Below are 143,860 nucleotides of genomic sequence, written 5' to 3' on the forward strand. Positions count from 1 at the left end.
AATTACAGCTTACTTTTGCATTAAATCCTATTTTCTTGAGATCATACCTCAAAGTCCTTAACTGATTTAGGGTCTTCTGAGATTTCCCCAGCAGGAACAGTGATCAACCTGAACAGGGAAAATTTGGGGGTGAAGGTAGTGTTCTAAAGCTTGAGTGAGATGCTGCTTGCACAGCTATCTAAACTTACTAAACATTATTGAACACTTTATATCAATTATCCCTCAGGGATGCTGCTTCAAACATAGCAACGTGGCATTTGTAGAAACAAAACCAAAAAAACATTGAGTTGTAAAGGTAAGATCTGTCCCCTTTATTATTGTTTGTTTTACTTCAGTAAAAAGTTTTATGCAAAAAACAATGCACCAAGTTCCAGTAGTGTAATAATCTGAAAGAAAAAAGTCCACCCTTGCAAGATTCGGGGAGGATCCAACAGATATTGGACGGGAATGGGCTTGGGGCAAAAACCGAAATACACTAATCATAGCCTTAATGGCTGCTGAAGGCTATGAATAGAAACACCAGGTCCAAGTTTGGTGGGAAAGATCTACCTTAAGCAGCTTTTGGCAAGAAAGAGCTCTTTGCAGGAAAGAGCTCTCTGCAGGAGGCCCCTTTTGTCTTGACACTAACCTTACACTAGTCACCCTCATGTTCTACTCATCTCCTGCCCTTGCACACCTGTCAAATTTTTGATCACACAATACCTTGCCTAACCTGTTGGTTCTTTCCGTAGATTAAGGAAGTAGAAATGAAGAGAAATTAACAGATGACCAGATCTCTTCCCTAGCTTCCCCTTCAGTAGTCTTGCGAACAAACTGTGTGAACAAGAAAACATCTAAAGAAAAATCTTGAGAAGTCGACAAGGCTGCACACAAGCCTGCACACAGTGGAGGATGGCGACAACTCCGACCCCCCCAGCTCAATGATTAACTGAGATTACTTCCCTTTTAACCTTTAAAAACTTTCATGGCCAAGCAGAATATTTGGAGGTGGTTTGGGGGGACATTGAGTCTACCATCTCCCCAGGTTGCTGGCATTCTGATTTTTTTTTTAACATATATTTATTTATCTAGGCTGCGCCGGGTCTCAGTTGTGGCATGAGGGGTCTTTCAGTTGCAGCACGCGGGCTTCTTAGTTGCAGCACGTGAACTCCTAGTTGTGGCATGCATGCGGGATCCAGATCCCTGACGAGGGATGGAACCCGGGCCCCCTGCATTGGGAGCGCAGAGTCTTACCCACTGGACCACCAGGGAAATCCCTGGCATTCTGATTAAAGCAACTTTCCTTTCTACCAACATCTGCCTCTCTCAGGTAATGATTTTTGAGTGGCGAGCAGCGGACTTGATTCAGTAACACTATTTCTTACCTATCTTCAGTCTCCCAAACTGAACACCAGGCCACTGACAAATATATTGAGAAGACCATGGGTCCCAACTTCGGGATCCAAGCTCTGGTTGAGCCACTCGTTAGCGTGTGATCTTAGACAAATATGGCTCCTCCCTCTAGTTTGTCCCATCCCTAAAACCAGGATGCAATCCATGCTGGCCGCACACCACAGTGGGAGCTTAGCCTGTGGGGTAAAGGGCCTTCTGAGCCTCACTTTCCCCCTCTGTAAACTGGGGAGCTGTGGACCTGTGGGGTTCTGTCTGCCCAGCACCTCTCCTTTTTCTCCGGGTAACACCAGCTCCACTCCTCTGAGGAAGCTCTCTTGCCCCCTCCACCTGGTTCCGCTGCGGCTGTAGCAGCGCCCCAGGACCACCCTGGTCAAGGGTAAGCCAACCACAGAACAAGGAAGAGACTGAGGCCAACACGCAATGAGATGTGGGCAGTCCTGGTGGTCTGAAGTCCCTGAATTCACACTTGCTCTTTCGAACATATGTGCAAATAAACCCCTTCCTTCTTTAAAAGCAATAACCACAACTCGCAAACCACCCTCCACTCCCCCACCCAAAAAATAAAAAACGGAAACCAAAAGCCAACCCCTCTCTCCCAATTTTGCTTTGGGCTGGTGACCAAGTGGGAGCGACCATCTCAGACTTGTTCTTAACTTTCCTCTCCCTGGCCCTGTGCCGAGAAGCTCATACAGCAAACACATGATTTGATGTCCGGGGTAGAGTTCAAAGGGATGATTAAATATCAACATCAAGTTAGGAGGGGCCATTATGGGGCCCCTGCCTAGGTTTTAATTCTTTGTATGCTGAGGCCCAAACAAACAAACAAAAATAGGCTTTAACTGAAATAGGGGAGATTCATAGTCACCTAGAAGAAAAATTCTCATTTGTCAGAGTTCCAAACTCCCGAAATGGGAGAGCAAGGCTGGTACCAGGAGCTCCGTCCCAGCATCTCCTGGAAGAGAGGACCAGGACCCACAAGGCCCCGCCCTCCATCTCAGTGGGCAGTTTGAGCTGACAGCCTTCACTTGCCCTTCTCTTTCCGTCCAAAGCTGACTCCCTGGTGTCGGAAGAGGAAAAGTGGGACCTTGAATGTTGCTGGGGGCCATTGGGATCTCTGAGGCTCACTTCCTTGGGCACCCAGAGTTACTAGCTTGTGTAGCAGGTCCTGGGCCCAAAGAGAACCCTATAAGGAAGGACAAAGTGATTAGGACTCTTATAGTAAAGACAGCAAGTTGCACTTAATGGGATTATCGGGCAACGAAAACTGCTGGGGCTTTAGGGAGCTGTGCCTTTGTCAGTGCCTTTGGGGTGCGTGCCAGGCTGGGGTCAGACCTAGGGCTTGTGTTCAAAATCCATGAAGCAGAACAAGGCAAATCTGGCTTAGAGCTTTGGGAACTCAACCACGAGGTGCTCGGCTTCTCAAGGGAGGCGCTCGGCTTCTCAAGGGAGGCGGTGGGGCGAGGAGTGAGGGAGGATCCAGGAAGTGGTTGTTTTTGAAAATAATCCAAGGAGGAAAGGATTTTATCTTTCACTGTAAAAGCTTCCAAACTGTTTGAACCGTTTATCAAGACCATGCGATGATACTGAAAAGAAACTGGTTTATAGTGTTGAATCATCTCCAAACAATTTTTTTCTTTTTCCACTTAATTTCTATCAGGTCAGACTCTTGGCTTTGGTGAAAGTCAGAGGAAAAAGTCATCCCACACAGAGTGGGCCGGGTTTCCTCTGAGACACCATCCCTCTCTCTCCACCATCTTTTGGCCATGGCTGTGCAGGTGGGGGATGAGATGGGGCTGTTTGCTAAATGCAATCCCCAGGCTGGGCTTTGACTGACTGGAGCTCAGGCCTTACTGGGCAAGGGGTGCTGACTGGCCAGGGTTGTCATAACTGATGATCAGTCCATCCGTCCTCTGAATGGGGAGGAGGAATTGATGGGACAGGGTATAGCATAAGGAAGGTCACGTCCCACGGTGGTCCTGAAGAAGCAGCATGAAGTCTGGTGGGTCATTAAGTCATTTCACAAGTAAGGCCGTGAACCTGGATATATGCTCAGAAACCGATCCAGTGCGTAGCCTGGGCGGGACGTACCAGCAGCAGCTTAGAGTGGTAAAGTTGTGTACCCCAAGCCATTGGCAGGGGCCCTGCTCCAGACCAGAGACGCCCCCAGGAGGAGCCACACCTGGGCCTGGAACATCACCCTGAATAGCTCTCCATCCCTCGCCAAACACAGCCCTGACGGGGGCCAAGTTCCAAATTTCACGGCTTTAGAACATAATAGTTACCCTTAAAGAATGTATATCAAGGCTAGGGAATCTTTGGGTCAATTTGTGTAAACATTCTTCAGTTATATCTAATCTCAGTGTTACTTGGAATTGTTCGACCAAAGCAAAAGCTAGCCTCAGGTGTCTCTGTTAAGTGGAATAGGGTTGTCTTAACTGTCCAAGTTTTTTTCAGGGTTGCAAAATGATGTTTCCCAGACGCTCTCTGTCTCCCATGCTTCCTCTTCGGATTTACTGGTGTCAGCCATTATCTTACTCCTGATTTGTCATTTGCCACTTTTTTTCTACCCCAAATACTCAGCATCAATGTGGGTGTCAGAGAGATCCTGCCTCCTGAAATCTCTCCTCACTCTTCCCTCTATGGTCCTGGTCTTGATGCAGACGGCAAGAACAGTGCCCTCTGTAGGCCACTGCCGGAATATATCAGCCTCCTCTTTATTTACGCAGAACAGTGATTTCATAATCACTGTAACCATTAACCACAGTAGACGAGCTTAAAAAAATTTTCACACATCAGGATATTTTTCTTTAATAAATTTATTTATTTTTATTTGGCTGCATTGGGTCTTTGTTGCTGCGCGCGGGCTTTCTCTAGTTGCGCTGAGCAGGGTCTACTCTTGGTTGCGGTGCGCGGGCTTCTCACTGCAGTGGCTTCTCTTGTTGCAGAGCCCGGGCTCTAGGCTCACGGGCTCTAGAGCGCAGGCTCAGGAGTTGTGGCGCATGGGCTTAGCTGCTCTGCGGCATGTGGGATCTTCCCGGGCCAGGGATCGAACCCATGTCCCCTGTGTTGGCAGGCGGATTCTTAACCACTGTGCCACCAGGGAAGCCCCAAAATGGTTTTATATTGCCTTTAATTGGCATTTGCTGCAGATGGCAATATGGTTTTGTTCTTTTCAGACACTTTACTCCTAGAATCTACACTTTACTCCTAGAATCTACAGTTGCTTGGCGACATAAGCCGAGGCTGCAATTGGTTTATTAATTTGCCATTATAAGCCTGCTGCCTTTAGAACTGCAAAATGTTCCTGACAACTTCAACATAGTGGCTATCCGGGGGGCAGCTTCTTCTGACTCCCAGGCTGCAGGAACTTCTTAAGTGTAGGGATGTTGCTGATTCTTGTTTTAAATGCCTGAAATGTGAAACAGTAAAATCAGGGTCTCAAGAGCAGTCACAACCTTTAAGGAAAAACCAAAACTTTGTCATGAGAGGGAGAAGCTGAGATTGTCAGCTTGTGAGGCCCAGAGTGTTGACTCCAAGTTAATCCTCAATACACATTTCCTGGGTATTCCTGAGAAGGGTAATACAATTGCTGGCCTGTTTAGCATTAGTGAAATTTTCTTACTGAAGAATCATTGAGGGACTTCCCTGGTGCTGCAGTGGTTAAGAATCTGCCTGCCAAGGCAGGGGACACCAGTTTGATCCCTGGTCTGGGAAGATCCCACATGCTGCGGAGCAACTAAGCCCGTGTGCCACAGCTACTGAGCCTGTGCTCTAGAGCCCGCGAGCTGCAACTACTGAGCCCGCGTGCTGCAACTACTGAAGCCCGTGCACCTAGAGCTTGAGCTCTGCAACAGGAGAAGCCACCACCAGGAGAAGCCTGTGTACTGCAACAAAGAGTAGCCCCTGTTCACCACAACTAGAGAAATCCCGTGCTCAGCAACGAAGCTCCAATGCAGCCAAAATAAATAAATACATTTAAAAAAGAAAAATTGATACCAGTAGGTAATGCATATTAATAACTCTAGAAATTCATATTTCTTGAAGTATCAATTCCTGTTCTAGGAATTTATTATAAGGGAATAAGTATGGGTATGAAATAACTATAAGAATGTTAGCACAATGAAAAACTAGAAATAACCTATGATTCTAGGAAAATATAACTGATGATATAAATTATGTTACCTCCCTGCAAGAAATATGTCAGCAATTTAAAATGATATTATACATATATAAAAGGAAGGAGGAAGATCCCTGTATTGACAGAGAATGCAATGCATTGCATCGTTTAGTTAAAAAAAAAAAAGCCCAGGGCAGAACACAATATACACTATTTTCTGTCTTGTATGAGAAAGTGGGAGGAGGGGAGATAGGTATTTATTTATATTTTCTTATATCTGCATAAATAGGAACCCTGGAAGGGTACACAGGAAACCAATAAAAAAGATTATGGGGGTGGGAAGGTGGGAGGGCAGTGGTGAGAATGAGATTCCATAATTAATGCCGTTTTTATATTAGTTCTGATTTTTCAAAAAGATGTGACTCTATTGCTTAATGAAAATAAAATAAAAGATATTGCAGAGGAAATTGACATGTAAATAAACACATACATGTGTTGACATGTAAAAAAATGTTAAAAGCAGGCCACAGAACAATATTTAGTATGATGCCATTTGGGAGGAAAATGTAAAATAAGACGTCAGGAAGTCTAAGGCAGAAACATTTGGCTGGTAGGATTATTGTTCTTTTTTTTCTTTCTTTTCTCCTTTTGGTTTATATGAATGCCTTATGTATTTCTTTTTTAATAATTAAAAAATGCTATTCTTAAACTACAAAACCTATGGTCACCTATTAGAGAAAATGTTTGTAAGGAATTGGAATAGAAGCCAGGTAAGGTCTGGCAGTGGCAGGAATCATAGAGAGAGGTCTGAGAATGGGCAACACAGCAGGAAAGAGGCAGTGCTGTCTTGTAATAAGGAAGAACAAATCTGACTCCATATTAGATCTGGTCCTTTTCCTGTGCTTAGTCATGCTGGCTTTGCACCTTTTGCAAAAGAATGTTGCCTGTGGCCTGAAATATACAGGATAGCCTATTTTCAGGGCTCTAACCTTTAAGACTCCATTCATATAGAGATAAAGAGTTGCAGAACAGAGAATAACATTTGTCTTGTTGAAGGTTTACAGGAACATTGTGACCTGACCTACTGGACAGCTGCAAGAACAAAGGATTCCTACACCAGGAAGTTTGCAACAACTGACCACGTCCCTCTCTCACCTTCCCTTTAAAAGTGCTTTGCTGAAACCCTTTGAGGAGTTCAGGGTTTGGGTGCACAGCCACCCATCTCCTTGAATGGCCCTGCAATAAACTTTTTGCTCCAAACTCCCACATTTTGTTTTGTTTGGCCTCACTGTGCATTGGGCACATGAACTTGTGTTTGGTAATACTCTGAGCAGAGGCTCTGAGCCACTGAGGGGCTTCACGGGGACCCCTGGCATCAGGGGGACTTAATGGGGCAGAATGGTATGGTAGGAGCTGGGGAGGAAAACAGCACAAGCAGACCTGTCAGCCTTCTTCAGTAAAAACACATTCAAAGCACTACAAGAAATGGAAAGCACTAAATGTTTATGCTAGAAATCAAAATAATCTATTCTTTCTCCCTCCATAAGGTATTACTTCCTAAAAATCCTATCTGAACAGAAATCTCATATCCTTTCATCACCCTTGGTTTATTCCAATTCTGTTTGGTTAGAGGTTCCATAATTACACTTTGTTTGGGGATCCTGATTAAAATTTTGGTCCAAATGCAGTACAGCTCTAACAGAGCGTCCGTTTTTTCAGATTTCACTCTTTATTCTCATCAGCAGTAGGAAATGTCACAGTCCTGGATCCTGGAGGTGGGGGAGGGGACTTGCTGCGCTGTGCACCCCCCTCCCCCAGTTCTCGTCCGCCCCTCCCCCACTGCCTCCTGGGCTGAGGGGATTGGAGGGCCCTGGGAGGCGGGGACTTGGGGGGGCCATCTTAGATGTCAGCCCTACCCCGCCCTTCTCCCCGCCGTAGGATCCGAGCGCGCAGCTGTCACCGACCCGGACCCTGTGCCACACCCGCCTCGGCCAAATAGATCCCTGCAGCCTACCTTTTCAAAGACAGGGAAATGCCGGGTTTTAGCTTTCTTCACTGTTAAAGCTGGGTTTTCCTCTTTTTCCTCTGGGGGTTAGAACGCCGCCAGCGCCACCATGATCATAAGGTTCAGGATGCCATCGGCATACATGTAGATCCTGACAAGACAGGTGGACTCTCAGTCCGAGACGAACCTTTGAGTATGGGGTTTCCTGATCCGCCACTCTTTGGTGCAGTTAGATATTGGGGTAATGACTTTTGTTTTTAATTGAGGTAGTTGATTTACAATGTTGTGCTAGTTTCCGGTGATTCCGTCATACATACATATATCTATTTTTTCTTCAGATTCTTTTCCCTTATAGGTTATTACAAAATATTGAGTATAGTTACCTGTGCTATACTGCTATACAGTAGGTATAGTACTGAACAGGTCCCCCGACTGCAAATCCAGATAAAATTGTATAGTTTCAAGTCTTTGTTTCGTCTTAAGTTTACTCATCTCTGGTGAAACCGAACTATTCCTGGGAGGAAGAACCCAATCACCCTCAGCCAGGCCTAGCACAGAGTGGATGCCTGTGGTGTATAAATGCAAAAACCAAAACCAAAACCGTGGCCACTGATCTTCACCCTTCAGTATTTGTGATCAAATGGGGCCGCTCTTCCCATCAGTAGATGGGGTCTGCAGCCTGGGCTGACCTCATGACTTGCTTTGAATCTAAAAAAAAAAAAAAAGGTTCTGATGAACTCAGGGGCAGGACAGGAATAAAGACGCAGACGTAGAGAATGGACTTGAGGACATGGGGAGGGGGAAGGGTAAGCTGGGACGAAGTGAGGGAGTAGCAGGGACATATATACACTACCAAATAGATAAAATAGATAAAATAAAATAGATAGCTAGTGGGAAGCAGCTGCACAGCACAGGGAGATCAGCTCTGTGCTTTGTGACCACCTAGAGGGGTGGGATAGGGAAGGTGGGAGGGAGATGCAAGAGGGAGGGGATATGGGGATATACGTATGCATATAGCTGATTCACTTTGTTATACAGCAGAAACTAACACAACAATGTAAAGCAATTATGCTGAAATAAAGATATTAAAAAGAATACATACCATGATATCCCACCCATATCAAGTAGAGTCTTCCATATTTCTTTAATCAAATTACAAGTGGATTTAGTGTTTTCTTAGAGTTTTTTATGCTGAGTGGCGTGTTTTATACGTGCTTTTTAAGTGTTTGTCACAAATGCAATTGATATTTGTAAAAGGGAGCTAAAACTTTCGGAAATTTGATTCAATATTGCACTAGAAGTTACTTACAAAGTAAAATCTGGTGTGGCTTTTGCCTTCATTTGTGATTGTGAGCGTAAGTGGAGTATGTGCGTGGTTTACTGCTGTATGGAAGCGTATTTGGGAATCTTATGGGACTCTTTGTGCTCACCGTTTTCCCCCACTTACTTCTGCTCACCCCTCGCACATTCTCAAGGCACGTAGGAGGTTGAAGGATGTAAATCGGGAATCCAGAATGGGATTCCAAGGGACAGGATCACTCCCCTCCCCGCCACCACCTCCAAGCCTTCCCTGGTGCCCAAGGTAGCCCCCAAAGCCCAGGGTTACAATGAAGGAGACCCCACTTTAGATAAACAGGACTGTAATCTGCAATCCTACCTTCCTGCCCAAAAGAAGGAAACTTTTTTTCTGGTCATTAATAACCAGCCACTACTTCGTGTAAAAGTCTCAGCAAATGTCTGTGTGCCCCATTGATGGCTGTCTCTAGCCAGCCAGCTGCCCTTCCTCACCTCTTAGCCTGGGCTCCACAATATTCTGAATTGGGCTCCCAGGTGAACGATGGAGTCTCAGCAGGACTGCAGTCCCCACTCCAAACCCGCCCAGGAGGAACTAGAATAGCAGAGACAGAGGAGGGGCCCAATATCTTTTACAATCTCACACCCTAGCCAAGAGCCAACTGTTCCCCGGGATTCAGCACTGCAAGACCCTAAGGAGACGGCCAGCTCCTGGGAGGCAGGGATCTTGGCATGGTTCCTCCACCTCCGACAGAAGCAACCCCATGTTATCCCCGACACACAGTGGCTTTTACCTCAGTGTGCCTCTTTGAGAGACAAGTTTCTTCATTTGTTAAGATCTCTGTGTTGGATCTGTCATTCTTTCTTTCAACATCAAACATTCATGGAGCTCCTTCTCTGGCTACAGTTGTAGGTTTGGACACTCCAAGCATACAAAGATAAATAAGATGCAGTTCCTGTCATCGAAAACCTTACAAACCTTGTATCTAGTGATGGGAATATCCACACTACCAAGAGGTAAGTCAGAATGAAATAAGTGTTTAATAAAAGCATAATATAGTATTACAGGAATAGGTATATATTACAGAATAGATATATATAAATATGTTTGGTTATTTCAGCCCCTCCCTTCCCTGCCCCATGGCATAATAGGTTAAGGGCCTAAACCAAGTCCTTTAGTCCTTTTTCCTTGACCTCTAATGAATTTAAACAAAGATTAGGATAAACCACAGCTTGGTAATACAGAGGACCAAGTTTATGCTTCAAAAAGTAAGCCCAATTCTCATTGTTAAAAAAAGTACCTTGTCAAAGCTTAAAAGAACAGGTGCAATGGAAATATTCATTCTGCCCGTGGGAAACGAAGAGCCGGGAACAAAGGAGTTCTTTCTGGATTTCACCCAAAATGCAAACACTCTGAGAACACAGCTGCTAGAAGAACCAGAACCCAGGGGGTCAAGCTGAGTCTAAACTCACGCCCACCTCTTCAACTCTGCTTTTTGTACTGACCTTGACCAACAGGTTTGTCCTGAATTAAACACACCTGGTTCTCCAAGTAGGCTCCCCGCATGAAACTTTAGACCTTGGGAAATGAGACCCCACCTCTGAAGGCTGTCGAACTTCACCTGGGTGCAGCTTTACCTGAGATGAGCAGGGGTATGCATGGCCCCACCCAGAGCCCCAGATGCCCAAGGCAAGGTGGACAGAAAGCAGCCATAATGGCATGAAAACCTTTGGATTGTGGGAGTGTGGTCCTTGGGTAACAAACATACCCTAAATCTTTTTTTTTTTTCGTGACCATAAAGTAAACAATGATTTATTTGATAAAAAATAGAAAGCATAAGCCACAACTTTAAAAAATTGCACTTATCAGTATTTAAAACTTTGCTCCTTAAAAGGCATTTTTAAGAAAAAGAAAAGGCAAGCCAAATATTGGTAGAAATTATTTGTAAAGGGACTCATCCAGAATATATGAAGAACTCATATATCAATAATAAAAACAAAAATCAACAATTAAAACAGTGGGCCAAAAAAAAAAACAAACCAGTGGGCAAAAAATTTGAGCAGATAAAATAAAAAAATTTAAATATCTTTTAGAAAATGTGGAAGAACACGTATCTGAGTTAGGCTCTGGGTACCAGGAAAATCAAAGACCTACATCCAAATTTCAGCTCTCCCTCTCATTTGAGCAAGTTTTTTAACCTCTCTCAGCCTCAGTTTCCTCATAGTTCCTAATTCATTTGTTTAGTGATGGAAATGTGATGTGTGCAAATAGTAAGGAATCAAAAAATGGCACACGCGCGCACACACACACACACACACACTCACATATCTGTATCTCCAGATTGCAGCAATATTCACATGTGAGAAAAAAGTCAATTTTGCTTCGAAAAGGAGTGGAAGGCATTCTCTAGAAGTGTGATTTTGGACCAGCAGCACCAGCTTTACCTGGGAACTTGTTAGAAATGTAGACTCTCAGTCCCTGGGCCAGATCTACTGAATCAGTCTGCATTTTTCACAAGCTCCCCAGGTGATTCACTTGTACACAGGCAGATCTCAGAGAAATTGTGGGTTCAGTTCCAGACCACAGCAATAAAGCGAATACTGCAATAAAGCGAGTCACTTGACATTTTTTTGGTTTCCCAGTGCCTGTAAAAGTTATGTTCATACTATACTGTAGTCTATTAAGTGTGAAATAGCATTATGTCTAAAAAAACAATGTACCTATATTAATTAGAAAACACTATTGCTAAAAAAAAATTCTGGCCATCACCTGATCCTCCAGCAAGTCATAACCTTCTTGCAGTAGTAACAGCAAAGATCACTGACCACCATAACAAATAGAATAATAATGAAAAGTTTCGAAATACCCCAAGAATTACCAAAATGCAGCACAGAGACACAAAGTGAGCAAATGCTGATTGGAAAAATGATGCTGAGAAACTTGCTTGAAGCAGTGTTGTCTCAAAACATCCATTTGTAAAAAGCGCAGTATATGCGGAGCACAATAAAACAAGGTGTGCCTGTAACTAAAATCGAGTTTGAGAAACCAGGTCTAGAGTGAAAACCCAACTAAACTACACCTGGGGCTCAGTGTGTGGCCCCAGGTTCTCCCAGGGTCTGCTGGGCAGGCACGAAGTGCAGAATCTGATGTTTAAAAAGCAGGCTGATGGACTTCCCTGGTGGTGCGGTGGTTAAGAACCCGCCTGCCAATGTGGGGGACACGGGTTCGAGCCCTGGTCCGGGAAGATCCCACATGCCGCGGAGCAACTGGGCCCACGTGCCACAACTACTGAAGCCCGTGCAACCTAGAGCCCGTGCTCTGCAACAAGAGAAGCCACCGCAATAAGGAGCCCACGCACTGCAACGAAGAGTAGCCCCTACTCACCACAACTACAGAGAGCCCTCGCACAGCAACGAAGACCCAACACAGCCAAAAAATAATAAAATAAAATAAAATAACTAAAAAAAAAAAAAGCAGGCTGAGCAAATTGTGATGTGCAGGAGTGTATGAGGCTAAGAATAGAGAAAGGGAAGGGGAGAGGAATTAGGGAGAATTATAAGTACGTTTCCGATGTTGGATCATTTATACTGACCCCCTTTAAAAGAAGAATTCCTAAGTTGCGAGGCCTCCTCCAATCCCCAGGTTTAACCAAGTACCAGGTGTGTAGGTTCCAGCCTTGGGCAGGTCTGGAAGAGATGTCAGTTTCCTCAACTCTAAAATGAGGAGTTGGTTCAGAATTAGATCATCTTCGTCTCCTCCAGTTTTAACAATCTTTCTGGTCTCATTTCTCTTCCCTTGTATTCATTCGCCCTGTGCTCCTATCTGCTGAACACACACGTTGGGAAATCAGCCAGTCTTTTGGGGTGAAATTCTACTGATAATGTTAACAGTCGTTCTGGATAATTTAGGCAAAACAATGCACATTTTTCTTAATTTCAGTTAGGTAAAAAGCAGGCTTTTATTGAATTTTCTAGATAACGAAAGTTTTAAGGGATTAACTTAAGAAGTTGCCAGTTTTAGCAGATGCTTGGGGCCAAAATACAAGACGCCAATTCTTCTTCTTTTTTTTTAATTGGAGTCAAATTGCTTTACAATGTTGTGCAAGATGCCAATTCTAAATCTATTATCACTAGAAATATCCTTGACATTTACTCTGGCTTCTCCAATGGATAAGAACTGCCTAGCTTCATAACAACCAGCAAGATCAAAATCCATCACTAAGACAAAAAATTCTCCGAGAGAATCCTGTATTCCCCACAGAATTTAAATATGCCAGTTTGGAAAGATGTAGCATTATTCTAGCTTTAAGTGTACAATGTTTCAGAGAAAGAATATGTTAAAGTTGAAAGAACAATATTAACAGCACAACCAAGGCTTTCAGTATAGCTTTAACATTACAGCCCATTTTTTAAAAATTAATTTTTAGTGGAATATAGTTGCTTTACATTGCTGTGTTAGTTTCTACTGTACAGTAAAATGAATCAGCTATACCTATATCCCCTCCTTTTTTGATTTCTTTCCTATTTAAGTCACCACAGAGTACTGAGTAGAGTTCCCTGTGCTATACAGTAGGTTCTCGTTAGTTATCTATCTTATACATAGTATCAATAGTGTATATATGTCAATCCCAATCTCCCAATTCCTCCCACCCCCACCTTTCCCCCTTGGTATCCATACAATTGTTCACTAGGTCTGCGTCTCTATTTCGGCTCTGCAAATAAGATCATCTATACCATTTTTCTAGATTCCACATATATGCATTAACACACAATATTTATTTTTCTCTTTCTTACTTCACTCTGTTATGACAGTCTCTAGGTCCATCCACATCTCTACAAATGACCCATTTTCGTTCCTTTTTACGGCTGAGTAATATTCCAGCATATATATGTACCACATCTTCTTTATCCATTCCTCTGTTGATGGACACTTAGGTTGCTTCCATGTCCTGACTATTGTAAATAGTGCTGCAATGAACATTGGGGTGCATGTGTCTTTTTGAATTATGGTTTTCTCTGCTTATATGCCCAGTGGTGGGATTGCTGGGTCGTATGGTAGTTCTATTTTTAGTTTTTTAAGGACCCTCCATACTGTTCTTCATAGTGGCTGTATCAATTTACATGCCCACCAACAATGCATGAGGGTTCCCCTTTCTCCACACCCTCTCCAGCATTTATTGTTTGTAGATTTTTTGATGATGGCCATTCTGACCGGTGTGAAGTGATACCTCATTGTAGTTTTGATTTGTATTTCTCTAATAATTAGTGATGTTGAACATCTTTACATGTGTGTGTTGGCCATCTGCATGTCTTCTTTGGAGAATGTCTATTTAGATCTTCTGCCCATCTTTTGATTGTTTTTTTTTTCTCTTTTTTTATATATAACAAACCCACAGCAAACATTATTCTCAATGGTGAAAAACTGAAAGCATTTCCTCTAAGATCAGGAACAAGACAAGGGTGTCCACTCTCACCACTATTATTCAACACAGTTTTGGAAGTCCTAGCCACGGCAATTAGAGAAGAAAAAGAAATAAAAGGAATCCAAATTGGAAAAGAAGAGGTAAAACTGTCACTGTTTGCAGATGACATACTATACATAGAAAATCCTAAAGATGCCATCAGAAAACTACTAGAGCTAATCAATGAATTTAGTAAAGTTACAGGATACAAAATTAATACACAGAAATCTCTTGCATTCCTATACACTAACAACGAAAGATCAGAAAGAGAAATTAAGGAAACAATACCATTTACCATTGCAACAAAATGAATAAAACACCTAGGAATAAACCTACCTAAGGAGGCAAAAGACCTGTATGCAGAAAACTATAAGATACTGATGAAAGGCCACTTTTAATTGATTATGAATGATTTCTCTTCTATTTTTCTATTTATGACATATTAGCAAAATACTTATTTGGTTGGATTTGACATATTAATTCGTTGGATTTGACATGCTACCAAAGGGAAAGTATCCTACAGGGAACTAGCCCCCCGGGGAAAAAGAGCTCAAGTGTTTATATGGCATTTTTAAGACACAAACAACTGAACCCTATTCCAGGGTGGGGAGGGAGTAGGGGTTACTTATGTAATAGGATGGTTAGGGAGGTAGTTCTGTTACAAGCTCACATGCTAATAAGCCTCTTCTGTGGAGAGCCCTATATTTCAGTTATAGAAATGAAATTTCCTTTCCGTTAGGGTCTAATGGATTGATTCATATTGACATCTCCCCAAGGCTAACAAACTTACTTAAATGAAAAATACAGCTGAGCCGAGAAGGAGACTTCACCCCGGGTTGCTTGGAGAATAAACAAAGTGAACCACTACATGGCCCACTGCTGTTTCAAGACTGGAGCAAGTCCTAGAAAAATTTGTGCCTGTACTTGACTTAGATACTCCTGCTTTCAAGTTGGTGCCATCCCCTGGGGAGGCAGGACCCCAGAGGAAGACCCCAGTGTCACATCATTTGGACTGAATCTTCCAAGCATCCGAGGAAGGCAAGAGGTTGAGTTTACCCGTTAGGCACCTGGCACAGAGTGGGTGATGCCTGTGTTCTTTCCAACTGTGTCCAAAAACATGAGATTTGGCAGAGGAGGAAAAAAGTGTAATGGCTCAAGAATTAATAAATGCTTAAGTTCTACCAAGCGTGTTATCAACTGAAGCACCACCTGACTCTTACATACTTATTTCTGAAATTACATTTAACGTCCGACACGGCGTGGGGGGCATTTTAACGTATGATATTATGCACATTTCATGCACAAGCAATGAAAGTCTTCAAAGGCTTTGTCTAGATGTACATTTGCATCTCGTTTTCATTTATGTATCGACTCGAAAGAAAAAAATATCCCTGCCTTTTATTTGATATAGACAAGTTTAGAAATAATAGTCATTAAGTTAACCATAAAGTTAAAACAACCGCTAACTACAAGTTGCAAATTTGGCCCTAAAAACTATCCAACCAAGGCCAAAAAGAGTGGATAAGAACATCACCACTAACCTTAGCTTTTCCTGGCTCTTGTCTTGGGGTGCTGTGGGTGGTTTAAGTGAGGGTTTATAACCCTTTCCATTCTAATTGAAATCTCCACCCCCTCAAGGGATTGGCCAATGAGCATTCCAGTTTGTACACACCTCTGGGGCTTCACTTTACATCCCTTGTTTGGGTATTTGATACAGCATCAGGATACTCAAGTAAGAAGAAAGTAAGATTCCACTAGCTCATTCAACAAATATTTACTAAGTACCACTCTGTGTCAGGTACCGTTTTAGGCCCTGGGTCTACAATGGTAGGCATGACAGACCCAGTGTCATCGGTGGTGCTTACACTCTAGTTGGGGAAGATAGGCAGTATAAATATATAAACAAATAAAGGCAGTGTATTCAAAATAATAATGGTAACGATATATCACATGATTATAGCTTATGAATAAATGAGATCTACGACGATAGTGTTATAAGTGGTAGGAGGGAGGAATTGGGAATATAGTTATAAGGTACCCGCACTACCCGTGAAGTGGTATAGTGTTATTTCAAAGTGGTCTTAGTGTAGTTGCATAAACATATTGGAAACTTTAGAACAACCACTAAAACTTAAAAACAACAACAAAAAAACAACTATAATTGACATGCTAAGAGAGGAGAGAAAATGGAATCATATAAAATGCTCAATTAAAACAGAGAAGCACTGCAAAGTAAAGGAGCTGTTACCGTGGAGGATTACTGGACTGAATGTCAATATTATGACATAGCGTGAGTGTGTTTCGTGTTTGGTAATTGCAATCCTTGCTGCTTTTGTTGTGGCTATCCATTTACAATGCCTGGTGTCAGTTTATTTATCTCTTGTAAAAATAAAATACAGTGTGTGTGAAAATAAATAAATAAATAATAGTAAAATAAAATAAAACCAGAGAAGGCAGAAAAAGAGTGGAAGACAAAAAAAAGGTGGGGGGAGAAACAAAGAACCAGGGCAACAAGTAGAAAACAGCCACAAACATGGTAGAGATTAATGCAACTACATCAATAATCATTTTAAATGTGAATGTCTTAAATACACCAACTTTAAGACAGAGGCTATTGTGAGTGGCTTAAGACCCAATTCTATGTTTTCCATAAGAAACCCACTTTAAATATAAAGACACAGATTGATTAAACAGAGAAGATTGCCAGGGGGTGTCGAGTGCTCTGAAGAAAATAAAATAGGGTGGTGAGAAAGAGGTATGGAATGTGTGGGGTGAGCTACAGAGTTCGTGATCAGAGGGTTCCCTTAGGTGGGGATGTTGGCGCTAATAGAGCAAGGAGCCCACCATGGAATCTTCTGGAAAGAGGGAACATGAGCAGGTATGAGAGCTGGGGCTGGCGGCTGTTTGCCGCAGACACTGCCCCCTAGAATTCACCTTCTGCTGACCCGTCCCGTCCCCGGGAGCCTGGCACCTCCATGCATCGTCCCGCCCCCCAGGCACCTGGTCCAGAGCGTCAGGCGTTCCCTCGGGCACCCAGTCTGCCAAAGCCCCTCTGAGTGGCTTAGGCTGGGTCCCAGGCTCATTAGGCGCTGCAGCTCCTCCTCTGTCAGACACCAGAGCCCCACACCCGTCCAGCTCCCCCTTTTGTCCCAGACACTGGAGGACCCACGAAGGCGCGCACTTTTATCCCGTTGGCTCAGCTGCTGTGGTGTCTAGCCGGTGAGCCTCGTGGGTGCCCTCTGCTCCGGCTCCCGGCCTCACGGGTCCTACCTAGTTCATTCCTGAACGCTCAAGACACTGACGTCTTTGAGGACAACCATCCACTGCCTGACCGCCTGCGCTTTCACCGGAGTCCGGTGGCTCGTGAAGATGGGAGGGTGGAGGGTGGAGGGTGTTGAGACTAAAGGGTCTGGACCCAAAAGCTGGGGGACTCCACCTGTGCAGGATGGGGAAGGGGAGATTGTTTCCAACGTGGGAAGTGAACTGCGCGATTTTAGGTCACGTGACCGTGAGCAGAAAGACGTGGGAACCTGTCTTCAGAGGAAGCAGATTGGCCTGACCTATTTATTTTCTCTAATCCTCCAATTCAGTGCAGAAGCCAACTTCCTCCCTGGTTGTTTTCTCAAAGAGCCAGCCTTGAGGGCCCTCTTGTGTTTAAGAGAATTAAAACTCCCAAAGCACTGTTTGCACTATGGCTTACAGTCTACACAGCAGGCCCTTGAGTAATAGTATATCAGGCAGTGGCCCTGGGTAGTAAAATCCCGCCCAAATGGTCTTAGCTCAAATTTCCTGCCGTCCCATAGAATTCAATGATAGAGACCCCTCGGTGTTATCAAGTCAATGTCTGGTTCCCACGTGTAAATTAATCTCCAAATGAGTGTAAAGCATTTCCCCTCCCTGAAGAGTTGGAAGGAGTAATCCAAAAGCCCGCCCTCGCTCAGAAACCAACTGCAGGTTCAGGGAGTGTCCCCCAAACACCCTCAGGTCTGGTAATCTGCTGGAAGTACTCGCAGAGCTCACAGAAAACGGTCCTACTCACAGCTTCGGTTTATTACACGGAGAGGATACAGATAGAAATCGGCCCAGGGAAGAGATGCACAGGGCAGAGTCCAGGAGTGTTCCAGGCTCGGAGCGCCCAGAGGTCTTCATTCTGCAGAGCCATGGACAGCACTAACTCCTCCTGACAAGCATGTGTGACAACAGAATTCTGTCACTGGGGAAGCCCACCCGCGTCTGAGGCCAGAAGTTTACAGGAGCGCCATCGTGTGGGCATGACTGACCGCCCACGTGGCTGATCTGTCTCCAGCCCCTCCAGAGTGGAGCTGACCCCACATGACCCGGAGCCCCTGCCCAACATCATATTGTTGGTGCGGCTCAAAGCCTACACCCGAAATCACATAGTTGTTATCTGGCTGGCCCAGGGCCCCCGGCAAACAGAGATACTCCTAACGGGCATGTCTCTGGATAGTAAAATCCCACCAGAATGGTAGGAGAGGTTCCAAGGCTTAGACATCACCTCCCAGAAGACAAGGCCAGACCTGTCTCTGGGGAAGGTGAGACTCTTTACTGCATCCCCATCCCCATTTCCTTCTTTTTGTTCTCTTGCTCCCAGGAGGCTGGCGGAAACATCAGCCGGGACCACCAGTGCTCCTCGGGCCCGCCCGGTGGTGCGCCTGCTGCCCTGCCTCTGCTCCTTTAGTAGTTGTAGATATTAGAGCGACGACAGAGTGCTTGCATTGTGAAAGTGTGAAGACAGAGAACAATCTTCACGTCTGCGTTGCATTTTCCTCTAATAAAACCCTGAGGGGCTTGCATTGACTGGGACAGGCATTAAGGATCACCTCGCAACTGTCTGTTTTTCACATCTGGGCAAAAATCCCTCCTGTAGTAAGGAATGAGTGTGTCCACTTTATGAGACGCGGATCAAACACGTGCCTTTTTCCCGTTTTTAAATTCCTAATTATTAGACACTCTCAAAGTGGCAATTCTTTCTTTTCTAAAATTACTTCTGCTGTTGACACATCTGTCTTGCCTACTGCGTGGTGAATTTTTTCTAAAGCAAAATATTCTGATCTAGGCCTCTGATCTAAGGTTTTGTCTCCAGGCACCATGCTTGGCACATAACAGGTGCTCAATTAATATTTGAGATGTAAGTCAACACATGTTTAAAGCAGTATTAATAAGCCATACTTTTAGTTCTGAAATGCAAAAAATTAGAAGCCTCCAAATAACCATTTGGGTAGTAAGAGGACAAAAGTTAAATATATTTATATTTTCTTATACTTGTGTCAAACATAACTGGAAGGATTATACAAATGATAATGATGTTTGCCTGTAGGGAGCAGAACCAAAGAAAACTGGGGGGACAGGGCTGAAAAGAACACTTCCAACTGTATAGCCTTTTATACTTTTTTGATATTTGAACCATGTGAATGTATTCCAAACGATTTAATTTAAAAATTCTAGCAGCAGGGCAATGAATTGTAAATCCTTTATTTTAGCAAATATCAATGGCATTCATTACTACCATGGATCTATTATTATTATAGCTCAGAGGAGAGTTACTATCTAGTGAATTCCATTGTTATTAGACGCTGAAAACAGGAAGAGACTGGAGGGGGTTGAAAATGGGATAAGGAGAGGAGAAAAGAAGCTCAGGGGACAACATGAAGTCCTACCCATCCTTGTTACCAGGAAATGAGTAGACAGAGCAGATCTAACTTAAATGCCAGCCCCTCCAAAAAGGTGTTCAGAAGAGGTCCCGTAACAATCACTCACTGGACAAAAAAGGTTGATGTTTCTAAAAGAGATCTCCTTGACATGAAAGACCAACTTAGGAACAATATACACAGCACCACGACAGAGCTGGATCACGGCAGCCTGGCTTCAATTAAGACACAACTGTGGACACAGCGATTTCTGGGGGACAGCGCTCACTCACAGCCGTGCTGCTGTCCTACGGCATGAAGATGTTGTACACGGTTCTCACATAGATGTCATCCGGGGGAGGCTTCCTCTTGCTGCCAGGTTCAAGGAATTTCTTAATTGTAGGGATATTACTTATTTTCACTGTGAACTCCTGCAGAGGGAAAACGCAAAAGTTCAAGGCTAAAAGCAAAGGTATTCATTTCTACGAAAATAGGGCGGTGCAAGATGGCCCATCAGTTTGGGGTTAGTAGATGCAAACTATTACATATAGAATGGATAAACAACAAGTTCCTACCGTACAGCACAGGGAACTATATTCAACATCCTGGGATAAACCACAATAGAAAGAATATAAAAAAGAATATAATAGATATGTGTATAACTGAGTCATTTTGCTGTACAGCAGAAATTAACACAACACTGTAAATCAACTATGCTTCAATAAAAAAGTAAACAAAAAAAAAAAACCCCAAAATGGTCCATCAGAATACATTCAATAAATATTTGCTATAGAGATCCAAATAGAACTGTCATCCAGCACCTGTTTAGGGTCTGATCTCTTGGTATGATCATTTATAATCTCTGCCAACAGTGGCTGGAATCTAGGCCAGGCTCTATACAAATCTCACAGTTCATACCAAGATGTGAACTCTTTTCAGAGACAGAAAAATAAAAAAGGTACTTAGGATAGGAGTATACTTGCTTAAATGAAAAAAGGAAGGACGAAAAAGACATAGGAAGTACCTCAAATGTATTGATCTCAGAAAAAATGCATTTAAATAAAAGTCACTTAAATAAAATTGTTTTAAAAATTCATCAGATAGTACAAGTTACATTTTAAGATTCAGCTGCCTTGACAGTTTTACTCCTATTAACAAATGAATCCTCTTTCTGGCTATGTGTGAAAGATGGCCAGTTGCATTTTTTTGTAGCCTAGGGCTCAGTTATCAGATACCAGATATTCACGTTAACTGTAATGGAGGAAAAAAAATCTTATTTTTCACTCATAGAGTCAAATCTTACCAATTTTCAGTAATTAAGAAGAAAAATCCATTTGATCTGGTGAAAATTCTGAACTATACAAAGAACTGTATATCCATCATATATAAGTATTCTAACAAAATCTTTCAAAATAAAGAGGTCATTTATTTAAAAAGCTACTATTTATTAAATGTCTACTATGTACAAAGCACAGCCTTAATTAAGCAGGCATACAAACATTCATACATATATCACTAATATTAACAAAAACTCTAATAATTATGTCAATTAATTCTACGTAAGTATGACAATCTTCTCTTCTTATTACTTATTTGAACTATTTGTATTATGGTATTTGTATTATTTGTGTTATTACCAAAAATTAGAAGCTTTTTCCAAAGGATTTATCATTTCAAGATTTACCTGGGGCTTACACAGGTCATGTATAATAAACATTTTGTGACTTTTGACTTTTTTTTCCCCCTTTAATCAATGCAAGAGTGACCCTTTAATTTAATCAGATCTGGTGTTAGATTTTGAAGTCCTTTAATATTGATACTTGACCTGTTCGGGTATTAAATTTGTTTACACAGAAGTACCTGGGATTTAAAAACAAATTGTTAGCATCATGGATGGAAAATATCCACAGGTCCTTGGGCCATTTCAGGGATCTATTGGTATTAAAGTCAAACTTTAAAATGCCCGTTTCGGGCTTCCCTGGTGGCACAGTGGTTGAGAGTCCGCTTGCCGATGCAGGGGACACAGGTTCGTGCCCCGGTCCGGGAGGATCCCACATGCCGCGGAGTGGCTGGGTCCGTGAGCCATGGCCGCTGAGCCTGTGCGTCCGGAGCCTGTGCTCCGCGACGGGAGAGGCCACAGCAGTGAGAGGCCTGTGTACCGGAAAAAAAAAAAAAAAAGAAGCCTATCTCTGTGCCTGCAGGAAGAAAGGAACAGAGAGCTAAACTACATAATGGCTATTTGCCTTGTTGAAGATTTCTGTTCTCATTTTCTGGGTCTATGTATTTAACCGGTGGTTGCTGTCCTCATTAGTATGTCCAAATGATGTTCACTAGACTTGGGAAAAAAATTTTTTTTAAAGTATATGTGTTACTACTCTTTGGAGATTTAGCGTGTGTCTCTCTTGGCTTTTGATAACTTGGTCAAAGATGTGTCCGTCTGGTCTTTATAGGGGATTGGCAACCTTTCTCTATAAAGGACCAGTTAGTAAATATTCTAGGCTTTGCAGGCCATATGGTCTGTATCAGAACGACTCACCTCTGCTGTGGTAGCACAAAAGCAGCCTTAGACAATGCATGAGTGAATGGGCCTGGCTTTGTGCCAACGAAATGTATTTACGGACAACGGACACTGAAATTCGAACTTCACATAATTTCATGTGTCAGGAAGTATCACTATTCTTTTGATAGTTTTTCAACCATTTAAAAATGTAAAAACCACTCTTAGCTCAAGAGTGATACAAAAACACGTGGCAGGCCTGATTTGGCCCAAGGGACCAACCCACCAGCACAGAAGAAAGCCCATTGCATTTGGAGATAAAAGGCTAAGATTCTAGACAAAGTTGAGATACCCATTAACGAGGCCATCAGGCTGCTGACGTCTTTACCCTGGGTCTCTATTTCTTCATATGTATTCAATATATTGAAGACATTGGATGAAACTTGCTTTTTAAAGCCCTTTTCTGCTTCTAAATTCTATGATCGATCCTGTAAGAATAACACCGAAACATAAACTGAGTCACGCACAAATGTCTGTCCTTGGAATTTGAGGAAGAAGAATGGTAAGAATTTTCTGGGGTGATGTTTAGGGTGCCTCTTATTAGCTCTCAGAATTCAGACTCCAAAATTTCCAATTTGAGACCATGTTATTTCTGAGAAAGGGAGCCACACCCTGATGACGAGGCTGTTTTTGACGGCGACTCTCGGGTCCTCCCGTCAGCACATACAGCACAAGCAGATGAGTAGCCCCTGGTCCCTACAGCTACGTCTACAGCAGGTCCCTACTGGCAAACTGTGTATGGAGTTTGTTGCAAGAGTGTAGTCATGCAACAATATCGAGGGACAACTTCTTTCACACGTAAACGATCTTTCAGCTCTAAGGGTCTGGGAACCAGGAAACCAATTTCAAGCCTGCACCTTCATTTCATTTTACTAACTAGAACCTAAAAGAATTACACACACACACACACATACACAGCCTACCAAACAACAGATATCGAAGGAAGGCCTAAGAGTTCTGGGCCAATCTTCTCAAACGTTGTTTTATGTACCTGGAGGTGAGGAAAGGCAGACAGGATATTAGGAATTTTCTCTTCTAGAGCCAAAATGGTCTGGAGTAGAATTATGTCTGCAAGGCTCAGCTGATTACCAACAAGAAACCTTTGTCCATGACCCCGTAAAACCTGCAGGGTATAAACATTTTACATTGGTTATAATACTTGAGATGGAGAAAATGATGAAGCTGTGGAATCAGTGCAGTATCTGAGAAGGGCTGAAACTACAACCTTGTCCTTTTATCCTTTTACGAATAACATCAACTAAGAAGAAGTTCCCTATATGAGAGGGAGAGAGCAAAAAAGGTGTAGAAATGAAAGCATCCTTAAGTATCTGCTTTACATCAGAACGAGACCCTAAAAAAAGGGAAGGAACTATTAATTCTAGATTTAGCATCCAGGGCTTTAAAAGGATACCTCTATTCCATAAATGTATCTAAAGAAAAGAATTAGCCCTGATGCATTCAGGGGAAGTGATGTAAGACGTAAGCCACTGGTCCTGTCCAAGGAGTCTGATCTCATTTGCCAGTTCTGTGTTTCTGTGTGTCAGGACTCACAGTCATAAACTAGACATGACAGTAAAAAAGTAGGCTTCCTTTCACATCTTCTAAGACAGGGAACATTAAAAGAATGAGAGTTCATCCTGACTCCCATTTTGAGAGTAACACAGGTGCAGAGATTCATAGGAATAGACGGTGATTGGGAAGGGGCAAGGAACAGTGGTAGAACAGGGAAGATGCCCTTTGAGGATGCCCATGAGTGTCAGTATGTGTTTACGTGTGCGTGACAAGGACCCTAATATGACTCCAAATCAAACAGAGTTACTGGAGCCAGACAGGGAGAGGACGAAGAGTCCAGAGTTGCAGTCCTGGCTCCTGACTAAGGCATGTCACCCAGTCTCTCTGTGATTCTATTTCATTACGGGTAAAAAGAAGGTGACAATTATTTAGCTCATATGTTCGGTGGAGCCCTGACACAATCTGGGCCACAGGGACAGAGGAACTGGCAGTGACCCTTCTCCAAGGCACCTGTTCCTCCCTCGTCCCAGCACATTTCTGCATCATCGTATTTTACATTCACAAACTGCCTATGGGCAAGATGCCACGAAACCAGGCTTCCCTGGTGGCACAGTGGTTGAGAGTCGGCCTGCCGATGCAGGGGACACAGGTTCGTGCCCCGGTCTGGGAAGATCCCATATGCCGCGGAGCGGCTGGGCCCGTGAGCCATGGCCGCTGAGCCTGCGCGTCTGGAGCCTGTTGCTATGCAACGGGAGAGGCCACAACAGTGAGAGATCCGCGAACCGCAAAAAAAAAAAAAAAAAAAAGCAAAGAAAAAAACTAAACAAAAAAAGAGGCTACGAAACCAAGGACAGAAACACTCAGAAAATATCTCTCCTCCTTCTTACATCTAATTCCACATCAATGGCCAGAGGAAGTCTGCCAATTCCAGATTTTCACATTCTCTTGGTTTTTAACTAAAGCATTTAAAATAGTCCATCTGAGTTGAGGAAAAGAGAGGAGGAGTTTGAAGCTCAGAAAAACAGATATGGTAATGAGACAAGAAATAACAAAAGAGAAAACAAAAAGGGCACAGGGAAGAGAAATAAAACAGCAATGGTTCTTCTCTTTATACCAAACTATCAGGTAGGATGATGAAAGAATGAATGAAGTAGGTGGCTTCTTCTCTTCTGTATCGTGCACAAGGTGGCACCTGGCGAATGTAAGCAATGACAGTGCACACATGGGTGAGCCCATCTTTTTCCCAGAAAACACGGAAGACTCTGGAAGAGTCTGGGAGGCTCCAAGACATCCTGGCTTTGTGCCGATGGCACCTGTGAGCCCTCGGGAGTCCAGGAGGTTGGTCTAGCAGGGCTCAGCTTTACTCCGCCTGAGCAGAAAGGGGCGTTTGTGGTCTGGTGATGCCGTGTTCACAGGCTTCACTGCCACCTACCTTTTCGAACACAGGAAAGTATCTGATTATAGCCTTCTGGGCCATGTTCACCACTTCCTTTTGCTGATCGTCTGGTTTGAGGAAAGGATGCATGATGATCAGTTCCAGAAGATCCAGGGTCCCCTCCACATACATGTCAATCCTTCAAAACACGAAAGAGCGTTTTCTCAGTCACCCCTCTCTTTGAACTCACTGGCTTCCACAACTAAGTATCTGGAGTGTTTTTCTCTTAAGGCTCTGGCAACTTAAGCACCAAGAAGCATTCATCTCCACCTGTCCCTTTAGAGCAAAGATGCAAATTCAATTCTAGCTGCGATTCAGAAAAATCTTTCAGAAAAACCTGTCACGCATCTCGAAGCACAAGAGCCACGAATGTCCTCTCTCCTGGCCCCTACTCCACCACCCTCACTCCAGCACCCGGGCTTGGTGCGGGTGGAGCTTCACATTTGTAAAAATAGTGGGTATTATTTATAGGATGCTTGGTGTGTACCAGGCACGGTGCTAAACACTCTCTATCCGATATTTCATTGAATCCTATGGCATTATGAGGAATGTGCTGTTATTATCCCCATCATACTGGAAACTCATCAGGACACTGGAGCGTAACGCTTTGCCCTGGGTCATGATCCAGGAGGTACAAGGACCAGGCTCTGAGTTCAAATTATAATCCAGTGCACAGTATCCCGGGCCTTGAATGTCACAGCAGCTTTCTATTCCTAATACTCAGGGATAATACATTTGCAAGAAAGGTAAAAAAAAAAAAAACTATCAAAGCATTTAAACATGTTGAAACCTGCACCACACCCCAGACACAGGCTCTAATATCTGAATTCAATTCCTTTCTCTCGTTTTACTCAGACTCTCTGTACTGATTTTCCAACTGGTCTTGATCTTTCTGGGGCTTTGTTCCCTGTTCCCACTAACGATACAGGACATGAAGTGGACGGGTGTGCTGTAGAGGACGACTAATCACTTAAGGATCGGTAAGTGGACAAGTGAGAACACGCCAGAGGGGCCACAGTACAGGGTTCTCTCCTTGAGATCTTTGCCGAAGAGATGGTGCTTGTCTGCTATATAGTGGAGGATGCTCCGGGTCTGCACTAGCTTCATCCCATCAATTTCAACCATTGGCACTTGTTGGAACAGCAGGTGGTTACCTGGGAATGGAAGCCCAGAGTTAGAAGTGATCTCTTCCCTGCACCCCCACCAAAACATGCTGAATGAAAAGGGACAGTGGGATCACAGCCTTAGGAAACAGTGTAAAGCTCCCCCAACTTCATTCAGGGGTGCAGATTTAGCCATAAAACAAGCCTGAAAACTAGCATTGATCCAAATCTTCCCTTCCGACTTTCACCCCAGCTCCAGTGTCACCTAGCTCCAGTGACAAAGGGTAGGGGAGATGTAGTGAAAACGTCTTTTTAGAGGTGCGCTGGCCAATACAGTAGCCAGTAAGCAGCGTGTGTATAGTTAAACCTAAATTTAAGTTAATCAATTTTTTGTGTGTGTGGCTGCGATGCACAGCTTACAGGATCTTAGTTCCCTGACCAGGGATTGAACCTGGGCCCACAACGGTGAAAGCCCAGAATCCTAACCACTAGGCCACCAGGGAACTCTAAATTAATCAAACTTTTGAAAAATTTAAAACTCACTTTGTTAGTTGCCCTGGACACGTTACAAGTGCTCAAAAGCCACATGTGGCTGGTGGCTCCTGCGCTGGCCATTGTAGAACAGAACATTCCCATCGCTCTAGAATGTTCTATGACTGCACTGCTTTGACAATCTGATCATGAAACCTAAGTCACCAGCTGATACTCACGTACAGGCGTCCACTACCACAGTCCACCTACCACCGAGTACGCTGTCACTGGTCAAAAAGTAACCCACTGCTTTCTTCAAGAAGCCTGTCTCAAACACTTTCCCCACACCAAACGTCGGGGAGAGTTGCAAGTATAGCATACGGCCCAGCCCTGGGGGGGCTCAAGGCTTGGGGGCGCATGCGGGTCGAGGGGAGATGTGTACTCAGCACAGGCCTAGTGACGCCAGGCAGTGTCACTCATGATGGGGGCATCACAGCCCTGCAGAGCTGGTCCCTCTCCGAGGAGCCTTGAGTTGGGCCTCAGGATCCTGCTGATGGCCGGGAGGGAGGATGCTTACAGGGGCCTGGGTGTGGAGGGGGAGGTGCGACCAGGAGTTAAAAGGGGGCCCTTCACTGATGTCACACCTGTTTGTACTTATTTCGGAAAGCAGCCCAGTGTAAATGGTGACTTTTACCTGCGTACTTCAAGCAGGTGCAGATGCCTCAGGTAATTCAGAGGAGGTGGAAAATGAGGAGGGAGGGGATGAGGGAGAGGAAGAAAGGGGGGAAAGGTAGAGGAGGGAGGGGGAGGAGAGAGAGATGGAGAAGGGCTGCCCACTGGGACAGAGGGAGGAACTGGCTCCTTCCCTTTCGCCGGCTTTTATAGAACTACTGAATACGGAGAGACTTCCTGGCAATTTCACCTCCTGTTTCCTCTTGCTTGTCTGGTTTTAGGATACTGGTCTGGATTCTTAGTGTCAGCAGTATCTTTGCCCTTCCACGTAAATATGGGTTCTTAGAAAGGAAAATCAGCATTACCGACAGTAATACATTTTGATACTCACCATCCTGCAACTTCTGCAACTGTTCTTTTGTTTCTAAAAAGTCTTCATCAAACTAAATTCAAAAAGACACCCCCCCCAAAAAAAGAAGCGAAATGTCATTCCAGGTTCAGGACTGAAAATACCAAGTTAAACTGCCTCAGAAGCAGAGAGAAAGAGCAGATTCAGTACCCACATCTTGTTTCTAAATATCACTGGACTCCCAGAAGCAAAGGTTGACTCTGTTATGTCAGAAAGTGAGGACGTACTCAAAGACTAACGGATATGTCAAAAGCAAAGGCATGCAGGACCCTACCCGAGGGATTCTCTAGCCACATCTGGGACAATTTAAATATCGAAAAGAGTGATATCAGTTATGGATTAGAACACAACAAAAAAATCCCTGTGTCCATAAATGATGATTCTAAAAAACAAAGGGAGAAGAAAAGCTCTCTTTTACAGAATTAGCACTAATTAACGTAGAATTATTCCTAATTAATGATAAAATTAGAAAATCACCAATTTTCACCCTATAATGTAATAACTGATTCTGATAAGGATAATGGATGCTGAAATCATTGGGTCATGGGGCACAGAATATTCACACAATCTCAAAGTGTCACCCCACAAGTTCCTTACTATGACAAAGAAAAAACATCTCTGCAGATCTGGAGATCCCACCATCCAACTAACCAAGTGGTCAAACTCAGCTCCCCACTGGGGGACATCCTGAGACATCACGTGCTCCCTGCTGTGACACAGTGAGGACACTGCACCACTGCAGAAAGAGCTCGCCAACCGATTTCACTTGGATCAAACTGCAAGGTGAAAATGGGGCATATCCAGGATGTGGGACACTCTGTAACATAAATGGCCTGTTTTGTTTCTAAGCTCCTCCAGGATGTGCAAGGTTTGGAAACTGGTCCGGGGAACTTTCTGCCTCTGCTGTTCCCACTCTGTGGTCCTCACCACTTGTCTGGCTCCCGTTTCCTAGCCATCTATCCTCTTCCCGACCAAAAGCATGAATTCTGCTCTCAAGGGCAAACCTTTATGTAAAAGGGAATCGACTTTAGCCAGGTAGCCCTCTTCTGATAATTCTTTATGTCATTTGGCCTCCAAGTCATATAACTGATTCCTTACGTCTGTTGCCAGAAATTCATGCAAGAGAGTCAATTCCTCCTTCACACTTTCCTTTTCTGTTAAGTGAAGGGTAGGGAAGAAATGAACAAAATGCAGGCTCTGTTCTATTGACAGATGAAAAGAGACTAGAGAAATAACCACCAAATATCTGAATCTTGATTAGATCCCGGGTGGGGGGAGGGGCAGTTATAACTGCTAAATAGTTAAATAACAGTTACATAGACTTCTGGGGGGCGAGAGGGAACTTCTGAATATGAATTGTATATTAGATGTTGTAAAGTTAGTGTTAACTTTCTTAGTTGTGACAATGATATTGCAGTTATTAGGACAATTCTTTCTTTCTTTCTTAACAGGGAGATACATGCTGATGTCTGTAACTTACTTTCAAGTGATTAAGAATAAATAAAGCAGAGAGAGAAGAGGGAAAGAAGCAAACATGGCAAAATGTTAACAACTAGTCAATTTAGTTAGAAGGTGTCCATTGTACTATTACAACTTTTCTGTAGGTTTTCAAGTTTTCAAACTAAAAGGCTGGGTGGGGCGGGGAAAAACACTGAAAAGTTTCTTTTCTTGTGATAGATAAAACTCGTGCTAATGTACTGATGCCCTTCACATGCCCAATGAGTCCCCAGATGGTTCCCCACTAGCATCTCTCCCTGCGCTGCCCCATCATCCCAGGAGGGACAGAGCTGACAGCATAGACATGGCCATTCTCTCTTCCGCCTCAACGGGCATCAGGATGTGTAGGCATGGCTTCTCCTACTCCCAGGGTCCTCCCGTGTGAGAAGGGGGCCTCAGTGCCCCTAGAGGCACTCCATCTGTGGCCCAGGAAGCAGTAACTTCAGGGCAAGAATGTTCTGGGCATTTGTCCAAATGCCCACCTGGTCAGGTGTGATGTTGGTGGTGTCCCCTCTGCACCACGGCTCTCACACTTTCATGACCACAATCATTTATAAAGCACATGGGGAAGTGTGTGTGTGTGTGTGTGTGTGTGTGTGTGTCTCTAGGCTCATCCCTCAGAGATTCACATCCAGTAGTTGGGAGAGACCAGAAATGTACATTTTAAAAAAACGAGTGCTTCCAAGCAATATGGATGGACCTAGAGATTAACACACTAAGCAAAGTAAGTCAGACAGAGAAAGACAAATATCATATGATATCACTTATATGTGGAATCTAAAAAAAAATGACACAAATGAACTTATTTACAAAACAGAAATGGACTCATACACATAGAAAACAAACTTATGGCTACCAGGGGGGAAAGGGGGTGGGGGAGGGATAAATTAGGAGTTTGGGATTAACAGATACACACTACTATATATAAAATAGATAAACAAAAGGACCTACTGTACAGCACAGGGAACTATATTCAGTATCTTGTTATAAGCTATAATGGAAAATAATGTGCAAGATATATTTAACTGGATCACTTTGCTGTACACCCGAAATCAACTATACTTCAATTTAAAAAAACTTTTTTTTTAATTCCTTCCAAATTGTTCCGATTCTGGTTTTTGACTTCTGGGAACATGTAGCAAAATGCATGCTCTCTCTCACTAGAGAAGCTCTCTTCAGTCAAACTTTATAAAACTTGGTCTGTAAGAAGAATCTAGCACCGGAACAGGAGATTAGAGGGTAGGAGAGGGAGGAAGGGAAAAAGTCCCCAGGCAGAGCTTGGAGGAGCTGGCGACTGTCTGGCTGCTGCTCCGGGCTGTAAGGACAGACAGCGTGCGACTTCCATCCACACCATCAGCCGTCTCTGTGCCCTGATGGGGTGCCGTTCCCGCTGGGATCCTTGGAGAAGTGCCCGCGTCCACACCACGCGCTCCCTCTTCGCACGCCCCCTTCTTCTAAGTGAACTGCCTAGAAGTCCTGAATGAGGAGCTTGTGGCCTTCACATCTTCTCTTTTACACTGTTCATTCCCCTCTCCACAAGGAGGATCTGACCAGGTTTGGGGTGGGGGTGGTCTTTGGGCACATGAAGCTCCAAGCAGCCGAGAAGCAGCACCCAGCACAGAGCGAGGTCTGAGGACTCGAACCAAGCATGAGATGGAAGACGCCGACTCCCTGAATTAGGCCAGGCTGTCACTCAGCAGGTGCGAGGTACCTAGTTACTGGGATGCGTATGCTTTACACATCAGCCTCTAACCGACATCGTGACCCTGGGAATCATGAACTCACCCAGCGGCTGCCAGCCTGGCCCTCCTGTTTCAGCTCTGTATGAGCACAAATGTAGCTGAAAATGTCACTGGGCACAGAAAGGAGAGGGACCCCTGGTACCACCTTTTGGGAATTGTTCCTGCAAACCACGTGGTCAGCCCTCGTGAAGGAGGCCAGTCTAGCTCCCTCCACCCTGGTCAGAGGAGTGGGCTTGAGACCCACGCTGGGCTAATTACTGTACCCCAACTGCCTGCCTGGTTGAGGGTAGGTAGATCACATGACCCATGTTCCTTTTCGTTTTTCTTACTTAGGGTTGGGTTTCTATGACTGTAGCCAAGAATGCTGACTCACAGCAGAGTAGGAGGGGCAGAATGAAGCTGGGGAAGAGGAGCTTTGACAAGGGATTTTAGTACATACACATATAAGACACCCTCTTCAAAACCTATTAAATAATTGCAAACTCAGAAGCATACAGGGGTGAGACAGGTGACAGGTGATCAAAGGATCAAGAATCGTTCCGCTTTCCTCTTAACACAATTAGAAAATATGTCCTGAGACAATAGGGAATGATGGGGACTGTGCAGGCTAGAAAGGTCCATCTCTAGGGACCGTCCCTACTCATGGAAATGAGGCCCCAGGATCATCAGATCTTCCAACTTTTCAAGAGAAGTCAGAAACCAGAACTTGTATATAAAAATGATATCGACTAATTTAGAAAACTGTAAAAACACTGTGTGGTGAGTTATAATGATAGGTAAGGAAACCAAAACCAAACCAAACCAAACCAATCATAAGAAACAAAACCCCAAACCCATCAACCCTCATTTGTCACCTCTGGAGGTTGCTAGGGTAACGACTCATTATTCTGAAAATTGATAAAAGTGGCAGAATCAAGCATCTATCCTGCTTTTCTTATCTGAACTGTACTTCGAGGTAATTAAGTAATCAGTGAACAATTACTCTTTATAAGAGTACCACAGTTAGTAAATTTAGGTGAAATGATAGAAATAGAAAAATCACCATTTTGTAACCTCTAACAATGGTGATGATCAAGGCTGCAAACGACACGTGAAAGGGTGATGGAGGAAACTTCATAGTGTGTGGAACAGGCTAAGGTCACAGGAACACACTGATCAAACTCAGCAATGCTGAAAACGAGACAGGCAGACGTCATGCACCCCGGATGTCGCACAAGAGAAATATGATCGCAGTATCACCTCTGCTGCAGTCTGGCAGGAAAAAAAAAAATAGAGATAGAAAGAAAAAAAGGAGCCTGGAGTTGATCAGACTTCTGGATCCAACTAGTAGTTTACAGGAAATATAGAGAATAGAACATGTTAAAATGAGAGTAAAGCCGCCAAATCCAGAATGAGGGGCATTCTAAACGCAGTTTCTTCCACAAATGGCACCAGAAACAAATGCAGACACTTGGCACCCAGATCTTGGCTGCTAATACCATTTTCTGATAAAAGGGACCAGGGCTGTTTGGAGAAGTACTAGGGCTAGGGCAAGGAAAATACAAGATTAGCCTGGAGCATCTTGGAGTGTCAGAAAGTGAGAAAATGTTGAAGGAAAAAAAAAGTAAAAAGGGCTACATGGAAAGGACACAAGAGCCAACCTGAAAGAGCCTCAGTGGCCAAAGCTGGAGCTATTTGAGCAACAAAAGAAAGTATTATTGAATTTTAATCGAAAGGATAAAATAAATATACTTAAATTCATGCTGATATAAACAAATGATGGAATAAATAAATAAAAGGGGGGGGAACAAATCTTCCTTACATAAGAATTCTAAATGCAGATACCAGGAGGTAGAGCTTATTCCCATCCTTGGGAGTGTGGGCTGAATTTAATGATTCTCTTCCAAAGAACAGAGGGAAAATTAGTTGATGAATGAAGGAGCCAAGTGACCAGGCTTAACTGCACCAGTGACGACTCATGATGTCCTGTAACCTTTCATATGATGTAATAAGAAGGACACTTCACTCCGTGGTCTTCTTTTCTCAAACTCGGTCTAATCATGAGAAAAACATCAGACAAACCCAAAATGTGGAGGATTCTACAAAAAACCTGACCAATACTTTTCAAGACCGTCAAGGTGGTGAAATAAAGGAAAGACTAAGAAACTGTCACAGATGGAGGAAAGCGAAGGAAACATAATGACTAAGTACAACGTTGGATCCTGGAACAGTAAAAGGATATTAGTGGAAAAACCAATCAGATTTGAATAAAGTCTGTAGTTTGTTATGCACCAATGTTAATTTCTTGGTTTTTGACGTGGTTAGGTAAGATGTTTTCATTAAGGGAGGCAGAGACAGTTACATGGGAACACTGCACTATCTTTAGAACTTTTCTATTAATCTGAAATTATTTCAAAATGCAAAGTTTATTTTTTTAAATGCAGAGGAAATGTTACAGATTTTTTTAAATACTGAAAGAAACGTAATCAAATGCAATGTGTGGACCTGATTTAGATCCAGACTGAAACAAGGCCTGTTTGAGACAATCAGATTGTTAGCTGATAATAAGGAACTGTTGTTAATTTTGTTGGGTGCAATAATGCTATTGTGGTTATGTTTTAAAATGCTCATCTTTTAGAGAGCAAAACTGAAGTACTCACAGATGAAACGTAAAATATTCCCAACAAAGCAAGCAGAGGGGAGGAGATAGGTGAAACAAGATTAGCATAAAGCTGATGGTTGTTGAAGCTGAGTGACAGGTACATGGATCTCATGGCAATGTCCTATCTTTGCTCGTATTTGAAAATTTCCATAAACAAGAAGCTACAAGAACAGAACAAAAACAAGACCAAAACCATCGTGGGCCAAAACATACAGGAAGTAATGCAGACAAGATAGGAAGGCTGCCAGTCTGAAGCCACTGGAATAAATACGAAATTCACCTAGAGATTCTATATTCACAAAAGTTCTGGCTGTTAACTGGCAAATTGCAGGTTCATTCGTTTTCTCCTCATTAATAAATATTTACTGGTGGTAGATCAGAAGCCAATGATTAAAGCTGAAAGTTAAATACAATTTCATCAACTACACTCCATTTATAAAAAGAAAAAGTCTTGAGGGGAAGGACTCTTCTGACTCACTGAAGCAGGTCTGTAATATTAGTGGGAGAGGACAGGGCTCCGCCATTGACGTTTCCCTCAAGTCTCAACGTTGTAGGACAAATCTGTGCAGAAACAGCATATAGGTAGGGTACCTCGACTCCAGCAGCAGCTAAAACCCATCGCACGGATTCCATGCGGCCTCGTCCATTTGGATAGTGGAGTTTGGGCTTCGTAGCCATCATGGCCTTTCAGGTTTTCTGAAAAACAAACGCAGCAGCTCCTCGCAAAAGAACAGCCTCAATTTCGAGTCCTCAGCCCACAGCTCAGGCGCTAAAAGAATATTCAGGATTTTGGCACAGAGAACTGTTCGGGGGGTTTTGTGGTGGTTGGAAGGGAAGGGATTTTGTTTTCGTTTTTTTAATTGCGTTTTCCCTCACTCAATAAAAACAGACCACCATTTTAAAACTTAAAACAAAACAAAACAAAACACTTGGCTTTCATACCGTTTCATATCGTTACGATTTATTACTCTGGATCTTGGGAAGCTGGGGCCATTTGCTGTAAAGACATCTATCTGTACTAGCAGCACGGGACTTCACAGAATCAGAACATCATATACTTTGACCTTGAAAATCTGAGATTTCCCAAATTCGGCCTTTACAGTCCAGACGCCAAGGGCCGCGGAGGAGACGTACACACCCGTGGAACCTCTGCAAAAATTCACTTTCACACGCATCAGATTTGAGCCTCACAGCAACAGGGAGGTGGGGAGGCCGAGGATTACTACTGTCCGCAAGACTTGCGTCGGTGGGCAGGCCCGCGGTGGCGGCCCCGGATCCTGCACGCCCCCGCCCCGCCCGGACACGGGCCCCCAGCCCCGGGTGCGCCCAGGCCACCGATCGGCGGCCGAGATAGGCTCCCGGCGCTCCGCGTGGCCGCTCAGCCCGCGCGGCCCGCCCCGGGGACCATCCGACCCTGCCTTCCGCCCAGGGTTGCCGACTTCACAGAGCGGGTTAATCATGATACGCACACCCACCAAGCCAAACAAGACCCCCACCCCAGCCCAGGGGCCCCCGTCTGCCCAGATGGGGGCGGGGGCGCAAAGGACCGGGGCAGGAAGACAGGAATAGGATGAATGCGGGGTGGTTCCGGGATGGAGAGAGAGTGAGAAGCTCGGAGCCAGGAGAAACAAGACGAGGGGAAAGGGCAGGTGGGGGCGGCAGAAGGAAGACAGACCTGGGTCCGCTCGGAGTGACCAGAACCGCACGAAGCGCCCAGCAAGCGGTCTGCAGCCAGGTGACCCGTGGGCCGCCCGAGGCGCTCTCGGTGGGCGAGGCTCCGGAGGATTTCACCAATAGACACGGCACTATTTAGCATGCCCCTCCCACCTGCAAGGCATGCTGGATAATGTGAAAACAAGCCCAAATTAAGCCCGTTTTAGCACAAATTTTAGCAATTTTAGGGATTAAGTGATCATTTAAGTGTTAGTTAGGTTAAGACTTTAAAGTGACTTTTAGAGATCCGACTAGATAAACAAGTAGACCTATGCAAAAAGTTAAAAATCTCTTCAGGTTTATATACCGCATGCTCAACAGAGTTCTCCTGGATGTGAGGGCGATCTGGCTGCGACATCTGTCACCCCATTGATCGCCAGGGTTGATTCGGCTGATCTGGCTGGCTAGGCGGGTGTCCCCTTCCTCCCTCACCGCTCCATGTGCGTCCCTCCCGAAGCTGCGCGCTCGGTCGAAGAGGACGACCTTCCCCGCTAGAGGAGGACCGTTCTTCGGTCAAGGGTATACGAGTAGCTGCGCTCCCCTGCTAGAACCTCCAAACAAGCTCTCAAGGTCCATTTGTAGGAGAACGTAGGGTAGTCAAGCTTCCAAGACTCCAGACACATCCAAATGAGGCGCTGCACGTGGCAGTCTGCCTTTCTTTTGACAATGTTTTTAAAAAAGGAATTAATTCTTACAAAAGAGGTGTTTTTGAAAATAAGCAAAGTTTTATATATAGCTATGTAACACAACTCATTTTTGAAAAGTAAGCAAAGTTCCATATATAGCTATGTAACAACTCATTATTAAATGTGATTATATAATTTATATATAAAATATATATTCATTTACATATATTATATACACATATATTTTCTATATATTTATATATACATATGTTTTTTTCTCCTCTCCCTCCTTCTTTCTTCCTTGACCCAGTGAATCGTCTTGAGCTTCTCCTTCATTTTGTACACTTTCGACAAAACTGCTTTAAGCCACAGGTTAAACATAGCATCTTCTTGGATGGAAGGAAGTGGGGGCCTTGGGGTAGAGGTATCAATGGGGCTAAAAAAATAATTTGGCTGGTAGATAAGTTAGAACTTTAAAATATTTTAAAACCGTCAAGGTTAGTATAGAAAAATTCACATGAATTTTAAAGTTAAAAATATATGCCTCCAAAAGGCCTTCAGAACTATCTCTTGCTTCTAGAGGCAGCTTCTGCTATTTCTCAGGCTATAGATGTTGTTGATTATTGTTTTCACCCAGGAGGGGTTTTTGAGAGTACCTGGCTTGAGAAGCCTGTGCTGCTGACAATTACAGCAACTAACAAGATCAGATTTTATTTTCCATAGATTTCTCTGGCAGAAACGTGGAGGATGAATTGGGACTGTGTGGGGTGGGGAAAGAGAGACCTGTTAAATGTCCGTGTGAATTATAGTAGCATCAAATATTTGAAGAAGATGGGTAAGAAAAGGTGAAATATTAATGAGGTGGAAAGGAGAAAAAGGTCGAGAATGATGTCCCTCCTCCAAACACACACACATACACACACACACACACAAACACACACACTTCCTTTTCCACCTTCCTTGTTTATTTTTCATAACATTTATTGTCATCTAACATACTATATTTTTAATTTATTTTGTTATCTGTCTGAAATTTTGATAGAATGTATGTTCCAAGAGGTTAGGGATTTTCATAATTTTTACAATATACTTTTGTATATCCTGCTCTTAGAATAATGCTTAGCACAGAGAAGGCGTTCAGAGAACACTTGTTGAAAGAAAGAAAGAAAGAATGAATGAATGGACGATACCTTGGTTCTAGCTCCACAAAGGTTTGGGGGAAATAATCATGAGTAGGTTTGTCTTTCATTCCTGAGAGCCGTACAACTGGAAATGTCCACTAGACAGTTGAAGAGGCCGGTGGGAGGTTGGGGTGAGCAGATGTAAGCTGTTATATTCAGAATGGATAAACAACAAGGTCCTATTGTGTAGCACAGAGAACTATATTCAATGTCCTGTGATAAACCATAAGGGAAAAGAATACTAAAAAAAGAATTATATGTATGTATAACTGAAGAACTTTGCTGTATAGCAGAAATTAACACATTGTGAATCAACTATATTTCCATAAAAAAAATAAAAATAAAATTAAAAAAGAGGCCAGTGACAACTCAGAAGAGAGGACTGAGATGGATTAACTTGGCAGCAAAAGGGTGAGTTTATCCAGAGAAAATATGTAAACTAAGAAGAAAAAACAAGAACAGCTGGGCACACCAAGAGTCAGGAAAGTCACTTTCAAATACGAAAAGCAACATGAGTTCAATTTCATTTTTCTAACTCTGACCTAACACAGAGATTACTCAAGTTGACGTAGGTAGGAAGCCATATATATTTCTTTTTTTTTTTTAAAGTGAAAGGAGGTTTATTCAGAGAAATACACACTCCACAGACAGTGTGGGCCATCTTGGAAGGTGAGAGAGGCAGAAGCCATATTTTCCAAACCTCCTGAAGGTGGTCATACTTTATCAATTTTTTCAACCCACCTTTCTACAAAGATTCGCTTTCATTGAACTAGGTAGGACGAGCATTATTATAAACGTTGTTGATCAGCCAAACCTCTATCTCCATTTTCTTATTTCTAATTGGTTGAACGATATCAAATTGTTGGTATTTTACTAATTTTTTTTTAACTTACAAAAATGGACACTTCATATGTCCAACCTAATAAATTAGGGGTCATATCATCCTAGTGATCTTGTTTACCCGAAAGAGAAACTAAGGCAGTGTCATAAGACTCTCATTAAACAAGCTTGTGGAGAAATTAAAAACTCCTGTTATAATAATTCTGCTATTCTACAACAGGTATGCTTAGGTCATTCTGCTCCTTGGAAGCCCCAGAAATCATTCTATTCTTGGAGACCCTTGGAGTTGCTCTCAGCCTGGGACAGTCTTACTCATGGTGTCTTTCTACGTACCTGATATATATCAATGTATTCAGAGGCCCTGGGAGCTCATCTCAGTCTTCGACCCTTCCCCCATCCAGGTCCGGGGATGTTCTGATGGGGAAGGGCACATCACCTACGGATTCGCCAATACAAGGTTAATTGGTAAATCATTTTCCCTCAAAATTCTTTTAAGGTTTCAAAGAATGTTTGGGAGAAGAAATTCCTGTGGAATTCTGTATGGAATTCATGAAGTTATGAGCTTCTTTTGAAGGTTTATATTGTACATGTGAGTGTACTATGAAAGCTAGAAAAACGCAAGGTAGGTATTAATCATGATGAAATCAGCAACAAGAAATTGTTTTGACCTGCTTTTTTTTTTTTAAATATTCCTACTCACCTAACTTGCTAAAAGCTAGATTTAAAAAGCCTCCACGTTGCAAGATAATGCTTCCTACTGCTAGTCTAAGTGTATGCTTCCAATTTCACAGCAGTATCACCATATTAAGCGTTAAGGAGAGGTTATAGAATATCAAAATTCCAGATTAGGAAATAGTAATGTTATTGTTTGATGGAAGAACATACAAACAAAAACAGAACACTCAAATCAATTTTTCTTAAACTGTAACTTTATTTGGAGCAGAATTTTCCTTAAGTTAACGTTTTTAAACACCTTAGGACAAACTATTCAAAAAAGGAACATTTTATTTCAGAAGGGGTTTGAGTAAGTGGTTTTCTGTCCTCCTACCTTCCCATCATATGAATATTTGCTTTATAATTAAATATATTCTTAGTTACTCCCTTGTAATCAAACCAGGAGACTAAATTGCTGTCAGCATCGAAATATCCACATCAGAAGACTGTTCAGGTCATTTTAAATTCACATTAGCACAATGACTATAAGAAACTGATAATACAGATTAACGTGATATTTGCCCCCAGTTTGTCTTCTATGGGTTTCCATGAGAAGGTCCTCACAATAAATTATATAAAATACAGTACTTTGGTTGGAAATTGTAAAAAATAATTCTAAAAATTAACCACATATATTAAACAAACAAGTTGCTACAGTATGCTTTAAATGATATAAAATAATTAGTATGTCAAACATTTTCTTATAAACATATTGCTTTGGATCATACATTGAGCTGAAACATACAGCCTGCATTCTTTTTCTCTCCTAAATGGCACAAAAATAATGGCTTGATGCCACCTCATGAAAAAACATGGTGCCTGTGAACTCCAACAGTACTGGTAATTTGTACTTAAAAACAGAACGATTCTTGCGTGACATGGGTTGCCTTGACTGTCTTCAATTTTTGATAACTCCAGATGATGACATAGCGTCAGTTTATTAGACGTATATAGTCCTTTAGGCAAGAGGTGTCTTAAAAATTGCTTAAAAATCAGTTTTCTTCCTATTCAAATCATACATGAGCTGGGTGAGGGCTTAGTAATTAATGGCAGCTTATCGTCAAATTAACAATCACACCAAGAGTAGCTTTTATGCCCATGCAACTTTCCCTGCAGTTCACACACATACCCTTTGGCATACCACTGTCACTGAAACTTTGGGCACTGTACCATTTCCTGACGTCCCAGAAAGCTTTCTGCCTGGAAATGAGGTACAGACGTGGATAGGTACAGTTAAACTCGTCATTCTTCTTGGTGTCTTGCAGTAGATTTTGTAAGTCTATAGTAACTAAAAATATAGGCAACAGGTAGCATTTCATTTTCACTTAACAAAATAATGGTGACTATTTGCTTCTATAGTACAGCTTGTATGCTCAATTTATCCTTTACCCGTTTCAGGGCGGGGGGAAAAGAGAGCTTTATAGGATTTTGCTAGTTCTTTAGAACTGACATTGTTTTTTCAGCCTTCTAGTTTGCTCAATGCGGCGTCAGCTACTTGACTTGCAAATGAATAAACATGTTTTGCTTCCCAAGGGAAGCTGTTTGCTGATAAACAAATGAAAGAGGAAGAAGAAGAAAAGTGAAATATTTTCTGAATTTGGGCCCTACAAACGTAATAGAAAAACAATTTTATAATGTGTAATAACCAGGTAACTGGGTTTTTCAATTAAAAAAAAATGTAATGACCTTAACGTAAGCTAGAGGGCCAAGAATATGGTATTCACAATCCATCTGGTTCTCTAGTGGGTATTTACAATTTAAAACCAGCTTTCCAGCAAGCTGGGTAAGCTTTCAGATTAACTTACTTTTTATACATAGTACAGAAAGGGGAAATAAATATTAACCTCATAGTAAAGGACTCATCTCTGAAAACACATTTTCTGTTGCTTGAGATAATGAGAATATAATACAGAAATGAATTCAGCTTCAAGTTGTGCTTACATATACATCTTTATTTCCTGAAGCTTTGCTGCCAGTTTGTTAACAGGAAAATATTACCTCTCAAATCCACATCCATCATGTGCTTTTCTCATGCCCCCAGCGATCATGGTGCTTGGTCAAGTATATTTTTGAGCCAGACTCTCCAAAGCACAAATTACTCCCTGATTTTTAGGTGAGGGCCCCTTGGGAACCATCCTGATTTGTTCAAGCTACAACATATTATGAATACGTCAAAGCAAAAATTTACCAACTTATTAGGTTGAATCATATCAAAGTGCCGATATTCATTTTAACCGACAAAAATGACAATTTCATTGGCTCAACTTGCTATATCCTGGAACCAAATGAGAGTGACTTGAGCCCTGCAAGAAGGCGAGTTAATATACTCAGGAGACTATGTCGCGTTTACAGACGGTGACCTTCTCTCTTGCCTTTCAGGCGACCATGAGTGGAGGCGAGTGTGCCCACAGAGGTGGATCAGAGTGGACGTTCTGTCTTTTTCTGTCTCCAAACTAGCTTTGTCATTTTCAAAATTGCTGTAAACATTCCTCTCAATGGAACAGCCTCTGCCCACCATATAGAGTTCTCACTGTTGAAAGAAACTACTCAAGGGTTAAGAGTTCTTTGAATGTGGCACGTGACAGACACTGACATCATGGTAGCTGTGACTTCCCAGACCAGTGGGACCTCTGCCATCTATCTTTCCTGCTCCCCAGATTGCCATGAAAACCGAGCTAAATGCAACATTCTGAGGGTTAGGATAATAAAAAATCTTCCGCTGCTTTGAAACTTAGCTTTTGGATCATGTATCTTGGCAGGGATATAGTTTAAGTGACCGTGTTAACCTTTACGTGGAGAACATTTTGGCTTGAAAAGCTTCCTTTTTGTGGGTACTTATACAAGTTGATTTCAAAAATGGAAGAAAATAGAATATCATGGCATAGCTTGGTTTCAGCTGGATATCTCCAACCACCAAAAAAGGTGTTATAAACATTTCTAAAAATATTTACTTAGAGTTCTTTCATCTGGGGAGTAAAAAGAAAACAAAGTGAATTACGTAATAGTACTTTTAGAACAGCACAGCGGTATCAAAAAGTCAAACCAATAACGTGGTATTGAGAACGGCAGATGGTCAGTTTTCTGGTGCTGAGGTCAGTCCAAAAAAGTCTAAAGTAAAGAATATGCCACATTTAAAATTTAACCACTTCACAAATATCTGCACACATTGAGGGAAAAACCCTTTATCGTGTAGCCTTAAATTGCACCCCTGTTGCAATACTGCATCATTATTATTCTATTTTTAAAAATCTGTATAAAATATTATCTGGAACCCCAAAGGAAAATCAATTAATCTTTAAAAACTTCCTTACAAAGTTGACTGTATAAAATGCTAAAACATAATCCATATATACAAAATGCTGCTGTTTAAGAAAATAATGGGACCCAGTTTTAGAATAAAATAACTTTGTACAAAAAAGGTACTGCCTTCAAATCAATATTAAAAAAAAAAACACTTAAAAAATGAATATTGAAATGTCTCAGTTCAGAAGAATAACTATAAAGTGTCTGCTTTTCCACCATCTGAAAGTCTCTTGCAGGTAGAACACCAGCTGGCTGAGGAAGAGTGTCCTGCTGTCCCCTACAAAGGGCTTCGTGACAGTCATCGCCGAGATGCATACTTTGCAGCCCAGTCCGTCCGGCCGTGCACGGGCTGGGCGGCCGGAGGCCGGGGCAGTGACCCGGGAGTGCTTCTAGGTTGGGTGTGGAAAAAAGGTCGCCCAGGATGAGGTCTCACAGCCTTCAGGGAAGAATAACCTGCAATGAAAGAAAAAGGTGGGTCTGACTGATATGGGACCCATGCAAACAAAGTGCGGCAAAGAGCATCCTGGTGACAAAAATATTAGCTAAGGAGAGTTGAAGAGCAGCCGCCTCTTCAGGGTCCTCCCTCCCAGTTAAGGACAACCCCATTCTATAGTGGTCAGGCTAGAATTACTGGTGTCATCCCTGACCCTTCTCTTTTTCTCAGATCCCACTTGTAATCTTCAGCAAATCCTATTGGCTCTACCTTCCAAACCTACCCAAAACCTGGCCCAGGTCAACCATCACCACTGGCCCAGGCCAGCCTCATTCCTCACCTGGATAATCGTGACAGCCTCCTGGTTGGTTTCCCTACTTCCACCCTGCTTGCCCTTTCAGTCTAGTGACAAGAGGGCTTGAGTGAGCCTGGAGATAGAAGTCAGATCCCCTCACTGCCCAGCTCAGAACCCTCCGGGGGCTTCCATGTGGCTCAGAGTCATGACGACGTGCTTACAGTGACCTGTGGGGGGCGCCCCCCATCACCTCTCTGACCTCCTCTTCCTGCTACCCTCCCCTTGTTCACACCATTCCTGCACTCCGCCATCCTGCTGTTCCTTGCATCTACCAGGCCCATCCTACCTGGAGGCCCAGGCACTAAGAGCCTGCGTTATAGGGCTTTCTTGCTCACCTCCTGTAGATCTTTACCCAACGGTTCCTTTGCAGTGAGGTCTTCTTCGGCTGCCCTGTGTAAAATGCATCTGCACCCCACACTCCCTACTCCCTGCTTTAGTTTCCCCTTAGCACTTTTGGAGCATCTTATTTGGTCTACTAATTGTCTGTAGAGTACAAGTTCCAGGAGGACAGGGAGTTTTGTGTCTCCTTCACTCGTGGACCCTAGGCCTACAAGGTCCAGCACAAAGCAGTTGTTTGATAACTGTTTGTTGAATCAATTCATGAATAATAATAATCTGAAATAGAACTTACCAGGGGAAGGGTCAGGTATAGGTGCCACGTGGACCCTCTGCACAGTAGAACCGATTTCTTTTTTCAGAAAGGAAGGGATATAGTTTCCAGCCAGTCCACCAGAACTTGTTGAGGTGGAACCAACTGATTTGCAAAAGGAAAAGCTTGTTACTGCCAAGACGTGCACAGGACACCAATGGGGGTAAAGGACAGTGGGGCAGGACAATAGAGAACCAGGTTTTGACTTTCAGGGGAAAAGAATTAGGATAAAAACAGTGAATTCCGAGCAAAGCATTCCACCACATTACACTGCTGGAAACACTGGGGGATGGGGCGAGGGTGTGCAAAGACAGTGCTGACCCTGTAGCCTGTACCCACAAGGAGGCTGGTAGGTTGGTTTGCTTAAAAAAAAGGGGAAATTTGGAATTTTCTGTTTGTAATAATAAGTTTAAGCTGTTCTGGAATTTTCTTTTTCTGCTCCATAATATACAAGAGTTAGCCTTCCATGTCAGTATATACAAATTCCAGAATATGGTTAAATCATAGGTCATTTAACCATTCTCTTATTGATCAGCATACAGGTTATGTTAATTATTTAGCTATTATAAGTAATTCTATGCTAAGTATTGTCCAGAACCAGAAAATTAATCCTTATTAAAATATATTAAATACGTTCACTTTTTATGTCATTTCTGTCTTGAGACAGTTTTAAGGGCAGGAACTGGGTGCTATTCATCTTAGTGTTCCAGGCGTTTCATGGAAAGCCTTACATATAGCAAGTAATCAATATGTATCGGATGGGTGAATGCGTATCTATAATGAGCCTTATTATTAAGGCTTCAAGGTGCACACGGAATAATGAAGAATGTTATACAAATGGAAGTTATATCCATTCGGAAGAGTTCATGAGGGGGAGAGCTGCTCTCTGTCTTCACAACACAGAGCATTCTTGGCAACTGCTCAAGGCAGAGCGGGAGAAAGGGTCTGGAGCTCATGTGCGAGGAGCTGTGTTGGTCAGCTGAAGCACATTTTGCAATTTTGGTGACTAGATAGATAAGAAGAAAAATGGGAAGAGAATTTGAACAAGGAAATCACAGAAGGAAAAAGACGTAGAGTCAGTAAACACAAGAGAAGATGATCAACCTTCATTAGTCAATGGGGCATGCGGGTTGAAGCCACAGTAAGATGCCATTGCACACCCTCAGATGAGCACCCGTTGACAATCTCAACAGTACCAAGAGGCATCAAGGGCAGAGCACAACTCCCACACCCTGCTGGACAGCAGCTGGTTAAAGTCCAAGATGAACACAGCCTTTAAGCTAACGCATTTACGTCATACCCAGAAACCTCACACGTGCACACCACCTATAGGGGGCATCAATGTTCACTCCGGTGCTCTAACTGTGAAAACTGTCAACAACTTACATGTTGGTCAAGAAGAGAAGGAATGAATAAATTATGTTCTAAGTGTCCATCAACAGATGAATGGATAAAGAAGATGTGGTATAGATATACAAAGGAATACTACTCAGCCATAAGAAAGAACAAAATTTTGCCATTTGCAGCAATATGGATGGACTTGGAGGTCATTATACTAAGTGAAATAAATCAGATAAAGACAAATACTGTATGATATAACTTATATGTGGAATCTAAAAAATATTAACAAAGAAACAAAACTGAGTTATTTGTAGTAAGGCGGATGGACTTAGAGTCTGTCATACAGAGTGAAGTATGTCAGAAAGAGAAAAACAAATACTGTATGCTAACACATATATATGGAATTAAAAAAAAACGGTTATGAAGAATCTAGGGGCAGGACAGGAATAAAGACACAGATGTAGAGAATGGACTTGAGGACACAGGGAGGGGGAAGGGTAAGCTGGGATGAAGTGAAAGAATGGCATGGACTTATATACACTACCAAATGTAAAATAGATAGCTAGTGGAAAGCAGCCGCATAGCACAGGGAGATAAGCTCGGTGCTCTGTGACCACCTAGAGGGGTGGGATAGGGAGGGTGGGAGGGAGACGCAAGAGGGAGGGGATATGGGGATATATGTATACGTATAGCTGATTCACTTTGTTATACAGCAGAAACTAACACACCAATGTAAAGCAACTATACTCCAATAAAGATGTTTAAAAAAAATATTAACAAACTAATGAATGTAACAAAAGAAAAGCAGACAGATATAGAGAACCAGTGGTTGCCAGTGAGGAGAGGGAAGGGAGGAGGGGCAGTATACGGGTAGGAGATTAAGAGGTACAAGCTATTAGGTATAAAATAAGCTACAAAGGATATATTATACAGCACAGGGAATACAGCCAATATTTTATAATAACTATAAGTGGAGCATAACCTTTAAAGATTGTGAATCACTACAGTGTACAACTGTAGCTTATATAATATTGAACAGCAGCTATACTTGAATTCAAAAAATTATATTCTAGTATGAATAATAAATCGCGGTATCATACACTTATATATATTGTATATGTAATACTATACATAATGCGATATATATTCTATGGATGTATAATTGCTGCATATGTAATATAATTATTAAAATGAGTGGAGATCCAGGATTATATGCATATAGATTTTAAAACATGCAAAACCATACTAGGTATTTCTTGTATACTAAAAACAAAGCATGGGGCTTTCCTAGTGGTGCAGTGGTTGAGAGTCTGCCTGCCAATGCAGGGTACATGGGCTCGTGCCCCGGTCCGGGAAGATCCCACATGCCGCCGAGCGGCTGGGCCCGTGAGCCATGGCCGCTGAGCCTGCGCGTCCGGAGCCTGTGCTCCGTGACGGGAGAGGCCACAACAGTGAGAGGCCCGCGTACCACAAAAAAAAGATAAAAAAATACATGAACACTCAATGGACAAAGGCAGGGAGAAGAGAAGCCCAGATGTTTACTTGGCATGTGGAAGGGGAAGCAGCCCACAGCAGGGGAAGCTGTCTACTGGGCATGGGGTATGTCTGCCTGGAGGACTTCTGAAATTCATCCGTCTATTATAAAAAGAGTAGGCAGGGGCTTCCAAACCGTCCACCTTCCAACCAGAAGGGGTTCTGATGCCCAGGGCTAAGGCTGGGCCATCAGACAGAAGGGAGAAGCCAGAGCAAGGCAGACCCAGTGAAGTGTGACACTGGAGGTCGCCCACCACAGAGCAGAGCCTCGGAATCCAGACCCGTAAGACTGTTTTTCCCTCACACCAGGGAAGACTGCTCTCATCCCCTGCTACTCTTTTCATGTTTTTTTTTTTTTGTTGTTGTTGTTGTTTTGTCGGTTTTTTTGCAGTACGCGGGCCTCTCACTGTTGTGGCCTCTCCCGTTGCGGAGCACAGGCTCCGGACGCGCAGGCTCAGCGGCCATGGCTCACGGGCCCAGTCGCTCCGCAGCATGTGGGATCTTCCCGGACCGGGGCACGAACCCGTGTCCCCTGCCTCAGCAGGCGGACTCTCAACCACTGCGCCACCAGGGAAGACCCCCCGCCGCTACTCTTGACGGCGGAGTCCGAGGGAACTGGCGGAGTCCCCAAGGCCTGCTGCCAGGTGAGAGAGGGCAGCACGGGCCTGGAAAAGAGGCCCAAGGTTTTCACGCCAGAGAGGCCCTTGTGGTTCCACAGCTTGTCACCCTGCCACGTCCAGAGAATCTGCTTCTTATCATTTAGGGGTTAATCATCATTGCTCACCTGAATTTATTTTGCTGATCACTGATACCATCCCTGAAGATTTTCCAGACAAAGCAGAACTAGACCATGGATTAGATGGAATAAAATCCTTTCCTGGACTCGGGAGTATGCCGTTTCTTATATTTATTCCTAAAAGGGAAGAAATGTTTTTCAAATGCAAAATTTATATTTAATCTTGCATCACATGTCAGAGATGAAACGAATGCAGAATCCAATCTGTCCAAGACTTCCCGTGTTTCAACAATCAAAGCAAAAACTGACCATGATGATGTCATCAGATAGGTGGCAGAGGAAAGATGCCATCTTCGGGGTGAGTGTGCTGTCTCACTGGTGGGTGGCCTGACAGACCTCAACTTCTACCAACAGATCTGTCCACGTCTGATGTCTTGACCACCTGGTGCAGTCCTGGGCTTCTGGGTCCCTTGGCCTTCCTACTCGTCCGCCTTCGCAGACCACTGCCTTTCTGTCAGCTGCCCAAGTTCTTCTCTTGTCCCTCCACACCCCCAAGCCCAGCTCTGCAGCCCTCTGCTCTCCTCTTTCCGAATTCTGAGATTCCATCCTCTCAACCTGACATGGACTATTGGAGGTGACTCTGGTCTGTACCAATGACCCTCACTGACTCCCTCACGCCCAAGGCTGCCTTGACCTCAACTGCAAGACAAACCACTCTCCCCCCCGGACCACCCACGTCCCACTCCTATCAGGCCTTGAAGGTAGCTTTCAGAACAGAAAAACTCAATTCATCCTTTACCCTTCTTCATCCCCTAGAGCCAGAAAGAAATAACTCTCTCTGCCTGTGCTCACTGCAGCTGGAGTCTTTGCCCCCCCCATACCCTGTCATCTGGGAAGTGGCAGGCCAATCTCCTAAGGCCACAGTGCCAAGCCTGATGAGGTCTGGCAGGATTTAGGAGGCCTGTTCCCAGTCAAGAGTGGGGAACCAGTGCATCAGCAGGGCCTCCATTCCCCGCCCTAGGTCTCCACCCTGGGTCTGAGCACCACTGTCCCCACCTGGACAACAGTGACAGCTTGTGGGCCCCTCACCCATGCAGCACACAGATGTCAAAAAAAGCACGTCAGTCCACCAGCTACGACCCTTCAAGAGCTTCCAGTGGCTCATGAAATAAAATCCAAATTTCTTATAAGACACCCAAAGATGCCTCACGCGTCTTAACACCTCATCCTCTCTGACAGAGCTCGGGCCATATGCTGGCCTCTCACAAGCCAAGCCCTTTCCTGCCTGCAGGCCTCTGTACTGGCTGTTCCCTCTGCTCAGCATGTCTCTGTGCACGTGGAGTTCTTTCCCAATCGCTGGGGCCCAGGTCGGAGTCACTTGCTCAGAGAGGCCTTCCCCGACCACTCTGTCTAAAGTACTGCCTCTGCCCCTATTTCATCACCCTTAACGCCAGTTGTCACCATCTGTGGCTATGGTGTGTCCATTTATTTAGGGACTGTCTCCCACCACTAGAAAATACGAGGGTGAGGATACTGTCTACAGGCTGCTGGCTAAAGTCACTGCATAGCCTGTGATGTGAATGGAGGCCCTAGAGGTGGGCAGCCTAGTGGCCCCTCTTGGCTATTGTGTCCTCCAGATTCTCAGTGCCCAGCATAGGACGCTGTGCAACACGGATTTACTGATGGAATGAATTTGTGAATGAACGGTTGGCTAACCCTGTACGCCTAGAACACGGAGAATGCGAAGAGAGGTCTGGGTCCCCTCCAACTACAATGTTTCACTTAACCCCTGTGGTACAGCCACATGGGTTGACTAAGCTCCCATCTGCTTTCCTGAGAAAACACACAGGGCTGGTAGTTTCTGGAGAGACCTTGGGCAAGCTGCCTGGTTCTTCCTGGTTACTCCTTCCCTGGGGACTGGACCCGGTTTCCTCTACCAAATTTCTTATCTTAGGCAACTACAGAAGATAAGAATGTGAAGCCTGGGAATTCCCTGATGGTCCAGTGGTTAGGACTCCGCACTTCCACTGGTCAGGGAACTAAGATCCCACATGCCATGTGGCCAAAAAAACAAGAAGGAAAGAATGTGAAGCCTGGGCTTCAGCTAGTATTTCTATGGTGGTCCCACCAGTTCGGAAGAGAAGCCCCAAGCACTTGCAATGCAAAACAGGATCTTTGTGAACACGTGATTCCAGGGACACGATTTCTTATCCGCGATCAGAGCAGAGGCGGGAATGTTTATTACCAGGCAGGTACCGGGAGTGCTTCAGGTAGTGCTGCTTGGCCGCCGACCTCAAGGTGGGCGTGTCGCACCGGGGATAGGATGTCTGGGTTGGGGCACTATTTCCGGTGCCCACGGGCTCTGAGGGCTTCAGGTCCAGAACACTCTCAAATCTGAGTGGGGAGAAGATGGTTTTGGTCAGCACGAGCTGGGCGGCTCATCGGACGTAAAGATGACCTCACAGACCCCAGGTGCAGTCCGTGCACAGACAGGAGCCCACACTTGCCTGCACAGAGTCTCATCGCTCTGTCTCTTCTTGTTTTTCAAGTCAATTCTGGTGAACGATGGGCTGAAATCCGAGTCATCTAAGTCAGCCCAGCTATCAGGATCCTTTGCTAACCTGGAAACGAGACCCCACCTTCTCCTACTCTTTGGCTTGATCTCACCATTTTTGTGCTCCAGGCCAGTGAGAATTCTCTGTGTATACAAGGAGAGGGGGGGAAAAAAGCAATACTTGGCATTAACGGAGCTCACCCACGAGTAATCCCCATTCTGAACTTTCTCAGTTATGTAAAGGAGGGTTCTGGAGCGTCTCCTTCCCCAATATGCACTGTTTATTGGAAAGGACAACGGTGGAAAACACAGTCCTGGACCTGTGTCATTCATCCTGCACAGATTACATCAGTTTTCATTCAATGGGGACGCTAAGCTGTGTAAGGTAAGGATTTAAAACAAGAAATTTAAGGTACTTCTTACGTATGAGGAAAGTGGCTGGATGCTCAAACAGGGCTCATCTCTGAAAGAGTTAGTGTGATTGACACTGTCCTAAATAGAATGTAAGAGAATATAGCTAAAGTGTCAGTCACCTGCTCTGTTATAGAGAACGATGCAATTAATGCCTTCTCAGTAGACCTGGATCCAATTTAACTGCAGAATTAGCTACAGTAAGAAATTTCCAAACACTCACTGCTGCTGCAGGGGGGCGGGGGTAAAGTGGACAGTCTGGAGACACCATCCCTGAAACCTCAAGCTGCCCTAGTCGGGAACCAGCACTCACTGAGTGAATGCTAGTCGACAGATAAAGTATTATTTTTGCATAAAGGTGTTAGAAGATCAGGCTCTCAGACAGCACTGTAAGGCTAATGGAAACCAGACTCCCGTGTCAGATTCTTATCTTATTGACTAACACTCACTGTTTCCTTTGGAACAGCAAGAGGAAAAGAAAGAGCTGGGCTCCATCAACAGCCTGGCATTACCAGCATTGACTGATGGTACCGATAGGAATAATGATCTACAAATATTAGTGGGGCACTTGATGATTTTCAAAACACCTTCACAGGCAGCAGGACCTTTGAGCCCCGTGAACAGCCCTGTCTGGTGGGCAAGACAGGCATTAGGATCCTCCTTTTCCGGATTAGGACACTGAGTCCACAGGGATCGATAATAACAATGACTAGCGCTCTCTCATTATCCACCCCTGTTTCACAGATGAGGGAGCGAGGAGCACAGAGGCCAGGTACCCTGCACAGGGTCACAAAGCTATGAAACAGCAGAGCCGAGATGTGAGACCCTAGTGATCTGGGGCCGCGTCCAGCCTTTGGCCACCACCCCACGGCCAGGCCCCCAGGCACGGCACTGTAATTCACAGGCAGAGCCAGAACTTGAACTTAGACCTTTAACCCCAAAGCCAAGGCTCTTTTCACAAGTCCACGATATTGCAAAGACAGAGCTATGATAATTAGACCTTATCTGCTGAAAAAGAAAATATTTCACTCAGTAGGTAGGGTCAGAGGAGGGACGGGCCAGACACAGGGCTCTCGAGCGAATCTTCCTGCTTACTGCCTGGGGATGCTTGGTGTGGAGGGATGGCAAGAGCAAAGGGCTTGGCTTGTCCTCTGGGAGGTGATCCGTCCTGGAAGCCTCGGCTTTGTAGGGGTACGTGTGATGCTGAGGGGGCTGGCTGGCTTGATGCTGTCTCAAAGAAATGCGCGTGTGTGGCTTGGTTGGGGGCTGGGCAGGAGGGACCGGCTTTATGTGAGGCGGTGGGGCTGCCTTTTCCAGACCGTCCTTCTGTGGTCTTCCTGAATCTTGAAGGCTCTGCGTGGTGCTGCCCAGGGGGTGCCCAACCTGGAAGTAAGGATATCGCAGCGCCTGGAACGACACATAAGGCTGTTTTAGGAGAAGAATCTGGCCGGGAAGGTTGACACCATTCAGGGTTGCTGGCTAGATGTCACGAAACCGGTTTACTACAGTTGCTTAGCCCAAACCAACTGTAAAACAGCATCCTGAATCTGTAACACCCTTTGTGAATTTCCTTATCTAAAATAGTGTAAAATGTACAGACTGGATGCCACACTCAAATTACTTGGGTAAAGCACCCAGGTTCACTGCTATGCCCTTTGCTACTTCTGCCAGTATCCTGGCTTTGTAACTTATTTGCTGTGTGTCTTAAATATAATATTTCACCGTTCTAAGCCCATTTCTTCAGTCCATAGAAAGAAAAAAAATAAAATGGAGAGAGCCAAGTATAATGATCCAGGAGGACTCTGAAAAATCAAATATAAAATAAGCAGGTACAGATAAACAACAAGGATTTACTGTATAGGACAGGGAACTATCTCCAATATCTTGTAATAATCTGTCATGGAAAAGAAATGTATATAAAACTATCACTTTGCTGTACACCTGAAATTAACACAATATTGTAAATCAACTATACTTCAACTAAAAAAAGAATAAAATAAGCAGGTGCATCTGCTTTAACACCAGAAACGCCAAGAGTGTAATGCATGCTACAGTTAAACCTTGCCCATCAAGATAATCACGCTCTCTGGATCGCCGAGGGATAAATCTTAAAGTGCTGGGTTTGCAATTCTTTCTGAAATACCCCTAGTCTTTTTGAGTGGAAGTCATTGAATACAACATAACCTTTCTCGATGAATCTGGGACATAGCTATAAACACCTGTAATGATAATAAGTGTAGATACAGAGGCAAATAACATGGATACTCCCATAGTGGTCCTGGACCCTGATATCTAACTCGGAAAGTCTTCTCTGTAGTCCCAGGTATTTTTGCAACTCTCAACTGACTTGGGGGTATTTTTAGCTTTTCTGATACTATTCTTAAAAGTACACATTCCTCTCCTGGTTCCTGGGTTCCTTACAGAATCTTTTTCTTTTCATCTCTAAAAAACTTTTCATCATAAAAAACTGGGTTCATCAGAAAGCTTCCTTCCTGCCCTGAAACCATTTGTTTCTCCAACCTTCTTGAGCCATCCAGGGTCTTGGCTGTTTCTTCTTTGAGCCACTGGACAGCTGCTTTTCTCCCATTCCTTAATCCCCCCAGCCGTCAGCTCTCAGCTCTCACAAATTCTAACGTCATGTCGGCCCTGTCTTCAAGTGCCTCTGTCACTGTCGCTCAGCCAAATCACTGACTCTGATTAGAACTGGTCACCTTCTTGATTCTCTGAGCAGTGGGATTATCAATGAGACAAGCTGAGAAGGGGCCGGGTACAACTACCACAAAAAGAAGCTGGCAGGAGGCCTGGCGGGGTTTGAAGCCCATGGCACTACATGTCTCTTTTGGGTGCACTTTATAATCTAAGTCAAAGTGGCCTTGGGGGAGGGCGGATTGGGAAAACGGGAGGTATGGAATTGGGAAAACAGTAGATGTGTCATCCACGGACAGAACTGCCATTGATAGCACACAATCTGTACTAGTTACTGGTGGAGTTATTAAGGCAAATCACTTAAGCTTTCTTTTCTTTTTTTTGTTTTTGCAGATCACTTATACTTCCTGAGATTCAGTTTTCTCATTTATAGAATGAAAACAGTAACACCTACCTCATGGAGACTTCACAGCGTTAAAATCACATAAAAACATACTAAAGCATGTGCAAACTATAAAGGGCTATAAAATGCTAATTACATTTATTATCCTAGCGCTCTCTCTCTCTCTGTCATCTGTAAAACGAGTGATTTGGATCTTACAAGACATTTTCACTTTGAAACTGCCTTTCAACAACCAGTACTGCCTTATAAACAAACTGCTACATCATCTTAACTCATAGAGAATATATTTGAAAACATCTGCCAAAGACAGGTGGATATATGTTTATTTTCATTTTCACATATACGGTGATATATGACGTGAATTGTATGGCAATTTTCAAAGCAACTATATTGTTTACACCTTAACTACTTTAGACACAGACAGTTTTAAACTATTTTAAGTTCTTATACCTTATATAGTTCACCATTAGTGGTATTCAATAACTAGTTTTCACACATAATGCCTAATAAAATACTTCCCATGAGATTTATAGGAATTATTCACAGTTAGACATGAACTTCGAGAGAAACGCATCCGGAGAAAATGGAAGGAAACCTGACTAGCTGTTGGCCGTTTCTTGGGATCCCACTGCAGCATGTCTCTCAGGAGATGAACTGCTTCGCTGCTGGCATTTGGAATCAGGGTCTTCAAGTTATTGGGCACACAGTGGGGCCAGCGGAAGTTCATGGCACTCGACAGTTGGTAGCCTTCAGGCCAGTCAGTCTGAAAGAAGGAAAAGGTAGAAAATCTTGCTCAGCCAGTCGCTGTGATCGGACTTTATAATCTGGCATGTATGACGTGTCACTGCCACGTCCATACTAACTATGGTGGTGGTGGCACTGTGGGTACTGAAATGCAGGAGGATGCTAACAGAGAGACACAAAGAACAGGAAGACTGGGGAACAGTGGGAAAGACACTGGATTTGCCACCAACTTTTTTTTTTTTTGGCTGAATCGCGTGGCTTGCAGGATCTTAGTTCCCTGACCAGGGATTGAACCTGGGCCACGGCAGTGAAAGCGCCAAGTCCTAACAACTGGACCGCCAGGGAACTCCCCATTCCAACTTATTTTATAACTTTAACACAAGACAGTTCACCTCTTGAGATCTGGGGGTTGAACCAAATTAGTATTTTCCCAATTGTGTTCCATGAGACATAGGTTTTAGAAACTGCTAATGAGATTTTTTGGGGGGAAAAAATAAAACAAAACACCTTGTTCTTGGTCAGATAAACTTGTGAAAGCCTCATATGACTATATCCCCATCTTGGTGAGTCAAAGTACAAATGCTTAGAATCCCAGCAGTCAGGAGAGCTATTAGTCTCAAGTCCTCCACTTTTTCATGCATCAGACCTACGGGGCACTCAGCGTGGGGGCGAATGACAGAAGATGCTAAGCAATCAGTCTTTAAGATCCCTGTTAGCTCCAACAAACTCCTGTTTTATAAGACACATTCTGATGTAATTGCTTTTCATTTTTTTAAAGTGAAGTGGCAGAATATATAGCTTGTATCATTCATTCACTTAGAATAGTTACCGAGGGCCTCCTATATACTTAATGTTGTTGGGTATCCAAAAAACAATCCAATATAAATCCTGTCCTTAAAGATATTATGGGGCTTCCCTGGTGGCGCAGTGATTGGGGGTCCGCCTGCCGGTGCAGGGGGCGCGGGTTCGTGCCCCGGTCCGGGAAGATCCCGCGTGCCGCGGAGCGGCTGGGCCCGTGAGCCGTGGCCGCTGGGCCTGCGCGTCCGGAGCCTGTGCTCTGCAGCGGGGGAGGCCACAGCGGTGAGAGGCCCTCGTACCGAAAAAAAAAAAAAAAAAAAAGATATTATGGTCGGAAAGAGGAAATAAGACATTTATTTTAAAAGCACAGTAACACAAAATAAAAAGTAACGAAGGTCACAAGAGAAGTAGAGATACAGTCATCCAGAGGAGGGACAGATTCCAGCAGGAGAGTCTGGAAATCTTGAAGAGGTGGCACTAATGATTCCTTCAGATAATTTTTCTTTCTTTTTTTTTTTTTTTGGCGGTACGCGGGCCTCTCACTGTTGTGGCCTCTCCCGTTGCGGAGCACAGGCTCCGGACGCACAGGCTCAGTGGCCATGGCTCACGGGTCCAGCCGCTCCGCGGAACTTGGGATCTTCCCGGACTGGGGCACGAACCCGTGTCCCCTGCATCGGCAGGCAGACTCTCAACCATTGCGCCACCAGGGAAGTCCCCTTCAGATAATTAAAAAAAATTTTTGAGGGTCTGGTTTGTACCAGCAATGGTGCTAGAATGTGTAAAATAAATGCAAAAAGAAACACGAGACAAATCCCTTCCCTGAGTGAGCTTATGGTCCAGGAAACAGATTATGTACACATGATATATTAATAACACAGAACACAGCTGAACATGAAGAGATTAGAGGAATAGGGAGGAGAAAGATTACGAGGGTCTTGGAAGAAGAGTGGGATTGGGGCACATGAGACATGCACTTGGCAGAAGCGGGAGATTCTAGAGCACAGAGCCAGGAGGGGTGCAAGTGGCGGATAAGGGATTAGTTAGGGGGCTGGGCAGTAGATATTTTTAGGAGGGGAGGACAGTACCAGAGCTGTTCTTTAGGGGAATAAGTCTGGCCACAGACTGGAAGAAACGCTGGAGGGAAAAGACTTGAAGGCAGAAAGACTGGGGAGATGCCCCCCTCCCCAGACACAGGCAGGGCTTCAGTCTGAGATACTGGCTGAAGATAGCAGGATCTATGGGCCAACTGCTTGGATAAAGGGAAAGGGGAGCAAGGGAGAGAGGAAGAAGGTAAAACTGAAACTCAGCCTCAAGGCTAGGCTCTGGGATGTGATGGGACCACAGGCAGAAGTGGAGAATGAGCGAAGGAGGCTGGTTGGGGGCGAAACAAAAAGCAGTCTGGGGCTCCCCTCGTGGCCCAGTGGTTGAGAGTCCGCCTGCCGATGCAGGGGACGCGGGTTCGTGCCCCGGTCCGGGAAGATCCCACATGCCGCGGAGCAGCTGGGCCCGTGAGCCATGGCCGCTGAGCCTGCGCGTCCGGAGCCTGTGCTCCGCAACGGGAGAGGCCACAACAGTGAGAGGCCCGCGTAAGCAGTCTGGGTCAGACGTGCTGAGTTGGAGGTAAGGGTGAGGGTGTCAGGGAAACTTCCCAGAGAAAGATGTAAATTTGTGACCAGAGTTATAAAGGAAAGGGGGAGGGCTACAGATCACATTAGGAGACGTCTGCACGGATAAGAGTTGTAGCCACGAGAACGCAGAAGCTCTGCAAGGGAGCGGAGAGGACGCGGGCAGAAAAGCAGAGGAAGCCAGGACGTCTTCCACTGCAGGGTAGGAGAAGGGCGTGGAGGACTACCCAGGGCGAGGAAGATCCAGAACGAGCCGGTGCTGCCCAGGGCAGGGGGCAGGGAACACAGGAAGCTGCAGCTTTGTCCCACAGGCCTTTGTCCCACCTCATTACCTTTTTGGGTGTCCCCAGCACTTGGCAGATTTTGAAGATTGTGTCGATCTCACTGGCCCCGGGGAAGAGTGGCCGGAGGGTGTACACCTCTGCCATGATGCAGCCCACGGCCCAGATGTCGATGGGGGAGCTGTAGTTTGTGGACCGCAGGAGCACCTCCGGGGCCCGGTACCTGCAAGACCAAGGAGAAGCTAGTTCCACACCTGCCGGTCAGAAGCAAACTAAATACACAATCAGCTCCTCAGAGCGTTTCTGTATTTCTGTTTTCTGTCTAGTTCAGGGCGGTGCGTGGACTCATCAAGCAACAGCTGTAGCTGCGGTGTAAAGCTGGACTCCTCTGCTTCACAGGGTTTTCTGTGGAGCATTTCTTGACAGGCCTCTGCTCTATAGCATTTTCGAGAAATACAGACAGTGAGAGAGAACAGGAAAAGAGCGAGTTAGAGAGGAGGGAGAAGGAGCGAGAGACAATATAGAACTAGTGGTCTGTAGGCTCTTCTTGGTCATGGCCAACTGCTTAAATAAAATTCTTAGGGCCTGAAAGTTTTAATAACACCAACTGGCTGATTTTCAGACAGGTCTTTGGAGAATCTTTTACACAACTCTTTTAGGAAAAGGTCTTCTGGAAGCTCTATATACAGAATATTATTTAGATTATGGAAAAGCACAAGGGACTTCCTTATTAAAAATTTTTTTATTGAAGTATAGTTGATTTACAGTGTGTGTTAGTGTCTGTTGTACAGCAAAGTGATTCAGATACATATATTCTTTTTCAGATTCTTTTCCATTATAGTTTATTACAAGATATTGAATATAGTTCCCTGTTCCCTGTTGAACTTCCTTCTAAAATTGTTTACAACACAAGCTTTTCTTAAAAAAATAAATTTATTTATTTTTATTTTATTTATTTTTGGTTGCGTTGGGTCTTTGTTACCACGCATGGGTTTTCTCTAGTTGCGGTGAGCAGGGGCTACTTTTTGCTGTGGTCCGTGGGCTTCTCACTGCGGTGGCTTCTCTTGTTGCAGAGCACGGGCTCTAGGCGTGCGGGCTTTAGTAGTTGTGGCTCAGGGCTCTAGAGCACAGGCTCAGTAGTTGTGGCGCACGGGCTTAGTTGCTCCACAGCATATGGGATCTTCCCGGATCAGGGCTCAAACCCGTGTCCCCTGCACTGGCAGGCAGATTCTTAACCACTGTGCCACCAGGGAAGCCCCTATAATACAAGCTTTTAGGCTTGTACAATGCCAACATTCCTACACATATGTGTTTCAAATGGTGTTCTTAGTGGAAAATTAGTATTTGTGACAATATTATCCTCAGTATAATCACATGGTCTTTAAATGGTCTTTAAAAATAAGAAATGCAGGGCTACCCTGGTGGCGCAGTGGTTGAGAGTCCGCCTGCCGATGCAGGGGACGTGGGTTCGTGCCCCGGTCTGGGAAGATCCCACATGCCGCGGAGCGGCTGGGCCCGTGAGCCATGGCCACCGAGCCTGCGCGGACGGAGCCTGCGCGGACGGAGCCTGCGCTCCGCAACGGGAGAGGCCACAGCAGTGAGAGGCCCGCGTACTGCCAAAAAAAAAAAAAGGAAATGCAAACATTAATATTATCCTCAGTATAATGGTATATTTTTAAAGAAGTGCAATGAAATCCTTTGAGGAAGATGGTACTCACCATCTGGTAGATACATAGTCTGTGTATGGAGGTCTTGATCGGATTTCTCGGGCCAATCCAAAGTCTGCAATTTTCACGAGTTCGGGTCCCATGCAGAGGAGGTTCTCCGGCTTTAAGTCCCGATGGAAGAAGCCTGCGGAGGTGGTGGAGAAGGAATTCAGAGGCAAGATCATGTCTGCATTACTCTTTGTAGCTGTACTGCTCTTTTCATGACAGCGATAGTCTGGTGTGACCCTAAAGGCTCTGTACATTCATCCCAATGGTAATGCAGAGCCCTTTGGACCATTCATTTCCCCTTGACAAATACAAAAATGTCAAATCATTCAAAAGTTGATCTTCATAATTTTTTGCCAAGAGAGCAAACTTCTTTTAAAATATCAAGACTCCATTATGGGCTGAGATAACTTGGCAAAAAGAAATTGTCACTCAAAGAAAAAAATATCATGCCTACCCTGCCCCAGTCAGCCAGAAAGAATTTGAGATTAAAACCATTTCAAAAGACAAGTCTTATGGCTACTGAGAGTTTACATCACAGCAAAAACACAGTCACATTTTTTGTTTAAGAAACAAGGGATTTATGAATATGACCTACTCGTATCTGATATTCTGGTGTGTGTTGCAACAAATGTTTAAATGTCAAATACTGATTACTTTGCCCAGTAAAGAAGCACAGGGGTACATCTGTAATTCACATTGTGAAAGGCAGAGATAACTCATGGAATGGGAAGCCTGTCTCAGCTACCGCAGGGCTTTGGGGGTACATGTAGGAGAGACTCAAACACCCACCGATCAGCATCACATGCCTCTGAAGACCCCAAACCTTCCTCCTGCAGAGAGTACCACTGACAGACATCATTCTACCTGAGTCTAAGTCTCAATGGGTCATCAAATCCGGAAATACAACTGTGTCAGTGCTGCTGATGGGGTTATTGGTTACCTGCCACCATTACCAATGTTGTGAAGCTGGATTCTAAGAAGCGCATTTATGGGAGGAAGGAAGAGCTATCACTGAAGACGTCGGCTATTCCTCACCCACCTCTGTGCCGATGTGCTCAAGTCTGCATCTCTAACGTGCCTGCTAAATCCTCTCCAGACCTGTGTCTCTGATGGGACAGCAGCTGATGTCACTGTCACCCTTGCATTGACCTGTCCCAAACCACTCTTCTCCTCTCCCAAATTATCTCTCCTTCTTGAACGTTTGATATGACATCCAGGTAGCTTGTAGTTATGCTGGATCCATCCGTCCCCAGACAGTAATGGAGCTGTGTCACATTTTCCATCAAAATACCTCCTATCTGTCCTTTCTGCCCTTTCTCTGACTTAAAAATGCAAGCAGTTATGAGAATGGGATCTTTTGCCAGTGCATCCAGCAAGGCTCCTGTGGTCCCTAAAACATATGACCTGCGAGACCGATGGTCTCCCTTCCTAAACACTCAGAGCATCAAAAGCATGAAAAAAAGAGACGGCAGACATCATTTTCTTACCGAACAGATGGGAAAAGTGAGTCATGGGGGCAGCGGGGGATGAATTAGTCACAACCCTACCAAGAGGTGTGTCAGAGCTCTTGTCCTATCCGGCTCTGTTCTGTCCCTGTCGATCCAGACAGCCAAATCTTGACTTGTGGTGCTGGGCCTCTCAAGTCCACATTCACCCTGTCTCTCCTCTTAGACTCCCTTTTTCTCCTCTAGTTGGGCTACACTGTTGCTTCCAAACTTAAGTGGCATTTCTCTGATAATGAAATGTCCTCCACCCCCAGGCCCCACTGCAACTCCCCCTGCCACCATCTATATAACATCCACTCAACAAACCTGCATCTTCTCCCTGTTCAGTTCATCCTATCACATCAACTATACTCAGATACGAGCATCATTCTTGGACTCCAGACCTTGGACCTTGCTTCCAACCAGGTCACGCTCCAGTACACACTGACCACCTCCTCCCATCGGTCAAGCTTTATCCTTTCCCTGCTAACTCATCTTTAATCCTACTTCCACAGAGAACATGGGCACTAAAGAAATGAGGAGAGAGAAGACTCTGGTTCCCCATTTATCCCTCTAAGCAGCTTTCCTTTCTATGGATCATACTTCAGGCCCAAAATAAACTATCAGAGGGAAGATGGCTAGGAAAAAAAGTTGAACTGCAAACAGACTCCTTGAAAGTGACTGATGAAAACTGTATTTGTCAGCTGACATATGTCACCTGTTATACTGTATTCGAGGATAAGCCTTTATAACTAGGAAGCATTTGTGAATATGTCTGTAGAATATCTGGCCCTCTGTTCTTTTCATTACTAAATAATAGCAATAATTATTATCAGCCTTATACCCATGAGTTCTATTCCTTGGTAATTTAAGGTATAAGACCCTCTTGTCATGTACCTTTACTTTTCATCTCTATTCTAACAAAGCATCACGATTTTATCACTATGAGAGGAAACGCTGCATAGTGGTTAAGTGTGTAGACCGATCAGGTTGCCTGATTTCAAATCTGGCTGGAAAATCACTTAACCTCTCTGTGATTCACTTTCCTCCTCTGTAAAATGGGGAAATAACGGCATCTACCTCATGGGGTTGTTTTGCAGCATTCAGCGTGTTAATATTTGTAGAGCTTTCAGTGCAGCGCTTGGCACATCTGCACCTTGCAAGAGCTTGTCACTGTTAGTAGTACGAATCCTCTCATTTTGTCTTCCCCACAACCTGGCAAGGGGGACAGGCAGACACGGCTCCATTTGTTGCAGATAAGAATTAAGGCTCGCGAGGCCGGTGACTGCCCACCCCCCCCCACCCCACCCCGGGGCCCCCCCCCGCCTGTGAGGAGGTGGCACTAAGTTCTGATCTGACTCCTGGCTGGGCACGTGTTCTGCTGATGTGTGCACTCAGGCTTGTAACAATGAGCCCACGTCACCCTCTGAGCTTCTGATTCACAGTGGAAACCCTTATTGCTGGGTTATTCAGAGATCAGGCAACAGCAAAGTGCTGTTAACACAGAATCTTCCTGTTCGAAACTGTTTGGCTTTCAGAACACAGGAACAGACCTCCAATTTAATTTCAGGGTATCCTATGCCAGTCGAATAACAGAGGGATTTTCTCTTTCATCCTGGCAGAAAATGCGTTGTGCTTCCTTTTTTTTATTAACAACCCTTGGGCAAGAAAAACGTCAAGCCACAAAGAAGGCTTTCTCCCCTCCACATTCTGTTCATGAGGAATCTGATAGGAATATATGGAAATAACCAGAGAACACTTAAACATTATGAATTTCTGTAGCACACCTTCCTGCTAGGGAAGTTGTAATTTCACAGATATTACTGAATTTAAACCCACAGTGCTTTTATCAAGAAGGCCAGGAGGACAGCAACACATAGAAAGGCCAAGGGCTGACTCAAGGTCACACACAGCAAGACGGTGGTGAAACATGGTAGCAGAGAACCACCTCTTGGGGCCAAACATTGTCCTTTAAGCCACCTAAGGCATTCTGGATTTCCCGCATGGATATTTGTAAGGGCAGGGCAAGGATGAAACACGGTTTGCATTAATTATTTAATTCCTGCAAAGTATATCTGCTTTGGCATTGCTCGATCAGCGCCAAGTGGAGCTGAGTTTTCATTCCCCGTGGGGGGGACGTAGTCACTGACACGAACCATGGCCATGGCAACCACCTGTAGCTCTGTTCTCTGCTCCCAAAGGAGTCCACTCCCAGGGACAGAATGTACCTTCTCACAGTGAGAACCAGACAACAGGGAAGAGCCTGAAACTCACAAGACAAATCTGCAAAGTGCTTTTGATTATTTTTTTTCCGTGACTGGAGGAAAAGGACAACATAAAGCTCCAAAGTTAAGTCAACACCGTATGAAAACCATTCAAAAGTTTTCAAAAATCATTTATCAATGAAAATGAGATAGAACCTGCAAAATGAATATCCATCCCACCTCCAACTACTATCACCACTTTCTTCACTTCTTGTTCTCTGTTCTCTGTGAGGAGAGACAGGTTTTTCTAGAGAAGTGTAGCAAATGGGCACAGATATGGGAGCTAATCTCCGCTCTAATGCAGTGGGGCGTTTGGCAGGTCTTTAAACCTCTCTGAACCTCAGTTTCCTCTCCTTTGAAAGGAATAAATACCATCTGTCCTCTCTACCTGAGAAACTGGCAAGGAAACAAATAAGGTAACGGATGAAATGATATTAAGCTCAGACTAGGACTGGCACTTAGCTGGGGGAGAGTGTCCACAAGAATCTTAGGGAGAGGCATGGTGCTGGGGTTAGAAAAGCAAAGGAGGTCTGACCGTCCTAAACTGAGCTTTCCCTTCCGCCATTTCTGAACACAATCGGAGTACGTAAGGTGTGCAAGGAAGACTGACAGTGCAGAGTTTCAAAGAGGTGTTTTGACACAATAATTTAGGGATGCTGAATTACTGAATACGAATATGTACTGTGTGTGTGTGCATACATGTGCATTTGTGGGTATTGGGGGAGAGTGTATGTGTAGGTGTACACGCAGATGTGTGCGTGTGTATGCACAAGTATGGGTGCGTGTGTGTGTGTGCACATCTGTGTTGATTTGATGGGATTTGGTAGAGACCTGGATAAAAGGATACAAGTTCTTTCTGGCAACAACTATCTGAGTCTCACAAAAAGCAACAAAAAGGAAAGGAAGAGAAAGCCAACACATATCAACTTTCTTATAGAGATCCACCATGCCGTTCCCAGTACTGAGCAAAGAGCCCCAGTAACTGAGACACTATGACGGGTCCCTATGTGAAAACTTCTGGTTGACCTTTCTCTTTGGAGAATCCCTTTGATTTCTCACCATTTCTTTTTCCTGGGCTCTCAAATCTAGTAAGTGCCCCTTCTCCTCCTACTTGTCCCTAAAGACACCATACCAGAAGTTTTCGGTATTTTGCAAACTCATACCATCCCTTGGGAAATTCTTGTGGCAAAAGTGCTCCTTCTACCCGTGTCAGTGGAATCAGAGATACCTTTTACTGAAAACTTTTTACTAGAATTGGTTCACGGGCTTGCATATCACTCTCGAATTATTCAGCACATGCCCGCAGCTTCCAAGAACTTGTACAGACAGCCTCTGTTTGGCCTCTAAATGTGATGGCTGCTTAGGGGTCGCAGAGCAGGCTGGGAAGGGTCCCAGACGTACCATGAGGCACAATGTCTTTTCCCCTCACTGCCAATTTGCGTCAAATCTGAACTGACTGTATCATCAAAGGGCTTCCGCCCAGTTTCCTTATTGGGTAATGAAACTCATTTGTTGGTGCAGTATTTGCAATGGCAATGATACCCTTAGACTGGGAGGGAACAGATTTCTGTCTGTGCAAGATCAGCTTGCCATCTGTCTGTATGTCAAAGCACCCTCAAATGGCCTTCTGAGGGACTCCTGGCTCCCCTGGTAGACACGTCCATCCCGAGGCTCTGCGTTCATGAGAACATATCGACCCAACCCAAGTTGGGTCTGTGGCCAGTTAGTAACCCAAACTAGTAATGCCTCGGGACTTGCTGGAAATATAACCTCAAATGCATTGCTACTCAATACTGTTCAAAAGTTCAGCTAAGAACAATAGTGATGGAGGATTTCCTGAAGGGTATATGACCATCCATACCTCTGGATGCCTTAAATCTCTCCCTGGACTCACCAGACCATCCCCAGAGTGAATCACACTGGGCCCCAGTAGGACCATTTCTCTGATCAGGTGATGTAATTGGCCTATATCGAGGAAGATGACCTGAAACTGTCCCATGTAACTTGTCACTGTGTTTACCATAAAGTCATGTTACATAAGGATCCATGACAGAAACCTCTCTGGTATCAGTACCAAGAAAAGTTCTGCTTCTCTTGGGCAACTGAACTGTTTTTACCTTGGAGGAACCATGTAGGTTGTAATTGGTCGTGTTTCACATTCTGCATTGTCTGACAGCAAACTCAGGCTCACATCTGTAGCCTGCCTCTTCTACTTAAGTAAAACTTGCTGACATGCATTTTGTCGATTAACCTCACCCCGGCTATGTCCGTGCCTTGTTTTGCCTTTTTCTTTGCTTATTTTAAGTGTATTTTATTTTCCTGGATTGCATAGATCTTGTTAGACCACTTTGCACCCTTCTGAACAAGCTGAAATTGAAACACATTAAAAAGATGAAAAGCCACAGCAAAGCAGTGTTAGTTAGTAGGTTAAACATCATATGTGAAGCTTGTATGAATTCTAATCGTAGGTTCCTGATTAATACACCAGTTAATGATCAGGAATAACTCTTAGATCTGTAACTAACAAGCTTAATGTTAAAGCCTAACGAATAAGAACACACAGACATGATAAATAATGAGGGAAATTCAGAAATCAAGCTACAGAAGATAACATATTCCAAAATCCATTGTCAGCCTCTCAACTCTTCAATTTTTTCTGAGAGTCAATTACAAAAGACACTGATGCTTCCTACATCTTCTACCTGATGACAGCATTTCACTGCTATTCCGAAGCACAATACTGCAAATCACCTACCGTGTTTGTGAATAAATGCAAGTCCTTGCAATATTTGATACATGATATTTCTTATAGCAGATTCAGGAAACAACTTATTTCTGTATAGGGCAGAGGAAAAAAAGTTATAAGTCTAGATTTATGAAATTTGTTAATGAAAACAAAGCCCCTGTTTTCATGTTCTTTTGGTTATACAGTAAGAATTTAAGAAAACACTTGCTGACATGCTAATTTGACTAGATCCTCTGATGATAAAGATCAAAGAAAAACAACTGCTTATCCATGTAAGAGAGCATACCTTATAAGCACCAAATCAGTTATGTTACAAAAAAGAAACGATCAAACATTTAATAACAAACAAACAAACAAATTCCCTCCAATGTATCATATAAAAGTCTCCTCTCTCCATAATATAATTAAAGCTTAAAATTTTTTGATGGGGAAAATCTGAGGTCTTTCAGATGAAGGGCTTATGAGATGCGGTGGATAGTGACATTTTCCCTGGCTGGGCAAACCACACAGCTTCTCTGCTGTTATTGACAATGGAAACGATGTTTGTTCACTGAAATCACTCAGAAGGATGCTCAGAATGGCATTCAACTGCCACCAGGAAAATGTGCCCAAGAGGTTCTACATGGTTTACTTGTCAAGTCCAAAATGACCATCAGAGGTTAGTTTTTTAAATTAGTTTCTTTGTCTTCCCAGCATGCGAGCCCTGTGCACTGTAGTAAGAAAGGCACTGAAAGGAACCTGGAAGTTCCGATGGATGGCTCAGAATGAATGAAGCTGCTACAGCCCTCACTTGTGGTCACTCTGCCCATACAGTCCTGTTGGGAAGGAGAGCTGCAGAGTATCCATTAAATCTCTGAGCCTGTTAGGGTGAATAACCCATTAAGACATTCAAGACGGCTGCACTGAAAGCAGCTTCTCTGCCGTTATCACAGGGCCTCCAAAGCAGGAATGCAGATGGGGCCCCTCGTCTCATGGGCAGCTTTAAACAGCCAAGGCCAAGCAGCATGACCACAGTAAACAAAAGCAGAAAGAAAACACATCCACTTTGCAACATTTATTTCTAAGATCATGATGACCACACTGTACCTTTCTTTAATGAGCTGGTAAAGATTTTCCTTCATGTACTCAAAGATAAAATAAAGATGATCATTTTCCCTGATAACTTCTTTTAATTTTACTACATTGGCATGGTTGAGCTTCTTTAAAGACTGAAAGGCGAAGAAGAAAAACAAAAAATTAGAGCAAGTCTGTTGTTGAAAAAAGTAATTCCACATATACTTAGGGAGAAACACCTAATTCCAGAACCACAGAGTGCCACAATTCATTTGTTATTGACAATGTGTTAATAAATGGTATTTCTCTGAAGTTGGTATTAACTTTATGTAGAAAAACTATGTCAATTAACTGACTAGGAGGTAAGAACTTGACCATAACTGGAACTCCTGGCTGCCCCCAGGACCAGGCAGTGGGCCAGGGCTATTTTAGGTGCACTCCCTCCAGGTGATGGAATTCATGCCATGAAAGTGGCCAGAGGGAAATCCATTGAGGCTCTGATTGATCTGATACTGAAGAGGCAGCTGCTGGGAGCTGAGATCACCAGGCAGCAGTCTGCAGACACTCCGAACAGGAAATTGCTCAGACAGAGGCTGGCAGCCTGATTCTCCCAACTTTCTTCTGACACGTGTGTGTCCATGGGACGTATAGCGCTCCTTACAAGGTGAGTGTTAAAGGAGGAGAAGAAGGAGGGGAGAAGGAGGAGAAATCTCATTGGAAAGACCCTGAGGTGAGATGGGAGAGACACCTCTGCTTCCGAGAACAGCAAAGGTAAAAAAGTCAAGCGGGGGATGAGGAACAGAGGGTGGCTCAGAAAATGGTAAGTGACCCTCTGATTATTCCCCATGCGCATGTGTGGTTTTCCTCCTCCTGGAACATACATGTGAGCGCAGCCACGCGCAAGCTATTTTCTGTTGGCATCACTAGCTCTGTCCACGGTGAACAAATACACTTTCATATTGGTGAGCAGTAATCCAGTTCATGTGTGACAGCCGGACACCCAACTGTGGGTTTTGCTCACCAGGTGATCAGAATTTGATAGACCGTCTCCTTCAAGAATGCCTCAAGGGGTCACCGTGGCAGGGGGTTGAGGCCTTTCATTCAAAAAGCCTCTTCCTCATAGAGACGTGAGTCCGATAATAATAAATTGTAAAGCCCTCTTTATCTCTGCATTTCCTTCAAAGGAACATTCCTTCTATAAAACAAACAGAATGTCTGAAGATGAAAGTGTTAACATGAGTGTCCAAATCTGGAAGGACACTCAGTGACGACGCACCCAAGGGATCAGAGCTGGGGAACGTGCAATATGACCGAGTTACTTCGAGCAGCTGGGAAGAGGGAGGAAATATGGCCAGTGAATGAGAACAAAATAAGACTCTTCTGGAACCTCTTCCCTGAAAGACAAGCTTTTGCCAAGCGCCTCTCTGGCAGGAAATACTCAGCTGTTTTGGCCAAATGGCCAAATCCTTCCAGAATGACCCAATAGGCTGATTACTTTTTCTAGCTGGGTTGGATTTCTGGTTCTCCATGAGTAGCAAGCATTGCCTAACTTGTAAGCATTCACCAGACTCTCATGGACTGCAGGCGTCTTTCCTGCTTGTTTGCTTAAAATGCACCACCGGCAATGGCTGAGGTGTCCAGTGGATGAGCATCAGAATGAACAGGGCAGATTCATTCAGAGGAAAATGAAGTCGTTTTCAAAGCTTTGCAAGAAGAGAATTCTAGGCAAGGAGTAGGATACCGTCTGCCGCAAGTGTGTTTTGAGCATGAATTACTGGCCCAAGTCTAACGGTGGCTCCAGCTCTCGTTTCTCAGTGAGGCTCAGGGGCAAGTTAAAGTCTATGTCAGTTTAATAGAAAAAGAATTAATTTAAAACATGAATTCATTTTGTGGAGAACTTCATGTGATTCATTTTCAAGAGGTATATTTCCAGAAAGAAGGCATCTTGTGTTGGCTTGGGAAAGGCTTCCAAAAAGATGTAGAGGCAGGACAGTCGTATCGGGCAGAGAGGGAGCATATCAGGGGGATGCTTCAAGGAGGAGTAATCTGCAAGCTCTGAGTGGTCGGTGAGAGTCTCATACACGAGACTTGAAGGAAGAATCAGGCTTGGACAAACTCGGGGGGAGGGCAAGGGCACATCAGGAGGGAGCCCCTCAGAGATTGGGTGTGGGAGCAAGTGGCCACCCAGTGTCGGAGGGATGAGAACTGCCTGGATGCCAGGTGGATGCCCACTGAAGTCTTCTGACAGACCCTGAGCTTGAGACCAAGCTTTGCTGCCTAGAGCTGTGTTTCCCTCCAGCAAATTACGGAATCTCTGGGCCTCAGCTGTGCCCATCGGGAAATTCAAGATACTAAGCCTTTCCTCATCAGGTGGTTGTGGGGATGAAATAAGACAGAGCACGTAAGGTGCTGCCTGGCCCATAACAGCTGCTCGGTAAATGGTAGATTGTGTGTGAGTGAACAGCTGAGTGCTAGGGAGATGAGAGGTGTGGAGAGTGGGGAGCACAGGCCACTGCAATGAGCTATGGTTTCTGAGTGCAGGGGTAGATGATAATTAACACAAGAGGGAGAAAATATAAGCACTGAGGGAGGCAGACGTTCTAGAAAATTCAGACGCTGGTGTCCACTAAGCAGCTGGATATATGGGACTGAAGCAGGGGTCAGCAAACTCTTCTGTCAAGGGACAGAGAGTAAATATTTGGGGCTTTCTAGGTCATATGGTCCCTGCTGCAACTACTTAACTTTGTCAGTGTAGTGTGAAATCAGCCACAGATAATATATAAACAAATGGACATGGCTGCGTTCCAACATTTTTTTTTCTTTTCTTTTTTTTTACAAAAACAGGCAGTGGGCCTGACCCCTGGTCTAAATGCATAAGAAAGATAAAAGATGTGCTGGGGCTGCTGAAGCAAGGGGAAATGAATAAAATCACCCAGGAGGAGAAGCCAGAGCAAAGGAGAAAATTGCTGAGAAGAGAATGTGAGGAATTATCCATACTTAAAGGGTGAAATCATAGAACCACTGGTGAAAGGCAAGAAGAGGTAGAAGAGGTGGGTCAAAGCAGAGTCACAGAGACCTGGGAAAGGAGAGGAGGAAGTGGTCCACAGACAAGAAAATGTCTGACAAAATGATCCTGGACTTTTTTTTTTAATCTTTTGGCCACGCCGCACAGCATGTGGGATCTTATTTCTCCGACTAGGGATCGAACCCGCGCCCCCTGTGTTGGCAGCGCAGAGTCTTAACCACTGGACCGCCAGGGAAGTCCCAATGATCCTGGACTTGACAGCGGGTGGCTTTTAGGAGAGCAACTTCCGTAGAGTTGCAGAGGTGAATGCCTGATTCAGTTAGGTGGAAAGTCAGTGGTGGGGGGAAGTGACAGCGGAGGGGGAGCTCTGGAAGGTAAGGTCAGGAAGGGGAAGGGGTGGGAGCTCCAGGGGAGGGAGGGCTGAGCCTGGTTAGACAGAACGGTGGGCACATTGATAGACTGAAGACAAGGAGCCAGTGGAAAGGAGTTTAAAGATATGGGAAGGTTTATAATAGCCAAAGGTGTCCCAGTGTCCATCGATGGATGAATGGATAAACAATATATAGTAGATCCATACAATGGAATGTTAATCAGCCTTAAAAAGGAAGGAAATCCTGACACATGGGTGAATTTAGAAGACATTCTGCTAAGTGAATTAAGCCAGTCACAAAAATGACAAATACTGTATGGTTGCGCTTATATGAGGTACCTAGTGTAGTCGACAGATAGAATGTAGAATGGTGCTGTCCAGGGGCTGGGAGGAGGGATTCATGGGGAATTATTGTTTAATGGACATAGAGTTTCAGTTTTGCAAGTTAAAAAGAGTCCTGGAGATGGGCCATTCTGATGGGTGTACAACATTATGTATGTACTTAATACCACTGAACCGTACCATTTTTAGGTCAAATACGCAATTCTATATCTATTTTGAGTCCTTTGGGTTCTAGCACGGGACACCTTTATCGCTGTTCTAACAATCTGGACTATTTCTCTGATTATCTACCTGGCAACCTGCCACTTTCCTTTGAGTTGTTGTTAACCTTAATGCATAGGCATTGTTTGCAGAAAATGTGCAAAGGAGGCTTCTCCAGAGATGGCTACAAAATGTCATTGTTACATATGTTCAACTTCTGGATGGTATGACAGATTTTCTAATGTTGTCCAGTTTGCTATGTAAACAAAATTTGCAAAGCTTTAAAAAACTGGTCAAAAGGTAAGTACTATGTATATTTCATCACCATTTGAAAGAAAAGAGACACTAGTGAGAAACTAGTGAAAGTTGAATAAATCTGTGGTTTAGTTAACAGCACTATTACCAAGGTTTAAAAAGAAGTACAGGCACACACACCAAAAAACTAAAAAAAAAAAGTGCACACACATAAATAGCACAGCAATCTTCTCCTCTCAGCTGTCAGCTGCGTTATCATCTGCCTCCTTTTTCAACATCAGTGAAACAATTCAAACTGTATCAACTATAAATCTATGTGTGTATAAAGCTATTTTCATCAACCATACCATAAATTATCCCTTTGTGTATTAATAAATACCTTGACCTCCCGAAGGTTCATGCATTCCTCCCAGGAATAAAACTTTCTTTTCATTCTAAAAGAGAAGAAAGAAACAAATAGCACGTTTATTCCCAGTAACTGGCTATGCTTTATCTTAAAAAAAAAAGTTTTCGTTCTGAACCTAACGAACAGTGCTTAAAGTGGGTTCCAATTTCTACCAGATACTATACTATTCAAAACGGCATTTTATTTAAAAACCTGGCAGTGCAATCAATCCTCCAGCACAAAATTTCCCAGCAGAGTTAGCACGAGGGCATTGCAAAGAGGCCTGGACTGCTGTCTTGCTCTGTCACTAATTAGCTAACCCTGCCCTGGAGGAAAAACGCCCAGGCTTATTTTATCTAGACCAGAGCTGTCCAATCGAACTTTCTGTATTGGTGGAAATGTCCTGTACTGTCCAGTATGGTAGCCACTAGATACAGGTGACTACTGAGTACCTGGCGTGAGGCTAGGGCAACACAGAAACTGAATTGTTAATTTAAATTTAAATTTAAATGATATATGATTACTTGCCACCATGTTGGACGGCACAGGGATGGACACTCCGGTACAGGGGGTGGCAAACTATGGCCCACGGGCCAATTCCACCCGACCATCTGATTTTATACAGCCCATGGGACAAGAATGGCATTTATACTTTTAAATGGTTGGGAAAAACAAAGCAAAAGAAAAATAATAATTTGTGACATGTGAAAATGATCTGAAATTCCAGTTTCAGTTTCCATAAATGAAGTTTTGCTGGAACACAATCACACTCATTTGCTTGCATATGATACATGGCTGCTTTCCCACTACAACAGCAGAGCTGGGCTATGACAGAGACCACATGGCCTGCAAAGCCTAAAACATTTACTGTCTGGCCCTTTGCAGGAAAAGTGTGCCAACCCCTGGTCCAGAGCCTGAGGGGAGAGACAGACAGCCTGGTGAGCTGGCCAGAAATCTAAGGGTTCTCTCTTTCATGGCCCTTCAACCACATCGTCTCATTTGAATCTTACAGCAGTACCATGAGACAGATGGGATGGGTGGAAACTAAGAAACAGAGAAGTTATGCCATTTCACCAGGGTCTCAGTGCTGGCTAATAACAGATCAACTCTCATCTCTCCCCCTCACTCTGAGAGTCTGTCCCAATGTCACACTGTCTCCCAGCTGAGTGACCATTTCCTGTATTCATGCCCCAGATATATTTTAGCCCCTGCTACACGTGGCAGAGACCCAGGCACTGGGGATACAATGATGGGCAAGACGTTGCTCATGGAACCGACCTCGGAGCAGGAAGGCAGGTCATCCATGGACTTCTGTGCTGAGTGCCACGAAGGGAAGGGACAGGGCACCGTGAAAGTGGACCCCAACGTGACCTAATCTTGTCTAGGGTATCAGGAAACAGCCTTCCAGTGAAGTGGTATTTCAACCAAGACCTGAAGGACCAGGAGAATTTGGTCTGGTCGGAGGCGTGGGGTAGTGAGTAGCATGGGAAGACAGAGGGCAGAAAGGTATCTGGTGAGTTCAAGAAGCCAAAAGGCCAGTGTGGCCAGGACAAAGCAGGCAAGGGAGTAGTGGGAGGAAATGCAGCCAGAGAAGACAGGCAGGGGCCGAGTGAAACAGCAAGTTGTAAAATTGGGGGCTTGACCCAAAAACTGATAGGAAGACATTAAAAGCTCTTCCTTTGGGATCCCTGAAAGCAGAGCCTGAGGCAAGGACTTGGGTGCAGGGAGTTGATTTGGGAGGTGATTCCAGGAACCCAGGGCAAGGAGCAGGGAACCTGAGAACAGAGAGGGGGGAAACCCATGAAAGGACACATTACAGAGCTGACACTGCAGTGGGCAATGGGGTCTCAGTCCTGCTGGGGACCTTCTGTGGAACAAGCAGGAGCACCTTGGTTGAGTCTCCCACATGCACCTGAGGTGCAATCCTGGTGGCGGGCACATCACTGCACACCCTAGCACGCTGAAGTCAGGTGGGACAAGGGGACATGATGGGGCAGCAAAGAAGGTTTGGTACAATTGATTTTAGACAATTAGACTCACCTGTTTAATATAATCCCTTCAGGCTGGAATGGACAGGGTTAAGAATGGAAGCCAGGAACCCTAGAGAGGAAAGTATTCTAGAGGCAGAGGTGGTAAATGATAATGAGTTGAATGGGAGGTTAGCAGTGGGGAAGTGGAGAAGTAGGTGGATCAGATAAATATCTGGTAGTTAGAGTCTATAGGACCAGACGACCAATGCTGGGGCACAGGGAGGGGGTGTCGGGGGACTCCCAGGCTTTGCGGGGATGGAAATGTGTCATTTATCAAGACAGGCATTATATGCTGGATGTAAGTTCAGTTTTGGGTATGATGAGTGTGAAGTGTCTTCAGGGCATCCAAATGGAGATGTTGAGAAGGCAACTGCATATAGATGGGTGTGGCAGGCAGACTCTAAAATGGTCCCCAAAGCACCCCACCTCCTGGTATTCACAAACTGGCCTAACCCCCCTTCTTTTAATGACTTGCTTCTAACTAATAGAATACAGCAGTTTGAGAGGATACTCCTTCTGTGATTAGTTTACAAATGCAATAAGATGTCACCTCCATCTTGGTTGAAGACTCTCATTGCCTTCTTGATTTCCATGTCTTGATGGAGCAAGTTGCCATGTTGTGAGCTGCTCTTTGGAGAGGCCCACATGGCAAGGGACTGAGGGCAGCCTCCAGCCAAGAGCCAGCAGAGGACCAAGGCCCTCAGTCCAACAACTCCCAAGGTACTGAATGCTGCCCACAGTCATGTGAGTGAACTTGGAAGTGGATCCTTCCCCAGTCCAGCCTTCAGATGAGATCCCAGCACCAGCTAGCAGCTTGACTGCAGCCTCATGAGAGACCCCAAAGCAGAGAACTCAGCTAAGCCAGGCCCAGACTCCTGACCCACAGAAACTGTGAGATAGTTGTCTTAAACCACAATATTGGGGGGTAAAGTGTTATGCAGCAACAGATAACTAATACGATGGGTCTGGACTCAGATTGCAAAGGGCGAGTGGGGTGGGGGGAGCAAAACCACAGTCACCAGACTATCACACGTGTAAAGGATCCAAAATAACATTTCATTTCTCAGTTTCAGTTTCCTTTCCTATAAAGTATTTCTTAATCTGCTTGTTACTACCTCCCCATATGAGAAGATCCTTGGAACAAGTACTAGAGCTGTATGCAAAGTAGTGCGTCTAACTTGGGGATGTGTTTAAGACTCTAACACGAGCATCCCAGAGTTCACAGTCATCTAACCCACAGCAATCAATGTCTGAGATTCTTCTCCATGCCTCCCCTGTAGAAACTTTTCACAGATGAAGAATGGAGAGCACAGAGTTAAAACTATGTTGACAATGTGTCACTGAGGATGGATTCGTGAGCATGAAGGATAAAACTTACTTTTTAATAGCAATCAGTTCCCCAGACTCGATGCTTCTTCCCAGCAGGACGGAACCATAGGTTCCATCCCCGAGTTGCTTGATGGTTGTGTACCTATTCATGGTGTGCCCGCTCAGGCCGGACATTCATCTCAGGGCCAAGGCGGATCAGTCCTGCAGCCGCAGCAGACCTCCCCGGAGTGTAACCAGATTTTTCTATGGCAGCACAAGGTATTCAATAGAACGTGACTATCTCCCAAATACATATTTTCAAAGATGAGTCTTCTGCCTGTAGAGAAAAATGAAAGACAAGGATAAATGTTAATGTACATTCTATGTCTGTCTAAATCAGGGGCCAGCTGTAACCCCCAGTCTGCCACCTGTTTTTTTGTAAATAAAGTTTTATTGGAACACAGTCATGCCCACTCACTTGCATACTGTCTGCAGCTGCTTTCACGCTACACAGCAGAGTAGGTGTGACACAGACTGTATGGCCCACAAAGCCTAAGGGATATATTATTGTACCCTTTACCAAAAAAAAAAGTTTGTTAACCTCTGGTCTAAATAATGCTCTTTTCCAATGTTTTATAAAATGAGACACAGCGTTCTTGGAAAGTGATTTTATCACTGACTCAGAAATGAATCAGCTGCAATTTCTGCTGACTAACCACTGTAGGCAAACACGACATGATGACTATGGTCGATGGAAACTGCTGAGCTACAAGAATCCATGCTAAATATACTGTGTTCTGTGTAATTCAGCTACAATTAACAACGTAAACATACAAAGGCCAAGAAATGCTTAAATTAAGGTTCTCCTGATATAGAACTCACATGTGCTCCATGAACTGTTTGTGGCTAGGCAACAACAGTATTTTATTAATATTATTTTTATTACTAGATATTCAGAAACTAAGCAAAGAACTAGTAATTTTTTAAGGCCTGCATGTACGGTGTGTCTCTTTTAAAGTCCTTCAGTTGTGTTCTTTAAAAAGATAAGTCATGGGACTTCCCTGGTGGAGCAGTGGTTAAGAATCTGCCTGCCAATGCAGGGAACACGGATTTGAGCCCCGGTCCGGGAAGATCCCACATGCTGCCGAGCAACTAAGCCCGTGCGCCACAACTACCGAGCCCGCGAGCCACAACTACTGAAGCCCACATGCCACAACTACTGAAGCCCACGCACCTAGAGCCTGTGCTCCACAACAAGAAAAGCCACCACAATGAGAAGCCCACATATGTGAGGAAAAGTAGCCCCTGCTCGCTGCAACTAGAGAAAGCCTGCACGCAGCAACGAAGACCCAATGCAGCCCAAAACAAATAAATTTATAAAGAAAAAGATAAGTCATTGCTTTTTCATTTATGAAACTGAGTGTCATTCAGTCTGCCTATAATGAAGAAAATGTAGTACATAACTTAAGTGATTGCAATGCCTTTAGGCAAACATTAATAAAATGTAAATGCTTAAATAAGAACACTAAAGACATTAAAAAAAATACATCTGTCAAAGTAATAATCTGAACAATCAAAAGATCGGAAAAGAATGATAGAATAAGTGACATTCTGCATCTAAATCCAGTCAATGCAGCTTCTCCTTCCAGAAGAATTCCAGTCAATAAATGTAGAAGGAAAGAGGGAAATAAGAAATTCGCTATTAGGCAAATGTCACAATTTGTTGCAGACAAGATTTGCCGATGGATGCAAATATTGGTCGATGAACGTTTGAGGAGAAACAGGCTATCCGCATAGTTTCAAAGTATCTTTGGGAATTCCCTGGCCGCCCTTTCACTTACCAGGCCCAGTTTCTTCGATCCCTCATTGGGGAACTAAGATACAAGCCAAATGGAGCAGCCCAAAAAACAAAATATCTTTAAGACATTCATTAATGTCAAAGGGAAAGATGGTAACTCTATAGGCAGAAATCTAACAGAAACCTCCTTACCCAAGTGATCAAGTTCAACATCAACATGACTAAGACATACGACACCGTGTACCCTGGATATGATGCTCTGAGGAGGGCACACCTCTGTGGTGTTCCGTCAAAAATGCAGAACCTCAATCCACTCATGAGAAGACGTCAAACTCAAAATGAGGGACATGCTACAAAAAACTGACCGATACTCTTCAAAAGTGTCAAGATCATAAAAGGCAAGGACAGACTGAGGAACTGTCACAGATTGGAGGCAAAGAAGGAGACATGACAACTAAACACAATGTGAGAACCTGAATAAGATCCCAGAACAGATAAAAGACATTAGCGGAAAAGTTGGTGAAATTTGAATAAGGTCATAGTTTAGTTAACAGCACTGTGCCAATGCTAACTTCCTGAGTTTGATCATTGTCCTATGGTTATAGAAGATGTTGGTATTAGGGTAAGCTGGGTGAAGAATCGCTAAGAACTGTCTGTACTATTTTTGTAACATTTCTGAAAGTCTAAAATTAGTTCAAAATTAAGCAGTAATTCTAGTCTATGTTTTTGTGAAGGCTTTGCATGACCTTGAGAAACCTTAAGAACTGTAAAGGTGGGCTTCCCTGGTGGCGCAGTGGTTGGGAGTCCGCCTGCCGATGCAGCGGACACGGGTTCGATCCCCCGCCCGGGAGGATCCCACATGCCGCAGAGCGGCTGGGCCCGTGAGCCATGGCCGCTGAGCCTGCGTGTCCGGAGCCTGTGCTCCGCAACGGGAGAGGCCACGACAGTGAGAGGCCCGCGTACCGCGGGAAAAAAAAAAAAAAAAGAACTGTAAAGGTTATTCCTGATTTCACCATATTCTACCATATAACTGGAAAACCTTTTAGAGATCAAGCCTACCTGCCCCTCTCCCATTCATTCCCATTTCCCCATAGAACCATTTCAAGGCCCCTTGTTTGAAGAGCATTTTCCTTCTTTTGAAGCGCTCCAGTATCAGACAACTTACAACTTTCTTCAGCAGCTCTTTACAGTGATAGGTTCCATTGCTGATTAATAAATATTTATAAAGCACTTCCTGTGTGACAGACCCTATGTTAATATCTGGGGATACAAAGACCAATAAAACACGGTCCTTTATTTTTTTAAAGATCTTAGAGTCTCACGGCAGAGGATGAGAGTGGGTGGATGCATACTCATGAATATGCACTAAGATATTTCATGTACACAGAGGGTACAGGATGTGGGGAGGGGTTAAGGAGAAAGCCCCCTGGCTTCTAACTTGGTTGATTCCACTTGGGCTCAGGAGGGCAGTAAGAAGAGTCTTCATAAAAGACTGAGTCTTGAAGGAAAAAGAAAAGTAGGTGTTTAGTAATGTAGGGGATTCTAGCATTCCAAGGAGCAGAAAAGAAGGCACAGGGGCTTGAATCTGGGGTGGAGGGGAAGGTGGGAGTTTGGAGCTGGAAAGAGTTAACCCCAGAAGTTTGCTTGTTGAGAGCCTCAAATGACATTTCAAAAAACATAAGGCTTTGACTGGATCCTATACTAAAGGAAGAAAACACTATAAAGGTCATTAATGGAAACAATTAGGATATGGATGCTAAATTAAAGTATTGTATCTGTATTAAATTTACTAAAGTTGATGCCTGTCCTGTGGTTGTGAAAGAGCATAGTCTTATTCTAAGAAAATACACCCTGAAGGATTTGTAAGCAAAGGGCCATAATATATACAATTTATTCTCAAGTGGTAAAACAAAAATTCTGTGTGTGTGTGTGTGTGTGTGTGTGTGTGTGTGTGGGTAGAGAGAGAGAGAGAACAAACACACAATGGGGTAAAATGTTAACACGAGGTAAATTGGGGAAAAGGTGTATGGGTCTTCTTTGTACTGTTCTTGCAACTCTGTATGTTTGAATTATTCTAGACTAAAAGTTTTAAAAAATTCTCAAAATGGTAGAGGAAGGAAATCTTTAAAAAGATAATACATATCTTAAGCACTTTTTTCAGCCTAAAACATTTAAATATAGATTTACTTAATAAAACCTAATATGAACTTGCTCATAAGACAGAACACATCATACATCACGGCTCCTCCACTTCACGATTTGTGCGTTGTGGACTGTTTTGGATTCAAGGTGTGTCTCAACATAACATAGAAAGAGCATTTGGGCCACAACATAAGCAATTTTGGGCTCTGTGTTTGTTTTCCCCTCTTTTCATTTTTCATATTTATCTCCATCTATTTTTGATATGACATATGATTTCTGCATCATTCATAATTTCACTTTCCAACAAATTAAAATTTCCAAATCATTGTTGTATGTCATCTTCCTTAAAAAAAAAAAAATCACTGGAACTTTGATCTGTCAAAAATCAGCTAACTCATAAATTACATGTTTTATTTATTTTTTTAAAGTAGGCTTTGACCTAGAGACAATGGGAAGTCAATTAAGGTTTTTTTGTTTTGTTTTGTTTTTTATAAATTTATTTATTTGTTTGTTTGTTTATTTGGCTGTGTTGGGTCTTCATTTCTGTGCGAGGGCTTTCTCTAGTTGAGGCGAGCGGGGACCAGTCTTCGTCGCGGTGCGCGGGCCTCTCACCGGCGCGGCCTCTCTTGTTGCGGAGCACAGGCTCCAGATGCGCAGGCTTAGTAGGTGTGGCTCACGGGCCCAGTTGCTCCGCGGCATGTGGGATCTTCCCAGACTAGGGCTCGAACCCGTGTCCCCTGCATTGGCAGGCAGATTCTCAATCACTGCGCCACCAGGGTTTTTTTTTTAACAAGAAAATAACATGATCAGATTTGCATTTTGTAATCCAGTTAGAGTATTTTTCTTAATGTCCAACCGAAACCTGCCTATTCTAATTTAACCTAATTTCCTCACGCTTTGTTTTTTTTTGTGTGTGAATATAAAGAAACTATCTCATGAAAATGTGATGTACATCAAATTAGTAATCAAATGTGTATCTCTCAACCTCCTCTTGCTGTAATTACACAGCCTTTCCTCATAGGACCTGTTTTCCACTCCTTTAATTTTCTTTGGCATTCATCTCTGAATCCTCACACATTTCTCCATGTCTTTGATGAACTGTGGCAACCAAAACTTAATAACGATCTACATTCCAGTAGCCTGTGGGCTCTCCCCCACTTTTTTTGCAATGGCATTATATATAATAATAATAATACATATCTATCAATTATTAATCATAGAAGCCTTTCTCTGATAGTTAGTTCCTCATCTACTGAAACTGCATAATTGGGACAATGTCTTCATAGATTATCACTGAAGAAAAGCTATCTTGAAAAAATTAAGAACTTTACTGAAATCATGATAGAGTGGGTCATTCATTCAGTATACAGTCACCCTATGATTCCTCCTTGTTACTGTCTGTCACAGTATCATAGAACAAAATTCAATTTCTCTGGCAAGATTTGACCCCCACCAACACGTGGCGGTTGCTTTTTAATTTTATTTCAGGTAATTACATACCGACCGTAAAATGGATCAGACTAGAGTCTCTTCAGGCACTGAAGTCAGGTTGACAATTTTATTCAAACTTTACCAAGATGCCAAAGCACTGCGCAGGGCTTCTGGGGCACATTATGGATAAGAGAAGGGTCCTTCCTTTAAATAACTCCTTATCAACACGAACATGGAAAATGTAGGAAACGCTATAAGCCCACGGTAGAGAGAACAACAAACTCTTGGGAGGAGGGAGGGATCAGACACCCCCTCAGAGAAGAGGTAATATTGAGGTTTGAAGAATGAGCAAAGTTTTATTACACAGAAAAGGGAGAGAAAGGAATTACAGGTGGAGGAAACTCTGCAAAAGGTTGGTGGGTATAAGAGCTTGGCATGTTCACGAGAGCTTACGGTTCCTACGGTGAACGACAGAATCACCTGGGGAAATTTTAACAAATACTGATGCCCAGGCCCCACCTCTAAGAGTCAGGTCGAGGTTGGGGACTGAGTTTTGATAATTTAGAAGGCCCTCCAGGGGACTGTAATGTGCAACCCCACTGTGAAGTACAGGGCTAGGACATAAAAGCCACGGAGGGCAGTAAGGAAATGCAGGGAATGGCTAGAAACTTAGGGTGGGACCCAGCTGTGAGGCGTACATCTGTCATGCAGGAGTTTGGTCTTTACCCTGCCACACGGGAGCTCTCTGGGGCTTTTAAGCAGGGAAATGACATGAGGGAGACCCCCCCCCCACCCCGGACTATTCAAACTGATGTTAGAATAGAGAGACTAGAGGCAGAGAGACTAGATGGAGGGTACTGCAATAGTCAGGTGAAATATGTGGAAGGCCTGAACAAAGGCACCAGACAGGATGAATGTTATAGAGAGTAGGAGACACAATGGGTTCTGTTTTCTAAGGTGTTGAATTTGAGATATGTACAAAACCTCTCACTGGAGATGCTCTAAGGTTGCTTTATTTTTTTCCCCCCAAAGATAGTGCATTATTAGAGTTCTTATTAGGAGGACAGCATTCAGACAATGCTAATACCATGCACAGCTCTGGGGTACTCACAGAACACTACACGAATGGTGTCCACCGGAGTTTTGCAACATGGCAGCTGCGGATCCGGAACAAGGGACGTGACAATCTCAACATACACCTGAATTACTGTTCAGCTTTGGATGACAAACTTCAAGAAAGATATTCAGGAACATAATAAGGGGCCTAAATGAAAGCACGTGAAGAGTAGTTGAAGAAACAGAGAATACATGAAGAAAAAGGGACTTAGGAAGCTGTGGTGATTGTTTCAAGGGTCCAAAGGAGTATCAGAGAGGAGGCTTAGTTACACTATATACAGATCTAGAGAACAGAATCATGACAACTATCTGAGCTTTCTGTTCTCTAGTGAATTATTTCCTAAACTAAAAACAATGAAGTGGTATTATTCAAACTAGCATTAGACAAAAAGTAGCATTCGACCCACAGTCAACTCTGAGCATCTCCTAGCAGGAAGTGGTTACTGACTTTTGAGATCAGTATTGTACAGTTGTTCACCATTTTCGTGGTGGCCTGAATCTGATGACTCATGTTATACTCTGAAAGGAAAGGACAAAAACTCACTGCTGCTCTGGGAAAACAGCAGGGTGATGGACAACGCACTAGGAAAAAGAAGGGCGATATGACAGATGTCATTGCTGATCTACCCCATAGCAATGTTCCTCTTGCTGCTTAGTTTATAGAGCTCTGATTTTATTCACGATTCAGTACAATCAGGGACGGCAGCCACCTACCACAGTCCCAGGGCATGAACAATGCTCAGTTGAAGCCAAGCCAAACAATTCTATTGTACTTCCTTCCTACTGAATACCGTTTAGGAGTGGGACTACGGCTCTGACAACAAGACGGAAAGGAAAGTGAGCTGGTGAGGGAAGAGAAGGGCCTCTGGGAGGGAATCTACTCTTTGACAGAGACAGCTGACAAAGAGGTTGCCTCGTGTTTCTTCCCTGAACATGGTGGTATAAAGCTGTAATATTCAGAGCTGAGACAGTCTTCTGGTGATTATGAGACGTCAGCTCTAAAGATGAGAATCCCAACTGCTGAGGATGGATTAAGAGAAAGAAGCTGAATCCTGGATGACATCACTGGGCTGCTGCACGATCCCTGAAAATATCTGCTTTAGATTTCTTGTTATATGATCTAATCAAAAGTCTTTGTTGCTGAAGCCACCATCAGATATTCTGTCAAGGACAACTGAAAGCATTCCTCTGGAACACACACAGTGACCAGGGAATGGCCCTTGGGGTAAGTTTCTGGCAGGGCACAGATGGCCAGAGTGCTACAGTTGTACAAGCCAGAAGTCACCATGTGGACCACCAGCTAAAAATCGCAAGGAAGGCTTAGGGCCACTGATCCCTAAATAATGGCTAATTTCTCTCGTCAAGGACATGTCATTTACTGATCCATGCATCACTGGCAAAAACCAATTAAAAAAAATTTTCCTTACTAACAGTATTAGTTTTCCACAGCTGCTGTTCACGAATTACCATAAACTTGGTAGCTTAAAACAGCAGAAACGTATTCTCTCACGTTTCTGGAGGCCAGAGTCCAGAACCAGTATCACTGGGTCGAGATCAAGGTATTGGCACCTCCTCCAGAGGTACTGGCTCACTTCCTCCTTGTCTCTTCCAGCGTCTGGTGGCTGTTGGTGTTCCTTGGCTCGTGGCCACATCACTCCAGTCTCTGCCTCTGTGGTCACACTGACTCCTCTCTGTGTCAAATCTCCCTCTGCTTCTCACTTATGAGGACTAGTGTTTCCATTTAGGGCCCACTAAACCTATCTCCATTTAGAGATAGGTAGGTTTATCTCCCCATCTCAGATTTCTTAATTTAATCACATCTACAAAGTCTATTTTGCCAAATAAGGAAAAATTCACAGGTTCCAGGGACTAGAACCTGATATCTTCAGGGGATAGATACCACCATCCAATGAAACCTCCCAAAGACTCCCACAGTCATCTGAGCTATGGCAGCTGTGGTTTCCAGTCATACAAAGTTGAGTGTCTTAGGAACGAAATCAAGAATCTAATGCTTAGTTACCCAATGAACAAAGGCAGTCCTTTTTGAACCATAGAGAGTATTTCTCTCTAACTCTACAAAGCAGACAAGACTTCACAATTCTGGCTGAAATCTCAGTAGATGACATTAGCATATGGAGATTCTACCCTGTGTGGACCAGGGGTTGCAAACAGGCAGCCTGAGGATGGAATTCACAGATTGGCTTTGAGTTTATATTTTAAAATGGGAACTTTCATATAAATATCGAGATTTGGGGTAGCTCCAGAAAAACTGAAGAGCTAATAACACAAGGTCCTTTGTCCTCCATGGGAATAAAAGCTAGACAAGGGTGGTCACTGGCCTTTTAGGCCAAGCGTGAGCCCTCTATCCCGCCACTGTCCCCGACCTCCCTGTGTCCCTAAAATGAATGTTGTGTCAGTTGCTAATTTTTTTTTCTTAGTTGCCATTTATTTTTGCACCGTCACAGCCACTTGTTTTACTAGAAGAAAAATATTTCTCTATTCCTCTGCCTATATCAAAAGTAACAAAGGAAAAAGCCTGGGAAAAAAACCTCATTCGAAGAAAAACTGGAGGGAAAGAGAAACTGTTGTTCTCTTTTTAAAAGAGAAGAGCAACTCCTTACCGTTTAACAAGCACATACCCAGCTTCCTTGATTCTTTTACATTTCCTCCTCTGCCCCTGAGAGCATCTGAATTCACGGTCCCTGGTATAGATGGTCACTACTGCCTGTGAAGTGAATGCGGTGTAACAGTCCATCCATTAACTTGGGGAATCAGCTAACATGTTAATGGGCAGTACTTCTAAATACCACTCAGACTCCAAGAATGATCTTGGATAACCACTCACTATAACCAATCCACATGTAGCTTACTAATATATCAAATAAGCCAAAAAGGTAATAATAATAATAATTTCAGAACTTACTATGTATACCGTACTGTTATAAGTGCTTTGCATATATTAATCCATTCAGTCCTCACATCGGCACCAGGTAGGTACTAATATTATTACCCCTATTTTACAGATAAGGAATCTGAGACACCAGCTACTTGTTCAAGGTTATGCAATAAGTGTAATAAGTGTTGGCAGTGAGATAGGAACCTGGGCCAACTGCACCAAGCTCAAGGGAGAGATTGCAAAAGATCCAAAGGTTATGAAATCTTTTGAGGATCTGAGAACGAGAGGAATTAAAAGAAGTACTTTGTAGCTCAAAGTCCAAATATGGAAACCAGTGATGTGGCCATGCTCTAGTTGGCCTCATTCTACAATCGAACTTCAGTGGACCGAGCGGGGACCTTGCCAGCAGCCACTGCCTACAGGGGAGGCAAGTGATTGCAGACAAAGAGGAACTGAGTCCCAGTTTCCACTTGGCACAGAGCACCTGTGACTCGGAGCATCTCTTGGTCGCCGGGTTAATTTCTGTGAGGTGAGGGCACGGGACTTAATGAAGCAAGGTGGTTTCCTGCTCCGTTATTCTGTGGTTCTGTGACTCTCTGGGTCAGGAATCAAGCCGGCATTTGTCAAAGAAAAAAAACAGATCAACGTTTCCACCTTTCCCATCAGCTGCACAAAAGCTAGCAAAGAGCAGACAGTGCCCCAGAGGGACCCTGTGTGCTATACATCATCTCTCTTCCAGAGCAGGGTAAGTGTCTCACTGTCTCAGCCAGACCCCAAAGCTCAGAATCTACTCCTTTTCCTCCCTCCGAGTCCAGCTCAAACATCACCTTTCCAGGACCTCCTGTCCCAACCTGCACAGACACAGCCAACGGCTCTCTCCCCAAGAGGCCACAGTGCCCTGTCCCCACCTCCCCAGTGGTCAATGACACGCAGGCCTGTCCCGGACAGTCACCATGCTTCTTTCATCTCTGCTCTCCTACCTCATGCTCCGCCTACACTAGCAGGTACTCATGGTTTGAACGGTCAATACATGAATTTTAGTCTTTGCTGTGTATCTTCTGTACCACCCTTGGTAAGTATCTCGAAACAGAATGCTTCTATTTCTTCCTGTGCAAAGTCATGGTACTCAGATTGTTTGCCCTGAGCAGAAATGTTCTGAAGTTCTGAAATGGGAGAATAGTAAATACTGCAGAAAGGCTAAAGCCGGCAGGCTGCCTGGGTCCTCCCACCATGGTGCTGGAATTACTTACTGGGTCTCAGAGAATCACAGAAAGGTCCCCACAGTGTCGTCAGATCAGGCCTTCGGCTTCTGGGTTAGGCTGTACCCAACTCACAGAGCAGCACAGCTCTATTTTGCTTTCAAAGGGTTCCAGACAAACTTTGAAATGAATGCTATGGTTTTTCTGGCTAGGCGACATTGGGGAAACCTTCCTGCGGTCTGTCCCAATTTCCTCCCCTCGGCTCAGTCCTCAGTAGGGCAGATCATCTGCTCACGGCTGGGGTCTCACACCAGGTGCCCTGTTCATTCCCAGCCTGGGAAACCAACCAGGCACAGGGTGGGCCGCTCTTTAGTTTGAAAACTTAAGAGTCATTGAATAAATGCCACAATTACTCATTTTTTAAGACAGGAGGCAGAAAATTGTACGCAAAAGTGGGCATCTCTGGGAGTCGTGGTTTACCAGTACCACTTCCACCATTCGGACCTGTGTGAAGAGCTTTTCTCCCTGAGCCTTGATCATTTTCCACTGAAAAGATGCCATTGCTTTCACCTGTCCTCATCGGAAAACTAGATCATGTGCAAAATCACTCAGTGGCCCCTCTCCTGGCACTTCTGAGTTCCATTTTACCTTAACTGGCATGAATTCTAGGTTCGAACATTTCATAACTTTACAAGAGTAAAGTTAATATTGTTACATTTCTTTTAAAAAGGTACTAAAAATAGTACATCTGTATCTCTAATTTTTCTCTCTGGGACCTAATTCTTCTGCCCACATACATTTTAGCAAGAATGTCCTTTAAATATTTTGCCTCTTGGACCAGTGCATTTTTCTGCTTTGGGGACAGCAGCTACAATGCCAAAAGAGCCTCCTCTATTGTGGAACGTGCTTTGCCTTTCCTGTGACAAGGAGCACATTAAAGATGCTTCTGGCTGCTGCCTTAATTGGAAGGATGGGAGAAGAGGATCTGTTACCTGGGCTGCCCTCTTCTACTCCCCAGAGACCGTTTCATGCCCTGACTTCCCTCACATCCTTCAACCCCAGCTTCTGAAAGGAGAATTCATGCACCAAGTCCTAAATCCCAGGAGAAGGGTCTACCACTTCCCATCACTTCTCCCACAAAGGGCGCTGTGCCCCGAACCTAAAGTAAAGTCTTCCATTGCTTGTAGATTAGTTCTAAACTAGGACCCATCATTCTATGTGGTCTGTGGGCTGTGAAGAACTGAAGGGAAAGGAAATATTGAAGACCCAGAGGAAGAATAACTTTCCTCTGACTCGTGGGAAACTGCGGATGAGTTGGGGTGACAGTCCCCCAGCTTCACGCAGGCGGTGGCCGTGGTCCCAGCCCCAGTTGCTCACCTGATTGCCACCCTCTGTTCTAAGGGTGGGCAAGGGAGGACGAGGTGAAGATGAGGGAGTGAATCAGAACATGTCACACATTCAAGCGCTACTCAAGTATCACAGCACGTTGAACTCAGGGCTGATCTCACACAGCGTACGATGCTTCACCACCATGTGTAACGACAAACAAATCAATAAAACATATCGAGGACGTAAAGGCTTAACATAAAAATAACATAGAGCAGGTGTCAGCAAATGTTTTCTGTGAAGGGCCGGTAAATACGTTAGGCTGTGAGGGTGGCAGGGTTCTGGCACAGCTATTCAAATCCGCTGCTGTAGCACAAAAGCAGCCACAGATGACACGGAAACACATGGGCACGGCTGCATCCCGGTACAAGTCTATTTACAAAAACGGGCAGCCGGCAGGACATGCCTGCAGGGCATGATGCGTGGACCCCTGAAACACAGGAAACGCCACACGCAGGCAGAGCACTTTAGCCCTTTCCACACAGTCCTCACGTACCCGTGGGTCACAGGGTTGCATATACAGACTGTGTGTATCCTGAGAGTATAAGCTTCCTGTGGGCAGAAATTTTGTTATGTTCACCACTGTATTCCCAGCAACCAGACAAGGACCTGGCACCCGGTCGGCCCAAATAGGTGCTCCAAATAAAGATGAGTTGGATGAATAAATCAGTGAAGGAGTAACTTATGGGTTTATAAAGGGTCACTTTGTTCATTTTCCTGTACCATCCACCCCACTCCTACCGCCATCCCTCATAGATTCTTTGCAGAACTGAACAGCTCTATGGAGACTAGGGCACAAAAATTATGACTCCTTCTAAAAGCTTTTATAACAATTTAGGAAAACATTTGCTTGTTAACAGCTAAGCTGACAGGTAGGAGGATATAGGGAGGGGGAAGGGTAAGCTGTGACAAAGCGAGAGAGAGGCACGGACATATATACACTACCAAACCTAAGGTAGATAGCTGGTGGGAAGCAGCCGCAGAGCACAGGGGGATCAGCTCGGTGCTTTGTGACCGCCTGGAGGGGTGGCATAGGGAGGGTGGGAAGGAGGGAGACGCAAGAGGGAAGAGATATGGGAACATATGTATATGTATAACTGACTCACCTTGTTATAAAGCAGAAACTAACACACCATTGTAAAGCAATTATACTCCAGTAAAGATGTAATAGATAAATAAATAAATATTTACTATTTAAAAAAAAAAAGGTAGGCATATATAACCTACTTTTTTCTCACTCGGTTTCATCTGAGTTAAATCAATCATCAGTAAATTCATTTTCAAAGCACAGGCAGTGTCCGAGAGGACAGAACCATTAACTACTGTCTTCTCGGAACTACAAACTCATGCAGATAGTAACTTTCATGATATTGTGAAATACGTAGTTGGACATTACACCACTACTCCTTTATCTTCTTGGTTCTGGGCCATTATCTTTCATATTAACCAGGAGAGCAGTCACATGTTATCAGCACTTTATCACAGACCACACTATACCTATAGAAAGATAAAAAATGACTCATGTTGATCTTTCCTCACAAATACGTGGCTCTCACAAGCCCTTGGTCATCACTGTACACTTATCAAGTGGCTACTAAGAGCACGGTGGAAATAACACTATTGTGTTATTTTATTTTAAAAACAGTATTTTTTAAATAAAAAAAACTGAGGATGACAAACAAAATCTAGGAAAAATGGAAAGTAAAATAATATATAACCTAATGCTAATTAGCATAGATTGAATGCTCAGTTTAATAGGACCTAAGTTGAACACGGGCATAGTATAATATTGAGGAAACCTGACTATAGAATCAGATTTTTTTCCCTATAAGGGACCTGAACGATCACCCCCCAACACCCTCACTTTACAGCTGAGATGCTGTGGCCCAACGGACAGAAGTCTTGATACCTTCAGGGCAGCAGAGTTTTAAATGTGTGAATATAAGAAATGTTTTCATAGTCGATTAAAGATGTAGCAAATGCTCCCACTTCCCCTTCCTCAAAAAGTCCGTGAAGGTATTGCTAATCCTGAAACTACATAGAAAAAAAAAAGTGGCAGCTCTCCAGAGACGTGCTTTCTTCAAACTCTGAGACAGCTTCAGAAGTCAGCGCTCCCAGGATTTGAAGCCAGCTGCACAGGTGAGTCCAAACCCAGGCACTTCTTTCTAGGAAGGTTTCGACTTTCAAAGCACAGTGAGCCAGGCACTTAAAGTGCAAGGACGCTTCCGTTTCCTTGGAAGGAATCAAGAAACGAAGCTCTCCGCTTGGATTGTTGAACAGTAGAATTTTCCGAGCATCAGACAGCACGTCACGTGGAGCAGAGAGAGCGAGCGTGAATTCCACATCAACCTTGGTCACCATCTCGAGGGGACCCTCCACTGCTTCTTCTACTTCTTTGGCTACAAGTAAAGATGCCTCTGATTTCTTCCTTCCATAACTTAGCATTTTAATGCAATCTGCCCCAGGAATTGATGTACTTCAGCAAATTGTTTTTACCAGGTAATTTTCTTGAACACACAGGTGTACTAATAAGGAAGTTCAAACTGTTTCAAGGAAAGCACAGCCACAACCTAGGACACGATTACACTGTAGATATGCGTGTAAGTCATCTGGCGCACGCCTCTGCACGTTCTCCGGGTCACCTACAGCAACCACAAACACTGAGGCCCACAGATAGGAAGTTTCTGATGCTCTAGTTACAGGCCTTTCTCAGAAGGCCATGGTCAAGCAAGAGAGCCGATGAGACAATTTACAGTTAAGACACTATTCACAGGCTGACAGATCAACATACACAGAAAGGTCACTGTGCCCAGAATTCTGCCAAGAAATTGCTAGGCAACACGTCCTACCATAAATACATACACTCACACATACCCTCACAAGCAGAAAAACAGAAGTGCTACGTACAACTCCAACTCAGCAAGATCCTGCAAAATGAAATGGAGGAGCTTGCCGCAAAGAAGCAGTGAAAAAAGAAAATTTAAAGGCAGTCGTGTTCCTGGCAAGGTTCAGACGGAAAAACAGCAACAGATCCCAGAAGCAGAGCTGTCACCAGGAATAACCCAAGCTCAAGCTGCTTTAAGGGCAGGATAACACTTACTAAGGATTCTGCATGGTTGCCATCCCCTGGGCCTCCAGACCCAGCCATGACTTGACTCCAAGTCAGCTGACAAACATCTACCAAATATTTGCTACGTGTTCAGGGCTCTCCCAGTCACTGGAGGGATGAGCGGATTTTTGTCAGGTGTGTTCCAGGTGCTGTTCAGACACCAAGAGCATCTCCACACTGCAGCCAGGTGGGGAGGCATTTCCCCTATTTTACACGTGAGGACTAATGCTTGGAGAATCCATAAGGCCACATGAGTACCGAGGAGTGAGGCCCCGACCTCAATTCTGCCCGACTTCAAAGCCCACAACCCCACATTACCATGCAGAGAATATGGCTCCTGCCCTAAAGAGGCTTAAAATAACCTAAACCAGTGAGAGATCAATATAAGCCCTCGGGCTTCCGTGGTGGCGCAGTGGTTAAGAATCCACCTGCCAATGCAGGGATCACAGGCTCGAGCCCTGGTCCGGGAAGATCCCACATGCCACGGAGCAACTAAGCCCGTGCGCCACAGCTACTGAGCCTGTGCTCTAGAGCCCGCGAGCCACAACTACCGAAGCCCACGCACCTAGAGCCCCTGCTCCGCAACAAGAGAAGCCACCGCAATGAGAAGCCTGCGCACCACAACGAAGAGTAGCCCCGGCTTGTCCGCAACTAGAGAAAGCCGCACGCAGCAACAAAGACCTAACTCAGCCAAAAAAAAAAAAAAAAAAAAAAAAAACAAGTCCTCGGTGCTAGTGTCAAAGTCAAACTTTAAAAGGTGTATTACAAAAGAAACAAGTATCTGGAGACTTGCAAGAGAGAGAAGAGAAATGAATAGTTAGAGAAGATGTTATAGAAGAAGTGAGGACTTAGCTTCCTCCTCTGAGGAAGGGTAAGATTTGCACAGGAGATGGGGGAGAGGGGTGAGGGTTTCTAGGACAGCAATCTGAGCAGGAACCATCCTGGCCCCCTTAGTACAGCAGGCTCGAAAGAAGACCACACCCATAGAGTGCGAAGATGTATGCTGAACTGAAAATAGAATTTAGATAGGAGGCGTGAGGCCTGATTATGAAAGGCCTTAAAAATCAGGCAAATTGTTTTAGACTTGAGATAGTTGAGAAGGGAGAGGACCTGAGGGCTGCAAGGCAAGGAGAGATGTGAGGAACTGATAGTTTTAAAAGACTAGATGGACAAGAAGATGAAGAAACCAGAAGGTGTGTCTCATTCATTCATTCATCCATTCCATCCATCCATCCACTCATTCAACAAACATTCAATGAGGACTTACTAAGAGCCAGCTTGCGGGGCTAGCTCAGAGGCTGCCCCAGTCTGCAGGAGAGGAAGGGTGAGCCTCTGCATTAGAATATGGAGGGAGGGCGCTATATAAATCACATGTCAAAGGTCTTCATGACTCATTGATAGCAAGGATGAAGGAAATGAAGGAAAAGACTGTTGAAGAGAATTCCAAAAGGTTCAAGACTGACAGGATTTCCACCATTACTGGGAACCTCAAAAAACAATGAGAAGAAAACAATGAAAGTAGAAAAATAGCTTTGATGATGTGAAACAGTCAACAAATAAAACCCCCAAAGCCTGGTTTCTTTATCCTGGTAGCCTGTTTACACACAGTCTGTAGGTAAGAAACTTCAGTGAGAAAAAAGCATTTTTTTAAGAAAATGACTAAATTCTGAGTTCCCTTGGCTAGGACAGACCTCTGCCCACTCAAACAAGCTCCATCAACCCTCCAACACATCCTTCCATCATCTGAAACTAAACTGGTCTTACTTAGAAACGTGGTTGTCCGCTCTTGCCCTGCCACCAGTTTTGACTCTGGAGAAGGGGACAAGGTAAAGTGGACAGGCAGGGTCACTGTAAGGGCTGGATCTTAGGGAAGCAAGCAGTGGTACAGGGTATCATTTTAAATAAAAGATCACACCACTGCTCTTATTTCTACACCCAAAATTACTGGTCCTCAAATAGACAGGAAGGCCAAATTCTTTACCAAATTGCAGTGCTTTGTTCAGAAACTATTTCAAATGTGCATATTTATGAATACATTAACTCTTAGCACAGCTAACATATGGTTGAGGCACAAATTCCTCTTAATAATTTATATGTTAGCTACACAAATTTAAAGCTCATTTTAATTTTATATTCAGCAATAGTACAATTCATTTTGGGGGGACATCCTGAAAGCCCACTCACTGGAAAATGTGAGAAACGAAAACTGTACTTATCAAACTGCTACAAAGAGTGCTCCAAGCAAAAATAGAAAACAAGTGCCAATACCTTAGAGAAGTCTAGCACTGGATGCAAAATTCAGGGTGATATTTTCTCAGTATAATTCAGCTTTAGCAAAAGCAGCTCTTTATTTAGTTATAAGTGGAAACGAATACTCTTTTCTGCAGAATAAGGCATTCAACTACTTTTTAATTTAAAAGTAAAAGCCCTCAATGCTAGTGTCAAAGTCAAACTTTCAAAGGTGCATTATAAAAGAAACAGTGGTTCTGTAAAGTCCTTCAGCATCCCTCTCATAACGTCTACTCTGATTAGTAAGAAAGAAGTCAGAGCAGAAAGAAACCCAGTGAAAAATGGTTGCACATAAATGTGTGAGGATTTCTTGCTCAGACCTCTTGCAGGACAGCCAAAGGCCTAGTCAGGAAAATTCCGAAAGCAAGTCCTCCATATCCTACCAATGGGGCTTCAAATCGGGCCGGGATCTTTCCCTTCTTTAACGCCAAAAGGTAAACACACACCAAAATCTTCCAGACTCCGAGGAAGCGGGAGTTTTTCTGCCAAGAGGGAGAGACCCACAGGACCGCGGAGAGAAACTACAGCCCGAGAGCCTCTCCCTCGACCTCCGATCCTTCGCGGGGCCACGGCACTGGGGGCCCTCGCAGCTCCGGTCCATCACCCCGAGTGACAGATCACCCGGCAGAAGCCCCTAATCCGCACCCCACTTACCGGCGCCGCGAGCACAGGCGGGGGCCCGCGCCTGCGGGGAGCGTGGCTTCTCGGAGGGCGGGCGCCGAACTGGTCCGGGAGCGGGAGCAGGGCGACCCGCGCTAGGACGGGCCGAGGGGTCCGCGGAGGGACGCCCGGGGGCGCCGCCGAGGGGCGCGGGCCGCGCCGCGCATGGTGAGCGGCTGGGCACCCGGCCGCTCTCCAGCCTCCGGCAGGAAAACAAACAAAAGGCAGGGAGGCTTCTGGTGGGGACGACCGGCCTCTTTCCCTGGGAAAAGTTACCCTGCAGCTCCCCTCGCAGGCCCCGCGCGTCCCTGCACCGCGGCCGGGCAGCCGGGGGGCGCCGAGCCGCGCGCTCCGCTCTCCACCCGGGGCCTGCTGGAGCCCAGGGTCCCTGAGGCCCCCGCCGACCGCCAACGGGCCCTCCAGCTCCACACGCTCGCCTTACTGCAGATCGACTGCCTCGGGCATCAGAATGGAGAAGTGCAGGCTGAGGATGCACGTTGGGAGGACATCTCATTACAGGTGATCGAAGTGAACACACTTTCCTGGCTTTAAAAAACGTAACTGCAGTGCCACCGAAAGTGGTTGAAGATGGCAAATCGCGTCATATCTATTTTACCATAATAAAAAATATTTAAAATAAAAACCAGACTGCCTGTTAGCATCCATTTGAACTTCAAGAGTTTCTGTATTTTGAGCAACTTTAGTTTGGAAGACTGGATTGTTAGGTGGGGAACAGACTAGATAATGGTCTACAGAATCGTCCTCTGTGTGTTGACTATTTCTACGAAGTCTAACACTTAACACTTTTTAAACACTGTCACTTGTGTCGTTAGTTATATTGTGGAGGTAAATCATCCTATCAGGATTGGCCCTGAACCACTTTGAAAAAAGAAATTGCTTCGAGGTCCTCGATTTAAATTCACATAACTGCCCCAAGCCGAGGGTGCTTTAGTTGGAGGCATCAGAATCGCTGGGATAGCCTGTGAAAACAGATTGCTGGGCCCTCTCCCCAGAATTTTGGTGCTGATGCTACTGGTCAGGGAAACCACACTGCCCTAAGCAACAGTTTTAATTAATAAAACAGTAATCCTTTCACACATTGTGGATCTTTCTCTGAGTTTAAATTCCCCAGCTCATATCAATTTTCTCTCACTATCTTTGTTTTTGAATTCTAAGAACCGAAAAGATTGTTTTTTCTAGGAAGAATCTATGCAAAAGGCCTGAATCCCTCTTTCTTCTTGCTTCTGTTGAAGAAACCTACAAGATACAGGACAAACTTCCTTAGACTTCCTGTCTCAAATGGGAAAGGGTCATCTGGCCACTTGGCAAACGTATAACATTTATCTACCTTCATGTTTACCTATATAACACCCAAACCATATGGCAAATGAAAATTGAACGTCATTGTCAATGAAAAGATAGGGAGACAGGAGGCAGCCTGACAAATCATATACTACTCCCAGAAAAAGTGATTTTTAAAGTATTTAAAATGATCAGTTTTAGTCAAATTCAGTTGTCCAAGCAACTGGCAAATGGACTGTCTTGATCTACCTTTAACAAGGGTCCATTGGGCTAGTAAGTGGCTTAGGTCCATAGTCCTAGCCTCGGGAAAATTATAACCACGTATTATATAATATGATGAGATAATACAACACTGTAAAGAAGCCTAGTGGATACAGTGGATACTGACCTAAACTTGAAAATTAGTAGCTATGAAACATAACAGCGTTTTAATAAAATAGGTGCTCAATTTATTGATAAAAATACAAATTTTATTAAACTTTTTTGTTTATTTACTAGAATAATAGAAATCATCTGTGCTAACTGACTAAGCATTTCAACAAGTTTAATGAAATAGACTCGTTCTGAAAATATTTCAGTACCCCATTCCTCATTTGCAAAACTGATCTTTTGTATTCATTAGTCACATATAACATTTTCTTCTATTATAAATCCATACATCTAATCTTTCTCCCGATTTAAATTTCAAAATACAATTTAAAAGAGGTCATTGGGAGGAAAATCATCCTTAACAGACCTAAGCCCTAGTCTCTTTTAAAAACTGAAAACTAGTAAATTTTTAGTCCCCGTTAAACAAGAATGTACTTTTTATAGGTAGCTGACTTAGGATGCAAATGAAAAACCCATCGGAAGGGTGGATTCTAATATTACAAGACAGCAGTTGGGGCTTCCTTATTGTAGCTCACCATTCTGCACCCCTCCCATTTTTTTTCGCCTCTATTTTCTGAAGAAGAATGTACTGCATTACTAAGATCTAAATAAATACAATAAAAGAAAATAATGGATAAGAGATTTAAACTATTGTGAACTCGTGAGAACCACGAGTAGGATCTTGGAAACCTGATGACTATTAGTACCCCACACCTAGTAGAAACTTTAGAAACTACATAAATGTTTGCTGAATGAAGGTAAGAAGCCCCAAGACTAGGTTTACACAGAGCAGAGAGCATGCAAAATCCAGTATTTAAAACAATGTAAAGTGTGGGAAAATAATACACTGCCTGACAAACAAGAGTGCCTTCTGCGGAAATGAAATCAGGTGTTTGGGCTGTAAGAAGCGGGGTCCGGACGGCAAGTGAGGGCTGGTGCTCTACGCGGAACGGCGGACTACAAATCCCAGGGCGCCGCGGGAGCCGTCTCCGCAGGACTCGGGGTTCGGAGCCGTAGAGCCGCAACGTCCTCCCGCGTTGCATGATGGGATCTGTAGTGAGACGGGCGTTGGGGGTGGGGTGGCTGTTTTCTCTCCTGCCGCTACACACCTGAGCGCCTCTTTTTCTCAACCTCCAGGACCGTGTCTTTAAAAAGTTTAGTCGTTATAACAGCCTGTGACGATAGTGGAATTTAACTGTCTCCCTGCAATCCCGGAGTGGGACTCTAACCACAGTCGCCGAGGATCGTGTAGTGACCGTCCCGGGCACCCAATTCGATGCCTTCGGGCCGCTTGCCTTAGGGTCTCAACTCTAAATTTGAGTTAAGTCCTGTTCAAGTTTGCGTAAGTTCACTGAGCCGAATACTAGGTTGAGTTTGGCCTTCGGCACCCCGGGCTGACCTCACCCGGGCTGTCCCTCGCGCACACAGAAAACGCACGCCCCTAGCCCTCCACAGGGAAGTGCGCGGGCAGCGGAGCAGGGCAGCCCACGCGGGCGGCGGCGGGTCAGCACTGCGCATGCTCGCTGCGCCGGCGCAGGTTTCCGCGGCAGGGGTGCATCTGTGCTGCGGCGTCCGGGGTCTCCAGCAGGGTCGAGGCTCCGGTGGGCGCACAGTCCTCGGCTTCGGCGGGCCCCAGGCGTTCCTGCGCTCCGCGAGTCCCCGGCCGCCGCCGCAGCGCGCCGCGATCTGGCCCTCTGCCCTGCGAAAATGGCTGCCGTACGCCGGGCCCGCAGTTACTGCCGCTGCCTGGTGCGCTTCTCCGACCGAGAACTCTGCTAAGTCCCGTTGCACCAGACGGCAGGAGTAGACACCGGACTCCCGGGGCACCTCCTCGCGGGGGCGGTGCCGAGGGGGCGCCGAGAGCCCCTCGGCCGCGGCCGGCTGGCCCGCCAGCATGGTAAAGCGCCGAGGAGCTCGGGCGGGCGGCGGGCGGGACGGCCCGGGCCTGCGGGGAGACCCGGGGGACGTGGAGAGGGTGAACCTGCGAGGGTTGGGGGCTGCACGGCTACCACCATACTGGGGCCCTGGCCTGAGGGTGGCGGACAGTGCTGGCCCTGCCCGCTCCCCGGGGTTCCTTCCTGCCGAGCCCCCTAGCTGGGTCTCCAGGTGAGCAGAGCGGGTTTGCTGGACGGCCGGAATAATGCCTGTCGGCCTGCTGAGGGCATTGAACCAATCTCGTCCCTTTAATAAAAGCGAGCGTAGGGCTTCCCTGGTGGCGCAGTGGTTGAGAGTCCGCCTGCCGATGCAGGGGACACGGGTTCGTGCCCCGGTCCGGGAGGATCCCACATGCCGCGGAGCGGCTGGGCCCATGAGCCATGGCTGCTGAGCCTGCGCGTCCGGAGCCTGTGCTCCGCAACGGGAGAGGCCACAACAGTGAGAGGCCCGCGTACACAAAACAAAAAAAAAAAAAAAAAAAAAAAAAGCGAGCGTAGATTGAGGTGAGCCGTCGCAACATCTGAAAGCGGGAGGGAACCTTGGCAAGTGGAGACACTTGTTGATCGCCGCCCCCCGCCCCTCCAAAACAAAAAGCCTGCCCATGGAGCCGCCGTTCTGACCCCTTAAGGAGTCCTGGGTTTAGGAGGCACCCGCCCCAGGACGCGGCAGTTCCTGGTGCAGGGTTTTGGCTGGCGGTCCTGGTGGCTTGGGGTTGGAGGGATTTTGTCTCATTTCACAGCAGTGAGGGCCCAAGCAGCGTCAGTGCGGTCCAAATGGAGGAACTGAGCAAAGCTCCAGAAATTGACAAAGCAGATTCCATGGGGCTATTACGTGTTGGCGTATGTAGTCTCTGCCCCATGCTGCTTTGCTTTGGCTTCAAATAAATTGTCGTTCCGAGAAACTAATCTCTGGCTAAAGTTGAGTGATTCAAGAGTGAAATGATACCAAACTTATTAGCTTATAGTAGACCCAAGTGTTTATTGAATACACGAATGGTTGAATGAACTTATTTTATGAAGTCAATTTGGTGAATAGAAAAACACTAGTTGACTATGCTTTTAAACTTTCAGAAATAGTTCTCTGACCAGGATTAAGCACTTAACTTTCTGTATTTCATTAGTCCCATGTGTAAAACGGTAAAAGGATGAACACATGAGCTACTCCAGTGAAAGGTGATGTTAGGTCCATCTCAGTTATGAAAAACAAAGTGAAAATATCTGGATGACAGCCAAAGACCTACTTATTTCAAGTGGTATTTGAGTTGAAGAGCATATGGTAAAACCCCAAATTTGATGGTTCTTGTTATTGTCACCATACTGTCAAAATCAAAGTCTTAGTGGATGAGAGCTCTATTAACACAGCCCAGGGGAGATGCTGCTGTCTGTATTGTAGGCTTCCTGTCTCCTTACCTCATCCTTGAGATATGCATTATATATCCTCATGGCATTTTATTTGTTAATTCATTTTTTGGAGCACTTATCAGCCTGGCATAGTGCCAGACCTCAGATCTTGATGCCAATGCACTAATTTCTAGCGAAAGAGACGAAATCTCAATACAAGTCTTAAGTGCTGTGATACCAGCACAAGTGTAATGGGAAAACCAAAGAGGCAAGTGAAAGGATCAGAATTTGTTTCCTACTGGGATAATCCCTGAGCTGAATCATGAAGGATGGTAGCAAGTAGCCAAGTGGAAGAGGATGCAGGCATTCCAGATGCAGAGAGCAAAGCAGCGTGTGCCAAAGCGCGGGGCTGGAGAGAGCAGGGGGAGCTCTTGAAGTCACTTTGGTGGGGCTACTGGGCTAGAGGTAGAGGCTGAATTACTGAGATACCCCAGGGACCAAGGTCCCCTTCCATTAGCTGTCCTTAGAGTTTATAGTAATAAAGCAGACCCTTATTTGAGAAGAGAGAGAAATACACTTGTTAGGTCTGTAAACTCAAACCCTTTTATTGTGTAATTTCCCATTACTGATGATCTGAGTAGGAAAAGCTCTCAGCTTAAAGAGACTTAAGAAAATGTATTTGACAGTGCGTTGATGATCAGATTTTCCAGTTTTCTGGAAGTTCATGCGAGGCTCAGCCTTTCTCTTTTATTTCTCCACTGATTTAGCCTTTCCAGGGTGCCAAGCACTTTACCACGTACTAACTAGTTCACATCTCACAGGCACCTCTGTTGTAAGTCTGGTTGCCAGAGATAAGACAGGGAGCCAGGCTTGTTTGTGTTGTGCTATGAAGTAGTGCAAGTATATCTGGTTGCTGTGCTCAAAGATAGGTGTTAATACAGACATTTTAGTCCTGGGAACAAATTACAACCCCAATTGGCAATTGTAAAACTTACCGTGTTTGGAATGAGTGAAGTTAAATAGGTTTTATTATTTTTATTTCTAACTAACCATCAAAGTCACTTCCCTGATTGCCACATTTCTTTATAGGACTGAACACTTGAAGTGTTGAGCAAGTCTTATTTGCTAACAAGTGTCTTAGGTTATAGACCACACCTAGGCAACATTTCGTTTTCACTGGAACATAGGATCCAGTTTTATTTAGCAAACATTTATGGAGAATAAAAGGATAAAATGGACGGAAACTGACCTGAGGCTTCTGTTAAGTCCCAAGCCGTGCACAGTAGTTCCAGCCCAGCTTTATTCCACTTTAAGTCAATCCAATATATGAAAATCTGGATTTATAAAAAAAAAAAAATGGAAGGAGCTTCTTTACAAAAACCTTCACTCTTACATGTCTTTGATTTGAGTGAGCTTTTCTAGTACATTGAAAATATTATTAGACAAAGTCATTCACACATTAATAACATTCCAGGGACAACCATATATGGGCTATATATGGTCTTAAGAGATCCATGAAACAAAAACTATTTGAACTCTATACCACCAACTGTTATTTTCTGAAGCAAGGTTGTTCTTTTTAACCACCTACCAAAACATTTTAAGCTGGAGCCCAGTGAAGTTGTTTATTCTACAGTATTAAAAAATTAAAGTATCAGACTTTTCTGACTGAAACCATTTAACTTACCTGTGAAGAAGATATTTAGAGAGAGGCAGCTGTGTGTTTCACTGGGCAGGTAGCTGAATAGGAGATGTAGGTTACCAGGGAAACCATGTTTGCTTATTCCTGAGCATCGTTTGCTTTCCCTCACTCAGGCAGAAGCTGAGGAAGATTGTCATTCCGACGCTGTCAGGGCAGGAGATGAGGATGGAAATGAACGCCCTGCTGAGACAGATTTGCAGGCATGTTTCTTCCTTTGTGCATTTAGTTCTTATTCTGTTGCTTTCCATATCTAAGCAGGAGTTGGTCATAATTATGAAGATTCATAGGTTCTTATTTGCATTGAATGTAGCTGTATCTTCATACCGGTTTTTAGAATACTTAAGTTATTACTATGTTATAGATTTCTTTTTCTGTAAAAAGGAATATCAGTAATTGCTGCTGTGTAATTCAATATGTGGGTTTACAGTGTTCAAACCAAGGCAAAAGCATGACTAAAACCCATCACTTTAAAGAAAAAGATTGACAGATTTGACCACCTAAAAGTTTAAAACCTGTATATAGCAAAAGACCTCCTAAATCAAGAGAAATAATTAACTGGAAAAACTATTTACCATCTAGGGGAAGAGGATTAATATCTCTGATACAGATGTAACATCCTTATAAAAGTAGTAACAACATAGGATAGAAAGATAGGAATGGATAACTAATGGAAAAAATTAATATAAATATTTATGAAACATTAGAAGAGATAATCAGCCTCACTAATAATTTTTTAAAAATACAAATTAAGGGCTTCCCTGGTGGCGCAGTGGTTGAGCGTCCGCCTGACGATGCAGGTGATGCGGGTTCGTGCCCCGGTCCGGGAAGATCCCACATGCCGCGGAGCGGCTGGGCCCGTGAGCCATGGCCGCTGAGCCTGCGCGTCCGGAGCCTGTGCTCCGCAACGGGAGAGGCCACAACAGTGAGAGGCCCGTGTACCGCAAAAACAAACAAAAAAACCAAAAAACAAAAAACAAATTAAATCAGTAAAGAATTGTTTTTTAAAAAAAGATCAGATTAGTGAATAATGCCTATTGCTGTCCAGGCTCTGAGAACACTCACTCAGTATACATGAAAGCATAAGTTGCTACAGCTTTTTTGCAGGGAAGATTAGCAATATGGATCAAAATGAAAAACATACATTCCCTTTGAACCAGCAATCCTACTTCTAGGAAATTAATCCTAAAGAAATAATAGGGGAAGTGAGTAAATATACACATACAAAAATGTTTATTGTAGCATTGTTTATATGGAAAAATGGAGTACAACCTAAATATCCATCACTTGTGTTAAGTAATGATGCATCCATACAGTGAAATATTCTGCAGCCGTTTCAAAGGATAGGGTAGAGCTTTGTGCATCGAAATAGAAAAATATTCATTGTAGTTAGTTAAGTGCTTCTTACTGAATTTGTAATCTTTATAATACTTGTGCATTTGGAGTGCACCATCTAGTAGGCGTTAAGAGTGCTGCTAGGACTTCCCTGGCGGTCCAGTGGTTAAGACTCCGTGCTTCCAATGCAGGGGGCTTGGGTTCGATCCCTGGTCAGGGAACTAAGATCCCACATGTTTAAGTCAGAGGTATATGTGTTACATTCGTAATAGGAAGGTGGGAGTCAAAGCAGTGTGCAGAATGTAGAGAAAAATTATTAAAAGCTTTCATGTTTTAAATCTGTACTCTTTTTTTAAAGAGCCAGCACTAATATATACAATCCAATTACCAATGTCCTTTGGGGGGAAGGGCATCCCAGGTTGGGTTCCCAGAAAGCAGACTCCGAGGTGGATGTAAGAAGTTTATTAAGCAGTGCTCTTGGAGTCAGCACCTGTGCCTCGGAGGCAGGGAGGGAAGCCTGAGGGGGTTGGGGGAGCTGGACTGCTCTGCAGTCTCAGTGGACCAGCTCAGTTAATCCTGCGGAAGTTCCAAAGACTACCTCAGAGCGGGGGAAGAATGACCTTTCAGAGCGGGGTCTTTGATCACTCTCGTTGATCAGTCGTTGGGTGGGGAGCCCTTGGGAAGGGGTGTGGTCTCCCTGAGGCCCTACTGCAGGGCGAGGGCTGAGGGCTGTTCTTCTGTGGCACTCCCAGCAGTTCCTAATGGGGGGCTCTGGGCAGCACAGCAGAGCCCGCCACAGAGGGGGTTTCACTTTTTCTATGTTTAGATTCTTTTTAATGATATGTATTAGAAAAAATAATTTCTTTTAAAAAAGAGAAAGGTTATTAAAAGAAAGACTTGGGGCTCGCATACAGGATTTTGAGGTGATGTATTCCAAGGGAAGAAATGTTTGAAAGCATCTAAGTTCAGTCCCTAAGTGATGGCTTACATTTTCGATTCCAATTAAAATTTGATTTTCTCATACCATTAGATTTCTCCTGTATAGAGAATCTTATTTTAGGCAAAATTTCACAATTTCTTCAAAGTCTTAAGCAAAAAATTATCTTGGAAGATAACAGGTATTTAATGGTAGTATTCAGTAATTTAATAATTTAAAGACAGTGTTTTCTCATCTTAGCATATGTATATGTGTGGACATCGGTGTTGGACCTATTGACAGATTGTTCCAGAGTTGAGCTCCTCTTCCTTGGTGGGTCCTGAAACATTCTTCTTCCCTCAGGCGCAACTCCAGAGGTTCCGAGCTCAGTGGATGTTTGAACTTGCCCCAGGTGGAGGCTCGAGCAGTTTAGAATCTCGACCTTGGAGAGCAACGAGAGGCTCTTCACTGAGAGCAGTGGACACCAGAGGAAAGCAGGAGCTGGCAAAAGAAGAAAAGTTAAGTGTTAGGGGCGTGTACTTGGAAAGATGGTGACAAGTGTGCCAGGGTGTCCATCCCTCACCACTTTTTGTAGGCCTTTGGATGACACATTACTCCTTCTTTCCTGCAGGTATACAGTCTTGCTGGAACTCTTTGGTAATATACACCCCTGAGATTCACCTGGTCTAAAAGACAGATGCCTCTGAATCTGTTTAACAGAAGCCCGAAAGGGGAAAAAATTGGTTTAAATGTTAACACCTTCCCAAAGGTCATAATGCAATATTTTGTTATATTTTGAGTTGAACAGATTTATAGTGATGCAGTAATTACTTCCTTATCCTGGAAAATTTTGAATGCTTTCTAATGGTTCACCTCTTTCCTAGTGCTTGTTCACACAAAGTACACACAACCCACCATTTCAATTTTCACAACAATTGTCCCTCTGTGTCCGGGGATGCTCACCTTCCTTGTATGAAACGGTGTAGCATTTGCGTGTAACCATGCACATCCTCCAGTATACTTTAAATCATCTCTAGATTACTTGTAATACCTAGTACAATGTAAATGCTCTGTAAATAGTTGTAAGTACAGTGTAAATGCTGAGTAAATAGTTACCATTGCGCAGCAAATTCAAGTCTTGCTTTTCAGAACTTTGTGGAATTCTTTTCAAACATTTTTGATCTGCAGTTGGTGGAATCCGAGGATGCAGAGAGAGGGATGTGGAGGGCGGACTGTATACTGTTAACTCCGCAGGGGTTGTCGTCTTCGTACCATCAGACCCAAGTTTTTCTTTACAAAAATTTGCCATTTAATAATCGGCATTACCATGATAACTAAAAACTTCCATATTTGTTTTGTTTCATTTTAATTTTGAAATAATCACAGATTCATAGCACAGGGGAGTCCTGTGCACCCTTCCCGTCCTCCCTTGACGGTGACACCTTCCGTAGCTAGACTTCTAGGAAGTAGACCTTGGTACAGTCCACAGAGCTTATTCAGGTTTCCAAGCACTTCACTGTCTGTATGTGTATAAATAGTTCTCTGCAATTAGCCGTGTAGCTTCATGTAACCATCACCACAATCAAGATACAGAACTGTTTTGTCATCAGGGCTCCCTCTTGCTACCTTGATAGTTATACGCTCTCTTCCCCACCTCCTCCCCAGCCATTCCTAACCACTGGCAGCCCCTACGCTGGCCTCCATTTCTATAATTTTGATGTTCAAAAAGTGTTGTTTAATTCCTTTGAGGTCTGTCCCAGTTGTTGTGTGTGTCAGTAGTTTGTTGCTTTTTACCGCTCAGTCGTGTTGCATGGTGTTCACGTACCCCACTTTGTTTGACCACTCACCTGTCGAGGGGCATTTGGGTTTTTTCCAGTTTGGGGCTATTATTACTAGAACTGCTATGAATATTCATATGCAGGTTTTTGCATGAACATGAGTTTTCATCCCTCTGGCCTAAGAGTGCAATTGCTAAGTTGTACGGTAAGTGCATCTTTGATTAAAAGAAACTGTAAACTGTTTTCCAGAGCGTCTGCACCATTTTCCCTCCAGCAGTGTATGAGTGATCCAGTGTCTTCACATCCCCGTCACCATTTAGAGTTGTCATTACTTTTTTTTTTTAATGTTTTTTATTTTTTTACTTTTATTTATTTTTTTGCTGTACGCGGGCCTCTCACCGTTGTGGCCTCTCCCATTGCGGAGCACAGGCTCCGGACGCGCAGGCCCAGCGGCCATGGCTCACGGGCCCAGCCGCTCCGCGGCATGTGGGATCCTCGCGGACCGGGGCACGAACCCGTGTCCCCTGCCTCAGCAGGCGGACTCCCAACCACTGCGCCACCAGGGAAGCCCTTACTTTTTTTTTTTTTTTTGTCCGCGGGCCTCTCACTGCTGTGGCTTCTCCCGTTGCGGAGCACAGGCTCCGGAAGCGCAGGCTCAGCGGCCATGGCTCACAGGCCCAGCCGCTCCGTGGCATGTGGGATCTTCCCAGACCGGGGCATGAACCCGTGTCCCCAGCATCGGCAGGCGGACTCTCAACCACTGCGCCACCAGGGAAGCCCATGTCATTACTTTTTAATTTTAGCCATTCTGATAGCTGTGTAGTGATACCTTCTTGTGATTTTAATTTGTATCTCCCCAGTGGCTAATGATGTTGAATATCTTTCCTGTCTTTATACGCCCCTCAGTGAAATACCTGTTTGTCTTTAATGATTGGATTGCTCATGTTTTTACTGTTGGGTTTTGAGAGTTCTTTATGTATTCCAAATACAAGTCCTTTGTTGAATATGTGGCTTGTAAATTCTTTCACTTTGTAGCATGTCTTTTCATCCTCTTTTTTTTTTTTTTTTTTTTTTTTTTTTTTTTTGCGGTACGCCGGCCTCTCACTGTTGTGGCCTCTCCCGTTGCGGAGCACAGGCTCCGGACGCGCAGGCTCAGCGGCCATGGCTCACGGGCCCAGCCGCTCCGCGGCACGTGGGATCCTCCCGGACGGGGGCACGAACCCGTGTCCCCTGCATCGGCAGGTGGACTCTCAACCACTGTGCCACCGGGGAAACCCTTTTCATCCTCTTAACAGGAAATTTCACAGAGCAAAAGTTTTAATTTTGATGAGGTTTAATTTATCAGTTTTTCCTTTTATAGATTGTGCTTTTGGTGTCAAGTATAAGAACTCCTCGCCCAAGTCTCCCAGATTTTCTTTCTTTTTTTTCCTAAAAGTTTTTAAAGTTTCACTTTTAAGTCCTTGATCCATTTTCGAGTCACTTTTTATGTAAGCTATGAAGTTGAGGTTGACATTCATTGTTTTGCCTGTGGATGTCTAACTGTTGTAGCACCACTTGTTGAAAAGGCTATCCTTCTACCACCCACACTCATTTTTAGTACAGATTTTCAGAAATTGCTTTTCACTGTTTATTTTTATAGGCTCGAGAACTCTTCCTAAAAGCAGTAGAAGAAGAACAAAATGGAGCTCTCTATGAAGGTAAAAACTCAGGTCCCAGGATCATGTTGTCTTGATAGTTTTGAATAAGAACCCTTTGCTATTCACCAATTTTTAAAAAAATAGAATATATTTATACAGAACATCAGTCTCTGTATTTGATATTGATTTTAAAAAAATAAAAATTGTATTTTTATATAACCTGTCTCTGTCCAAAAATTATTGCTGAGAAACATCATCATATTGGTAGGATTAGTAAAATAACCTTTTTCTACATTTAGGGTTTAGTATTTATTCTTCATTATTAAAGTCTTAAAAATACTGTTGCTTATTGAAAAATAGCAGGATATGCCATTGAAAAAATAAGATATGCTCCTTTTATAGGTGAACGTTATTTCAGAGGAGGAGACTATGAAGGATAGATGGAGGAACATGTACATGCTTTCTAAATTCTAGTGTACATTTTAGAGAAGGAATACTCTTCAGCCTTAATTGTCTCTTTTATTAGGCCAGTAGAAATGTGTAAGTAAACCAAGTGGTGGGGCTGTTTACCAGATTAGGTTTGTAATTAGGCTTTCATTTCCTGATAGAAAAGCTGTTAATTGGGGCATGGAAAAAAATGCTAGCACTTGAGTGGTTTGAAAATGCCCCCCAAATAACATTTTCAAAATTACTGCATTTATTTGCAAGTTTCTTCTAGGGGTTTTTTCACTCTGAGATATGAAAAGGGCCCAAATGGTGATATCCCGCCACAGTCTTTATTAGCCTGTGAGGTTCCTGTCTCCACGTAGTTTACAGTCACTCACCCAGAGCAGCAGAACATGGCAGAGTGGACTGAACTGAGTGGACTTCATCTGTGGGGAAAGAACTAGTCGGCTTCTGCAGCCCCAAGTTCTGTGGTATGTCTCTGTGGGAGAGACTGCTCAGTGTTCTAGTTCTAAACCTCCTGGCCAGCAGATTGATTTAAAAACAGGTTTTATAGGTTACTTAGCTAAATAAGAGGCAGCTGGACTAAAGGAAGTTGGATTTGAAGAATAAATTCCAATAAATTCCAGAAAACCCTTCTCCTTATTCTACTCAGGAGGAAACATTTGATTTTCTGCATCCTAGGAAGAAGTTTGCTTAAAGGTGTTTTTGTTGGGGCTGCAGCAGTGGCATTTTCAAAGCACAGAGAAAGACAGCCACATATAAGATCATTTCTGACAATATGTGAGAGGCAGAGGGAAAAGGTGGGCTAAAAGATAAGAGTAAAATGCAACATCTTAAGTTTCTGTAACGTGAGAGCTTTAGAAAAAGATTATTTCTGACTAGTAGGGTTTGGAAATAAGTTTGCTGACTGCTACTGTTGCATGTAGAAAAACGGAATTTGGCTGTTTATAAAGAAAGTTACCAAATTAAACCACAGTTAGGGTAATCAAAGGAAATGACAAAAATGTGTGGTCATAGCTAATTTAGCTTTATTTTTTCTTTTAGCCATCAAGTTTTATCGTAGGGCTATGCAACTTGTACCTGATATAGAGTTCAAGATTACTTATACCCGGTCTCCAGATGGTGATGGCGTTGGAAACAGCTAGTGCGTACATAATTTGATAGACAGTAATATATAGAGTTTGTTAAAGTTAAGCGTCTTTGCCCTGTTGACTCTTAACATGATAATGATAAGAAGCGGTGCTAATTCTGTTGTTATATAGTCTTTAATATAAAGACTTGTTTATAAAGTTGTAGAAATTTTTTAATTAGGGAAATTGTAAGAGTAAAGTATAGAAATGCATATTTTAAACAGGTGTAACAAAAATTAGGTGATGAAAGAGTTTTTTAAAAAAATAAAAGCAGTGATTACTGAAAGGAGTAAATTAAAGGACACATTTCAACTTTCTGAAACCTATAAAGTCAAAACTATTAAAACGTGATCAGGGCAAGCCTGAAAAATGTTAATGGTTGAAACTGGGTACAGAGTGTTTTATTACACTAGTCTTTCTCCTTTTGTATCCATTTGAAATAATACATTTTTTAAAAGGCTTTTTATTAGGAAAATGCTGGACTCTAACCAGACTTTGTTGTAGATAGAATACTGTTAAGACTGTAACATTTGTTTAAAAACACGGGCAGGACATAAGTGCTCCTAAAAAAACCCAAAGAAACCGTGTTTCATTGTACAGATGCCATTGGCATCACGGTCATGGAGTAGCATTGACTGTTTATATGGATAGAGACCAAGAGAATATATTTTTAAGCTAATACTTTTGAAGCTGTGTGTAAAACAATTATAAAATTGTACCGGCTTAACCCCTCTCTCTCCCAAAGCTTATATTAGAAGGGAAGGGAGTCTGTCCCCACAAAAGGATATCAGGTTTAAAATGAGCAGTACATAGAAAAATAGAATTTTGGTGATGAGATATTATATTAGTTCTGCCACGAAACAATTAAGAGGTTACCTTTATCGATAACTTAGCGCTGATCGCCAGTGCTATTTAACTGCTTATGGTATTAACACTTAAGCTTTGGCTAAGCCATATTAAAAACATCCTGATGAAGTCAGCATTTATTGTCTGTTTGGGGCTAGTAATATTGTTCACTAAATTAGATTTAATAACGTGAGGTAGTTCATACTCAGAAGGGCTCATTTGGGCTTTTTCTAAACCTTCTTTGAATTTGGGTAGAGTCCTTTAGACCCAGCTCTTAGCCAGGTTTATAAATAGACGCCAAGGGCTGTTAAGAAAGGTTGTATTAAAACATTAAAGAAACATTTCTCTCTCTCCCGTCCTGTTACACAAACCCAGATGCTATGAAAGTTCTTTAAGGGTACAGTTTATTTTCTTATCAGACTTAACAGGCCCTAAAAGCCTCTGCTATTTTTTTTGCCTTCTGTAAAAAGCTGGTAGCATAGCCCTGCAGTCCATCTAGCCTCAGCCGCATGTGCCCTTTGTTGTCTTGTAATAAGCCCATCCTGGTTTTCTAACTTCATCCTCATCCAACCTTTTTGTAAGTCTGATCATTTTTAAAGTTACTGTTAGCAAAAATGGAAAGCTATATATTTTTCTAGAACTCTAACTATGTATTTGTTTATACTGATAAATTATTTGTGGACCCTGCTTTTTAAAATTACATATTTTCCTCTCTAAAGGTAGGGTGATAAGGCATATACGTTAGAAAACCCTTGGTAAGTAAGCACCTCAGATAACATTTGTATATTTTATTTTTATCTAGTTACAATGGATTATGGTCACTTAAAAGGATATATTTACATAAGATTTTTAAAAATCATTTGAAAGTATCTTTTTATTAATTCATGAAATCTCTATTTGCCATAAAACTAATTAATTAAATCTCAACACCTGTATCCAAAAATTTTAATTCTTTCTCTGTGGGAATTAAAATTGCTGAAGCTTTTTTCTTCAAAAAGTTGGTATGGTACTCCTTTGCAAGGCAGGGTAACCATTTATCATATTAAAAAAAAAAGTAGTAAGAAGTTTGCTTTTGGATGACTTTTTCTAAAGCAGATTTTGAAAGTACTGTGGAAAATCATTTTCTAAGCTGTGTTGTGTAGACTGTGGCACTGCGTTCACTCACCTCCCTTATTTTCTCAGCATCGAAGATACCGATGATGACAGCAAGATGGCAGACCTCCTGTCCTACTTCCAGCAGCAGCTCACGTTTCAGGAGTCTGTGCTCAAACTGTGTCAGCCCGAACTTGAGAGCAGTCAGACTCACATATCAGGTGTGACTTCATGGTCGTTATAACTCAGTGAGAAATACTTTTCCTTAGATTTACGTTTTCCAAACTTACAAGGTCAGATAGCTTGTCAGTTGCTCTAGTTCAAAGTATGGTGGGAGAACTAATTGTAATTAATTTGTGCATACTGATAAGCTTTTCAAGATCCGAAGTAGAGTGGAGTTTGTAGCACAGTTGTTAAAGGGTGCCATTCTTGGGCTTACCTGGTGGCGCAGTGGTTGAGAGTCCGCCTGCCGATGCAGGGGACACGGGTTCGTGCCCCGGTCCGGGAAGATCCCACATGCCACGGAGCGCTGGGCCCGTGAGCCATGGCCGCTGAGCCTGTGCATCCGGAGCCTGTGCTCCGCAACGGGAGAGGCCACAACAGTGAGAGGCCCGCGTACCGCAAAAAAAAAAAAAAAAAAAAGGGTGCCATTCTTTTTTCAGTGATGCTCTGCGAGGGTGAATGTGTGAGTTGGGGCGGCCCTCAGAAAACTGGAGGAACAATGGCACCATCAGGCACTTCAGCCAGGTTGGATGGTAGTCCTGAGATGGGCTGAATGTTTAAAAATTGATGGGTTTTTTCTTTTCATATGTTAAATGTTGTTTACTTAGCTATGGGACTTTCCAGAGGAGGACAACTGAAAATTTCCAAGGAGATGGAAATCATTTTTTAATGTTAACAAATGCATACGTACACATACATACTAGACTATTTTTCTAACATATCCATTTTTATGTATCTTGATGATGAAATGATCTTCCAAGGGAAAGGGGTACTTTATAAAAATACCTTCGGATCTGTTCAATACTGAAAAAACAAAGATATTTTGTGTCTTGATGTTAGGAACCATTATTACTTCTGGGTAGTTAAATATACTTGCGCTGTAGCTCTGAGCAGTACTGAAGGTGCGGTTTATAAAATTTAAGGAATACATAAAGATATCTGCAGGGAGAACGTGACAGCAGAGTGATGTATAGGAAGGAGAGTCACTGAGAGGATAGTTTCCTTTGCAGCGCTGCCGATGGAGGTCCTGATGTACATCTTCCGATGGGTGGTGTCGAGCGACCTGGACCTCAGATCGTTAGAGCAGTTGTCACAGGTGTGCAGAGGCTTCTATATCTGTGCCAGGTACTTACTGTTTTTTTTTTTTTAAGCAACTCTGGCAGTGGTGAAAAACATATCAACAAAGTGAAAAGACAACCAATGGACTGGGAAAAAATATTTGCAAACCATGTATCTGATAAGAGGTTGATATCCAAAATGTATAAAGAACTCATACAACTCAATTGCAAAAAACCCCAAATCTAATTAAAAAATGGGCAAAGGACCTGAATAGATGTTTTCCCAAAGAAGATATACAAATGGCTAACAGGTACATGAAAAGTTGCTCAACATCATCAGTCATTAGGGAAATGCAAATCAAAACCACAGTGAGATATTAGCTCATGCCTGTTTGAATGGCCATCATTAAAAAGACGATATAAATGTGGATGTAGAGAAAAGGAAACCCTTTCACACTGTTGGTGGGATTATGAATTGGTATAGCTACTATGGAAAACAGTATGGAGGTTCTTCAAAAAATTAAAAATAGATCTACCATATGATCCAGCAGTTCCACTTCTGAATATATATCCAAAGGAAACAAAAACACTAACTGAAATATATCTGCACCCCATGTTCATAGAAGCATTATTTACAATAGCCAAGACATGGAAGCAACCTAAGTGTCCATGGATGGATGAATGGATAAAGAACATGTAGTATATATAAACAATGGAATATTATTGAGCCGTGAAAAATGCAGAAATCCTACCATTTGTGACAACATGGATGGACTCTAAAGGCATTATGTTAGGTGAAATAAGTCAGAGAAAGGCAAATGCTGCGTGATCTTACTTACATGTGGCATCTGCATAGATAGAAAAGGAGAATAGACTTGTGGTTACCAGAGGTGGGGGGGAGAGGAAGGTGGTCAAAAGGTACAAATAAGTACTAGGGATGTAATGTGCAACATGGTGACTGTGGTTACCATCGCCATATGATAGAGAGTTGTTAAGAGAGTAGACCCTAGGAGTTCTCATCACAGGAGACCTTTTCTTCTTACTGTATCTGTATGAGATGATGGATGTTCACTAAACCTATTGTGGCTTATTTCACAATAGATGTACATCAGACCATTGTGTTGTGCACCTTAAATTTTTACAGTGACGTGTGTCAAATAATTTTCAGTAAAATTGGGAAAAGAGTTCTGCTTCTAAAATCTGGTTATGTGAAGAATAATCATAGTTTAGTGTAACTTTATTTAAGACAGGTCATCCTTTATGAACGTCTTATATAAAAATAAATAGCTTATCCTTAGCATCTAGAAGTTTTTTTATAACTTTATGTAGTTCTTAAAACTCAGATACCTTGTTTTTAAATAACCTAATTTCATTTGGAGTCTTGTGTTTTGGGTAAAACATTTGAATTACTTTAAAGCCTTTGGTGTTTTTTTTGGTGATTCTGTGTGCATTTCTGTTTAACAGGTACCTATCAAGCACCTAGTGGATTGACCCAGCCTTTTGAAATTGGGGTCTCTAGCACTGTTATTCCATTAACTTTCCTTTTAATTACACACGAGAAAACAAAAAGGGAATTAAGAAAATAAATTTTCAGGGCTAGGATAAAATTTGGTTATAAAAGTATTAAAAGAAAAAAATTTAAATACGTTGCAATGTAAATTTGGGGGGTTTATCTCTTTTTGTAGTCTGGCTTCAATATAAGTAATTCCTACGTCTTTAAAACGGAATGTTTTCAGTTAAAGATAGCGTTATAGATGGCGTTAAAATTATTTTGAGTTGTATTAGAACCATGTCAGTTGCGTCGCTTTTTGCAGTAATCCCATGACAAAGTCTTGTTAGGGTTAGGGTTGGTGCTGTCTTCATAACTGACCTCCAGTCTGACTGTTTCACTGTTTCTCCGAGCACCATTCTGGCTCAGCCGCCATCAGGCCTGGTCTGGATTATGGCATTGGCATCCTGTGTGGTCTCTGGGCTTCCGCTCTTACGTACCGGGAGCACATTCTCCGTAGACCACCAGTCACCTTTTAAAAGCATCAGTCATGCTCAGAACCCTCCAGTGGCTTCCACTTCACTCAAAGGGCCACTCCTGCCTGTAGGCCACTATGTCGCCTGCCCCTGACCGCCTCTTCACGCACGTAGTCTGCACTTCACCCGGTCACTCTGCTGCAGCCCCATGATCCTTCTCGCTCCTTGTTGAACGTGCTGGCCACACTCCAGCCCTTGGCCCTTGCATGCTGTGGCTTCTGCCAGGATACCCTTCCTTGTCACCGTAGACACCTGCCCAGAAAACAGTAGTCTCTGTTTCCTCACCACCATCGTCCTGGTCCTTTTACTCTGCTTTGTTTCTTTTTGTACTGAGCACACTACCTAAAACTTTTCTCTCGTTTTCTTCTCTTTTGTTTGCTTTCCCTGTAAAAGAGCAGGGCCTTTGCCCTGTCCGTCAGTCTGTCCCCAGTGCCCAGGACAGTGCCTGGCCGGCACTCAACCAATATTGCCGAATAGAAGATGGCTGGTGGCAGGAATGCTTCTCATGTCTGAGTGCGGATAGGGACTCACCTGTTACATGTATTGATGTTGTGCTTTTATTACCTAGAGACCCTGAAATATGGCGTTTGGCCTGCTTGAAAGTTTGGGGCAGAAGCTGTATTAAACTTGTTGCATATACATCCTGGAGAGAGATGTTTTTAGAAAGGCCACGTGTTCGGTTTGATGGTAAGTTGAACTCTTTAGAACAATGGTGACCTGTTGTGCTGATTTTGAGAAATACACAGTCTTAATTTTCTGTAACAGAGCTGAGTACTATAAGTATATTTAAAGGAAACCACAATAAAAACAAAACTGGAAACATGTTACATGGTTGTAAAAGTTTTTTATTATGTTCTTTTTAAAAAACCTGTTTCTTTTTATAGGAGTGTATATCAGTAAAACCACATATATTCGTCAAGGGGAACAGTCTCTTGATGGTTTCTATAGAGCCTGGCACCAAGTGGAATATTACAGGTACAACTGTAGTAAACTGAGTGAGTGAAAAATTCTCTCTCTCCAAGTATTGGTTCGTTAGTTATTGGACATCTGTTCTTTGTGGCTTTTGCATTTATCCACAAAATGGCCCTCAGTATTTTCATCCGGTGTTACAACAGGAACTGCACTCAAAGAACCAGTAGGTTAAGATAAATCAGTTAATTCCTCCTGGGCTCTAAACCTAAGAATCACTATGAAGTCACTTTAGAGCTCCTCCGTGTCTTCTGCCTTGTCGGGTAGCTTGTGCTGTGACTCAGGCTTATTGTTCACCAGATACTAGTGTCACTGAAGAACGCGCAAGCTATGGTAACTGCCCTGTAATAGCATTGGGCCTCACTTTCGTTTGACATTAGTTAGTACTTTGGGGAAAAACACACAAATGCTTTGGTTCTCTTCTGCTGGCCTCACAGGTCATGTTTGTGTCAGTGATGTTTTGCCACTTCTTTGGCCCACGGTGTTTCCATTCTGGTTTCACAGCCATGAGTAAATAGGTTTCGGTACCAGTAAATACGGATGTGTTGTCTATTTGCATGTGGTGTTTGGGTGTTTTCCTTGTTCCGCAGGTACATAAGGTTCTTCCCAGACGGACACGTGATGATGCTGACCACCCCTGAGGAGCCCCAGTCCATTGTTCCGCGTTTAAGAACCAGGAATACCAGGTAGTGTCTTTCTGTAGTTTTCTATCCAGTCCAAATTTTAGGTGGCAACTTGCAGATTATGTAACTTAATACTGGATTAAAGAAGCAGTCATCTGGGGCACTTGTGAAAAGTACCAATCCCGGGAATTCCCTGGCAGTCCATTGGTTAGGACTTAGCAGTTTCACTGTTGAGGGCCCAGGTTCAATCTCTGGTTGGGGAACTAGGACCCCACAAGCTGTGTGCAGCACAGCCAAAAGAAAAAAAAAAAACAACTGATCCCTGGGCCTCTCCGCAGAGATGTCCCTCCGTAGGTCTGGGGCCTCGGAGACTAGGCTTACTCACATCCTAGCTGATTGCCCTCAGGCAAGTTGAATCAACACTTCTAACTAACCCATTACCTTCTCGATTACTTAAATAAATACACATTATGGATTAATAGATTTAAAGTGTTGGTTTTTTTTTAATTTTTAGAACTGATGCAATTCTACTGGGTCATTATCGCTTGTCACAAGATATAGACAATCAGACGAAAGTATTTGCTGTGATAACTAAGAAGAAAGAAGAAGTGAGTATGCAAGGTGGAATTGGCAGTTTTCCTTTTAATTTTCTTACCCTGCTCATTCAAGCATTCTTGATTAGAAAGGTTAAAAAATACCGTTTCGTAATTTATACAATATGGGTGTTGACTTACAGCATATCTCTGAGGAGAGCTGGAGGGTTTCTAAAACACAGTTATTTTTTATTGGATCGACTTATTTGTTCTTCTCCAAGTTTCCTCTTCTGGTCCGGGTTTCTTACGCATGAAAACGTAAAGCCAAAGTAACTATTAGTTATTCCTGTGAAATAACTAGTACAGTTATATATGACTATGTTTTTGCTTTTCTCCTTTTGAATCCTAGGAGATTTTCTTCCTAAATGGACTCATAGAGATAATTCTTTCACAAGGATATTTTTAGAATTTCAGTTTGTACTGGAAATAAGCTGAAGTGAGATAATTTCCTTCTTCCTTTTCTTACAAAAGGAAAAAAAAAATGCCGAGTAAATACGATGGCTGAATTATTACATTCCAGAGTATTTTAAATTCTCTTAACAGATTAAGGGGCTAATTTTTTCCACAGCTTTTCCCCATGTGCCTTTTTTCAGTCCTGGTTGAAAACGCTAATGTGTACTCAAGAAGTCAGTTGTGAGGTAGTTAGAATAAATACTTGCCTGGTGCTTTTATAATTAATATAGCTCTTGAATGAAGTTTCTCTTGTGTTAAACACCCCCCTCTCTCCCACCCCCAGCACCATGTATGGGAATAGTTAGGGCGGGTTTCATCTGTGAGTCCTGTGGACTTCGGCTGTGGCTTCTTTGGCTCCCTCTGGCTCCCGGAATCGGGGGGCAACAGTCTGAGGGGCAGAGTTGCTTGCTATCACTGTGACCTTGGCCGTGAGTTTACTGAGGTCAGAGCTGGGGAGTCGTGAGGCCCTAGCTGTTTAGATTTGATCTAATAAGAGAGTTTAGGGACTCGCATGCTGATGACCAGTTTTCTCTGCAGAATATGACTCAGTGAAGCCGTGCGTAGTGGCGACATTCTTGTGTTTTTAGCAGTATTTACAGAAGTGTGATTCCAGTGAACCTTGTCACATCTATTTCTCCGTTGACTATTTTACTGTTATTACAAAGGATCAGTTATACTCAGTGTTTTTTCTGCAGCCTTCACCAGTTTATCACTTGCCCTCTTTAAAAATTCCCAAGTGTTTTCAAGTAGAAGGAAATACTAGGCTTAGAGATGGGAGACAGGAGCTTTAGCTCGCATCTCTGACACTGGCCCTGGGCTGCCCGCCCTGGGTCCTCATCCTGTCGGCCATCACACGGCAGCGATGCGGTTGCATGTCACACCTGGGGATGTTGTGATGACTGACTGAGATGGTGATGATGGAGGGAAGAGCCTTCTGTGTTTAGAGTCCTTCGTGTATTTCCAGGCACTCGTACACATTCTCAGTCGATAACCAAAGTAGCTGTTTACTATGTGCAGATAGTATGTAACGTAACATGTTTCTGAGGTATTCGTGTATAGGTGTAGCACCCTCCATCTCTCTGTCTCTGTCAGTGAAGTGAGGCCTCACTGTGGCTCATGCACCTCTCTTCTTTTACAGAAACCACTTGACTATAAATACAGATATTTTCGCCGTGTCCCTGTACAAGAAGCCGATCAGAATTTTCACGTGGGGCTTCAGCTGTGTTCCAGTGGCCATCAGAGGTTCAACAAACTCATCTGGATACATCATTCTTGTCATATTACTTACAGGTAGGTGAATGCAGTAAAAATCCCAAGTTTACAGACTAGATACGTCCTTCCTGTTCAGTTGAGGGACTCAGATAGGGTTTGATTCCTCAGAGTGAACGTTCGATTACAAAGCAAAACCACAGCATAATAATCCTGCACACGAAGGAAACGGCCAACTGGAAAAAACCTAAAAGTGGACCAGGAAGTGGAGCATTCCGAGCTCCTGCCCACTGCCCATGGTGATGCGAGTGGGCACCTACCCTGTGGGGTTGAGAGCAGCTTCCGTGCGTGGATGGTGCCTGGTCACTAAGCTGTCCGTGCGTGACTTCATTCATTGGCTTACTCAAGGCAGTTGTAAAGCACCAAGACCTTTATTCTTCTCCCATGTTTCAGTCTGATCATTTTTCACCTTATTTCCATTTGGTTTATCCCCAGGGATTATACCCAGATTTAAAATAAGTTGTAGTTAGGAAAGTAAGTCTGCTGAAAAGATTTCGTGTGTTCCAAAGCCAAATCTATTAGTGGTTCCTATTTAAAGTTCTTTGTCCTATGAGTTAGGATTTGCTTGTATGAAATAATTAATGAACAGATGAGAATGTGTGAGAAAGGAACAGTGCTGAAATGAGTAAAGTAAAAAAAAGGAATTAGGAAAGTGAAATGTCAGTTCGTGTGGATACAGATCTTAGCTGTTGTTAGGTTTGAAAGAACACCGGTGTGTGCCCGAGGGTCTGCATGCCAGTTGAAATCAGAATTCTGAGAGGCAGGTTGTGAGGTCAGCTTCCATTAGCCTCCTTCACAACCTTGACTGCGTTGTTGAAAACTTCCTCTGTCACGTTTCTATCTTACAAATAACTTTTCCCACTCATCTGGGAGGTCCTGACAGCTGAGAAAGAGCATTTTTCTCTCTTCTCACCCTTACCTCCTGGTCCTACTATCTTCTTTTTGCTTCTCTGAGTAATTTGTGAAGTGGAATCTTTTTTTTTTTTTCTTTTCAAAGAAAGAAACCAAACCCAGAAGTAGGACAAAGCAAATGAAAAGCATCACATCTTAAGAGAAAAAAGTGACGTCATTTGTAACTGCTAATGATCACGTTGACGTCCTTATAATAATATCTATAAAGTCACTTGAATTTTGTGTTTTTGTTCATTTCTCCTTTTTTGTTTTATTTCTCCTTTTTTTGTTTTTAGGAGAAAATTAAAAGCTGTGGTAATGTAACTCGTCACCTGCTTCCCCTCCAACCTGAAATTGTGCTGTTGATCATGCAAATATGAACTCATTAAATTCTCTTCTAGGATTATAATTCTTTCTAAAATACATTTTAGCAAGAGCTTTATGAAGTCTATAGCCTTTGACTTAGAAATTCTACTCTCAGGGATCTGTTTTGTTTTGTTCATATTCAAAAATATCACAACATCATTTTTAATTGCCAAATATTGAAACAGCCTACATCTCCAGCAAAAGGAGAATTTAGTAAATGTGGTACAAGCAGACAGTGAAATATGATGCAGCCACAAAAATGGCTTCTGAAGAGTAGTTAATGACGTGAGGAAATGCTTATGTCATAATGTTTTAAAAAGGCAGGATGACAAGTAGAGTGTGATCTCAGCAGTAAAGTTTGACAGCAAGGTTGAAGTGCCTGGAAGAAATGCTTCATGAGGCCGTATCTGGGTGATGGGATGATGAGTGATTTTTCTTTACATTTTTCTAAATTTTTCAAATTTTTCAAATTTTCTATAATACACTATATTATTCAGAATTGACTGAGATGAATTAAATTAAAAAAAGGCTAAAGCCTAAAATAAACTCCTCCCCCCCACCACCACCCCAAAAAAGGCAAGGATTTCAAATGAGTTGATATCTCCTGGTAACGAGTGATTCTGTGCTTTCTTTCCAGATCAACTGGAGAGACTGCGGTCACAGCTTTCGAGATCGACAAGATGTACACGCCCCTGCTGTTTGCCAGGGTGAGAAGCTACACTGCCTTCTCCGAGAGGCCCCTGTAGCCCTCACGTCCACCCCTGCCGCGATGCATGGATAAAAGTATATAGAGAAACAGAGCACCTAAGTTATAAATGTACATATATTATATATATATGGAATTGGAACTTATTTTACATTGTTGGAGTTCTTTCAAGAAGAGTATAAATTGATTATTTTTTTTATGTAAAGAGAGAGTTGATTCTTGGGCAGTTTGTTTTGAAATTATTATAAGTTACAGTACATTTATGTTGTGAAAAACCACATGAGATTTAAATCACGCCCTTTTTCAAGCAGATTTCTGAGCAGATTCTGTCACATAGGTCGTCTTCTGACTGATCAGCCCAGTATTTAAATGCGTCAGGGGAGCACCCCACGGGATCAGCATTTATTTCACGCGTGACGTAGTGTCTCTCACTAAAGGCTCAAAATGCGAACACCTGTTCTGGATTTGTTTGAAACTTTGACCAATAAAGATCATAAATAAATGTTTCTTTCAAGAAAATGTATTTGGACAGCCTTTTTAAAATGTCAGAATGATAAACAATCCTAAGGTAGCCAGTGAAGGCTTACGAATGAATGAGCGCCTCTTTCGTCTTGGTCTTCATACACAGCCACAGACTATAGTATCTGTACTCTGACCCTACCCAGGCCCCCTACAGATATGTGACATTAGGTGAGAAAGGGTGACTCCCTCGGGGCCGGAACTCGTCAACAAGCTCAGCCAATCTTCTTTGTTCCTAAAAGAGCAGGAGTGGATCATATAAACCCAGGCCTAACTCTCTCCAGAACCAAAGTTGGGAGAGGGCCAGCCGCCAAGTGAACTGTACGTTACTGCCCTGGCAGCAACGCTATGAGTAATTTCAGAGTTTGCGTTCGGCACATCTCTACCAGATTCAGGTTCGGTTTTGGTGATTCAAATACAGCTAGAGTTGAGTACCTGTGTACTTTCAGAAGAAAACAGCTGCAGCCAGGATTGCTTTCAAGTTCATAGTGACATTAAAAGATGCTTCGGGGACTCAGCTGGTGGTGCAGTGGTTAAGAATCCACCTGCCAATACGGGGGACACGGGTTCGATCCCTGGTCCGGGAAGATCCCACATGCCCCGGAGCAGCTAAGCCCGTGCGCCACAGCTACTGAAGTCGGCGTGCCTAGAGCCCGTTAGCCACAACTACTGCAGCCCGTGCACCTAGAGCCCGTGCTCCGCAACGAGAAGCCACCGTGGTGAGAAGCACACACACTGCAACGAAGAGTAGCCCCCACTCACCGCAACTAGAGAAAGCCCGCGTGCAGCAACGAAGACCCGACGCAGCCGAGAAAAAAAAGCTGCTTCGTAAGTTCCCACAATTCAATGTGGGGCAGACCTTTTAAAAAGTTAATATATGTTATGTTAAAGATGAAAACCGGACTTCCCTGGCGGTCCAGTGGTTAAGACTTCACGCTTCTAATGCAGGGGGTGCAGGTTCACAACCCTGGTCAGGGAACTAAGATCCTACGTGATGCGTGGTGCAGCCAAAAAAGATGAAAACCCCCCATCCGGTGTGTGTTTAGGAAAAAAAAGTTCCATTTAGTTTGCGTTTTTGCAGCAATCTGAGAAATGAGAAATGTGGGCATGTCACAGGAAAGTGTAAGCCGGTGGATGCCGTGTGCCATGCTCAACCTCGCTGGGATGGGTGAGCCAAGACTGGAGCTAATTAACTCCCACTTAATCTTAGGCTCAGCACCTCCGTGACACATTCCTTGATTCCACCAGCAAGTGTCCCTTTTCTGCGTTTTCAAAACACCCCACGTTCCCGCCATCCCAGCAGGTATCACACTTCTAATTTTTGTACATGTCAGTGTCCCTCGATAAAACTGGGTTCTTTTAGGACAGGGGCTCTTTCTCTTCAATTCCTGATCCCAAAGCACCTCTGTGCTGTGAACATTAACCCCTAGGAAGCAGCAGACATTCCACGGTTCTTTCAACACTACCTTTTAAAATTTATTTTTTAAATTAGAGTATCGTTGATTTACAATGTTGTTAGTTTCCGCCGTACAGCAAAGTGAATCGGCCATATATATATACATATATGCACTCTCTCCTAGACTCCATTCCCATATAGGTCATCACAGAGCACCGAATACTGATCCTGTGCTGTGCAGTAGGTTCTCATTAGTTATCTTTTATATATAGTAGTCAGCACTACGTTTCTTCCCTCAAATGAATGAACTATGCTTTTGCCACTAGGTGACGCTCTTGTCCCACTCTTTTAAAGTTTGCCTCTTTTTCTCGTCAGTGTGAGGGAGGGAGCTGGTTTTCACACTCGCAGGAAAATGGGGCGTTCCACGGCCCTCTGATTGGCCTTCAAAGCTGCACGTGATAGGAACTAATACAAGGTGTGTATCCAAAATGAGATGCCACCCTGACCACAGAGCCCTGACTCCCACATGCTGAACCCCTCAATTACCAGCCAAGGAAGCCCGGTCTTCTTGACCAGTGTTTATCTGGCCGGCTTATCTCGGCTGCAGGAGGAAACTGAATATCCTGTTTGGAATGAACAGAAAAGGGCTCCGGGGATGAGTTAACTGGGGTCGGGTTAGGAGGTTGACAAGATGGAAAGGGGAACAAGAGAGACCGGCCTTTCCCCTTTTGACACACACGCGGCCTGATTTATTATAACTATTGCATACTTTGGGAGCCCCCGAGCCCTACTCCCCAGCCTTCTGCCCAGTACAGATATTTGCTGCATCACCCCTAAATCCACTCGAAGCTTCCATATCTGCACCTTCCGCCTGTGACTCCAATAGACATTGAGTCGTGGAATTGAGATTCATAAAAGCTTGCAAGACTGATCCAAGATTTGACTGACAGCAGATGCTGCGTGTGTGCGCGCAGCAGATTGAGGGGAAGAGTAGAAATTTCATCAGCACAGGCTTCTTTCTGACAGCATGGATTTCTGTGCAGACTAGCTTTTCCTTGAACACTGGAAATACACTCAACCCAACATATTGTGCGCAGGCCAAAGGGGCAGTAAGTTGAGACCTGCTATGGAAGCAAAGTGACTGTACAGTCAGGTTATTGTCAAAATCAGGACACTTTTTAGGGGAAAGAGGAGTGTGTTTTGTAATTACACTGAGACAACCAGCATAACACGGGACTGTCCTGGGCAAGTGGGGATGGATGGTCACTACATACCAGGCATTGCCAAGGCCCTACAACCAGCTTTTCATCAGATTTCACTTGAATGAGGTTATTTGTTCGATCTATTTTTCTTCCTCTCGACAGGAAAGAAGAAAACGCCTTTGGTTTCCTAGTGTGTGAAGTGACTGCTTTGGGCCCTGCTAATTTCCCTCAGAACGTCACCAAGTCTGCACTTGGCTGATGGAGACTTTGGTGTGAGGCATCACCGACAGCATGAAAAAGTGCTGATTTCTACTCTTTGTTAGTTTCTACTTTTCTCACGTCTGTTCTTGATTCGTTTTCACATCTGTGGCTGGGATTCTGTTCAGAATCCCAGGTAACTGAGGACACTTGCCAAGAGATGTCTTCTTTTTGCCTTATGACTTTCATTCCCTCCAAGTGCGGGGCTAGAAGCCAAGTTTCCTGCCTTGTGCCTTCTTTGTTCTCATCTGTGGACACCTACTCTGCGTGATCACCTAGAGGAGTGGGTTTATTTGGAGCGCTGTGACATGGTGTGGTTCAAAGACCATCAACTGGATCAAAGGACCTGCGCGCTCAGAGCGCCTAGCACGGAGCCTGATGCATCGTGGGTGCTCGGTAAATGTGAGCCAACACCCAGTCAGACCGTCCTCATCGACGGAGGGCCGGGGAGCAGTGGAGGGGCGGCCTCTGTGGCCTTCTCGACCAGCAAAGTGTCAGAGGAGGAGTTCCTTGCCTGGGGCTCCCAAGTCAAGCCTCCAGTAATAGGCGCTTGTACCACTCGGAGCAAGTGGTAGCCACAAGCATTGGGGCTTCTCTAGATCAAGGGTCTGTTGGCTAAGCATCCTTCAGACCTAAGCATGATTCCTTTGAGACCCTGGAATCTGAGTAGGAAGGAAAGGATCTTATTCCTCCAGGTGTGAAGGAGTAAGGTTTTCCCCTAACTCAGAACTTGAAGGGGCGAGTAAGGAAATTGCGTAAAAGGGTAGAAACACGCTGGACTTTGGAGCTGGATAGCTGTGGGTTTGAACATCCACCCTTACCAGCACTTATCATCGTAGTCAAATTCACTTAAACACCTGGAGCCTTATTCGTAAACTAGGCACAATGATTACTAGCTGCAGGGTTGCCATGACAGCAAAATGCTACACATCTTAAGCCCTGGCACAAAATAGGCTTTTATAAAAGGAAACTATTATCGCCTAGGATTATCTAAGAGAACAGCAGCACTCAGGTAGGTGGGGGAAATAGCTCTATGACTGGGAGCCCCCAGCAAGAAGATCCTAACATCATAAATCTTGAAAGAGAAAGAAGCCCTAAGACTATACCTGTGACCTATCTCAACTGGGCAGTTTATATCAGAAATCCTCTTATCCTGGGGCAAGTCAGATTATGTCAAATCTATGACTGGACTTGATCGATTGGTAGGGATTGCCTGAAGTGCAGTTGAGAAAGATTCTGATGCTGAGTCTGAACTCAGGGAAGCAAGCCAGAATTGATTGATTAATGATGCCTGCCCTTGGTGCAGGACTGGGACGGCACATAATTACCCTCTGTTCCTCACTGACCAATGCATAAGACTGCTCTTAACACAGGCAAGGGACTGGACATCTAGAGCAGCGGTCAGGCTTTGGGTAGCTCAGGGGAAATAAATGGAAGGCAGTGATGCTCTAAAGGCTGATATAAAAGGAAAGGTGTGGAAGATCATGGAAAATCCTTGATAGTATGTTGGACAAATTTCAATGATTTCCTAAATCTAACCAGGAGCAACCCAAAAGGGGTAGCCAGAAGAGCCTGAGAAATTACCTAAAAGAGTCAAGAGAAAATTACAAGTTTAGTGCCCATGACTATACCAGCTGGCATCACGCAAGGCTGCACGGCCCTCCTCTCTGTGGTAGGGTCCGCAGGGGGCCACAAATGAGTCACAGTGGGCCAGGCGGGTAGGCAGTTGCTAGCGGGTCCCTGTGTGGCTTGCCTGAAAGGGAATCAGCTACTAGGCTCCTGTTGACTGTCTCCTTGAAGCCAGATCTTCCCATGTTTAAAGAGAAGCTGGTTTGTGCGTGAAACGTCCATATTTTTAGTTTGGATCAAATTAAAAAGACACACACATGCTATACAGGCCAAACAGAAGCCATCTGCAGGATGAATGAAATCAGCCAGTGTTTGACCTCCAGGGTCCAGGCTAAATCCAAAATCATGAGCTTTGCACTCTAGGCTCGGAATGACTAGATAATGACCTACCTTTCCAGCGGTCCTTCCTGCTCATGCCTTCAGCTAGCCAAGAGTGGTTCTGGTTCCCAGGACACTTGAGGCACCTCCCTGCCCCTGCATCTTTGCTCTGCTGGCTCTGGAATTCCTTTTCTCCCAGCTCCTCCAGCTCTACCTTGAAAGTTCTACTCCTCTTTCTGGAAGTCTTCCCTGATTTGCCCCCAGCCAACGAATAATTAAATAATTACAAACAATCTACTCCTGCTGGACACTCTCAAAGTGTTATATTTCATCTCTTTGCTTTAATTTCTATTATTCTGACATGCCCTACCCCTCAGAAGGCTTAGGAGAAAAGTGTTTTTTAATTAATTAATTAAAAGAAGAAAAAGATCGGGGCCATAAAAAGAGCACATCTTGCAGGGTCACTAACAGCCCAAAGCAAGCTGCCCAGCCCACATCTCATCTATGTCCTGATGATGGGCTTGGCCCAAGAAACCGGAAGCCAAAGAGAGAGACAGCTTCAGGTTTCTGCTTATAGGACAATTACTTAGCCATGCAGACTATGTCAGGCTTTGATGGCTTCTGCGAAATGCCAAGCATTTCTAAGGAAGCTATCATTAAAGTCAGCCTTTTGATCTCTATTCATCCAAAGCACGTTTCCACATCCCCGCCAAGAATTCTTCACATTAGCCCAGAGTGCTGTGTCTCCATCCTACGGTTAAGCCCTGGCAGCTTTTGCTACCGCAGCACCAATAAAATGCAGCAGGACAAGCCACGGTGACTCTGATGAAGCAGATAGCATGGCAACCACTGCACAGAGGCGTGTGTGTCTGTGTGGGACCTTGGGGACGCCGTGGAGTATTGTGGAGGTGGGGTTGCTTTGCCAGGCCCTCATGGTGGCGCCTCAGTGAATGTCACTGGATGTTGTGGGTGCCCAGCTGCAGCCCTGAGTCCTCTCAGCACTGAGTGACAGGTGTAACTGAGATGTGACTTAAGCTCACCTGCTTGGGTGTCAGGGACAGTCAATCATGCTAGCAGTTTGCCCTGAAGTCTACCTTCCCTGCTGTGTGCCACATCCCCAGAACTTATTTGTACACTTTGACCAACATCTCCCAGTTCCCCACCCCCTTGAAGGCTCATTCTCTTAACTAACCCTTACTCTGCACTGTCTCCTGGGTGTCCTTCTGAGTTACTTAACAACTCGGAGTTCAGTTTTCTTGTTTGTGGAACAAAGACAATCACACTTTCTACATCATTGTTTTGAGGATTAAATAAGGTAGTGTATAGATTGGCACAACTTCTGGCACATTCTATGCTCTCAATAGAAAGTCTCAGGGCAGTTCCATCAACAGAAGTATGGATAAAGATGATGTGAGAGATCACACACACACACACACACACACACACACACACACACACAATGGAATACTACCCAGCCATAAAAAAGAAGGACATTTTGCCATTGGCAGCAACCTGGATGGAGTTGGAGGGCAGTATGCTAAGTGAAATAAGTCAGAGAAAGACAAATACTGTATGACATCACTTATACGTGGAATCTAAAAAATACAACAAACCAGTGAATACAACAAAAAAGAAGCAGCCTCATAGATCTAGAGAACAAACTAGTACTTACCAGTGGAGGGGGAGGGGCACTACAGGGGTGAGGGAGTGGGAGGTACAAACTATTGGGTGTAAGACAGACTGAAGGATGTATCGACATGGAGAATGCAGCCAATATTTTGTAATAACTATAAGTGGAGTGTAGCATTTAAAATTGTATAAAAAAATAAAAAGTATTTTTTAAAGTCTCAACGTATTTAATCTTCTCTCTCAGCCTTCATGAACAGCTTTCAGCATCTCAGGATGGAGTCTCAACAGCTCACAGACTTGAGTTCCTCAAAGGATGTTTTCCATTTGCCTTATAACCAGAACAAAACCGAATGGTTCCAAGAGGTGGGAAAAGGCCAGTCCGTGGAAGGTCTGTTGAGGACATATGAAGAGCCTGAACAGACAGGGAACTAGACACAAGCTCTTTCCTCTCTCAGGGTAAAGAGGACAGTGTTCTGTGCCATTTTTTGCACAAGGAGAAAATTCCTGGTATGAGGTCACACAAAAGGAACTTGAAGGAATGAGAACTCCCAGGCTGTACATCTCAGCCTGCGTCAGCCCAAAGAACCCTGTGTCTCCTGGTTACTGCCGATTCTTGTATTTTATTTTGTACCAAAAGGAGCACAAGTTCTCTGTGACAGTTATAGATAAACAACCCCAAGGCTTAGCAGAGGGTGCTTAGATTTCCAAAATAATTTTTTTCTTAGCAAGGCAAAGGAAGCTAGAAAAAGAAACAAGTCAGGTATGTTTCTTCTCTCCTGATGAAGAAAAAAAACTGCTCTGGAGGAATCCTCCAGATATTTGCAGGATGAGAGGATAAACCACTGAAATCACCCTGGGCCAAAAGCCTCCTGTTCTCATAGGACAATGCTCCCATTTTGTTTTGTTTTTGTTTTTTTCTGCGGTGCGTGGGCCCTTCGCTGTTGTGGCCTCTCCCGTTGCGGAGCACGGGCTCCAGACGCGCAGGCTCAGCGGCCATGGCTCACGGGCCCAGCCGCTCCGCAGCATGTGGGATCTTCCCGGACCAGGGCACGAACCCGCGTCCCCTGCGTGGGCAGGTGGACTCTCAACCACTGCGCCACCAGGGAAGCCAATGCTCCCATTTTAAGGGAGGGATTCTGGTCAGAAAATGGAGAATGATTCTTTCCATTTGGAACAGAATGAGAATTGGGGAGTTGGTTCTGGTTTTAAAATTCATTCCATCCTCTTTTCCTCAGTCACCACATGCAATTATTTATCCTCCATTCCATCTCCCCCAACCCTCCCCTCATCCACTCTTTTTTTTTTATTGAAGTACAGTTGGCTTACAGTGTTGTGTCAGTCGCTGCTGTACAGCAAAGTGACAGCCACACACACATATATATTCTTTTTTAAACATTCTTTTCCATTATGGTTCATTCCAGGAGATTAGATGTAGCTCCCTGTGCTATACAGTAGGACCTTGTTGTTTATCCATTCTAAATGTAATAGTTTGCACCTACCACACCCAAACACCTAGTCCAACCCTCTCCCTGCCCCCATCCCCCTTGACAAGCACAAGTCTCATCTCTACGTCTCCCCATCTCACTCATGCTGTGAGCTTGGAGGCACCCAGCTGGCCACCAAGACAGTCAGCTTCCAACCAAGTCCTAATGTCCAGGCCCAGCTTAACTTTGACCCCTACTGGTAGGGCTGGTTGACAAGAGGCAGCGATGGCTGTTAAGGCACCATCTGGAGTCAAGGCCACTTAGAGGCCGGCAACACCTAAACAAAATGCCATCAGCTAAAAGAATTAAAAAGTGGAGTGTGGGGAAAGGACTTGGGAGTGGGGAGGGATGGGTAGAGATGGCTGTTATTCGTCAAGAGTTTGGTGGTGCCATCTGATGTTTCAAGCTATGTACATGTTCTTGCTTTGATAAATATCAAGACTCTCGTTTTCTAGAGAAAAAGGTTTGGGAGGGCAGAGTGCCTAGTTTAGTAGATGTGAAATGTTTGAAATATCCAGAAAGCCTTGGACCAAATAGAAACTAAAGTTCCCACCCACGCAGTGGCTGTTCCTTGACACTTGCTTGAGGTGCAGGGGGAGCCTCCCAGACCCAGGAGACTCCTCCACGCCCATGGCTTCATCCCACAGCCTGCTCCACCCTAAGCCTGTCCTTTCCTTTTTAGGCCTTTTGAATATTCAACAGAGCCTAATTTAAAGGCCTTTCTTTGTAATCGTTGTGGCTGCCAGACGGTCCCTGATCTAAAAAGTACTTTGGATTCTGTCCAAAAGTTTGAAATTCCATGTATTGTGGTCAGTGCAAATGTTAGGTTGTTTTGACAACTGCATCTTAAGAGTAAGGACTAGCATTTTCAGGGTCCTTCGCTTGGCTTTCTGACTTACACAGACTTGGATGCCTGGCTGTATGTAAGGCTTTTAATACTTTTCAACTGAAGACCTAATATTTTTTCCTTGTCCTCAGGGAACAGTAAGGCATCCTTGAAATGACCTGAATTCAAAGCACTTGATGAAATTACTATGCTGATTATGTTCTGAAGGAAAGAATTTCTCTTCTCTGCAAAGATACAAACACATGCTGGATAAGCTTTTGTTTGGGAAGCTGTAAAGGAGATTCATGTCTGTTCAGATATTTGCACAAGTGACCTTTAAACTTTGTTCAGACCCTCAGATCCAATGGTTATAGGTCCCTAATCGGTTGTTTATACCCAAGGAGCATGCAGGGTGGGGAGATGCAAACTCCTGGGGCTCTCCGAGGGGAGGTGAATTACATCAGACACTTTTTATCAGACAAAATTCCTAGAATTTTGAGCCAAAATGTTTAGCAAGCAGAGACACCTGTCTCAGAGCATGGAGGAAAGGCATTTCAGGTGCAAATAAATACATTTAATGCATCAATGAACATAACAAAGTACAGCTATACACGACAATACGATGATTCTTCTGGACACAACGTTGAATTTGCACTTGACGGTGGCCAGACTGCTGTGTTCTTGGGAGAATTTACTGAGCTTAGGCTATGACCGTGCACTCTTTTGTATGTACATTATAGTTCAATACGTTTTTAACAGTACACCATGTGACTCTATTTGTTAGGTTCTCCCCAAAAAGCCAAAATCAAACTATTGTTGAGTAATACATATAAAGGTAGTAAAAATATAAAAAGCCACCTTAGCAATCACCTTCGGGATGCAGGAAGGGGCTTGTGATCAGGAGAGGGTGGGATTGAGGGCTGCAGTTAGGGGACCTTCTTTACCACATCTTCTGTATCCATTCATCTGTTGGACATTCAGGTTGTTTCCATGTTTCGGCTATTGTGAACAGTGCTGCAATGAACATAGGGGTGAATGTATCTTTTTGAATTACAGTTTTGTCCTGGTATATTCCCAGGAGTGGCATTGCTGGATCATATGGTAATTCTATTTTTAGTTTTCTGAGGAACCTCCATACTGTTTTCCGCAGTGACTGTACCGGTTTACATTCCCACCAACAGTGTAGGAGGGTTCCCTTTTCTCCACACCCTCTCCAGCATTTGTTGTTTGTACACTTTTTCATGATGGACATTCTGACCCATGTGAGGTGATACTGGGGACCTTCTGAAATGCCTGTAAGTCCTATATCTTGGCCTGGGTGGTGCTTATACAAGCATTTGCTTTATAACTCTGCTAAACTGAATATATAAATTTATATACTTAGACAAAATAATTTACTAGATTCAAACCAATCTAAATTTTTATCACTAGGGGACTAAATTAATTATAATATAGTCATTTAATGTATTACAAACCATTAAAAATGAGGTAGCTGTGGTCCTTTATCCTTATAAGGATCTGATGTCCAAATTGTGTCCGAAAATGACAAAAGTCATGTTAGAAATGAATCTAGTACGATACCACTTACATATATAGCAGTCCCCCTCTTGTCCACGGTTTTGCTTTCTGTGCTTTCAATTACCTGTGGTCAACTGCAGTCTGAAATATTAAATGGAAACTTCCAGAAACAAGCAATTCATAAGTCTTAAATTGTGCAGTCGTGCGATGAACTCTCCCTCCATCTGGCTCCTTCCCACCCAGTACAAGAATCATCCCTCTGTCCAAGGCCTCCACACGGTATATGCTCCCCAACAGTCACTTGATGGCCGTCTCAGTTATCAGATCAACTGTTGCAGTATCACAGTCCTGTGTTCAAGTAACCCTTATTTTACTTGATAGTGGTCCCAAAGTGCAAGAGTAATGATGCTGGCAATTCAGATATTCTTACTGAACGTAATTTACAAATTAAACTTTGCCATCAGTATGTATGTATATATAGGAAAAAACATAGCATATATAGGGTTCAGTACTATCCATGGTTTCAGGCATCCACTGGTCTTGGAAGGCACCCCCCCAACGGATAAGTGGGGGACTACTGTGTGCAGAAAGTATCTCTAATCTTTGGAAAACAGACAAGAAACTAGTCGATGATGCCTTAAGACGGAGACTAGGAACCAATTTTGTATCATGTGCATTTGTCACCATTCAAATAGAAAAGAGCATTCATTTTGAAAATGTGTGCTGATTGTATGGTTCTTTCCAGATTCTATGTCTAGGCTCACCTTTCTGTAAAGTACTTCAGCAAAAAAGAGGTACTGGCATTCAAATACAGCTGCCTGACCATGGCCATGTTCATTACACAAGGACTCTTCCAATCAAACATTTCTCAAGCACATATTTTGAGCCTGGTGCTGTAAAAATAAAGGTAAATGGGACAAAACTGGAGCTCTCATGGAGGACAGTGAGGAGGAAGAAGAAGGAAACGAGACCATTTGGTGCCACTGGAAAGTCTCTTCATGCAGCTGTTCGATTCTGCTGCTCTTTGTGTTCAGGAAATGCGGTTGGGTCATAGCCCGTGTCTTGACGAGTCTTAGAAATCAACTAGAGGACACATGTTTCATAAACCAACCCCACAAGTTTCATACTAGACAAAGTACTGTTACTTCAGTGGTAGCATCTTCGTCTTTCTGTTCCTCTGAAACTCTTTCGCTCTCTCCGTTCCTTCATTCTGTTTCCAAGAAGGCGTAGATGAGATCCTGGGCCTTTCACGTCTGCTCTGTTTGAGATGATTCCAAGGACATTGAAAATGCAACAGATAATGCAGTTGAGGTGCTGAGAACCCCAAATATTGTGGAGAAAAAAAATAGCCGGGGACATTTCCTGCCACAGATGGGACAAGTTTTCAATTCTCCCTGAGGAGTACTCCAGCACTCCTGAAAACTGTCCTAGTACTCTAGCACTCCTGAGGAGTACTCTAGTACTTCTAGTACCCCATAGTACTAGAAAGGAGGAGGACAGGCCAACAGATCACTCGTGTGAAGAGAGAAGTCTTGCCTTCCGCTCGTTGTCATGATTCTGATTTATCTGTGGTTACCTTTTGAAAACCATTTCCTAAAGAAATTCTTTCAGCCATTTCCCAAAACAGCTTTTTAAGTGGCTATAAAAGATTTCGGTCATTTTTCTCCCCCGGTTTTACTGAGATATAATTTTATTGAGATATCACTGACATATAACCTTGTATAAGTTTAAGGTGTACAACATAATGCCCTGATATATGTATATAGTGCAAAATGTTTACCACAATGAGTGGTTGATATCCATCGCCACACAGTTATATTTTTTTCCTTGTAATGAGAACTTTTAAGATCCATTCTCTTCTTAACTTTCAAATATACAATACGGTGTTGTTAACCATAGTCACCATGCTGTACATTACATCTCCAGAACTTATTTATCTAAAACTGGAAGTTTCTACCTTTTGATCACTTTCACCCAGTTCTCCCACCCATCACCCTCCACCTCTGGCAACCACAAATCTGATCTCTATTTCTATGAATTCGGGTTTTTAAATTTTCCATGTGTAAGCGAGTTCATACAGTATTTGTCTTTCCTTCTCTGATTTATTTCACTTAGCATAGTGCCCTTAAGGTCCATCCGTGTTGTTGTAAATGACGTGATTCCTGTTTTTTCATGGCTCAATAGTATTTCATCATGTGTATATATACACACCACATTGTCTTTATCCATTCATCTGTCTTAGGTTGTTTCCATGTCTTGGCTATTGTAAATAATGCCGCAATGAACATGGCGGTGCAGGTAACTCTTCGGGATAGTGATTTCATTGCCTTCAGATATATACCTAGAAGTGGGATTGCTGGATCATACGGTAGTTCTACTTTTAATTTTTTGAGGAACCTCCATACTGTTTGCCGCAGAGGCTGCACGAAATGACATTTCCACCGTCAGTGCACAAGTCTCCCGATTTGGATCATCTTAGAGGACAGAGGTTCAGAAGCATTTCGTTGTTGCAGTGATCCAAACCCATGTACCTCATTTCTTCATCAAAATCCCATTTGCTGCTTTTGCCAGGCAGAGAATATTGATGATGGGGCTGAGAGGTGTAGGTGAGGAGAAAGGGGTCTTCCTGAGGTGAATGGCAAGTGGTGGAAGGGTGGTAGCTGTTAAAATCCACATGCACCTTCTCTTCGTAAAGTTCACCCCCTTGATTTGGCCAGAAGGGGTGACAGCTAGTTTTGGGTGCTGGTGGTTCCATGGGAATCTGCTGGAGAAAGGGTTCTGAAGAGCTCTGGGAAGGGGAGAAGTCGTAAGGCCAGCTGGTCAGAGGAAAAGCGTAACTGGGACAACTGTTGTCATTGGAAGGATTTCTCCCCAAAGCAACATTCTTATTCCATGTTTGCAGGTCAGTGTAATCAGAGAAGACTCCAGAGACAGGAGGCTGAAGCAGGTCCTGGCTGCTGGAGACCCGACTATTGGACAAATTGCATTTCTCGTAGAGCTGAGTGGGGCCCAAGGTGGGAGTGGGGTCTCTGGGGTCAGAGGTTCTCCCCGAACCATAACTCTCAGAGAAGGATGAGCCATCATTCAGTGCCTTCTGCTGGGGAGCGTTACCTATTAAATGTCCACTGTAACTACTAGGCAATTGGACACCTTCCTGGAAAGACCAAGTTAAACTTTCCCAACTTTGTGTTTCACCTGGAAGAGGCTGGAAAGGAAAGAGAAAACTCATGTTAATAAGTTAAACTGACCTAACTACCCCAGGCACCCACGAGTGACCCTGCACAAATAAGTGCTCTGCAGATTTTCTTCATTCCTTGCATACTTGAATCACAAGCACACACGGGGCTTTGCACAAGCACCCAAGGCCTGGAAGAACTAAAGGCTGCTGCCATTTCCGTTTGCAATCTGACCAACCAGGAAGGGCCGAATTGCCCTTTACTCAGACAGGAGTGTGTTTAAAATGTTTCCCCTCAAACGCAAGTCTGATATCCTAACTGACTCTGTGAGAAACTTGTAAGGGGCTATTTAAGAAAAATCAAACTTTATCTTCAAAGTTTTACCTTATCCTCAGTATAACTCTCAGGGGAACCTCATTTCCCTCCTTGACTTTTCTATTTTTTAGTGCTGTGTGGATTCCATGAGAACAGGGTTTGTTTTTTTTCTCAAGAGACTTTGAACTCATGTTGTTAAATTGTAGATCTCTGGAATACGAGGTGGTCAATTTATTTTTACCAATGGAGAAAGTAAATTGTCCTCCAGTTAATCACAAGGAAAGAATCTGGTTGAGAATTAAGTTATCCTCTTATTTATGTAAGACTATCGACCGATGGGGTTGGAGAGACTGTGACCAGGTAGGGTGAGTGGGAGGAAATACCCTTCAACTTCTCCCAGGGCTGGGAGATGGGATAAGACCAGTCATTGGGATTCAGGGGCTCCTATTTCCCTACAAAAGACTCAAATTACAATTTTTTTTCTAAAGGTACTTTAGAGCCTCCAGGGATGGACTGACTTCATTTCTGTACTCCTGAAGTGTGGAACATCGGACAGTAGAAAAAGTATAGGAATTAGTAACACTCTTAAGCAGACAAACCCACAAACCTACAGTCTGACACCCATAAAGCCATGAACTTCACATCACAGTTTGACTGCGGGAAGAAGCCTCCATCCCCACATCCCTGGATGAGCACTGTTTTCAGAAACTGCCTGGTTATTTCGTCTTGGTGGAGTGCGCGGAGGAAATCATCTACTTTAGGGAAGAATGAAAAAGCACGAGGCTCATGTTTTGTACAGATCATTTCATTTTGGTTCTATCAGAAATACAGAGTGCCAAACACAGGTTGAGTACTAATTCGAGTCTCTTTTTAATTGTAGTAGGGAAAGACGATTCTGAAATTCTATGGACTTTACAGTTGAGGGCCTGCTACAAAGATGGTAGAAATGAAGAGGAAACCCGCAGATTCAGTCTCTTTGGCAGAGGCTGACTCACAGGTGAGCCTGAAGGTATGTGATTTTCGGCTTCATTCGTAGGTAAGGGACAGGGAAATCTACCGCCGCCACCACAGGGGTGGCAAGTCGTCGTACGTTTTGAAGCTGCATGGGGCAAGGTTACCTTTATCTGTGGGCCCTGTCTCATCTTCGAGGCGACAGAGGACGACGCAGAGTGCGCTTTCTTCATTGCTCTTCTGGCCTCGGCTTCCAGTTTGGTTTCTGGCTTTGGATGATCGTGTTCTCCCTTTGACTTAGAGGAGACGAAGCAGTGAAATAAATAACTAGATGCGCTCCACGGTGCGTAAAGCTTTATCCTGGGCCCTGCCATCGGACTGGGTATTGCTGCAGTTGACTACTAAGACAAGATTGGAGCAACCTTTTTTTTTGTTTTAATTAATTTTTATTGGAGTATAGCGGCTTTACAATGTTGTGTTAGTTTCTACTGTACAGCAAAGTGAATCAGCTATATGTATATATATATATATATATATATATATCCCCACTTTTCTGGATTTCCTTCCCATTTAGGTCACCACAGGGCATTGAGTAGAGTTCCCTGTGTTATACAATAGGTTCTTATTAGTTATCTACTTTATACGTAGTATCAATAGTATAAAAATAGTGTATATATGTCAATATATATGGAGATATATATATCTCCCAATTCATCCCAGCACCCGCCCTTTCCCCCTTGGTGGAGCATCCTTTTAAGATGCTCCCAAGCCCCCCACGCACGCTCCTACTTGCCCACCTGCCTTTGCTGACGATGCTCCTTCCTTGCGTGGTGTCTCTCCCCAGCCTGGCCAAGTCACATTCATAGTGATGACAAGTAATGCTGATTACATAATTCTCCCTGAACCTTCGGCACAAGGCTGTGAGGGCTATACCATTATCATCCTTCCCAGGAGGCATGGAGGGGTTATACCACCTGGGAAACCTCCCCTAGTACGTGTGGGAGCTAGGATTCAAAGTGTGCCAGAGCCAGCCAGGCCGAAAGCCAACTGTTGGCCATTCAGGAATTTGTGAGCTGGTTGTAAAAACAGCTTGACACTTTGCTGTACACCTGAAACTAACACAACATTGTAAATCAACTATACTCCAATAAAATTAAAAATATATATTTGACGAAGAAACCGAATTAACAAAGTTAATTAAAAAATTAACTTTAAATTAAAAATATATATTTGATGAAGAAACCGAATTAACAAAGAGGAAAGAAGGGAAAGGAAATTTCAGCTCATCTTGCACACTCCTACCAAAGAAATCTTTCCAGAGAACCTCTGTCAAGCTTAACATCTTCTATTCTCTTTTACCTTCAATATTAATTTTTAATGTGCTTTGCCATGAAACTCCATGTTTCTTATGATCGTATAAGTAGTATGAAAGAATATATAGTAAAATAATTAGCTTTTTCAAACAAACAAACAAAAAAAACCGGCTTGATATCAGCCATGATGGGAATAGTTATATCCCAGAAACCGGCAAACCCTACACATCAGAACATTTTCTTTTCAGAGACAGGTTTAGCACGGACTCAAACCCAGGCAGTCCAACTGTCAGAGGCCACTGTTTCTACCACCTCCCCCATGAGGACTTCTTAACACCACATTTTACAGAAAACTGGGGCTTAGGGGAGTAAAGCAATGTGTCCATGTTTACAGAGCTGGGTCTGTGGAAGGCCAGTGCTTGCCTCAGCAGATTACTGACCGCAGCATCCCCTTCAGAGCCTGAGGCAGGGGCAGCCACCCCTGTCCTGGCCTCCAGCCCCTGACTCCTGTCTCAAGGTTTGGGGTACAGACGTTTGCTCGCCCAGAGGGTCCCCCAGGAAGGGTGCAGGCTCCCCTCCACCTGTGCATTTCCTGGAGGAAACTCCTGATGGCGCTCTGTGAAGAGTTCCTGAATTAAAGAGAAATGGAATCTCTAACTCAAATCTAACCTGGAAAAATATGAAGCGTCCGTCGTGCCTCCAGAAGTTAGTGACAGGAAAGCCCCCGTGGCCTCGGCAGGGAATGAGCTTCAGGGGCCCATCGCAGTTGGGACAGCGTTTCCCTACAAAGGAGCAGAGGAAGGTGACTTAGGAAGGTGACCTGAGTCTGTGCGGCCCTGCCGATTTCAGATTCCTGGGTGGCAAAGAATCCACCTGGGCACAGTTTTATAGGCTTTTGTACACTGGGCATGACCCCTGAGCCTAGGAGGCCAGACCACCAAAGCAGCGCAGGTCACTTTCACACGTGGTAGAGGAAGCAGTTGCCTACAGAGCGGGATATTTTACAGGACAGGGGAGAGCTCCTTTGAGCAAAAAAAAAAAAAAAAATCCCTCCCTCCTTATTTACTGATACTTGAAATTCTTTGTAGAGAAGCAGAAAAAAATTCTTTTACTTCACAATTAGAACTAAGGGTCAAGGAGCAGAACCACATGACGGAGAGAACGCAGCTACTAAAGTTTCACTAAAGTGTAAATGACTGATACCAGATCCTTTCCTGAGAGCAAGTTCTGAAAACAAATTACAAGGAAAGAACATGAAGTAACTTGAGGTCTGAAGTGGGCAAGGCACAGGGAATGCCAAATGCATCTATTTCACAACCTGATGAATATGATAAAAAAACAAAATGAAGAATTATCTCAGCATGTGATTATGGATGAACCTAAATGGCATGGAATTGAGTCTAACCTCAGAGTCAGTCCCGGCTCCCACTCTAGATCAAAGCACTCATCGAGATCATTTTGGGGACCCCATTCCCCAAGATGTGAGGTGGCAAGCGTGATACACAACTTTCTCTTAAACTTTAGGTGGGTGTGCTGGTGAATTAATGTTAGTTCCCTAAGTGATGTGTCTTCCTTTTAACAGAGGCCCCGAGTCAGGCGTCTTAACCCGAGGGAGGTTAATGGTGGGTGCCCTGGCCGTGGCAGATCTTTGGGATGGATACCGGAGCCCAGGGAGCTGGCTGGCTTTCCTTAAGATAACCTAAAGGACCGGCCTTGGTCTCCACCACCCTCCAGTGCGAAGGATGGGCCTCGGGAGGTGCGGGGACGTCGTGGCCCCTCGGGGCAGGAGCCCCACTCACTCTGCTGCTTCTGCCGGGCCTTGTCGCAGATGGCCGGCCTCAGGTAGACCTTGCGGCCCTCAGCGACTAGGCAGTCGCGGCTGCAGACCACCACGCCCAGGCAGGACTTCTTGAGGATGCGGGAGTTGTGATTGTTGGTGTTGCGCATGGCCCAGCTGCTCACGTGCCGCTGCGCATTCCTGTCCTCCGAGCTGTAGATGTGCTTCTCGTAGGCATCTGGCCATTCCTGGAACCAGTCCGTCTTTTTCACGTTCTGATGAAAACACAAAGGATATTATTATCGTTTCAGCTGGAAAACAGCACTGTGCTTAAAGCTGCTTTTGGTGCTTGAGAGCTGGGCGCGAGACCTTTAGCAAAGACCAAGCTGGATTTCACTCTGCCGTGAGGGTCTGAGCACACGCAGCACGGCCGCGAGCACGTGATTCCCGGGTCCACCCAACATCCGCTCCCTGGACCAGAGTGAGTTGTGATGCCGCCCCTCTCCCCCGATTGCTGTTTCTCTAGCCTTTGGTGATAAGAGTGAGGACCGTTTCACTGAGAGTGTTGGAGGGTGAAGTAACGTGATTGTGCTCTTTGCACAATGAAGTGGACAGCACTGGGGCAGGGCCGCGAAATAATGTCTCTCGCCGGGCGGTGGTTACCTTGTTGGGAAAGCGGAGGGTTTATACGAAGCCACCTGAGGTACGCGGTGGAAGGCTGGAGAGCTGCTTTCTCCCCCGTGGAGATTTTCTCCCCTCTGCTCTACACTCATGTTCAAGGGCCTCAAACAGGGCAGGGGAGTGAGGAAGAGCTTACTTTGACTGGAAACGTCTGTGTTCTTGCCCAGGACGGGCACAGTTCCCTGCCCGTGAATAGCTAACTGAAGTCTCCTTTGAGTGGGCAGACACACAGGATACCCGATCCTTATAGCATAAGTTATTTAGCTTTCTGTGTCTCAGTTTCTTTATCTGCATAATAGGGATAAATAACTAGACCTGCCTACCTCAAGTGGGTCTGAGAATTAAATAGGATAATATATAAAAATTACTTAGCACAGCACCTAGCCTGGAGGGAGCTCAGAATAAATGTTAGTCACTGAAGTTGTGGCTCAAAAGGATGTGGCGTTTGACAGATTCTTAGGGTGAGAATCATTAAGGGGTCTCAGTAGTCAAACGTAGGCTGTGCCCACCCCCTTGGTATAAGAACATTTTCAGCAAGGAGATTATGGTAGAAGATTCTAGAAGCTCCAGGAAGAGAGATCCGGGTGCCTCTGCTTTGCTTCCCCAACAAGAAGACACAGCATAGGATATGAGAAAGGAAAGACAAGATGTTTGAGAAGGAAAAAAAGCAAACATCATTAGGGTGGAAAAGCTACTCAGGGAAGTCGGTGTCTCTTCAGTTAGATTTCAAGTTTAGAACATGCCAAAAGAACTTTTTAATGTGAGACTCGGGGCCGGTGACTGTCTCTGAAGCTGAATTTTGCTATTCTCTAAAATGGGGACATCGATAAAACATGCTTCACAGAAGTACTGTGGAGAGCAGATGTGCTGTGAAATGTACATTTTATATAATTAATGATAGTTGTCATTTTACGGAACTTCATGGGAACTGAGGTGGGTCTGAGGAAATAGAAATGAGAGGTTTTATGTACATGAGAGTTAGTACTAGTTAATAGCGAAGAGTTGTGGTCTGAAAACTAGGGCCATGGGCCTAATCCAGCCCAATGCCTGTTTTCATAAGTCAAGTTTTATTGGAACCCAGCCATGTTCATTCAAGTGTTGTCTGTGGATACATTTACACACCATGGCAGAGTCCTGTAGTCGCAGCCGAGACTGTATGGTCCACAAAGCCTAAAATATTTCCCATCTGGCCCTTCACAGAGAGCTTACCAGCCCTTGGTAAGAGCACAGCCTGTGAAGGCCCTGGGTGAGGGCCTTACAATAGTTCCTTCCCTCTCAGGGCTCCACTTCCTGCTCTGTGAGATGGAGGTCACAGGACTACCTGCCTGGCAGGGATGCTGTGAAGAAAGACCGAACGAGTCAGCACACACAGAGCATTTAAAACAGTGCCTGCTATCCACAACAGCCAAGACATGGAAGCAACCTAAGCGTCCATCGACAGATGAATGGATGAAGAAGATGTAGTATATCTATACAATGGAATATTACTCGGCCATAAAAAAGAATGAAATAATGTCATTTGCAGCAACAAGGATGGACCTAGAGATTATCATACTAAGTGAAGAAAGTCAGAGAAAGGCAAATACATGATATCACCTATACATGGAATCTAAAAAAAAAAAAAGATACAAATGAACTTATTTACAAAACAGAAATAGACTTACAGACATAGAAAACAAACTTATGGTTACCAAAGGGGTGGGGTGGATAAACTAGGAGTTTGGGATTAGCAGATATAAACTACCATATATATAATAAACAGCAAGATCCTACTGTATATCACAGGGGACTATATTCAATATCTTGTAATAAACTATAGTGGAAAAGAAAACAAAAACAAAAACAGGGACTTCCTTGGTGGCCCAGTGGTAAAGGATCCGTCTTCCAATGCAGGGTACGCGGGTTAGATCCCTGGTCGGGGAACTACGATGCGCCTCAGTGAGAGAGCCCGTGTGCCGCAGTACAGAACCCACACAACCTGGAGCCTGCGTGCCGCAACTAGAGAGAGAAAACCCACATGCTACAACTAGAGAGAAGCCCGCGCGCTGCAACGAAAGATCCCATGTGCCTCAACGAAGATCCCGCGGGCCACAACTAAGACCCAACGCAGCCAAAAATATAAATTAAGTAAATAAATATTTTTTAAAAAAACAGTGTCTGGCATAGGGAACTGTATTCAATATCCTATAATAAACCATAATGGAAAAGAATATGAAAAAGAATATATATATATGTATATATATGAATCACTTTGCTGCATACCAGACACTACATTGTAAATCAACTATACTTCAATTTTTAAAAACAAAATAAAATAAAACCAGTGCCTGGCACACAGCAAGTTCCACACCAGTGTTAGCTGTTACTCTGTCGGATCTGGGGCCACACACACCAGCCAGTATGATTGTGAGGGCCACCAGCTTTTAGGACAGAGATGACCCCCAGAGAGGTCACTTCATGCTCTAAACCTTGTTAAGCCAAATGCAAGACAGGAGTCCAAGCCCCTATAAAACAAAAGCTTCATTGGTGCAGATCTTGTTAGTGACCTTCTTTCTCAGAGCAGTGACAATGCCCCTCTGCTGCTGCCCTGTAGCGTGGGAAGGGAATGCTGCTCGAAAAGGGCGGGAAGAAGGGGGATGGCATCCGGAGGAGTCCCCTCTGGTCCATCGGGCAATTACAGTTGAGTGTCTAGGAAAGAGGCCTGGCCAGGCCAAGATGCTGAATGAGCTGTTTTTTCCAGTTCTTTCCCTCTCTCCCCGACTTCCCTGGTAATTCTGAGCTGGACAAGACTCAATGCCCGGGGTGAGGAGAAGACCTCAGGCAACCCCGCAGGCAGCCCTGTCTCCTTCCTCCACCCGCTTCTCTTCTCTTCCTTCTGGCCTAAAGCTCTAAATAGTGCTCTCTTGTCTTCTGCCACAGAAATGCTACAGAAAACATAATATTTTATCTTCTCAAATAATAAAAATGTAGGTTAAAACGTTAAACTATGAACCTTTAGCAATTTGGACTGTGGATTTGAATTCTTCAAATACAAAGCACAGTTGTCAGGGCATCAGAGAAAAGGGTGAGGTGGACTTGAAGGGAAGCTGAGATTTTCATGTTTTAAAGGTGAGGGGCCTCTTCAGGCTGGTCAATGGCATAGATTCCACCAACCAGGAAGAATGACAGTGTCTGTGAGAGCGGCTCAAACACTCCAGTTAAAGCCAGTACTCCCTGCCTGTGGAGGAAGAAATGAGCTCCACTGTCTTTTTTCTCTCTCTCAGGTTAATGTATATTTTGATCTCCCTTTGAGGTTTCCTCTTTGATGGATTATTTAGAAATATATTGTTTAGTTTCCATGTATCTACAGATTTTCCTGTTGCCTTTTGCTATTAATTTCTAGTTTGCATCCATTGTAGTTGGAGAACACATTCTGTGTTTTTGATTATTTTAGCATTGTTGAGGTTTGTTTTAAAGCCCACAAAACGTTCTACATTCCAAGGTCAGTTAAGCATTTTTTTCCAACAGCTCCTCCACTGGTACCCTAGTTTTCCAGTTCCATTAATAATGCAGTAATAAGATTGACAAAGTATGACCTCAAGAAAATTACTTAAGAGTAAGTGTATTTACATCAAGATATTCTCTTGGCTATTTATTTATGACCAGTCTTTTGACCTGGATACTTAGTGAGATTTTTGACATTTTTTGACATTGCAGCTATGAGAAAACCCAGATTCCAGTGATGCAAAGGAACCCAGGTGTCAAATGAATGATAAGGAACTCTAAAAACTTCCAAATTTAAGGCACTGGAGAGTAAAATTTTAAAAGGAAGAATAATTATTTCTTAATCTTGTTTAGCAAATCACCACAAAGCATTTTTTTCTTTTCAGATCTTCTGTTTATTTTAATTTCTAACTTTTCATGAGTAACTCTTTCTTTTTCCTCTTGGTTAAGAAGTTTATAATTTAAAGGGAATATTCTTAAGGTCTCCAACATGTAAATATAACAAATTTATATTTTATAATCTCATGGGTAATATCATTGGAGGTTTAATGAATATTTCTGTGACTTATGTATGCAATTTCTTTCCCTAAGAGACTTAATCCTCTAACTCACTCAAAATCTTTGAAACTGGATGCTAGGAGTCCCCAACCCCCAGGCCGTGAACCGGTACTGGTCCTTGGCCTGTTAGGAACCGGGCCGCACAGGACGAGGTGAGAGGCTGGAGAGTGAGCAAAGCTTCATCTACCGCTTCCCATCACTCGCCATCGCTCACATTACTACCTGAACTATATCCCCACACTCCCACCCGCCCCCCACCCCCCACCCCTGTCCATGGAAAAATTGTCTTCCACAAAACTGGTCCCTGGTGCCAAAAGGGTTGGGGACCGCTGCCCTATGCAATCAGAGCACCCTTCATCCTGCCTTCATTCTAATTTATTTAACTACTTGAAGTTTTAATAGGGTAACTTAAGAATTAAATATACACTATTACATAAAACTAATGAATTAAAATCAAAATTCTGAAATAAGGTATCAAAAATATTTACATTATCATGTTATTATATTAAATCTGATCTTTCCCTTGGAATATAATCTATTCTAATGTAAAGCAATTATCTGCCAGGTTTTCTTTAATAAGAATAGCTTATTAATTCCTTATAAATAAATGTCTCTAAATAAAACCGGGCTAGCAAACAGATACACATTTAAGCAAACTAGAGAGAGGAAAAAATTAGATGTTACTTATGGAATACAGAAAAAAAATTCCTCCAGCACTTTGATTTACCTTCAACTTTTCAGGAACTTATCTCTCCGAATCAACTGGAAACCAAACTCCAAGTGTTTTCAAAGGGAGAAATTCACCATCAAAATGCTTTTGAGTTAAGCATTACTCCTTTGACTAATCTTGCAATTTCCTACCTTTGTTAAAGGGTCAAGATGCAGGAGAAAAAGTTCCTTATTTGTTCAGACAACACTAAGGTGGGACAGAGTGCCCCAGCTTTCAAACTCTGTTACCCCCTCTTTTCTTTTCTCCCTTTCCTTTCCAACTCCACCCAGCTAAGCAAGGGACCTCCTGGGCACCCAGGGAGAGTCTCTGTTACCACCCCCACGACCCCAGAAGCACAGGGTAGCAGAAGAATTCTGGTCCCAAAAGTGGGGGGACCCAATGACCACGGGGTCAATATACGTGGAACTGTCCCAGGGAGTTCAAATGACCTTGAGATCAAGGACAATGCTGGACAAAGAGGACAAAGTTACGAGTGTCCCTGTCGGACCAACAACAAAGTGACCTGATCGTGCAGTCAGATAATAATTGACCAGAAATCCAGAATCTGGTTTACCCCTTAGCTCCCTAAGCGCCAAGACACATCTGATTACAACTAGCTTGTTCTGATCACATTTAACCACACAAATTCACAGTACAAGCTCAAAGGTTCACCTCTGCTCCTAAGATTGAGGCAAAGGAAATTGTACTGGTTAAAATCACGGTCCAGGAATGAACTCATCAGAGACGTGGCCTCTTTGGGGTTGATTCTCCAGGCTGCAGGTGGCCCTGTATTTATGTTTAGCCTATGTATAGGTTTTAGGTTTTCTCTGCAAAATGTATACTTAAACCTTGGAATTGTGTGAGTTAATGGCTTGGTGTGGCTTTGGTCATGGGTTTCATCTGGAAACTGCTCATGTTCATGAACAGTGATTCGGGGTGTTTGTCTGCTGTGGGGCTATTGGAACACTTTGTGTTTCTGCTCAGAGAACCTTGCAGGTGCTGGGAGCAGAGTGGCTGCTTCCATCTCCCTGCTCAGTGGGTACTATTTAGGAGAACAAGGAATTGGTTTTCTTCCTGGTTTTCAACCAGGAAAAAAATAAATAAATTTCTTAGGGGTTCATGGCTCCCAAGTATTAACAATCAGTATTAATAAGAAGTATCCGTGTAATGAACCATGTAGTGAACATTTTTAATAAAGGTAAGACTAACCCAACCCCAGACATTTGCTGCTTGGACCAAGCAAACCCTAAAGCAATTATATTTGAACTTTGAAAATGCAAATGTAGTTTAATGGAATAGGAAGGGAAAGCAAAAGTAGTGTACTACATTGGTCTGGAATAAAGAGGCTTTTATCAATGACGGTTTTGAGTAAGTTAAGTGCCTGAAGTTCTGGGCTGACTCTGTGGAGGCTGGATAAAAGAGAAGTGGTATCAAAATAACCAGAAGCTAGGCAAGTGATCAGAAAGAGTGAATGAAGATTTATAAAGACACACATGCAGCTTAAAGCAGGGAGAACACATGAAACAAATCCAGGGATGGATGATTTAGTGAGGGCAAGAGACCATCCAAGCCCTAGATCTGATCATGACGCTTTCCAGCTCAACAAGCCTAACGGCTTCCCACTGCCTTTAAAAAAAAAAAAAAAACTGAATTGGGACTTCCCCGGTGGTCCAGTGGCTGAGGCTCTGTGCTCCCAATGCAGGGGGCCCAGGTTTGATCCCTGATCAAGGAACTATATCCCACATGCGGCAACTAAGAGTTTGTATGCCGCAAAGAAGATTGAAGATCCCGTGCGCCACAACTAAGACCTGGGACAGCCAAATAATTAAATAAATTTTTTTTTAAAAGAATGCTTTAAAAAAATTTAAAAAATAAAATAAAATAAAATAACGGAATCATCTTAGGATAGCCTGCGTCCAAACCACCTTTCACGCCGGTAGCCTCCCAGATCCCCTTGCTGTCTGTGCACAGCTTCCCCATATGTAGCCTTTGAACAGTCTTCAAAGTGCTCTACTCTGCCTGGATTTTCTTACCTTCACCTGCCCTAATCCTCTCACCTTTTACAATGTATGTGTCCAGAGAGACTTTTGCCAGATGTTATGCCTTGTTCCCCATGCCTGAGTCACGCTGAATTACGTACGTCCTCTTTCAGCGCCTCCGACATTTTTCTACACGGCATCGATTCTCTGTTTGGACACTGGTATTGCTTCACTGGCCCAGAAGATCGTGAGCCCTTCCGTGAAAGTTAGCATAGCTTAACGGCCCCTGTATCCCTGAGCCTGCTATGGTGTCTGGCACATCCCCGGCACTCAAAAATCTCTGCTATCCTGATAAGGATGTCATTGTTCACTGTTGCCAAAAATTAACCCATAGATCGTGACCTATCTGGGATGTATAAAGGGCTATGGAGTTCCCAGGACCAAAAGATGCAGTGAGCACTCTTGTAACCATCTCAAAACTTGAAGCAGCGGGGTGCATTAATAAGAAAGGAATTTGTCTACAAGCTACAGGAATTTGCAGGAATCCTGGCAAGAATATAAAAATATGAACAATAAACTGTAAATCCTTTGTATGGGTGGGAAAAAGAATGGAATTGGGGAAATGTATAATAGTAATAAGCCAGTGCATGTTATTATAGATGTAATCCTTTAAAACATATGTTTTAATGCTCGAACAGATGGTCTGAGGCACACTCATCGCCCAAGGGGCTCCATGAAAAAAGGGCTCTGTAGTCAAAACTATGATAGGGCAACAATGCCAACAACTTCCTCTTGGGAGAGCCGCCAGTGCAGTAAGAAAGGCACCATGTTGGCAGTAGAGAAATTGGCGGTCCAGTGGTTAGGACTCCGCGCTTCCACTGCAGGGGGCACGGGCTCGATCCCTGGTCAGAACTAAGAGCCTGCATGATGCACAGTGTGGCCAAGAAAAAAATTGGCTTAACTTCATTGAACTTAGTACTCTTCTTCCTTCGCAGCATCCATTAAAATTCCTTGTAACTTACACACTACAGAACACATTTTGGGAGCACATTTGTTCTAAACAGCTTAGACATTTAAGAAAGGTATCTAAGG

The 143,860-nt window shown here is 43.8% G+C and overlaps 4 protein-coding genes across 10 annotated transcripts in view; 1 reads left to right on the top strand and 3 right to left on the bottom strand.

The window, feature by feature from the left end:
* Positions 1-19,746: 19,746 nt before the first annotated feature.
* On the bottom strand, positions 19,747-35,724 carry GSTA4 (glutathione S-transferase alpha 4). 4 transcript variants are annotated; one of them, XM_032648075.1, is made up of 8 exons: positions 35,632-35,684; positions 34,899-34,953; positions 34,548-34,652; positions 28,059-28,110; positions 26,443-26,575; positions 25,419-25,560; positions 23,466-23,597; positions 19,747-20,348 (listed from the first exon to the last, which is right to left on the bottom strand). In XM_032648075.1, the coding sequence occupies exons 3-8, from the start codon at positions 34,635-34,637 to the stop codon at positions 20,226-20,228; spliced, it is 672 nt and encodes a 223-aa protein (XP_032503966.1). In that variant the 5' UTR covers positions 34,638-34,652; positions 34,899-34,953; positions 35,632-35,684; the 3' UTR covers positions 19,747-20,225. The 4 variants fall into 4 exon arrangements, with proteins under 4 accessions (XP_032503966.1, XP_032503965.1, XP_032503963.1 ...); XM_032648074.1 differs by lacking the exon at positions 34,899-34,953 and having other exon boundaries at positions 35,632-35,724; XM_032648072.1 differs by lacking the exon at positions 34,899-34,953 and having other exon boundaries at positions 26,392-26,575; positions 35,632-35,713.
* Positions 35,725-39,223: 3,499 nt separating this feature from the next.
* On the bottom strand, positions 39,224-92,265 carry CILK1 (ciliogenesis associated kinase 1). Of its 2 annotated transcripts, XM_032648069.1 has the most exons (14): positions 92,041-92,265; positions 74,091-74,357; positions 70,677-70,731; positions 66,138-66,259; positions 65,061-65,140; positions 58,561-58,693; positions 56,894-57,065; positions 53,990-54,157; positions 51,441-51,752; positions 49,888-50,078; positions 49,626-49,774; positions 47,429-47,557; positions 43,753-43,875; positions 39,224-42,786 (listed from the first exon to the last, which is right to left on the bottom strand). In XM_032648069.1, exons 2-14 carry the CDS (start codon positions 74,213-74,215, stop codon positions 42,632-42,634), a joined length of 1,914 nt encoding a protein of 637 aa, XP_032503960.1. In that variant the 5' UTR covers positions 74,216-74,357; positions 92,041-92,265; the 3' UTR covers positions 39,224-42,631. The 2 variants fall into 2 exon arrangements, with proteins under 2 accessions (XP_032503960.1, XP_032503961.1); XM_032648070.1 differs by lacking the exon at positions 43,753-43,875.
* Positions 92,266-95,242: 2,977 nt separating this feature from the next.
* On the top strand, positions 95,243-117,566 carry FBXO9 (F-box protein 9). 3 transcript variants are annotated; one of them, XM_032648843.1, is made up of 13 exons: positions 95,385-95,614; positions 98,808-98,894; positions 101,306-101,461; positions 104,360-104,417; positions 105,849-105,948; positions 107,963-108,093; positions 109,105-109,219; positions 111,746-111,864; positions 112,062-112,152; positions 112,737-112,832; positions 113,284-113,377; positions 114,954-115,105; positions 116,979-117,566. In XM_032648843.1, the coding sequence occupies exons 1-13, from the start codon at positions 95,612-95,614 to the stop codon at positions 117,085-117,087; spliced, it is 1,311 nt and encodes a 436-aa protein (XP_032504734.1). In that variant the 5' UTR covers positions 95,385-95,611; the 3' UTR covers positions 117,088-117,566. The 3 variants fall into 3 exon arrangements, with proteins under 3 accessions (XP_032504736.1, XP_032504734.1, XP_032504735.1); XM_032648844.1 differs by lacking the exon at positions 98,808-98,894 and having other exon boundaries at positions 109,093-109,219; XM_032648845.1 differs by lacking the exons at positions 98,808-98,894; positions 101,306-101,461 and having other exon boundaries at positions 95,243-95,614.
* A 12,730-nt stretch (positions 117,567-130,296) lies between these two features.
* The window catches only part of GCM1 (glial cells missing transcription factor 1), a 16,390-nt gene continuing 2,826 nt past the window's right edge, over positions 130,297-143,860 (bottom strand). The window contains exons 2-5 of the mRNA XM_032650192.1: positions 135,381-135,633; positions 134,251-134,363; positions 132,436-132,564; positions 130,297-131,031 (exon numbers count right to left, since the gene is read on the bottom strand). Coding sequence (XP_032506083.1) covers positions 130,297-131,031; positions 132,436-132,564; positions 134,251-134,363; positions 135,381-135,633 — 1,230 coding nt within the window. The remainder of the gene's footprint in view (positions 131,032-132,435; positions 132,565-134,250; positions 134,364-135,380; positions 135,634-143,860) is intronic.

This window comes from Phocoena sinus, chromosome 11, assembly GCF_008692025.1.
Source record: "Phocoena sinus isolate mPhoSin1 chromosome 11, mPhoSin1.pri, whole genome shotgun sequence".
Lineage (NCBI taxonomy): Eukaryota > Metazoa > Chordata > Mammalia > Artiodactyla > Phocoenidae > Phocoena > Phocoena sinus.

Bases quoted from the DNA above. Each gene is read 5' to 3' on its own strand.
- GSTA4 (XM_032648072.1), bottom strand. From the start codon at position 34,637: ATGATGGCTACGAAGCCCAAACTCCACTATCCAAATGGACGAGGCCGC. The intron at 28,111-34,547 runs GTACCCTACCTA...TTTTGAATTTAG, and splicing joins TAGCTGCTGCTGGAGTCGAG to TTTGATGAAGACTTTTTAGA. The intron at 25,561-26,391 runs GTGATTAGTCGT...CGTGTTTTGAAG, and splicing joins GTCCACTTACCGATCCTTAA to GATTGACATGTATGTGGAGG.
- CILK1 (XM_032648069.1), bottom strand. From the start codon at position 74,215: ATGTCCGGCCTGAGCGGGCACACCATGAATAGGTACACAACCATCAAG. The intron at 66,260-70,676 runs GTATTTATTAAT...TTCGCCTTTCAG, and splicing joins TGAACCTTCGGGAGGTCAAG to TCTTTAAAGAAGCTCAACCA. The intron at 51,753-53,989 runs GTTTCCTTCCAT...GTGTCGTTCCAG, and splicing joins AACGGCCAACAGCTAGTCAG to GCGCTGCGATATCCTTACTT.
- FBXO9 (XM_032648843.1), top strand. The intron at 108,094-109,104 runs GTGTGACTTCAT...TTTCCTTTGCAG, and splicing joins CAGTCAGACTCACATATCAG to CGCTGCCGATGGAGGTCCTG. The intron at 111,865-112,061 runs GTAAGTTGAACT...TTCTTTTTATAG, and splicing joins GCCACGTGTTCGGTTTGATG to GAGTGTATATCAGTAAAACC.